This window comes from Lotus japonicus, chromosome 1 (assembly GCF_012489685.1).
Source record: "Lotus japonicus ecotype B-129 chromosome 1, LjGifu_v1.2".
Classification (NCBI taxonomy): Eukaryota; Viridiplantae; Streptophyta; class Magnoliopsida; order Fabales; family Fabaceae; genus Lotus; species Lotus japonicus.
The window spans coordinates 14,443,389-14,559,062 of NC_080041.1; the positions used below are offsets into that span (position 1 = coordinate 14,443,389).

The following is a 115,674-nucleotide window of genomic DNA, read 5'->3' on the forward strand; positions in this document are numbered from 1 at the left end:
AAAGATAGATAAAAACTAACAAAATCTAGCAAATCACAATAAAAACTCATAAAATCCCGAATTAATAAAAAATTTGAAAATTCAATAAAGATTAATCAATATATTCTAAAAATAAATTTAAAATAAATTAAAAGACCAAATCTTATCCTTTTAAATAATATCAATCAATTATTTTAGAATATATAAAATTAAAACATATATCAATTGAAAATTATATCTTCTAAAATAATATCAATTAATTAGGTTAGAATATATAAAATTAAAACATATATCAATTGAAAATTATATCCTCTAACAAATTGACACGTGGAATAATTTTTATGAGAATTAATCTGGTGCTGACACGTCACTAAGAATGAATCTGGTGCTGACACGTCACTATGAAAGTTCTTCTTTTCTAATATATATTGATTGATATTGATATTGATTGATTGATATTGATATTGATATTGATATTGATTATTTTACACATTTTGTTTCTATACAATTAATATTGGAAAATTATGTTCAAAGAATATATTGGAAAATTAATTTTGTTTGTCACATTTTTTTTTCCAATACCTTTTACAGTATTTATGGGTTTTTGGTCAGAAAATAATTGTAAATAAAAGTAAGTTACTATTAACCCTCAGCTCGTGGTGGATTGAGCCGAAATATGGTTTTATATCAGAGGCTCGATCACTAGAAAATTAAATTAATTCAATTTAAATTACTTTTCTTCTAACTAAAAATATGTATTTTATATGTCCATTATTCTATTGTTGGTTAGTTACTTGATACAAAATTCATTTTAGTCTTTTGTTATTTTGTCTTCATTCAGTGCATCTTTGAACTCTACCTTCTACGTTATTTTTTTCTTTATCAGACTTTTCATGTTATTAGTCATATTTTTCATTTAATTATTTCCTTCTCCATTGTTATCACTCCTTCCATTTAATTTTAAGTGTATATGGGCCATATAATATACCAATCTTTTAAGTGTAAGATGTTATTCCTTCGTGTACTTCATAAATATAATGTTGATGTTGATATAATATAAGATCAAGATAAAGCCAGTGAACTGATAAAGTTGATTTTAGCTGTTCAAACAGCTGCTCGTGTGAAATTGAATAATCACAACCAACTCCCACGATTACCATGTGACAATATAAAATGTGAATGAACTGACGTAAATTCACATTCACACCACTTAAGATAACGATTTTGGTTAAACTTTTAATGTTTATAGTACTTGTGTCCGTGTGTGAGTTTTCTAGCTAAATTCATTGGATAATTTTAGGTGAATCAATTATTTATTCCAAGTCACGATGTGTTGGCATATTGTTCAGTAAGGAAAATAGAGTAATGGAATTTGGATCCTGTGTGCGCTTGATTGTGGAGGGTGGACATCATACAGTAATAGGCTGTAAATTGTTGACACTAGACACTAGACACTTGACAGAGTCCGAAAAGGTAAGTAGTAGTAATAATAGTAAAGAAAAAACGAAGTATCTTTATATAAAATATTCTTAAGGTCTCAAAATACAATGTTCATTATTTAAGGACTTAATAAGGGATAATCCTCTAATTGGTCCCTGTGGTTGTGTGGCCGTCTGAAATTAGTCCCTCCCGTAAAATCTAAGTCCTCGCGTTTGAAAAGTGTGTGGAAATTAGTCCTTCCGGCGAGGACCTGCTACACACACTTTTTCAAACGCGAGGACTTAGATTTTACGGGAGGGACTAATTTCAGACGGCCACACAACCACAGGGACCAATTAGAGGATTAACCCACTTAATAATATAGGTAAAACAAAAATATTATAGGTAAACCCTACGGTGCATGAGCACCCTAGGTGGTGCAAGTTACACTAGTGTTAAAATTTATTTTAGGCCACTGAAAATTACAAAAATAATAATCGAAAACCCCTAAATAAATGAGTAGCTGAGAATAACCTTAATAAGTTACCATTATATCCCTTTCCCTTATTACCATTATATCATTTTGTATTTTTTTTATCTTTTGCATCATTACCATTATACCCCTCCACCTCATCCCTTCTTCAACTCTGATTCCGACTCATCTCCGATCAACTCCGATTCTGATCTTCCTCTTCAACTCCGATTCCGACCGCCTCTGTGATGCCTCTGCGACTGTCGTGATCTTCTCTCATCCCTACGGCCTCCACCCATCCTTGGCTCCAAACATCGCAAGTTTGACGAGTTGGGGTTTGAATCGACCCAATAAACGCCCAGAACCTTGATTTGCATTTGCTGGTATTTCGAACTCTCTCGTGATCGAGTTATTGGAGGTTAGCGAATGTATCATATAGCCTATTTTTTAACCCTATAAGAGAGGGAAAATAGCCTGGTCACCAAGAGACCAATTCTGATTACCACCAACTAGAACCCAATCACAAAACTGATTGTAACTAACAGCTAAAGTTGTTTATATACTACTACTAATACTAACTGTCATAACTAACTCAAGTTAATTAAGCAGTTAGCATACAACAGAAATTTTGTTGTTGGCTTGTAAGTAGGAGAAGACTTATCAGTCAACATGACTAACCTTTTAATTGTTAGGCTATTGGATTAGTTGTTGGCCTTCTTCTTTGAGTTAACACCTAATTATTAGTTCACTATCTCCATGGTAACCAAATAGCACTTAGATTGTCCACAATTCTATGTATGATGACCAATATAGGCATAGTCCTTATGTCAAATAGTATGCACAAACTGCTTTGCACTATGTTAAAAGTTTCCTGTCCAAACATGTGTATGATTATTTCACTTTCTAGTAATTATGACTTTGCTTTTTTTTCTCAGACACATGTTCGGCACAAATGTTATCTAGGTCCTCTTTTGGAAGTTAATGTCCAACTGACAGAACGTCAAAAGACGAAAATACGCAAGACCCCATTTAAATGGCTAATGCAAATTCTTGATCATCTACAAATCAATGAGAGTTTGTTAAATGAATTAAGCATTCGGTGGGAGGAGCGGAGTTTGACTTTTTATATACAAAATAAGCTAGTGTCATTTACTCCCTTAGATGTCTGCTTAGGACTTAGCCTACGCATATTAGGGTAAAATGTGAGTTTAATATCTGATAAAGAGGTTAAGGATCATTTTTATACTAAAAAGTTGTTTTAAGGAAAGAAAATCAATTCATCAACCATCAAGGACTAACTTCAAAAGTACAAGCCTGATGAACATGTTGGTGACTTCTGTTAGCTATATGTGCTTTTGGTTTTGCTTTATTTTATTTCCCCAACACAAAATATATTGTCCCTGATTCCCTAGTGATGATTTTAGATTCTGAAGTACATCCCCTTCATAAATATAGTTGGGGTGTTCTTGTGTACGATATTTTGGTTGATAGCTTGAACTATGTGGCCATAGGGTTGAAGGAGGAAACAATTTCTCATGAGATAAATATATTAGGTTGTGCAGTAGTATTACAAGTACACGTCTCCAATGAAAATAAGATTTTAATTTGTACATTGTGTATATTTTTCTATTATGCTTCTTTAGTATCGTTAATATATCGTGTTTTTTTAACATTCAGATTTGGGAACTGGAACACTTGGTATTATCACCTAAGATATCTGCTGCCACTCGTGGGGTAAATACGTTTCCTCGAGTTATGGACTAGAATCCCCTTGTGACACGGATGATGAATTTATCAACACTGTTTAAAACTTGTTGTGTAAGAAAGTTTAGGATTATGTTGAAGCTTTATAGTTTATACTGTCATGTAAGAATTTTAAATTCCACTAGTTTGATGTTGCATTTTTCACATTGATAGGTATATGAAGAAGTGACTGTAGAAAATGAAGACCTTCATGATGATAGTTTAAGGGAAGCTACGGAGAAGGAACCTAGTGGTTTTTGCTATTGGTGTCCAACCTTGTTGAGTCAAAAAAGGGCAAACGAGAACATGATTTTCTAATTGCACATATTAAGTTTTTAGAGGATATGATATCAGTCCTTGAGATAGAACCATCTCTTTTGCTTGAATGGAAAAACACTACCTCAACAAATAGGGACGATGACAGTTTCCACTATGAAAATACTAAGGGTTGGTGTCTAGGTGTGTTGAATGTATTTGATGCATGACTAATGATTGATTATTCCAATATCTTAATGTATCAAGTGTAGCTGAATGTCTATTGATTACCCCATGATGATGGCACGAATGATGATCTGCCTGAGCAGCAACCACGTTCAAACATGTATATTGATGATGTCACCGATGATAATCTGCCTAAGCAAACACGTTCAAACATGTACACTGATGATGGCACCGATGATAATCAGCCTGAGGAACCACGTTCAAACATGTACACACGACTTAAAGACCAACCCATGAGACGCGTGGAAAGTTCTATATCACACTCACCGCGGACCATATTTAAGAGGTAAAACAAAAAGAATCACCCGAAGAATTTTAGATCAATGACAATTTGTAAACCTAACTGTACCGGACCTAATATTATGTAAAATGTAAACCTCGGATATATTGTGTTCAGTAACAATGAAATATTAGGTAATTCGTATGTACTTTTTTTGAAACCTAATTGTATTAAACTAATTCATATACTCATTAAATTTCATTATAAGTTAACGGTCCGCCAAATCAAATCCAAAAAAATTAATATAACAGGTATCAAAAATGGAACTTTTTGGAAATATTACCCAAGAAAGTGGTTGCGGAGAGGGATCGAAACCTTAACAAACAAGTAACTACAGATCTAGATCTAAAATCAAACCCTCTCTTGAGACCCAAAATCCACCAGATCTTTTCAAATAAAAAATGAAACCCAAAAAACATGTACTCAAACCCAGAAACACCGCTCGTGGCACACTGACAATAAAGAGATCGTTTCCTTTGGTCACGACGAGGTACTGCAACCAAGAAACACCAACGATGGTGAGTTTAAGGCTCGTCAGAGTAGTGGTGGATGAAAGCGTTGACATTGACAGCGGCGATGAAGAGAATCAGAGATAGAAACAAAGCATGGGTGCCTTACTGTGTTTAGGGTTGAACAATTTTGTTTACAGTGTTTGGGCAGGGGCATCAAGGGGAAAGAGGAAGAGGTGGCTTAAAAAACAAAATTATAATTCCAAGTGGGATAAGTGAGAATGTGTGGAGGTGATGACTGGAAATTGTATTGATACAAAAGCAGACCCAAGTTCACCAAGGGCAACCCTAAGCATCATTGGACCAACATGGACTATGCTTGGCCAAAGAAGGAATGTTTGGCCCAATAACGAAACCCAAGTTCACCAAGGGCAACTCTAAGCTTCAGTGGACCAACAAGATCTTGCTTGGCCCAATAAGGAGTTCCAAGTTCACCAAAGGCAACTCTAACCACCATTGGACCAGCTACGAATGCTAGACCCAATAAGAAAACCTAACTTAATCGTTATTAGGATCAATTAATTGTGCTAAAAATCACTTTAATCGTTATTAGGATCAATTAAACATCTCAAGAAAAACTATAACCATCTTTAAAGTTAATTAATGACATTAAGAATCATCTTAATCATGTGGTGGTCACGGCAGTGGTGGTCGCCGGAGATTATATAGACACAGAAGCACCTTCTTCGCGTCGAGAGAAGAACATCAGTGGTAGTATATTTTGATTTTATTTCTGAATGAGAGAAAAAAAATGCGTAGAAAGGTCGAGGATTTCACCGGAATCAGGAATATCTGACAGTGCTGAAAAACAGTTTGGTTATTTATGTGTAGTATTTGGTAAACACCACAAAAGGTATTGGTTGTTTATGAAAAATAAAGTAAGTTCAAAACAAGGATCCATATATTTTCCTTTTTTAACATGGGGCTAGTTCGAACCATGTTCGGGAGGCAAAATGTAAAGTCCTTTACCACTGGGACAAGAGAGAATTTACATTATTCTATAATACTTAATTTAAATGAGCTGAAGGATAAGCATATACTTTGCATAAAATAAAATCATGGTGCACAAAATGTCTCGGGGCGGGTTCAAACCAAGTCCATAAGATTATTAGTAGAGTACCTAACCACTGGGACACTAATTAGATTAAAGACAATTTACCAAAATTATTTATATAACGTCTAGCTTAGTATATTAAAATTGTTCATCTTTTTTGAAGTGCCTGTTACTAACCTCATCATTACTCCTCCACTAACTCATCAAACTCGCTACATCTTCCCATAGTGGTTGTGCCACTTCCTTGCGTGTCTCGAGCACCTTCACCTATCCAATGAAAGGTGTCTTCAAATTAAATTCCTCTCCACAACAAGACTTCACATACGCACTTCTCACTGCACCGTCCCTTCCAATATAAATAACTCGTATTTCCTCTATAAAAGTTACTACTAAGTAATAAGTAAAATAATGTGCATGAAGCCTCAAACAAATTTGAAAAAAAGTGGAGAAAAAAAAGTTTTAAATTTTCTACACCTAATATTAGAGTATTATTAAAAAATCTTGAAGATGGAGTTTTTTTTTTGAAATTAGAGAGAGTTGAACACACTAAAACATTTTTCCTTTTGAAACATCCATTCTTGTACCTAATATTCCTTATTGATAATTATATGATATATTAGGCCCCAAAATGGCTAATGGGAGATTAGAAATCCTTCATGTGGAAATTAGCATATGTGGTCCTTGATTAATGTTTTAGAATCACTCACAAAATATTTTGACACTCTAATCTTCATGTATTGTTTCATAATATTTGTAATAAAATTTTATCTAATATTTTTAATTTATTAATTATTTTCATATTGGGCAAAACATTTATTGTTAGGCTAAGGATGGTTAGTGTTGCACTTGGGTTTCCCGATTGGGTTAAAAATGCCTTGTTTGGTGGCCCAATATGGTTAGTAGTGTCCTAGTAGTGTTTCGGTGCACTTGAATTTCCTTATATGAGCCAAACATTCATTATTGTGACCAATATTCCTTATTGCGCCAAACATTACTAATTGGTCAACATAATTGTTGGTTTATAGTGATGCATCAGGTAAGATTATTTGGTTACTACGTCATGTATTTGGTTACCGGAATAGAAGTTAGTGTTTTTCTGCTAGACAATTAGAGATTCAAAGTTAGAAGTCAAAATAATTGAATTATTTTGGAATTATTTTGAATTCATTACGAATGCTTTTATCAAAACTATAATCTTCATTTTGTGAATATTAAGTAAGTGAGTCATTTATTTTGTTTGCCTTATCATGGTTATCAAAACTAATTAGGTGATGATTCAAAGTAGAACGCAAACAACTACTTCTTAGGAGATTAACCATCTTGACCAAATTCACAAACTAAATAGGTGATGTTTATCCTCCTTCAAAATTTAGAAGTAGGGTTAATTTTCAATATATCACGATAAACTTCTCTCTCATGATAAAGGTCTGATGAAATTGAATATCGAAATCACTTATATAAGATATTGTCACAAAAGAGTACACAATAACTACAATTTGGAGTATCTCACTATTTAATTGAATTACAAAGTTTTACAAACTGCAAATAAATATTACACATAATGTGTTTCTGGTGGCGTGTGTTTCTACACATACAATATATGGATACATATTGTACTACTTCTAAGCCTATTGCTCCCATGGTCTGTAAACAATTATCTTCCCCATTTATATGCACCCTTTATGAATAAAGGCCTCTGTGAAGGATCTGGATGGAAACTTTTGATTAGTTGAAATACTATCAGATCTTCTTCTTCCTAGTCCTTCTTCCTTCTCCTCTATACAATATTGTTTCCTTCTAAAAAACAAACCAACATGACCAAGAGAAATTGGGAAAGATCCATGTGAAAGCTTGAGAGCCCTTGCTGACTGGTTTGATCCAAGAGAGAGAAAGTCAGTCCACTTAATCTGACAATAAAATATAAAAGAACTCTGCAAAAACCAGTCTATCTAAACAAAAGAGAGCAACTAGAAACAACAACACCATCATAGAATCTACATGATACAAAAGAACTCTGCGAATAAGGATTTCAAAAATGGTACTTAGAGTCTATTTATCTATGCTACAAGTTAGAAGAATAACACAAAATTCAATATAGGATTCCCAAGAGTTATTTCTTTCCACTTCAATCCTCCCTGAAAGACATAAAGTACTTTAATGATGTATACATAGAAATCATTTAACATCTAAACAAAAAGCTGGAGAATTCCTTTTCCTTTGCCGAAATTTGACTCCATTGAATCACTTTCAGAGTATGTAAAAGATCAGCTGCCTCACCCTTAAAAACAATACCTAATCTGACTGGTGAATCTATCTATAAAAACAAAAGAACTATGCTAAAAATAGTATACCTAATATGAAGAGAGTGCCAGATTTTCTTGAAGCTACCTTCACCTTGTAAAATGCATAATTGGAATCAAATAGAAAATTCAATCCTTTCAATAACACTTAACATGTTTCATAACTAATAAGTCCATTGAATTTATGAGTAGGTTGTCTTCCCATTCCCAAGCTCGGGGGAGCGTTATCATGTCCATCAAGCAAGAAGCAAAGAGCATCTTGGATCCTTGATTGGCAAGGCTATAACAAAATGACCATCATCATGATTCATGATAAACTCTATCAAATTTAGGAGGTCATAACATTCATCTTCAATGAGTAAGCATTTCAATGAGTGCATTGTTGGTCAATTCGCAAGTGTACGAATACCTCCGGGTTTTAAAATATCGAACCACAGGGATTGTGAGTGAGATTTGTTGATTTAAGTCTAAAGTTTGCAAGTTCTTAAAGCAGTAAATTTCAAAGATTGGTGTTGGTTGTTTGTGACAAAATTTTTGCAATAGAGCAATGTTGATAAAGTTTGAAATAACAATTGATGGAAAATTGCCTTGGGTTGTTGATCATCTAATCCATTTTAGTCCACCTATCCTATGCATGTGAATCCTTGATTTAACTCTTGTTGATATAGCCTATGTACTTACTAGTTGATTCCTCACAAAAGTAATTCTCTCAAATTGAAAGTTAAGCCCAATTCCTTGTGTACTTAAACATTCATAAGAGGTATAATAACATGTATATTCAGGCCAACAAAACCCTACCCTCACTCTATGCCTAGAAGCAAGTATAGAAGGACCTATTCCAATTCATGTCCCTAAATCATAACAAATTTCCATTTGATTATAATCTAGCCTATAGCAAAGGTGCACCAAAGCTAAACATGCAATAAGGAATTGAAATACAAGATTGAATCAAGACTCATGCATAGAGATAGGATTTAACAAACTAAAATTTCATAGAATCTCTTAACCCAAAGCAAAAAGTGAACTAGCCACTCATGGCTAGTGAATTCATGAAGAAAGTGTAAAGAAAACCTGAGAAAAAGTACAAGTTGGAAGCCTCCCTTGGCCCCAAAGTTCTCCTCAGCTCTCAAACTTGATAAAAAATGAGTAAAATGTCAAAATGTATCAAAGAAATTGGCCTAAGCCTTATTTATAGGCAAATTACACGAAGCTGGGCGCTCAGGCGCCAATTCAGAGCGCCTGAGCGCCAATTGCATGTTGAAAAACATGCCTCTGGACCCTATTGGCGCCTAGGCGCCCATTCCCAGCGCCTAGGCGCTTAAGCTCGCCTGAAAAGGACTTTTTGGCTTCTGAAACTCCTCTTTTCAATCCTCTTTAAGTTCTTCATCAATTCCATGCTTCTTGGCCTTCTTTCTCCTTCAGTTTCTGCTCTCCAAACCTAACCAAAAAGTCAAGGAAGATTCTAGAAGCTCCAAGAGCTCATTAGCACAAGAGGTCCTTCATAAAACACAACAAAACCATGCAAGTCCTAAACTTTACTTAAAATGCAAGAAAACTACCTAAAAAACTACTAAATTACCAAAACAAAATAAAGACTAAAGAAAAGAATAAAAATGCATGAGAATGCATGAAACACTACATGAGACTCAACAAAAAGACTCAAAACAAACAAAGAAATGACCCTAAAAACACTACTAAAACAGGGTCATCATGCATCCAAAAAACTGCCCGCTTGCATTGTATATAACAGTAGGTTGTTTAATGTCAATATTTATACCCAGTCAAATTTTGGTTCAACTTTCCTTCTCTCTTTTGATTAGGTAAATATCTTATGGTCTATTATCTAACCTAAATTAGCACCAATTGCCAGTTTGCTATACTTAGTGGAAAACTCTAATTTCAATCAATGTCAGTAAAATGATTAATGGTGAATCAAATGAAGAGAGTAATAGGACTAACCCCATGACAACATCATCACAGTCTTCATCGGCCATGGTGAATCGCGGAGTTCTGGACATCATCATAGTCTTCATCGACCAAGGTGAGAACCTGAGATGGAGGATGGATGAGAGGGGAAATTAGGAGGGGCGTCATCATAGTCTTCATCGTCCATGGTAAATCGCGAAGTTCTGGGCATCACCATAGTCTTCATCGGAGTCCATAATAGTCTTCATCGGAGGCCATGTTGAGAACTTGAGAGTGAGAACCATCAGAGCCTTCATCAGAGTCATGGTGAGAACCTGAGAGTGAGAACCTAAGATGGAAGACTTCATCGGAGTACACCATAGTCTTCATCCGAGGCCATGGCATCAAACTTGAGGTGAGAACCTCAGATGGAAGAGAGTGTAAAGGAGGAAGGGTATAATGGTAATGTTAGGAGAGAGACAAAAGAGAAGGGATATAACGGTAATATGGGGGAGGGATAAATATGTAACTTACTAAGACAATTTTCAGCCACACATGATTTTTACAGTTTAGAATTAAAATTTTCACATTTATTTGTGGTCTGAAATGGTTCCTGAGAGGTGGTGTTAGTTACACTACCTAAGTAACTCTTGTACTAGAGATGTTTCGAATATTATAGCACTTTTATTTTTGTCTCCATGGTAAACGCACTAAACATGAAGAGGTTGATCAATGAAATTTTTATATTTATAAAATTTAAAATTTAAATTTTTAACCACTTGCTCAAGAGATGAAGTGCTAAATCACTACGTCAAATAAATCACTTAGTTTTTTATACTGCATTTTAATTTATATAGATGAGCTTATTTTTATAACAAAAACGATATTTCGTTCAAGAAGAAATAGAGACTAGAGATATTTTTTACATAATGTATTTTTTAAACCTATTTATCATATTAGTGTAGTTTTTTAATTACTTAACTAGTATAAATCTGCAATCTAAGTTTATTTTTAAGAAATTGCAGATGACAATGGTGACGAAAACACATCCGTCACAAAACGATGATATATAATATAAAAAAATTAGCAAGGGAAGAGGGAGCGATAAACTTTACGTCGCAAAGCACCAAGTGAAGAAATTTACTTGCGACAAAGTCTATTTCGTCACAAAATCCTAGTGAACAAAATTAAATGATTTAGCGACCGAACTTTGAGAGGTAAATATTCCGTCGCAAAATGAATTAGAGATGTAATACTTTTTTTGACAGAAAGTGTCTCCCTCCATCTTCCATCACTAATCCCTTTTATAGTATGTATTTGTATTTTTTGGCGGATCTGTTTCCGTCCCTAATAAAGAAAGTAAAAAAAAAAAATATCATTATTGGCCATAGCTTTTTTTTAAAGTAGGTACCGCCACTTAGAGTGGCGATTTATACTAGTTTGATAATTAGAAAAAATACACTATAATGGTAAATAGGTTAAAAAATATACTATATTGGTAAAAAAAAATAATAACATCAACATCTTTAGAGAGTAGGATCCCCTCAATACTCGAAGGCACTTCTCTATCCAGACAAAACTCATATACTAGACATGACAAATTTAGGCATAAGAACAACGACCAAATTACCATCCCTATGAACATGAAGCAAAGAAAAAGAGCTAAAAGCAATAACACATAATAAAATATGATCGAAGTCAAAACAACAAATCTGCTTGATGTGATGATCAGCCCTTCACAATGGTCAAGCTATCCATCTCAAAGATGACATCACGAAATCCAAGCTCTAAAGCAAGACGAATTACGCCCACGGCCCACTGATACACCAAGAATTTTTCAACTACCACACTCAAAGCTTGGAAATCACGAGCAGTAGCAGAAGCAAGTATCAATCCATTTCACTATCATACCGAAACCACAAGTACCAGAAGGGAAGAAAACCACAAGTATAGTACTAGAAGGAAAGAAAACCACATCTGTGTTAATCTTGATCACCCTTAAGGGAGGGGACACTAATGAACTCGCGATAGTCGCACCTCTCGGGCTAGCTAGTGAAAGTCGCAGCGAGGTCAGGAAAAAGGGGAGCCACCCAGATAGAGTTGGCCAGCCACCAAGTTTTCTCCAGTGACGACCGTGCCTGCTAAAAAACCCACTAATTACGGCATGACCAAATCACCCAGAGCAGCGTTAAGACACGATCAATAACAAAGTTTTCTATCAGCTTAAAAAATTGCTCCAACCAGTCCAGCAACAAGGAAGAACCGTCCACAAGCGGCCGAAAGAGGAGATTCAAACTAGATATATTGACTTTTCGGGCACTCCAGCAAAACGTGCACTGCTGTTTCCACCTGCACATTGCAAAAAGGGCACGTTGAATTGTATCTAGAGACAACCCCCGGGGAGCAAGCACCGCTTGAGAGGGAAGGACTTCGGAGCAAGCCCTCCACATTGTCTCCTTACACCGCATAACAGCCTTAGAAGCCCACAAAGCTTTCCAAAACCCAATAGGAACCCCAGAGCTAGAGACGAGGGACCAGTAGTATCCATTTGCTGCATAAACAAAGCCAGAATCTAATTCAGTGGTGAACCACACCCATCTGAGTTCCAGCCTATATATACTCATCCACCATAGCCGAACGAGCCAAAGGAATTTACAACACCTAGGCTGCCTCATGGGAAGAAAAAAAAACTCTTGCACAAAATGTTTATTCCAACGCCAACGCTCGACATGACTCAACCAAGCCCCAATAGAGAACCAATCTTTATGTCGTAACTTGATTATTATTATTGTATGAATCAAAGAGCTTAATTAATGAAAACTACTTTTCAGGGCCGTGTACAGACAATTTGAGGTCTAAGTTGAAAATATCAAAGTTATTTTATTTTGACAAGTTCTTGAAAAGATTTAATGTATCATATAAATTATAAATTTTTATATTAATATTCTAGGTTTTCGGAGCTGTGAAATCACTTATTAGAGTTTTATAATGAAATATTTCTAACTTTTTCGATTCAATAAATAAATATTTAATTATTCAATATATCTTGTAATAATATTGTTTATTTAACAAATTTTAATTTTGAAAAACTTCTTCTAGCAGTTGAAATCGTTACAAGGATAAAATTCGATAGAAAATATATACATTTGGAAAATAATCTAAAGTTTTAATAGAACTTGAAGCATAAGGAATGAAACACTGAGAGAGATTTTGCAACATTTTAATATCAAGTATCTTATTTGATAATTTACTTCAAGGTAGACACAATGAATTTTTTTAGAGAAAAAACAATGAGTGAAACTACAAATATACAAGTAAAAAAAACTAAAGATTACGAGTAAACACAATTAATTTTTTAATTTTGAAAATGTAAAAATAACGGGTATTTTATTTATTATTTTTTTTGGAAACTGTAAATTTGATAATTTGAAACACTACTACTAATAACTGTTAAAGTTACGTTTCATACATTTTACTTTCAAGTTCCCTCATTTCATTGTCCATATTGCAATTAAGATGACATATATTTTTTTTTTACTGTTCCATGACCATCTTAAATCTCAATAAAATATACTATATACATAAAACTTTTTTAGAGTCTTAAGCAATTTTGGGGCCTTAGGCAATCGCCTAATTAGCCTAAAGCTTTACACGACCCTGCCACTTTTATTATTATTGTATAAATCTTGTATTAACATGATATAAATGGAGTTGATCAACATATATTTAGGTCTAAAGTCAGCTCTCAAATGCAAAATTATTATTTAAATTATGATATATTTTTTTAATATTTTAATAAGTGATAATTATATCAAATGACACTTAAGGCTCATTTGGTGGTCAGGATAAGATATGATAGGATATGATATGTGAACAGAATAGCAACATAATATGATAAGAGCATGATAGACTCTTATCCTATCATGTGTTTGAGGTGCACATGATAAGAACAAGATATGATAAGAAAAAATGTATCAAATTTATATTTGAATAAAAAAATAAATTTAAAAATTAATCATTCTATTAAATTTAATTTTTTATACATTTTCATGAATGAGTCTATATTTTAAAATAACTAAAACTAATTTAAATTTTATTAATTAGCCTATTTTATTGTTTTGAAGATAGCCTATATTTTAAATAAAATTATGCAATTAATCAATTGGTTTTAACTTAGTCGTGACACGTGATAATTAACAATAAAAGTTAACTAAATTAAGAATATTATTATTTCAAAAGTACTTTATATTTAAATTATAAATTATAATATAAGTAGATAAATAATTTTAAATAATAGGAGATGAAAATAGAAAATTAGTCTATGGCTATTAAAAAATCAATATTTATAACCAATTGTTTCTCACTTAATTGTGACACGTGATAAATAATAAAAATTAACTAAATTAAAAATATTATTATTTCAAAAGTAATTTATATTTAAATTATTCTATAAATAGATAAATAATTTTTAAATAATAAGAAATGAAAATATTAAATTTATTCTATTACTATTAATAAATCAATATTTGTAAGTGAGTAGTCTATTTTACTATTTATGAATAATAATCTTATTTATTTTTTATTTTAGTTAAATTAATATTTATATATTTATTAATTAATGTGATTATAAATTATACAATATTAAAATAAATTAATTTGGAGTTAGGATACTGAAAGAAAATATATAACTGGTATTCTATCTTGTTCTATCCTAACTCCCCCTCAGAACATGATACGATATGACAGGATAATAATCATATCTTGTTGTTATCTGTTGTTTGTTGCGCCAACAAGATAGGATAACACTATCATGTCTCATATCCTATCGTAGAAATTTTAAATCTCTATTTATAGCATGCGAATCTAAAACCTTAAGGGTCCGTTTGGTGGTCAGGATAGGATAGGAGACAGGATAATGTTATCCTATCCTGCTGGCGCAACAAACAACAGATAACAACAAGATATGATTACTATCCTGTCATATCATATCCTGTCCTGATCACCAAACGAGCCCTTACCTCATGACATCAAACCATTGTGTGCTTCCACAATGTGGGCATGGAAACCAAATTCACTTGATCCGGTTGGAACTTTTCTACAAACGATCCAGTTGGCACACTAAAATAAATCTTTTGATGGAGCCCAAATAGTTGTGGACCATGTTTCCCAGAGGCCCGCTTTGCCAAAATATTTATGTTGCGTGAAAGAAATTAAAATGGTCCACACTTACTCTTATGCTTCATTGCTTCTGTTGATGGGGTGTGATATTCACTGCCAGAGCCTCATTCCTGCAGAAGTTCGAAGGGTGCTGATCTTAGTTCTAACTTGATCTCATATCAAAAATATTGTGATTATTGTTTCAGAAATTAAAAATCTCTGAACACAATTCACAAAATAACTATTTCGAACGGTGTAAAAAAAATTTATACTGTCAGTGCATCATCCATTTTTCTCTTTTGAGTTTAATTTCTTCTTTATACCGTTAACCAATCAGATTTAAATGATGTGATGAAGTTTGTTATTTTTTTTAATTTTATTAATTGACGGGACACATCCTTACAATTTAATTGGTTGACGGTGTGAAAAAAATTTACACTATCAGTGCATCATCTTTTTTCTCTTTCAGGAATAACAAATCCTGGAATGTCAAACGTGGAAATATGTTTCGCGTTTCAATTCACACAATTAAAAACCCAAATTTATGTTCCAGATTTTAGTTGCCGAAGATTTTGAAAACATACATGGGAGTAATATAGTCTTTTACTACTTTAAAGTGAAGTGTCAAATTGGGTCACAGGGGTACCAAATTGAACCCTCATTAACTAATATCACGAAAACTTACTATAAATTAATTTTTTTGGGAAGGTAACTTCTAAAGTAATTTTATGAACTTTGAGCAAGTCCCTTAGCTTTAGAAGGTGAAATGAGTTACCACTACCGTTGATTAAGAAATAAATTATTGGTTGTGATTGTGATTATGTACATGTACATATGTAATAAATTATGGTAATTTTTAAATTTTAATTATTGATTACTTACTTACTTTACTTTCTAAAGTGACATTACCGTAGATGAGTCGAATCCAAATTTTTTTGACACAAGAAATAGTGTGTTGGTGGAAAAGTTTGGATGACGTTTTTATATGAGATTGTCTATATCACCTAAGTAAATTTGTGGTAAAATCACTTTAATCTTATGTGGCCTTATTGTATTTTAACTCTCTGAGGTGAAATTTCCTAACTTACCTATCAAAATATTACTAAACCATTTAATGTAGGAAATTTTACTCATTATTTATTTATGGTGATTTAGATATATAAACCCATTTGTATTAATTAGTCTCTTTTGTATAAAATCTTTTTTAATACTATTTACTATTTTATTTTAAGGACTAAATAAAATAACTACTTTGTACTTTGTAGTGTAATTGGGAGCATCAAATTCAATGTAGTCTCTACCTGGTATTTTGAGATTTATGCATGAAAGAGACATGAGTGAGTGACAGTGACAGAGTGACTGTGAAAACATCAGATGCAAAAAAATTAGAACCTTATAATATATTCCCTTTATCAAAGATATAAAGACATTGCCCTGCCCCTAAAAGTACGTTAAACATACGCAAGAAAAAAGTTGAGCTTACACATTTCTCAGTAAATTACAGCAACATGAAAAAGTGATGAAGAAGATCTTTATAATATGTGGTTAAGATGAACTTAACTGCAAAATAACAAGAGAAAAAGAAAAAAAAAATGAACGGTCTATGATCATGAAAGTGACAAGAGGGAACATTTTCAGCAGAATCATGTTCACCAATATTACTGTAGCCGTACATTTGGGGAAAACAGACAGCGCTTGTAAACCGCCCAAGAAATAAAGAAGATTCTGTGAAATATGACATAGTGGCTATAAGCTATACATCCATTGTAGTTGGTGATAACTGATAAACACGTAAAGCATGCACGCACTAGATGCCACATATTAAAGGCTTTGAATAGGAAAAAGTAAGAAAAACAATTAAGAAATTAACATACCATTTCTGATAGACATTCTTTTAACATACACGTTTGAGATAAATTTTAACCACCACATAATTTTGTGGATATTAAAATATGGTCACATAGGCATACGTTTAAAAGGTTTCAAATAGTGTCTTCAGAAATGTGTATGTCTCAGTAGTCAGTATAATCACTTAGAAAATAAAGATGTTGTTCTTCTGCAAGGTGATGTCAAATAGTGTAATTTCCCCTTCCTCATTAATTACCTCTAATTTTAGCATCAGTAAAGCTGAAATGAAGAGATAGAAGTCATTTGTTGCTTTCAATAAAATGCATCGCGGTTCAGATCATCCAAGCACTTTTCACCTGAATCAGAAAAAGCAAATTAAACTATAGGTTTCTTTTTCTACCAAAAAAGCGGATTTGGCTCTTCATTATATATATGCAGTCAATTATTGACAAACCAGGTAGGTGAGCAGGCAATGAACAATGGACGTGCATGCATGCTCTTCATTCATGTTTCTATGTGTTCAAATTCATTTTAAGGAAATTGATGTGTAGATATTTTATATTTATATAGTACAAACATCTAATCTGTTGGGGGAGACAGGGGAGTCAATGAGCCGAGGAGCAAGACACCAAGAGATATCAACGTCACATCTTAACCTAAAACCTTAAGGCATTAGGTTTATGGGTCAAATCTCTTATAAAGTCTTCTCCTCACCCAAACTTAACCAATGTGCGACTCTAACTCCGCACATGAATTCTCAACAATCTCTCCCTCAAGTGCGAGTCACCTTCACATTATCCCCCTCCGCGGAAGCATATTTGTTAGAATATAATATAAAACCATTAAAGTGGCTCTTACTCAACAACTTAAGCTTTTGGGTTAAGTGGTTCCTTGACACAGTATCAGAGCCTCTATGGCCAAAAGGTCTAGAGTTCGATCCTTACTCCCCTCACTTTCTAATTAAAATGTGGAATTTAATTAAGCACATGGTAGGAGGGTCTGTGCAGTGATCCACGTTTCAAGCCAAAGGGCTCTTGCGTGAGGGGAAGTATTAGAATATAATATAAAACTATTAAAGTGGCTCTTACCCAACAACTTAAGCTTTTGGGTTAAGTGGTTCCTTGACAATATCCACACTGCTAGGAAGACTTTCGACACAAGGAGCCGCTACCATGGTCGCACGAACCATCGGCTCTGATACCACTTGTTGGGGGAGACAGGGGAGCCCATGGGCCGAGGAGCAAGACACCAAGAGATATCGACGCCACATTTTAACCCACAACCTTAAGGCATTAGATTTATGAGTCACATCTCTTATAAAGTCTTCTCCTCACCCAAACTTAACCAATGTGGGTCTCCAACTCCGCACTTGAATTCTCAACAATATATTGTTGGAATCAAGTGTTAGTGGCAAGTCCCACATCGAAGAAGTCAGGGTCAGAGGGAGAGTTTATAAGGAGATGAACTCATAATTAAACATAATGTCTTAAGGTTTTAGGTTAAGATATGGTGTCCAAGATCTCCTTGGTGTCTCCCCCTAGACCTTGACCCATGGGTTCTCGTCGTGACTCTCCCCAACATAATCGATATTCAGAATGAGAAAAAAAAGAAAAGAGATAGAAATGCGTGATTGATGTAAAAATATATGTAAGAGAAGAGATTGAGATAAAATTGAGAAGTCCCTATATTAATTGTATGTGTTAAGTATTATTACTGAATCTATAATGAATGAAAAACTCTGATTAAGGTGTGTTTGGTTAATGATTATCCATTTGAATCATTGTTGATGACTTGATGTTTACATGCACTTCAAGATAAAAGTGAACTCTAACTCTTTCCTTCTCTATAAAATCATGTGGAAACTACTCAAACTAGTGTGAGGGCCGAACGGCCATTTTGAAAAAAAGGTAAATAGCCATTTTTGACTATTTGGAATGCCTTAATTAGAAGCAAGCATCTCATAAGAACAAATTAGTGAATTGGAAAGCATGAGGTATATCTTTTGTTTTGAAAAAAAGATGGAGCCTCCCTTAATCCATGTTGATTTTCCAACCATACTTGCTGCTTTACAAGTTCAGAGGACACTCAATTACGGTTTGATCCCAATTTTTTAATTCTAATTAAGGTGGCTTTATAGAGCATGTCCTTCAAAATCTTTTTTTGTCCTTACTATTGATATTTGATAATATCATTAATTCTTAATTTAAAGTTTTTATGTTTTAAAGTCGTGTTTCAGTGGGCTTTCACGCCGGATCTCACTAATCATACTAACTCTTAGGTTTATGTTATCTATAAGCGTGATATGAGTGTGAGGTATGTGGATTTGTTCTTTTTGGGTCGGAAATAGTTGTATTTTGTGAAATTATGATATTATTGCTCACTCAGTTTACAAATATGTTTAGACCTATTTTTGCTAGCATAGAATATGTGATTTCGTTTGTAAAAAAAATGATGAAAATGAAAGGTACAAAGTCGCTATAAATGATTCATTTAACTTCATGGAACTTGAACAAAGTTTCATCTATTAGAAATACTAGAAATTAAACCCGTGCGTTGCACGTGTTTGTTTTTAAGTTATGTATCTATTATTTGTAAAAATAATTTTTGTAATATGAAAAATTGTTGAATAATAGATAATTAAGAATATGATAAACATATGTAATGTAATTACATTAATGAAGCTCAAAAAAAATTTATTGTACACTAATTTTTTCGTTTTTTTTTTGTATAAGAATTTGGTACCGGTCACTCTTTGGATATACCACAGAATCGAGATTTAGTCACAATTAAGGCTCCTCATCTCTCCCCCAGAGTATATTGTGTGGGGATTGAACCCGAGAGCTTTTCACACACACTCAGCCTGCGTTGCCAACTGAACTACCCCTCTTGGGTTAATTTTTTTGTATATTAAACCCCATATTTAATATTTTATGTTTCTTTAATAAAAATTATTTTCAATTTATTTGGTGATTATATGTTTAAATAGTAATGCACTCTCAATATTAAGTAAAATGATGCAAATATATAATTAGAGCTGAATAATTTAGTCCGTGTTTGTGTAAAATCATCTATAAAAGTAAAAAGACTTTTATAATATGGTATTTATCTCTTGCTTTCATGTTTCGGCCAAGAAAGTTGTGTTTTCAATTGAAACTCTATGGTAAGTGTGCTAATAAAAATTTAATGTCGAAACATATTCTTAGTGACACATATAAAAATTATACTATTTATTGCATAATGAGTATTTAATTAGTTAATATGCAGTTTGTAATTTGTAAGAGCATATATTTTTTATCTTAAATTATGAATTAGGATAATAATTTATCTTATTCAATCAATTTTTATAGTTTTATAGAAAGTAAAAAATTATAAAGCCTCATAAGAAAATTTAAAAACACAAATCGTTCAACCTAATGAATGTCTATTACAATGGTTAAAATTAACTCTTCCGATCCCTGAGATTCCGTCCTTAAGGATTGCACTTTATGATAGACCTTTAACTTTCACTACACTTGAGTAGAACATGATTCCCTCAGTAGATGATACATGTGGTTAGCACAGGACTTAGTTAAAAAGATTCTTAAACTCGTGTACCATAATAATGTGCAAAAGTGAAAGCTGGTTAAGAATGATTGTTACTTTTTATAATTGAAGAAATATTGTAGATATATGATTGTATCAAATATAATTTCATTCAGCAAGTTTATTAAATACCATTGCATACCTCATTTTTAGTCTATTGTAAATGAGTGCAACAATGATAAATCTCATAGGAGGTTATAAACTCATATTAAATATTATTAGAAAACAAATTTTAAATCAAAATTATAACTATTATCGAACAAAAATTTTAAAATTAAATTATTCTATTATTTCTTATACCTAACATGACATGCGCGCATAACATATTTAATATATATCTCCAAATTTAATTAACTTATTTTTTTATATATTTAATTTATTTATCATCATATATGTAGTTAAATAGAAAATTACTCTATGATAATCTTAACCATCAATAATTATTTAATAACAAATATTTATTAATTTTAAATCTATTTTATCTAAATTAATTAATTATAAAAAATATTTATAATTAATTTTAATTAATTAATTCTAATTCTTAATATTTTTCAACTCAAGTTATTTTTTAAAATTATAACTATTATAATTTAATATATGTATTTTTGTGAATATTTAATGTAGGTAGTTGAATAGCTTTTGACAATACAATTATTTTTTCAGTTTTTAATCTTATTATTTAATATATTTATTATAAAGATAATTTGTTATTACTTAATAGTACACTATAATACATGCAATATTTACTAATGTATTTAATGTAGTGGTTCAAGTGTGCTTTACTTATATATATAGATAGATAATATAAAACTATTAGAAATATAATATAAAACTACTTATGTGACTCGACCCGTATCCAACAACTTAAGTTTTTTAAATAATTAGTTGTTTGACATGGTATCGAAACATGTATTATGTTCGAATCCCATGAAAGGCATTCTGTGCAGCTAGGTTGGCAGGCAGGTGCTGGGGAGGGGGATTGTTGGCCGGTGGCAGCATCCTCCCTATTGGATTGCGTTCGAAATGGGACGCTGACTGTTACCTTATAAGAAAATAATGTTGTGCTCTCATTAACACCAATTTTTTTTGTTGTAGTGGTAAGCTTTTGAGATAATTAGTTGTGTGACATGGTATTGTAGCCCCTGTGACCGAGTGGTCTAGAGTTCAATCTTTGCCGCCCCTATTGCTCTATTAAAAAGTAGAATTTCATCACATAATAGATGAGTCTGTGCAATATCAACGCTTCAAGCCTAAAGTGAACTCTTATGTGAGGTGATGTGTTATAATTATATAATATAAAACAATTCATGTAATCCATAGCCAGCAATTTAAACTTTTGAGATAATTAATTGCTTCACAGTATCACCATTTACAAAAGAAACGTAATCTTCTCATAACTTTCTGAAGAAATTTCCATCTAATTCTATCATAGGCTTTATATCTATTTTCACAGCCGGGTCATAAGACTTTCCACAATATTTTCTTGTACCTTGAACAATTGCACAAACTCGTGTGAGAATATCATCCGAAAGTGACCACAGAACATAAGAAGTTCTATTTGATCTTGGATATTGATTATATTCACCAAATCCTTCAAAATCATGTTGATGGACCTGTACTCACTCAGAGCTTTTGTGGTGAACATGCTTTTTTGGGGAAACATGTGTTTTGTACACATTGTTTTTACATCAATGATAGATTGATAGGAAGCTAGTTCCTATCAAGCAAGAACACTAAGAACCCTAAAAGCTAAAGCTAAGAAAATAAAGAGAAAGATAAAATGCTTCAATTTTCTTGTTAATCTTTCACAATGGAAGCAATACAACTTATACTAACTATTCACTTAAGGAATGAATGTGATCTTACATGTGGCACCATCCTAGAAAATACAATATTCTAGATCATAAAAATATCATAAAAGCTGGAAATATTAAACTTTAAATTAATATTCATAAAAAAACAATATAATGAAACTAGCTATTTCTGGCCAACTAATAGAAGTCCATGAAATGAGGCTTCTATCAATCACACATTTGTATTTGTGATCGTGATTGTAATAGAAAAAGTAATTTATATGATGTGATAGAAAAAAGAAATAGAAATAATAGAAAGAAGTGTAAAATGAGACTAGAAAAATATGGCGTGATGAAAATTACCTCTCTAATCTTTAGGAGTTGGTACTTGGTATTTGTTGGTAATGATTCTGGTCATCAAATCTTAATGTTGCTTAGACCTTAAAAATAATTAGCAATTCTATGAGATAATATCATGTCCTTGTAAGTTTCTTAACTTTGCTAATATGGATGACCTAAATGGTATTTGATGGATTAAAATTTCACAAAACTATAGTTTAAATCCAATTGGTATCAGAAATTGCTTAACTTTGCTAGTAAATTCTCAATTGTCCATTACTTTTATCTGGAACTACAACAACTGCACAGGATTAAACAAGGCTCCATTTGAAGACCGGGATTCTTGATTCAGAAGGGTGCTCTTCTAGAAATGTTTAATTTGCAGCCATAATTACTTGTTTGCAAATTTTGAATAAAGCTACTTCAAATTTAGTAACCACAATTGATTTCATTTAAAGTATATTTGAATTTGAGATTAATTTCTATGCACCGGTAGTGTATAAAGTTTTACACGGTCATTCAATCACAACCTTCCATTTTTTATTTTAAATTTAAAATTAATTATGAGTTAGCAAAATGAAAGAATGCGATTGAATGACTGTGTAAGACTTATTTACAGTGTCAAGTGGTAAAAGCTAGAGACATAAGGGTTTGAGAGGATAAATGGTGGTTCGAACCCCGATGATGACTAATTTACTAGCATTACTAACAACTAACATTTGCGTATAAAAAAAACTTCATTTCTTTTAAATTATAAGAAATTTGGGATAATGACTTGTGTGAATTTTAGGTGAATTAAATGTGAAATAGATGATATGTGTTTCGAAGCTAACAAGTTGTGATAAGATTTGTCACAACAACAAAATAGTGTTTGACATGATACATGATGGATGGTGAGTAAGGGTGGTAAGTTTTGCAAGTTTTGGGGTATATATAGAGTAGTGTGAAAAAAAAAAAGGAAGCTTTATGCCTTGTTTTTCTACATAATTATGCAGCATTTTTTTCTATCATTTAGCGGTGATTCGGTGAACATATCGGTTCGAAGTGGATCCTCCTGTAAAGCTCAAGATCATTCTAAAAAAATTTCACTTAGTGGAGAGCTCTTGCTGCTTATTGGTGGGCTAGCTTGATTTTTTTTTACCCGTATGGTTAATTTTTTGTCACATCTCTAAAATTTATTTTTATTGAAATTAAAAAGAAATATAATTATTTGGTCTATGCGACATAATTTAATTAATTGTCCTGTTTAGTAATCTCTAACTTATTTCTTATTTAAAGTTTTCTATGAAATGACCTTCGAGAGTATTCTTGCAAGAGCTGGCTTAAAAAAATATATAAGAAATAAATAAATGATATAATTTTGTTTATATAAACAGATATCACTACTACTTATAAGAGGGTGAAGATATAAGTTTGAACATGAGTAGCCGCCATTATTATAAAAGGGTTTACATCATCAAAGATAAATTAAATTCTTTTATCTACTTAACAGGATTAAGTAAAAACTGAAAATAAAATTCAAATTTAATTTTAATTTAGTGATATACGTCATCTTGATTTTTAATTTACCTTAATTGTGGGTAGACTTTTAAATAGATAATCTACTAACTACTAGTATCATTAATTTATAAAATAGATAATAATTGCTATCCCAACATTTTGGCCAATCAGTCCGGTAACAATTCTATCAAAGATAAAAAACAAAACAAAAATCTATCAAAGCATTGGTTATGTTTGGCATGTCATTTCAGCTAGCTTAAAGCTTATTTGACTAGCTTAAAAGCTCTTCAAAAGTGTTTGATGAAGGAGCTTATTTTAGTAGCTTAAAGCTTTAAGCTATAAGCTACCTGAGATAGCTTATAGCTTATTAAATTTATTCTCATTTTATCTTTATTATTTTATTAAAATTCTACCATTACCTTTATATATTTATAAAAACACTAAACCTATTTTCCCATCACACTTACGTATGCAGTTTCCACCACCATTCCCGCCGCACCGCTGCGCATCACAAGTATTATTATAAATACTATATTAATAAAAATTAATATTATATTTTTAAGATGATAAATAACTGGAGCTAATAAAAATATTTAAAGTGTTAATAATTTTAATATTAATATCATATTGGTATTAATGTGAAAATAAAGTAATGTTAAACATAAAAATAATTATACAAGTATGTACTTTTATGTCATTTTACAATTTCGGCTTGTTTAACAGCTAGTTTTACCAAACACTTTTATTTCAATCATGTAGCTTTTGAGCTTTCAGCTATCAGCTAGCTTATAAGCTTTCAACTAGCTTTTCAGCTTCCAGCTAGCTTATCAGCTAAACATGCCAAACATAGCCCTTATCTATTTAACTAAATAAAAAGCTAAAATTTTTTTATCTTTTTTTTTAAATGTTGATTTTTTTTTTCTAATTCTTCTTGAGTTTAATGGAGAAAATGGTTCTCTTTCCGATGAAGCAAAAAAAAATGGAGAAAATGGTTTGATGTTTAGGTAGTTTTTTAGTGTATTATGTTTTTACACTTACATTCAATTTATTTCTACCACATTAAAAATGAACTTAATTTAAATTGAAATTAAAGAAAATGCATTGTTTGGTCTTTTTTTTTGTTACAGGAGGAAAGAAACAAACAAACAACAAAACTACACTACTGCATCATGCAACAAAGCTGGTATCAAACTCGAAGGCGGTTGATTCCAGACACGGCACGAGCCGCCATCTCTCAACGTTTGGCGAGCAAGCATATCTACTACTGTATTATGTTCGCGAGGTAGCTGCACCATGGGCACCGCAATTGTTTGGTTTTATGTAACATGATGAGATGTTAGTGTATGATGCATATATTCACTAATTTCAATTTCAATTTAACTTATCTTAAATTATGGATATGGATGTAACCAAAAAAAAATTATGGATATGGATAGAATTTTAAATTTAAATATTATTTTTGCAATTCTCAGGGACTGCACTATAAAACTCACACAACGTTGTACCCGAATTCCATTCCATGAACGAAGAAGAAAGGAAGAGAATAATAAATATCACTCCCCTCTGAATTAGAGTCTCTGTTTCAAGCTTTTGATTTTTTTGACGATGTCGCTGCTTTCAGATCTTATCAACCTTAACCTCTCCGAGACCACCGAGAAAGTTATCGCCGAATACATATGGTTTCTCTCTCTCTCTCCCTCTCTCACATTCATGCTCTGTTTTCCTCTGTTTGAAGAAACAAGCATTGAGACATGGAATGCATCTATTTCTTTGTTTTTGAATTAATTCACGTGTTCAGGGACACTCCCTTTGATGATTCTCGTAATGGGTGTGATTTGATTTTGTTTATCTTCCATTTGATGTACCACACATTGCACTCTATTAGTCTCTGCATCTCTCTCTTCCCCTGTTTACTCTGTTTCATCTAGGTGAATGGTGGGTGTCTTTGTTGTGATATGTTAATAGACCTTTAGATTATGACATTGGTTTGGTTTCGTTCTGTTTTTGTTGCCATCAATTTAACAATATTGAATTGGAGTGAAAAATAGCATTTTCCCTTGTTGTTTATGTGTTTGCTGCTTTTGTGTGGTTTGATTTTGGTTTATACACTCTCTTGTTTTTTCAATATGTTTTTCTATACCTTTTAATCTCATACCTCCTTTTATTTGCATTATGATAGGATTGGTGGATCTGGTTTGGACATGAGGAGCAAAGCAAGGGTAATTTACTTCACCATTTTACAACCAAAACCACCAAAAGAAAATGAGTGAATGCTCAATTTTGCAAGTGTAGGCCTCTTTTCCTAGAGGAAAGAAATAGTCTTGTGGTTCCTGAAGTGTAAATGTCTATCAAGTTACTCCCACGTTTGAGATTTAATTTGATTGACATTTGGTGCAATCAACGACTAAATTGTCCAAGAGGCTTTTTCTTGCAAGGACAAAATTCAGCATTCACTAAAATAATCTTATGGTCTCAATTATTAAAAACATACTTTCAAGAAATTTTTAGTTGAATATATAAAATGTTTCGATCAGCTTTTCTTTCATCTATTAAGATTCTCAAATCTAGAAGTTACTCAGATAAACATGTAGAAGTGTTTTCAAACATGCATGAGATGATCCTTCCTTCCTTTAGGTCTCTAAACTCGTTAGGATACGGATCAAATAGTACTTGATAGTTTAACTAATGTTTTGTTAGTAGATAATAGACTCTAATTAGTACTATTTAGTTTGCATCCGAATAAGCTATTACAATAACTTAATTTATTATTATTTAAAACTACATGGCTCATTAATATAAGAATCTTTTATAAATTCTTAAAAAGTAAGGAAAAGTATGATTTAATTCTAACTAATGCATATACAAAATGATTTTGGATATAGACTCTCGCAGGACCTGTTGATGACCCTTCAAAGCTTCCCAAGTGGAACTATGATGGTTCCAGCACTGGTCAAGCTACTGGAGAAGACAGTGAAGTGATCTTACAGTAAGCCTCTTTTACTAGTCTCACATGATCATAAATTCTGAGGAGTACAATATGGATCCTCTGCAGCCATATTTCTCTGCAGCATTCGGCTAAAAGTTCTTGGTCATTGATTTTTATATTAATTGGTCCATATTGACTAATAAACAAATTAAACTAGACAAAACTTTTATACACTTAGTAATTTTGATGCTGCAGAGGCTGCATGGCAGTAAATGATCCAAATTCATTCTTGAGTATACACTTTTTGATATTGTTTCATTTTATTGAAAATTTCCTCTGTTGCATATTTTCAAACTTCTCTCACTAATTTTCTCAATCTTAATCAAATACAACAGCCCACAAGCAATTTTCAAGGATCCATTCAGGAGGGGCAACAATATCCTGGTGTGTTTCTTCTTGCCTACTATGTTATTTTAAGCAAGAGCATTATTCTCCAGTTAAAGTTAACCTTGTTTGCTTGGTGTGATCATCTCATGTTTTTTCAATTGTGATTGATTAGGTTATGTGTGATTCCTACACTCCTTCTGGGGTGCCACTTCCGACAAACAAGAGACATGCTGCTGCAAAGATTTTCAGCCATCCTGATGTTGTTGCTGAAGAACCTTGGTAATGGTGTTGCTTCATTGTTGATCTTGTGCATGTTCGGAAAACTCGTTTGAAAACTATGCGAAAACAAAAATCAGTGTGGATAGAAACAATTTCCCTTAGCTTTTGCTTCTGTCCACCGTGACATTAGTTTCACCATGAATTTAGTTTCACCATGTTTTTCAAATGAGTTCCTAAACATGCAGGGAATTGACCTTTATCTATGGTTATCTTCTTTTTATTAACTAAGCATTTCTGCATGATCTCCAAATAGGTATGGCATTGAGCAGGAATACACCTTGTTGCAGAAAGATATCCAATGGCCTCTTGGATGGCCTGTTGGTGGATATCCTGGCTCACAGGTAAAAACGTGTTATGGAATCTTTATAATTGTTTCATCAGTATATTTTTCTATATACAATTTGTTTGATATGTCATTCATTGATAACTCAATTCACTTAAAAAAATTGTTTTTAATTATGTAAATTTGTTAACAGCAAAATAATAATAATTATATTTCTAACGCGGTTTCACATGGAACTCAGCGTGGCAAAATCACATTTGCATTTGCACCAACGTCAAACCAAACTTACGCTTAGTCTTGTGATTTCTTCTCCTGATTAGTTTTGTCTTGTTTTGATATGGACTATATTAGCATGTTTGGATCAACTTCTGTTTTCTCAGAATTCATTATGGTGCCAGAAGTTACTCATAGAAGTTTTTTCACTTTAACTTTAGAATCAATTATAGAATGATTTTTTTTTTAAATTATAGAATGTTCCAAACATGCACTAAATACTGTATTTACATCTTTGCTCAAAAGGGACCATACTATTGTGGCAATGGTGCTGACAAGGCTTTTGGGCGTGACATTGTTAACGCACATTACAAAGCATGTCTTTACGCTGGCATTAACATCAGTGGAATCAATGCAGAAGTGATGCCTGGCCAGGTAAGTTGGAACATTGTGTTCTAATTTTCACTTTTTCCACTCTTTACCCTTCATATATCATACATATGATTCAAAAAATATGAGTGTAATCTAATTCCTTTTGTCATTATATGTAGTGGGAATTCCAAGTTGGTCCATCTGTTGGCATCTCTGCTGGTGATGAGATATGGGTTGCTCGTTACCTTTTGGAGGTATGCACCATATCACCATCAGTTTAATTTCTCTCTTTTGAAAGAAAGACTTGGAATATTATTCTTTTCTTTCTTCTTTTTAAATACTGCAATTAACATCTTTGTTTATGTCTTTACAGAGGATCACTGAGATGGCTGGGGTGGTGCTTTCCTTAGACCCTAAACCAATTAAGGTGGATAATCCTGAACAGGTTTTGGATTTGTTACCTAATATTGTTTTGCTTAAATGAGAGAAATAGAGATGAGAGATTTTAATTAAAGGAAGAAGGTAGAGAAGGAGAGGAAAGTAACCTTTATTGGAGAGGAAAAATAAAAATAAATATACTATTCCCCTGAGCTAGAGTTCTTTGTTTTGCTGTTGTTGTTAACTTTCCGAAGTGCAAAATAAAGATAGAAGATAGGTAAAGAAGATACTTTGACTAAAATGATTTGAACTAATGGAAAGATCTTCTAGAACTAAGGTTTGTATAATACAAATTACAAATTTAAAGAAGCATGAAGTGTAGCTGTGTAGGAAGTAGCAGAAAACTGCTAAGAATAATTTATGTCCGAGTGTATGTTTGAATTTCCGTTTGTAAAATTTAAAAGCATTTTTAATGGAAATCTGCATCTTATGATGAATTGAAATAAAAATGCTTTTAAGTGAATATAATGGAAATCCAACTATACAGTTAGTTTGGAAGTTGAAAAGTAACCAAAATGGTTATTTTAGTCAAGAAAATTCATAATCATTAATAATTTTCACCCCTGTCTGAATCTCCAACTTTAGATTTTAAGCAAAACTTGGAAAGGGATCATGTTCACTCCCTCCTCCTTGCTTCATTTTGTTCCATTCCCACAAAAATGTTAAGGCCATTTGATGTGTGTGCACAAGGAGATTGTCTAACTCATCCCAAGCCAAGTGTTGATTAGCCTCGTCTTTAGTGTGGATCAGTATAATTAGATAAGTTGATTAGAATTTACTCTCACTTCTTTATTTAGATTTGAATACACAATTTCTAGTTAATTGAGTTATTTAACAATTTGATAAGTTAGATAGATGTGTACAACTATTGAATTTTGTTTGATGATATTGACTCATGTCATTTGAATTGTGTTCCCATTAACCAGGGTGATTGGAATGGTGCTGGTGCTCACGCAAATTACAGGTAGTGATGGTGCAAATTACAATTAATAATGGTATCTTAAACTTAATATCACTTTGCTCCAGTTCTTATTGACAAGTTGATGATAATGTTGCAGCACCAAGTCCATGAGAAATGATGGTGGTTATGAAGTGATAAAAAGTGCAATTGCCAAGTTAGAGAAGAAGCACAAGGAGCACATTGCTGCTTATGGAGAAGGCAATGAGCGTCGTCTCACAGGAAAGCATGAGACAGCTGACATCAACACCTTCTTATGGGTAACTAAAAAACATCCCTTATCAAAACATGTTCATTAAAAGATTTTTTTTCATATATCAGAATCCTCTCATATGGACACTTCACATGATACTCTCTGTCTCCTATTAAATAAGTGAGACTAGCTCTTGATATTAATGAAGAGAGAGGTAGATACAAAACTTTACATGACATTGTCATGTAACATTAGAGTATCCTACTCTCGCCTTTTATGTGCCAAATAGATTTTCATGGTTGAGAAGAGTTTCGAAGTGTGTGTGTGTTTGATTCCACGTTTGGGAGTTTTAGGACCAATTCTCATTGACCAGAATCATTTTTAGGAGGTTATATAAACATTTGACAATTGACTTAGAGAACTGATTTTAGTCCCAAAATAATTTCAGCTAGGGAGAGTAGTTTTTGGGTTGACATAATCAATTGTGAGGTTTCTTAACTAGATTTCACAACATTAACCAATAGAAATCCTTTTTCCAGAAAACTTATTAAACATAAATCACTTCATTTGCAATTGATTTTAACTCACTTTTACTTAAATCAATTTTATTAAAATCAATTTCATCCGAAATCAATTCTAACAATTCTGACTTCATTTGCATTATGGATTGCTGTGTTGTGTGTATGCAGGGTGTTGCAAACCGTGGTGCTTCTGTGAGGGTAGGCAGGGAGACTGAAAAAGCAGGGAAAGGGTATTTTGAGGACAGGAGGCCAGCTTCTAACATGGATCCTTATGTGGTCACTTCCATGATTGCAGAGACAACCATTCTCTGGAAGCCATGAACACCACCCTTGAATCACTCCATCACTGATGATTCTACTTATAATAGTGCTTCTGTGTTTCAGTTAGAATTTAGTCTCTTGTTTTGTCTCATGTGATGATGTTTAAGGACTTCTTTGTTGGTGCTACCTGCTTCTATCAGTCAAGTGTGTTGCTTTATTAGTGTCCTGTGTTTACTATAATGTAATGGCCATGAAGTAATAACAATGTTAGACTGGAATTGTCCCCAAATTTGAGTTTCCTGACAACTTATTCCAACTCTTTAGCGTGATTCATAAAGTGCCTTAATTTATGTTTTATACTTAGAATTTCAAAATCAAATTATGGAATCGAAATCATTTTATAACAGTCAAGTTGTGATCTCCTCTGCCCAGTAGCTTTAGAAATGGACCCTGGTCAAAGAAAATTGTGTTCACCACTACTCTAGAGGGTTATCTTAAGAGCTGTGTATTAGTGTGTGTTTGGATTTCAGTTTGCAAAACAGAGATTGAGTCAATGTGGGTTTGTAAAACATAGTTTGGATGAATGTGAGTTTGTTGTAATGTGATTTATGTTGGGATACTTTTATTTTAAAAGTAAGTTTGATAAATTAATTTTGTTTGGATAATATTAATCAAAAGCACTTTCATGTGTATAATTATTATAAAAGTTTAATATCAATATACCAACCAACTTTCATCCAACTTAGAAGTGAGGATTGTTCAAGTTGGCTGAATGTCGGTTTTAAGACAAAAGTGGATTAAGGTGAAAATGGTTTCAAATTATCCAAACAAGATGACACACTGTTACATGCAAACCAAAAGCACATTGAGGGGGGGGGGTCCAACAGAAAAACAAACATAGCCTTACTAGGTTGGCTTTAAGGAAACTTTATTATGCGATCATCTGACGCTCAATGTGGAGGCTCGATAAAACTATTCATGTTGTCGGCAACAAAAGGAAAAGCTTATAGGAGGGATCACACTACAAGAATAAGCTTTATTAGCATGGACCAAAAGTCGATGTTTATGCTCAATGTGGAGGCTCGATAAAACTATTCATGTTGTGGGGGGGGGGGTCCAACAGAAAAACAAACATAGCCTTACTAGGTTGGCTTTAAGGAAACTTTATTATGCGATCATCTGACGCTCAATGTGGAGGCTCGATAAAACTATTCATGTTGTCGACAACAAAAGGAAAAGCTTATAGGAGGGATCACACTACAAGAATAAGCTTTATTAGCATGGACCAAAAGTCGATGTTTATGCTCAATGTGGAGGCTCGATAAAACTATTCATGTTGGGGGGGGGGGGGTCCAACAGAAAAACAAACATAGCCTTACTAGGTTGGCTTTAAGGAAACTTTATTATGCGATCATCTGACGCTCAATGTGGAGGCTCGATAAAACTATTCATGTTGTCGACAACAAAAGGAAAAGCTTATAGGAGGGATCACACTACAAGAATAAGCTTTATTAGCATGGACCAAAAGTCGATGTTTATGCTCAATGTGGAGGCTCGATAAAACTATTCATGTTGTCGACAACAAAAAGAAAAGCTTATAGGAGGGATCACACTACAAGAATAAGCTCTATTAGCATGGACCAAAAGTCGATGTTTATAGGGCAACAACTGACATAATGTAATTTAGTGTCGTGTTGCGGTTAACATAAACCGTTCGACACAAACATATTAGCATCAGCCTTAAGACCAACGTTTAGCGTCCTTAAAACCAACACTAGTTTAATGCTAATAATTAGGAAAGAAAAGCATCAGTAATATGTTCAAAATTGACGTCGGTCTTGTGAACTTTAGAGCCGATCTTTTAGATGCAAACAACAATTTGTTTGACAAACCTTATTTTAACGATGAGTTACAATCTTTTGGTCATTGTTTAAGAGTCTCTAAATATCTGTTTGAATTTCAATTAAAAAGGTGCTTCAAAATTCTAAATTTCAATGGCCCAAGAGTTTTTTTTTTTTTAACGTGACCCAAGAGTTATATCTTGACGTTTGTCATCATTATAAGTTTTATAATGAAAAGAAGTTAATTTCTAAGATAATCTCAATTACAAGTTACTTATATTTTATTTGTAAGCAGACTATTAGGAGACTATAGCAGAATGAGAAGAAAGTTATAGACTTGATGCTAAAAATTTCAAGCCTTATTATGAGTAATTGGCGTCCCGGTATGATAACTTAAGTGGTAGGAGCTGGGGGCATATGAGTTGGGTAGGGGGAGGTTCAGGAATCGATTTCTGGCAGGTACAATTTATATTTCCGATGTAAAAAAAAAGAATAATTGGCTCAATTCCTATATACCAACATGGAAACAAGGCACCTTTAACAACCAGGAATTCCTTTTATTATGTGTCTTAAGAGAAATGAGGTATTCTCCTTAATGCTTCCAATCACTCCCACTTATCATTTACCCATATTTCCTCTCTAATCCCAATCATTTACATACTATACTATGAAACTCATTCGGCTAAACTGACACAAACATCTTTTCACATATGATTGGTCTAGCCCATGCTAATAGAATTGGCTAAACTTATTCAAAAATCTGACACAAATATGAATTCACATTAGTACATTTTTACTTTTACATCTACATGACACTAATTAGCAATTTAGCATCGATGTCATTGTCAAGCTATGCGATGCAACTACCTTTTGTGATGCTATGTGATGCAACTACCGATCACGTCCTTCTAGTGTTATGAAAATGCATATGACTAGTTGTATAAGATCAATATCAACGGGCATAGACAAGTCAAAATAGTTGAGAAATACTAACAACATTCTTTTAACACTTTCTTTCTAATACTCTCCTTTTAGTTGGTTAAAACTATCTACAGCTTACTAAATTATATGAGCATAACTCCAACTTTGATAAAGCATACATGAATTTTAACTGATAAAAAAAAGTGCTAGAAAAAGATGTAAGTTCAAAGAGAGTATTGCTAACACTCATAAAAAATAGTGTAATACTTCAATTTTCCTAGTTTGAAAAAATTCAACTAGATAGTTCCCGTGGGAGGGCTTCTACATGTGGGCCCATCAAAATAAATGATGCTATTAATTTTCAACTATACCATGGGGAGCACCTACTGGTTCGTAGCAATCCACAACTCAAGAAAGTCACATATTCCTGCTTTTCCTAAACACATGACGTGTTCAAAAACAACATAGAAACAAACCTACTTTCTTAAATATTATTGATATATAGGCATGTTAAGTGTTAACTCCCAAATTCACCAAGATTCAAGAAAAAAAAAAAAACTCCCAAATTCACTGAAGATGAGTAATTAAAAATATCTTGAAAATCATGATTTTAAATAGTTTTTGAGATAAAGTCATGTCTTTGTACAAATTTTAATATAATATTAGAGTCAATCTTAATATATTATTGAGTTACCGGTTGAAAATTGAAATTAAAAAATTATCTGATTATTCTTTGGATGTCGTGAATATTATCACATTAGTTACTAATATAGTTAATGAAGTAGTTATAAATGAAATGACAATATCTCACATATAAATTAACTTTTAAGTATAGTTAAACTCAATCCCAATTCTAATGATCAGGGAGATGAGAATGGAAGATTGAAACACATTAATGTGACATAATTTAATAGGAAAAGGACACTAAAGAAAATAAAATGAGAGATGTATTAATAAGAAAAGTGAGTTTGTCTAACTAAAGAATCTCATTCTAGGTGGATCATGAAGTTGGTGAGACAAATTAAGAAGAAAAAGCTAGTTTGATTGCTTTCACTATTATTGCACTGCGTGGAACTTAATATTCCCACACATTCGTATGCTCTATATCTCATGACTTCCAAGATCTCATTTCTAAACTCTCTCAAAGAGAGAAACAAGACTAAAGAAAACACCGACGAACTAGCCATAGTGAAAGCAGCTGCATGGGCATGGTACCAACACGGTTCAGGCTCTGAAGGAAACGTGATCAAGAGTACTGAGTTTCATTCTTCAAAGACTCGCCATCCACCAAGACCTTCTCGTTACAAGTTAGAAGCAGTGAGATTAATGGCCAATAAGGAAGTGAAAAAAGGATCAATGTCCCGGCCCCCCAAGGAAAAATCTCTTCTTGATGCATATGAAGTTCAAAGCATCACAAGGAAACTCAATAGCCTTATAATAGAGTCTAGCCATAACAAGCATGTCAATAGTGCTTCCAACAACTCTAGTGTGGATATTGGCGGGAGAAAGATGGAGAAGAAGAAAGTGAAGAAGGAGAAGATGAGAAAAGGGTCCTGGCTGAGGCATGGTGTTGTCTGTGGGAGAGAGGAAGATGTGGTTGATCCCATTGCTTTAAGAGATGGTCATCATCGGCAATCAGTTAACCTGGTCAAGTTACCAACTGCCCGTGGTACTAATTTGTGATCTTTTCCAATATATTGCTAGAGGTTTCGGAATTAGAATGTTTTAACTGTATATGCTTTATTGTCATTGTAGAAAAAATAGTGACAGAAATACGTCTTTTTTTCAATCGTCATGCAAGTTAACGGCTTGTGACGGTTTAAAATGACTGCTAACTTGCAGGCGATTGAATGACGATTGAAAATTGTTTGTGTATATATAGCCACTCAATTATATATGTTGTGGATAAACATGTATACTTAAACAAAATTTAGGTAGTTAAACATATATAGATATATTTGTAGATCAAGTTTCACAACAAGAGAATGATATGATTTTAGTTATGGGTGACCAGTGTTGATCAAATATGATATGATCAAGCATTAATTAATTTTAATCAATAATTTTTCATTCAGAAATGTTAATTAGTCTTTGAAAATAAATATTAATGATAGGATTTTGTTGTTTGGGATTGTATTTCATTATCTGCTTCTTTTTTTCTTTCTTTTTGTTTGTCTTTTGTTAGACATGGCGGCAATAAGATTGCACTATTTTTTTTAGAATACATTGTTCATGATTGTGTTTGGGGTTGAGGAAGTGTCGGTGGAGCTAGCTAAAGCATGTTTTGTTGTTTGATTCCTTTGCTTAATGAAATTACATTATTGTAAAAAAAAACCGTGCATTCTCCTTTCCTCATAATCCCTACTATCTTGTCCATAGTGTCTTTTTTCCCAACCCATTTGTTTTGTCTCCTTGTCATGTAGTGTTGGAATCTCTTTTCTTCTTTAGAGCATGTGAGTCGTTAGGTAACACGTCTCTTATCCATATGTACTACTTGTCTCCTTAATGTCATGTATCTCTACTTTATGTTGCCTCGATCTGACTCCTAAGTCTTCCGGATCTCCGTTCTCTTTATTGTTGCCATGTGGGAGGGAGGAAGACGTGGTTGATCCCATTGCTTTATGAGATAGTCATCATCGGAAATCAGTTAACCTGGTTAAGTTATCAACTGCCTGTGTTACTAATTTGTGATCTTTGCCAATATATTGCTAGAGGTTTCGGGATTAGAATGTTTTAACTGCATATGCTTTATTTTCATTGTAGGGAAAATAGTGACAGAAATACGTCTTTTTTTTCAATCGTCATGCAAGTTAATGGCTTGCAGCGGTTTAAAATAACTGTTAACTTGCATGTCGATTGAATGACGATTGAAAATCGTTTGTGTATATACAATCACTCAATTATATATGTTGTGGATAAACATCTATACTTAAACAAAATTTAGGTAATTAAACATATATAGATGTTTGTAGATCAAGTTTCACAACAAGAGAATGATATGATTTTAGTCATGGGTGACTAGTGTTGATCAAATATGATCAAGCATTAATTATTTTAATCAATAATTTTTTGTCATTCAGAAATGTTAAGTAGTCTTTGAAAATAAATATTAATGATAGGATTTTGTTGTTTGGGATTGTATATCATTATCTGTTTCTTTTTTTTTTCTTTTTGTTTGTCTTTTGTTAGGCATGGCGGCAATAAGACTGCACGATTTCTTTAGAATATGTTGTTCATGATTGTGTTTAGGTTGAGGAAGTGCATGTCGAGCTAGCTAAAGTATGTTTTGTTGTTTGATTCCTTTGCCTAATGAAATTACATTACAATAAAAGTAGAAATAAAACATGCATTCTCCTTTCCTCATAATCCCTACTATCTTGTCCATAGTGTCTTTTCTCCCAACCCATTTGTTTTATCTCCTTGTCATGTAGCGTTGAATTCTCTTTTCTTCTTTTGAGCATGTGAGTTGTTAGGTAACACATCTCTTATCCATATGTACTACTTTTCTCCTTAATGTCATGAATCTCGATCTGCGTTATGTTGCCTCTGACTCCTAAGTCTTCCGGATCTTCATTTTCTTTATTATTGCCATGTGGTCCCTTATTAACCAAGTAAAGGGGTATATCCAATATTTTTTGATACGCCTCGTGTGCGTAGGATAGCTTGGATTTGACTCGGGACACCTTAATAAGAAGATCTATGCTCGTGCCTTGGATACATGCCCTAATCCGATCTGGTGGGAGTGTGCACAATCCCTTAAGTCCCAAGCTTAAAAATGACTAGAGTTTCATGGCTTTATGGTTCCAAGATTGGACTTTGGATACCTTGGCCCTACAAGCGTGATTTTCTCTCTTAACAAACTTGGTTGGAGGATGCATAACCTAGTAAGTGTAGATCTTAAAAGCGAGTAGACTTGAGACATGTTTAGCTTGATGGTACCAAGGTTGAACTCGGGATGATTAGGTCCAAAAGCATATTTCTAACCGGCCACCCTCGCACTTGAAACAAGTAGGCTTGCATTTTAGCTATTTGGATTTGGATTCGATGACCTTATTGGGCATATGGAGTGAAGTGAAGCCCATATTCGTTTCTTTGCAAGGTTGTGGTGCATGCCTTGCTTAGTCTCATTGTTATTGGACAGATGCATGGACCTTTTGTTTGGTTCCTAGACATTGGACTTTGTTAGTTTCCGAGTCATGTATTTTGAGGGAAACAATGATACACTTGAGGGAAACTGTTATTTGAACTTTGTCCTTTAGATGGCGACTTGCTCTTAGTTGATCACATCATCGTGTCTATTTTACTTGCACATTTTTTCTTCTTTTGATAGTAATAAGGACGCCAGTTTATGCATTTTTTGTGACAATGTGGGACAAGCCCCGAAACTAAACTAAGACAAGCTTAGGGAAGGAAACTCTCGAACTATCTCCCAACAAGAGGAGGTTACAACCCGGTTGGGGAATGTGGAGGATAGGTATATGCATTTGTTGGGCGTCGTTGTGCTTTAATTTTCATAGTGCACTGGTTCGCCATTGTGATCTTGGTGCCCTCTAAAAGTGATATTCCTACCTTAATCCTCACAAGTGCTTTATCTTATCTTTATTCTTCTTTTTTGGAAACAAAACCCTCTAAGTGAGTCAGAAGTCCATACCCCATCAATGTAGGTAAAAGTGATAGTTGATGGAATGGATTTGACTCGAAGAAGAGAAAGATGATAAAGATTCATGAGTTTTTAATTTTTAATTAATTTCATCAATTAAAAAAATGTCACATAGGTACAAAGCATTAGTTTTTTTATGGAAGACTAAAAGTGATGTCGTTTTATAAAATTGGGGACTAAAAGTGCGATTTTTTTAGTGTAAGGACTCATTTTACACATTTGCTTTAGGTGGGGGTCCAAAAATGCTTTTAAGCCTTTAGAAAACACAAGACATAATTTTGTGGTTTGCTCTAGTTATAATTTCCATATGAGGAGAAACCATGTGTATATCTATTTAGTGTCAGGCCTATGTATACCTATCGAGTCTATTAAGCTAAGCCTTAGGACTTAGAGGGATGCATATCTACCGAGCTATCGTTTACAGTTGAGTGGCCTGAAAGAAGACCTTACCCACAAGTCCACTACAATAGCGCTTATGACTTGGGAGGTTGTGTACCTACCGAGCTACCGAATGCGATAGTTTAAAATAAAAGAGGACCTTGCCCGCAAGTCCATTAAACTAATATTATGGACTTCAAGACCATTAAGCTAACATTATGGACTTGGAGGGTTGTGCATCTACCAAGCTATTGTCGACAATAACTCCACGTTAAGGAGGACCTTACCAACAAGCCCACTAAGCTAATGCTTAGTACTTGAAAAATTGTATACCTGCAAGAGATGATGGAGAACGGTAAAAACACTAGTACGTTCATAAAATTTGAAACGACCTTCCCTCTTAGAGCTCAAATGGAAGTGCTTAAAACTTAAAGCTCAGTATTCAATTGTTATGAAGCATGAACATTATTAAGCAGACTTATTGTGAAACTGACTCATTATATATTGTTAACTATGATCATTCTTCAACAAATCTAAATCATTAAAGTCATATTTTGTTTGTTGGAATAAAATAAACAAAAATTAATATTTTCTTTTTCTATATTTGAGGTAACACTTGAAGTTCTTTTTCTAAATCATTAAGCCTCTTCTTCTTATTTTGACACTTTCTATGTCCTTGGTTGGTTCAGAAAAACACTCTGCACTGAAACAGCAAAACCACACAGCAAATAGACATGGCCATGGCTACAAAACTCCACCATTTTCACCCTTCCCTTTCTTTCTTCCTCTCTTGTCACTCTCACCTTCTCCGTTCTGCTTCTACCAACATGATCATCTTCTACTCCTCCTGGTACAATCCACCTCCTCCCTCCAAACACCATGAAATCCTCTGCACAATCTCAGAAGCCATCAACACAGTCCACACTTCCGAAATCTACAACAAGCCACCTCTTGATTACTCCCACAACCCCAGAATCAAACGCATTCTACCTTCCATTACACCCTTTCTGGTAACGAAACTCATCAACATCAACCCTCTTTCTCTCCCACCTTCCTCCATTTTCTCCTTCTTCAACTGGCTCGCTACTCGCCCTCCCTTCCGCCACACTCTCCGATCCTACTGCGCCATGGCGCATTTCCTCTGCGACCATAGAATGCTCCCGGAAGCACACTCCCTCCTCTGTTTCCTCGTTTCGCGAAAGGGACACGGTTCTGCTTCTTCGCTCTTTGCTTCGTTCCTCCAAACAATGCCGACCCAACAATCTGTTCTCGTCTTTGATGTGTTAATCTCTGCTTACACTGATTCTGGGTTCATGGACGATGCTGTTCAGTGTATCAGGTTGGTTAGGAAGAAGAACCTTCAAATACCTCTTCGTGCTTGCGAGAATCTGCTTCGTTACATGATGAAGGTGAAACCGCCTGGTCCTTCCTGGGAGTTTTATTTGGAGATTTTGGAATGTGGGTATCCTCCAAAAGTTTATCTTTTCAATGTTTTGATGCATGGGTTTTGTAAAGTTGGTGATATTAGGAGTGCCCGGTTGGTGTTTGATGAAATTCCCAAGAGGAAATTGCGTCCGACGGTTGTTAGTTTCAATACTTTGATTAGCGGGTACTGTAAATCGGGGAATGTGGAGGAGGGTTTCAGGTTGAAGGGTGTTATGGAGAGTGAAAGAATCTTTCCTGATGTTTTCACTTTCAGCGCTTTGATCAATGGGTTGTGTAAAGAGAGTAGGTCGGATGAGGCGAACCATTTGTTTGATGAAATGTGCAGGAGGGGCTTGGTCCCCAATGGTGTTACTTTCACCACTTTGATTGATGGGCAGTGCAAAGATGGGAAGGTTGATTTAGCCTTGAAAAAATTTCAGATAATGCTGGATCAGGGTATTAGACCTGACTTGGTCACTTACAATGCTCTGATCAATGGGCTTTGCAAGGTTGGAGATTTGAAGGAGGCTAGGAAGCTTTTGAATGAAATGAATGCACGTGGTTTGAAGCCGGACAAGATCACCTTCACTACTCTAATGGATGGATGTTGCAAGGACGGTGATATGGAATCAGCATTGGAGATTAAGAAGAGAATGGTTGAAGAGGGGATTGAACTTGATGCTGTAGCTTTCACCACACTTATCTCTGGACTATGTAAAGATGGAAGAGGTCGCGATGCAGAAAGAATGTTGAGAGATATGCTAAGTGCTGGCTTCAAACCGGATGACCCAACATATACCATGGTTATTGATTGCTTTTGTAAAAGGGGTGATGTTAAGATGGGATTCAACTTACTCAAGGAAATGCAAAGAGATGGACCTGTACCGGGAGTTATCACATATAACGCACTAATGAACGGACTGTGCAAACAAGGTCAGATGAAAAATGCAAAAATGCTGTTACATTCAATGCTTAATTTGGGGGTGGTTCCAAATGATATTACATTTAACATTTTACTAGACGGGCATTGCAAGCATGGTAGATCTGTTGATTTTGACATATTTAGTAGTGAGAAAGGACTTGTAACAGATTATGCTTCATATACAGCACTTGTTAATGAATGTAGTAAAACTTCAAAAGATCGCCTGAAGAGATGATTGGTACTCAAGTTCTCCTTATCTGAACTAGCACAGATGTTGGCGGGTAGAATACATTTAAAACTTCATTGTCTCAAGATCCATGATTGCTTTGGTAGATTGCTGAAAATATTGTGCAAAAAGGAAAGGGGAGCTTCCATCTGATAAGTTATTTTGATGTTCAAACCAATGCCATTGTGGAAAGCCAGATGTCTTCGTGCAGGTTTGGAATTTCATTCGAAAATGATGGTGAAGACAAAATCATGGTGGGAGAAGCAAATGCTAAACGGAGTTGCTTCTGTCCACCATGATATTTCTTTCACTGTAATTTTCGAACGAGTTTCCAAAGTGCACTTCATTATTGCAACAAGACCATAGTTATTGGGGATTGGGATTGCATCTCTCCACTTTTGTGTGCGGAATACTACTGCTGCCAAATGAGGTTCTTTTGACTGCTTGTGTGCTAAAGCAAGTTGGCTGCTATTGTCAATGCTGGAAGTTTGTTCTTTTGGTCTAAGTCAATGCTGGAAGCTAAAGACTAGATAACTAGCTAGCTAGCTTTGAGCTACCTAAGATGTCTCAGTTGCATCTAAAATGGCTTCCTATCCGCCTGATATGGATGCCCAAGTTGATACTTAAAGAAAGTGCATTGATGGCAGTTGTCAAATTGCTGATGGATTTGCAGAAGTGAGCAACATGTTGCTTGGCGCCAAAGATAGGGTAATTAGCTAATCTGAGCAACCAAAATGGCTTCCTAACTACTTGATATGGATGCCCATGTGGATTCTTAAACTGAAGTACATTGATGGCAAACGCCAAATTGCTTATGGATATGCATAACTGAGCAACCTATTAAGGATCCTCTCATCTGCAAATTCTCTCATGTTGAAAATTTGCATATATCTCTATTCATAAACATGTAAAGGGTCTCGCCTATACATATTTAATGCATACATGTGGAGCGGAAGGTAGACACAAAATTTGGACATTAATGAACATGAGAGGATTCCTAATCCGCAATGGATTAGAAGAAATTTTAGTTGGAAGGAGGAGAGGATTTGAAGAAGTGATTAATCATAATATTTTGCTGATTGTGGATTATGACATTAGAGTGATGATGAATTATACCCCGTGCCCATTTTTATGTGACATGTCCTATCAAGTGGGATCAAGCCCCTACCAATGCAACATTAGAAGAAACACCTACAGGACTGGAGTTCATTTTGATTCGCATTCGCAAATGTTGTGGCCTTGCGATGAACTGATGATTCTCAAGTTGGAAGCAGATTATTTCCTTGATCTATCTTTCTTTTGGGTCAGCTTCTTTCTTTTCTTTGTGAACCTGCAAGGGCAATTTTCGACGATTCACAAAGTTAAATGCTATTGAAATTTCATAAGAGATTCTTCTTGCTCAAGTGTCCCACCTAGTTTTGGGATTACATGAACTTTGAACACAAATTTCCTGGTCGGTTTGCACGCATTTGGACTTTATTTGTAACACAGAAAGAAAATTACCTGAAAACCATAGCCGCTAATAGCATGCATCATAGCCATAAGATTTCTTATGAAATCCATTGCACATAGAACTATTAGTAGCAGTAATGAATCAGAGGCACGAGGCTAAGGTTGGAGGTCCTTACTCAGGGACCATTCCAATAAGCTTATGTAAGAGTGTAAGACTGAAATCCAAATTATATATTTACATTCTCATTCATTCATAGTTGTTTTATGGTCTTATGTTGATTAAATATATAACTAAATAAGTGAGCTAGTATTTGGGTCAGAAGTTTATCCAAATTCTAAAATACTAATATCAGAATCAGCTACTTTTTTAAGTAGAATTAGTTCTAATCCAATATTTTATTGAAGCTTGAATTGTTCTCATTAGAGTCAACCTAGGTCACCCCTACCCTGTCCGGCTGCTGAAACTTTTGTCTAAAAAGTCCGCACCTTCAGATGTTGGAACCTTGAATGGTCATAAATCTGAAAATGATATCCGCTAATGCTTTTGTAGACACCTGCCAACTTCCCATAGAGTCATTGTATATTCTGATGTAACCTTCTTCCTATCCCTTCCTTAGTTATTGTTCCATTCCATGTAGTCATGAATCATGATGCTTAATGCTTAAATTGTTTAATAAGGGGTATAATTTAGTAGTACTCCCTCGTTAAAATAATTTAAAAACAAAAACATATTTTGTAACCCTTGATATAAGACTATCTAGTAAATTTAAGAAAAAAGTTATTATCCTTTTCATATATACTATTACTATATTTTTGTAATTCTAAAATATTTTTTATCGCCTGTAATTATTTTTTTTCATGTTACGCAGTATATTAATTAAGGATAAATGTAGAAAATTGTATAATTTTTTTAAAAAATCAATACATTACATATTTTCTTAATAACCGTAATTTTCTGAAGATGGATACATAGAGAAGTAATTAATAAATTGAATGAACTTAACTTTCGCATTTTTTAAAACCACCGTCAAACGACTTGCAGAGGTTGAAAGCCATTGCTAAACGACTTACAAAGGTCAAAAATCACCACTAAACGGCTCGTGAGGTCAAAACCCACGCGCTAGACAATGTGTTTCTATGTCGTGCACTTTGAACTTGAATTTTCCTTGAAATTCTTCCCTACATCAAAAGTCAAAGTTAAACACATGAAATTTATAATATTTACACTATTTTTATGCTAAAATTAAATATTTACTAAATTAATTACTTTGGGGATAAAATGATCAATAATATAAACATGCAGATCAAGTAAGTGTCTGAAATTATATTCAAATATATGTAAAAATGACATTTATCAATAGGTATGTTAGTGGATTAACTCGTTGTTCCCTTGTTTGATGCGAGCCAAGGAATAGAAATCCGAGACAGATCTCTGTTATTGATCCAATGGAGCACGAATTGTATTGACAAGTCACACCCGATTGTGACCAATGTGGGTGTCAAGGCCCGGAACCATGTGAGGGTGGTGTCTCATAGGCGTACCCTTGAGAGCATTGATGTGCTCTCATGGGTCAGTTATACTTGCGTAAGGGTTTGAGTACTGCAGGTGGCTTCCCAAAGTTGTTTGGAAGTTGTATGGCTGCTAAGGCCGAGGATATGTGAAGAGTTAAATGGTAATTCTTCATTATAAACTTTTTCATTTTTTTTAATTTTTCTTTTCAGTTTCATTCATATCAATTAAATAATATGATATTCAAATCATTTCACTTTCTATTCTTTTTCTTTCTTTTCTCTTTCTTTCCTTTCACTTTTCTTTTTTCTTACTTTCTTTCATAACCAAACATAGCATTAGATTCGTATGAAATTCATTTCCGAAGTAGCAAAATGTATTGGTAATTTACAAGAACATAATTCTTTTACTCTTCCTTTCACCTTTCTTATAATTCTTATATTTCATACATATGTTTTAAAAAAATGAAAACTTTACATTCACGGGAAAGAATTCTAGAAAAAATAGATATACTTTGCTTGAAGTTAACCCAACATAACAAAATGACTTAGGGCGTATAGAAAAGCCACGTACACAGAAGTTAAAAAAAAAAGTAGTAGTGAACTGTAAAAGGTTGATTTTATCGTGAACTAAACGACACACCTTTTGACCCCATCATATGAACGATGTGATTGTCGGGAATTATGTGGTAGCATTTTATTCCTTGAGCAGTCTAATAGCAGCTGAGCTGTCCCCTCTGTGGACCCCACTCCACATAATCTATTGCCATTTGCCACGACCACAACTGCTGACTAGGCAATGTTTCTTTTTTTATTTTTTCTTTCACCATTTCTATGTCTTTTCTGGCCTCTTGGTTAAGATTAGTTAAGAAGTCTATTCTATTAAAGTTAAGATGATGCCTCTTTAATCAGGTTCAGTCTTATTCAATCATCTCTATATATTCCAACTCTTTCAAGGGTCGCCGGTAACTGTCTTCATAAAGACATACACTTCTTCATTATCTCTAATTTGGGTGCACTGTTTCTTGCACTAGTGAATAGTACCACCTAATGTTTCTCCAATAAATAAACTATGTTATCATTTAGGTGGGGCAACTGTTGTCAAACCCATTAGGATCATCTTAAAGAAACATCAACTCCCTCTTGTTTTGTTTGCTTTAAGCTAACATTTCTAAAACAATTAGCATGAACAAATGAAGTTAACCGATTGAAAGACATGTTTAATCAACCAGGCAAGAATCTTCAAAAGGTTTATAGTAGTATATCGGAGCTGATCGAACAACTAAAGCAAGCCCAGTCTAAAAGAGATGTGAAAATTAAAGTTAGTTATACCAAGTATTTAATAGCTCAATTAAGTAAGTCATTCCTAAAAAAAGGTGTCTTAGATACATCATATATTCTTCACCTTATTATTAGGTCTTCATTCTTCGCTGCCCATATTATGTAATTACCCGATTGACGCTCTTCTTTCTAATTTAGTTATTTGATTCTTGATCTTCTCCTTTATGTAATTACCCAATTTTAAAGGATTTATTTGCCTTTGTTTTAGAGTTTTATCGTAAAAAGTTTGAAAACATAGTTGTATTACATATCTCTCTTAACAAGTACTACTATACTTATGATTTCAAGTGTAATTAAGGGCTCTTGAAAATATTCCATATTAAAATAAGAGGACAACATTAAACCTAATTTTGCATCTCCTTTCAACCTTATCTTTAATGCAAAGAGAGAAATTAAACATTATTGGTTTAATTTATACTATTCTTTAATCCAGAATATAAACAAAAGGTTCCATTCAAATTAATGTGCATGATTTCATCATGGCCTTTGACATATTGTCCTTATGCAATTGTCCAAAACAATTGACGTTTACTCCCTAAAGACCCCGTTTCTTTCCCGCGTCACTCGTAGACTGTTGTTCTTCCATGACCATCATTGCAAAAACGACACATGCCTAACCCATGATAGTAACATGCACCCGCACGCACGCAATCATATATTCATATTTACTTCCCTGATCTGCTGCAATCAGCCACACCAAACCCAACCCTGTGATTCACCAGATCAAACTCCACCCAATGATTTTGCTGGTGTATGTTACCTATAATGTTCGCAGCCCCACCCAATCTCTCTGACCTCCCTAACGAAACACAGTGGACCCCACCTCCTACGTCCGCAAGCAGCCTCTCTTTAGGAATCACAATCTCCACTCCTTTCTCAAACTCCAACACCATGTCCCCTATCAACCGTCCGATGAAAATTGCATTACCGTCGAAACACATGTCAGCAGCATCGCCGTACACGTACCCCTTCTTTAACCTGGGTCCCACCAATCTCACAATCTCTTCCCGCACCTTATTATAAGCGGCATCAACTAAAAATGTGAACTCGGATCCGGAGTCAATCATGGTTTGACCCGACCCACCGGCGTCGGGTTTGAAAACTGCCGGCGGAATGTTCAGCCGCTTGCCGCCGATTCTGATTCCCTGCATTGGGACGGTGTAGGCTAAAGGGTCCAGGTTCGGCATGCCTTGACCAAAAGTCAACATTGGAACGTAGCGGAACCGGGTCGAGGCCGGGTTTTGCCCGATTAAGAATGTTCCAGGTGCGGGTCGGGTTTGTCGGAGCGGGACACAATATGAGAATTTGGCGATTTTTGTCTGGGAAGGGAAGGAAAAGGTGCCACGGTTCATTCCCAAAATGCCCCTGCCGTCGCTGGAGGTGTTAGCGCAGCCGAGGATGAGAGGAGGGGTAGTTTGGGAAGGGGACAAGGTGATTTTTTCTGTGACGAGATTGCCCTCGGCTAAGGTTCCGTCGGCGTAGAAGAAGGAGTAGTGGCAGTGGCGGTTGCGGTCGCAGGTGGTGGGGATGGTGTAATCGGGAACGCCGGGTTCGCAGTGTGGGTTGGAGCAGGGGAGTGTGGAGAAGGAAGAAGATAGAGCAGGGTCAAACGATGGCTTTTTGGGTGCTCTGTTTTTGTTGTTGTTGCACTGAATCCATGAGAGTTGGCTACCGGTGTCCAACACCATTGGTTGAACCTGTGGGGGAGTTCCAATGGGGAGGGAGACAACCAGTGCATTGGAGTATTGGAATGATGATTTAGTTGTAGAAGAAGAAGAGAGGGTTCTGAGTTTTAGGTTGGTGTTGGAGTTTGATGAAGATGGTTTGTTTGTGAATATTGGAAGAAGGGTGAGAGGGAAAGAGAGAGAGTGGTTGTTGACATGGTTGAGTATGGTAGAGGAGCATGTGAAGAAAAAGAGAGGTAACAGAAGCATGCAGAGTTTTGAGAGTGAAACAGGGGAAGGGACAGAGAAAGCCATTGCAAAACAGAGAACAAATATTTTCTTTTTGGTTTTTGTGAGTGAGTGAGGGGTTTGAATTTATATGGCCCAAGCTTGAAGTGTAAAAAAGGCAATGAGTGTGCATTTGGTTTGATTGGCATCCTTATAAATTATAATCAATTCTATTTCTAGATGGATGAAATAATTTTTAGATGGTAATATAATTATAAAAATAATTTGAGTCGTAAAATCAATTATGATTTAATTTATACGCATATAGAGAGGATAAAGATATTTAATCATATCATACCATATTTTTCAATTTGGTATTCAAAATTGGTCTTTATCTCCCGCTGAGTAGTAATTCTAATAAGATGTCCTTAATTAATTTGAGTCATAAAATCATTTATATTGAGAAGTTAATGATTTAATTTATTTATAAACATCTAATCATATAATGCCATATTTTAAAATTAATTTATGACATGACAAAGTAGTAATTCTTTTTTTGGTTACACGTTGGAAAATAACATAATAGTAATTCTAATTAAATGTCCAATCAATTTGAGTCATAAAATCAATTATATGGAAAAGATATTAATTTAATTTATATGCATGGATATAAGGACTCATAGCGCGCCAATTTGAAAATAGATTTATGATGGAACAGAATATTAGTTCTAGATTTCAAAAATAAAAATAAAAATAAAAATAGTGGTTCTAAATTTCTAATTAAATGTCTGTAATTATTTTGAGTTGTAAAATCAATTATATGGAGAAGATAATGTTTACACATCTAATCATATCATGTCATTTTTTGTGAGGAATAATAATTCAATTAAATCTCTCTCTAATACTTTTGAATGCATACTAAATTGCTTATGTCATGGATATAATCAATCCTCAATTACAATAACTTTACTCAAAACTTATATAAACATATCCCTTGAACTCATATTTCCTAACTACTAAAATTATTCATATCTAAAATAAATTTTAGCAATGTGCAGACAGTGTAGTGGTTAGTTCATTGGGCCCCTTAACCATGAGGTCACATATTCGATCCTCATATATGGAAATGAAGCGCATATTATAATTAACTATTTACCGTTTAGTGTGAGCACTTATGGTGAAAAGATTAGTTACGGTGGTAGGATATTCTCGAAAAAAATAATAATCTAGCAAATACTAATTTAAACACGGACCAAACAGCAAATGAAGCAAGTTCAACCCCAAAACAAGAACGCGTTTTCTTTAGTTGAGTGGGCGTACCTTCTGAATTCTTTAGCAAAAACAGAGTGCAGGTATTGCTTCACATCTTTATCTTATGATGGTATATTTGGTGTTATCTAATCTAATCAAGATTCTGTTTCTCTTTCTCTTGCAGTCGCCACCCCTTGTTTGAATATGGAAATGGAAGGTGTGATTGAGTTTAATTGGTGAAGGCTAATGGATTATATTTCATTTTTTGTTGGGTACTTGTCCTATTCTATGCATCCAATCTTTTTTTTATTACACTTGTTGACTAATGAAGTGTGACGTGTTTACATGTAAGCTAAGATAACCAGGCAAATGATTGATTTCAAATTTAGTAATGGTATAGTGAAGCACAACTCACTAAAGTTCAAACCACGAGAAAGTTTTATGGGAAAGAAAGCGATGTGAGATTACTTACATGATATATAACAAGTTTCTTTATTGCAATCTCTGAAAGGTGTTATATAATACTGACAGTCATTGTTGTTTTTTATTCTTAATATATATGAAAAGTATCTGTGTTTGGTTGGTTGCAGGATGCTTTTTTCTCCATCCATACCTTACCGTAAAAGTTGAGTTTGAGTTGGTAGTATGGAGTATTATTTTGTTAGATAAACTTCATAAGAAGAATCAGGCCAATACATTGAGCTGGATAAAAGATAGGAGACTTAAGGGTCCTCTTCCTTCCAAACAGAATTGGAAAAAACAAAAGACTGCATAGTAAGACAGTTAGCGCCTTAGTGTCAGTAAAATCAAAGGTTAAAGCTAGGGTTCGACAATCCCGCACAATAGCATCAAGATAAGAAAAATCATCCAAAGATTTCTTCCACAACTGAAACAACTAAAGACAATCCGTCTCAACGTAGGGATTATGGATCGAAAGCAAAGCTAAATGACCAGAGATAGCGTCCAAGAAAAGCAGCGCCTCGGCAGCTACAGTCGAAACAATCTCCAATGGAGAAGTGGTTGCAACTGCCAACACCACTCTTGAATAATAAAGCACAAGCAGACCAAAACCAGCCACCTTCCATTATTAACCGAGGCGTCTAAGTTCAGTTTGAAGACCCCAACAGTAGGTCGTCTCCATGAAGGGATTAATATTTTTAAGTAATTAAATCATAATAAGTAAATTATATTTAAACATAATACATGCATCATAAATTATCAGCTTCAAGCTTATTCAATTCAGGCCTTTTTCCTTCTTCCTTGGTAATAGGGCAAGCACCAAGGAGTGACCTTTTTCTCATCCTGTTTCAATCTGAATGAAATAATATGCTTGCTCACCATCTTCCATAGAGAAAAAAAAAACACTATACAAGTATGAAATTGGATACAAATAACTAATAAGAAAATGTCATAATAAGATTTGAAAATGTAGAGACTCATAAGAACTCCAATTGTTTTCTAAGAAATAAAACACAGCATCCTTACTCATCGTCAGTCCTAAAACATTATAGAAGTCTATTACACATACAAAACTGCACTAGGGAAAGAGACCTGTTATGTCACAAACCAAAGTCAAGTTCAGCTCGTTTTAACACAGTAGTCACTCTGTTGTAAAACTCTGGTTCTTTTTCCTTTATGTCATCCAATGTCTGCGACTCGTGTTCATCCACCTGAGTAGACAAAGAACATCATCATCTTATAAAATTATCAGCTTACATAGTTTATTTACAGTGGACTGAAAAAAAGTCATAACATCATCTATAAAGATTTATATTCACTTTGATGCTAGTGAATCAGAGAGGAAGGAAATCTCAAGTGGTAATCATTCAATGACCAAACAACAACAAAAAGCCCTTTCTGACTACATGGATTCAGCTACTTGGATCAGATGATGCCCCAGTTTTCTATCATGAACAAGTCTGATGAAAGGCCATTTACATGTAATCCTTTTTAATTGTTTGACCTATAGCTCCCACTCTACCTCTAACTGATGAACTATTCTCCATATGAGTTACTCTTCTTGGTCACTACCATCATTTCCACAATGTTATATCCCACTTAAATCTAGCACATCACTGACTAAAAAGAAAAACCCTTTGCTCCGGTGAAATAGACATAATTGGTGTCATGAACCAACTATCCCAAAAGCTTAAGCTGTTGGGTGAAGACACATGAATGCAAGACCTTATGGGGCTTGAAACATAGACATTGCACATACACACTTATCTTTTGCAACATTCAACTTTTTTTATTAGAATAATAATAGGGGGCAACAGATCAAACTATAGACCACTCACTCATAGAGGCTCTAAAACCCTGTTATTAACCAACTATCCCAAAAACTAAAGCTCTTGGGTGAACACATGTATGCTAATATAGGTATTGTATCATTCGAGAAAATGAAGCTTTTGTCCAACATAATGGAGTTAATAACAGTGTACTCTTTGACATAGATAGTTACATACAATGAACAGAATTCTTAAGAGAAAATGAAGCTTTTGTCCAACATGATGGAGTTACTAAATTACCTCTTTGAATTTCAGAAGAATCAAATTTGAAATAGATGCTGGTTTTGTGCAGTCCCACCTTAACAAGATAAAAGAAGAAAAGAAGAATGTAAAGAATCACCCGGTGAGAAAAATATTCCTATGATAATAGAAAGAAAAGTGGAGTGGCCTGGAAATGACAAATATCTATACGACAATGGAGTCAAAAGTCACCCCTTACCTTATAAGCATTAATTCATTAATTGATCGCCACATTCCTCGTCCAACATCTTTCACAAGCTGCTCTCTAGCACTTCTTCCATGCCATAATTCTTTAACAATATACATCACTTCTTCAACATCTACCTATAAAGCAGAAAAAAGATGATGGTGAAAGGAAATTCAATCTCATTATTTTTGTATTCATTAATAAGACAATTATATATATGCCAACACACCACAAAAATTTTCATGTGAAATTTAATCTCTGCACTATATATTATGTCAATACTAAGAGGTCACCTTAGGGTTACTTGACAGAAATTACTCTAAAAGACCTGAAAGTAAGTAGTTTCTGTCTCCTATGACGAATTTTGGTCATGATTGAAAGGGTGGTCGTGGTCTCTGTAACATTTTTTATTTTTGTCAAAACATTACTACTATGTGTATCATAAACTTTCTAGTCAACCGTTAATTTTGAAATCTGAAAACAGGGTCAACACTTAAAATTGCAAAAGGTAACAATCATTTTGAAGGAATGTGTTTAGTAATTTTATAAATCAAGGGGTAATTTGCAATAAGATGAATAAACCAGGGGAAGATGCAATTGATCCTAAATTGCTTTAAAAGAAACTCTTGAAAAGGTCAAGATGTCACTTTTACCCAACAGGGAAGTTGTAATGCGGTAGACTTCATACCTGCACTTGCATGGATGTACTGTACAATGTCTCCTCGTGCTCGATAAGGCGTTGATGAAGAGTATGGTAATGGTCCATGTCAAAATTGACTATAGGTTCATTTTGAACATGTAGTCCTGCTAAGTTCGTCAAAACATAGGAGGCCATGACTTGTCCAAATATTGCAGGGATGGTGCCTAGCACAGGTATGATACGGACCCTAAAACCTGGAACTACCTGTCAAGAGGACCAAGAAGTCAGAATGCATTGCCAGTACCACTAAATGGTATGATAATGAATGAGCAACAGCTTTGCAGAAAAGAAAAAAAAATTAGACCAAATGTTTATAATGAAAAAGTAATATATTTCATACCGAAATGACATAGACTATTGCAAGTTCCCAGCCAGTATCTTACTATAGAAAGAATACAAAGAATTCACTGGGAGGAACAGATAGTGATCACAAAATGAAGAATGGAAAAGATGTCTACTAACTATATTATTGAATGATCCCAAACTACATAGTAGTGCAGCCAGAGGGTGACTTAAACTAACAAATAAATAAATAAACTCACCTGGTAGTCTGAAGGGTTTTCTTCTTCTCCACTTGGACCCTTAAATGGAAGTAGCTTAATTTTGGGTTTCTCTAATGAAAACACAACCGGGATGCCACCTTCAATGCCATGATCTTTCCGCAAACGATGTCTTACCTACATATAGGTATTATTGCAGTAAGAATTACATGCCTACTAATAAAAAGAATCAAGAAAGCGGAAACCATAGTTGAGAGATGAAATCAATCAGTTCTGAACTAACTGCTACCTAGCTAGAATTTGTGGTCACAAAAATGAACTAAGTCCCTTATCCCAAAGATTATTGACAATACATTTAAAAAAAAAATAGAAAGAAGTATAACAATTACTTCAGCATCCTTAATTTGTCTTGAACCGACGTAGATGTAAAAAGCAAAAATCAGAAGTAGAAGATGAGCAGCACCCTAATAAGCAACGCATAACAAAAATTAAAGTAGAAGATGAGCAGCACACTAAAGCTTTACATCATTTTATAATTGACCAATGATTAATAGCAGAGGAACAGTTTAACTAGGCCTCCAAAATTGATTAATAACATTCCTCTTTCTTCCTTGTTCTTTACATTTTCGTTCCAGTCACTCATGTTCCTAAAGTCACCAAAGAAAGGCCAAGATCATATTTTTTTTAAGTAGTTAAGATGTTGGAAGCTGATAATTTAAAAACATATTTGTTAATCTTCGTGTACACAAGTGCAAATTATTATAAGCATTTGCACTTAAATTTGCACATGGTGCGGAAAGGCAATGCATTTGTGTACATTCAGGATAATCAGGGTTTTAGGATGTACATCTATAGGAGGGAATGAGTAGTGTTCAACTGCCATTAGAATTTAAATATGTGGTTTATGTACTACAGAGCACAATAAAAAGGAAGCATACAAAGGAACATTACAGATCGAGACAATGGATCATTGGTTGACTCTCTTAAATCAGCAATGCGTATTCTTGTTGGATCAGCTCTAGCACCGGCCCCAGTAGCAGATAGAACCTTCAAACCCCTACGCACACATGCAGCAAGAAGTGCCACCTATTACATATGACAAAAGCGATCAAAAGTGTAAACCTATAACAACCGCATATTTGAATATGAATTATCGTTATAAGGAGCATAGGAGAAAACATAGTTCTTATCAAGTCTTCCATGCTAGCTAAGTCATATTGGCATATATACAAAATATAAATTATCCCACTGTGATTCTCATATATGCTAAGAATCTTAAAATTTTGCATTTTGAGGCTTAGAAGCTAAAGCTCAGAAAATTAAATGACAGTATACAAGAACCATCAGCAACAAAGCCGAGCAGCTCTCACAACCGGGGGGAGGGGGGTGTAGTGTGTGTATGTGATATGATAGAAGGGTAGCATGAACCTATAAGGCTACAACGATATACAGTGAAATAAGGAGTACTATTTAGAGGATACCTTTGTGTCGATGTTATCAATACAGTCCAGAACAAAGTCAGGGTGGCCTGAGAGAATTTCTTCTTCAGTAGATGAATCATATAACATCACTTTCGCATCTATTTGGCACTCTGGAAAGATGGACAAGAAATGCTCCTTAAGGCACTGAGCTTTTGAGATGCCAACATCTGCTCTTGTCGCAACAGCGTGTCGATTTAGTGATGAAAGAGAAACCTTCTCAATTGATAAATAAATAAGTACTGATATTTGTATGGAATGCCTATAAAATTTCAAAGCTAGACTAATATGAAAACAAAATTTGTAATTACTTTCTCTTCTTATTCATTTGCTTTACCAAATTCTACTCAATAATATTGCTCATAAGCAGGCTTGAGGTTCTTAAGTTTGTAATGCCATGCATTCTTGTAAAATGGATACATGATGTGATTGTGATTGGAAAAACTCTTAACATACTAATCATGAAAACTGAAAAGAAAAGAACCAAGTAACATAAAATTATTTCCAATCAAAACTTCAGTTGTTACTATACATTAATATATTCCAACACCTATATTGGTTATATTCCTGTACTATTTAAGGCATGTAAAGTGCAGGATCTCCAACCAAAGTGAAGAAAGGAAGTTCATAACAACATTAAGAGACATGACCTTTGTGCAAATAGGTTGTTACCAATTCTCCACTTTGAAAGAGCGAATGCCATTGAGAGTGGAGAACTGGTAACAACCTAATTGCACATCATTTTCCTTTTTTTTTTTTGAATGGAAAATTTTCAACAATGACTATTTGGCCTCTGTAGAAATCAATGAAATTTATAGTTTATTAGTTCTGTATACAAATTTATTCAAATATTTTTTCTCACACTTCAGGCATAACAATGTTGTAATTGATTCTTCATTTTAAAGTCAGAATTGATTCTGATGATGCCTGATACAAACACGCTACAAATTGTTTTCCCTTGTTAATTTTGATGTTATTATTAATGAAAAGTACATGCTAATTGTGTGACAGCAAGTGCCCAGAAGTTTTGTGCAGAGGCACTAGAAAGGAATATTGACCGCTGTTTCTCTAATGCTTCCAAACAGGACCAAATGGAAAATTTATTGGATGAAACGTGATTGTGATGTTTATTTTCGCAATGGTTGGAAAGAATTTGCAGAACATGTGCCTTTGGAGGTGGCAAAGTTTGTGTTCTTTGGATATGAAGGAAAATCCTGCTTCAACATTATTGTGTTGGGTAAGAGCGGCTTAGAAAAAAAATACCCTTCCAAAGATAATAATACTCTTGAAGAATGTGAAGAGGTGGATGAAAGTGATTATGTTGTGGAGGTGGAGCCAAAAATTTATGCAAACATCGGAGGAGCTTTAGACATAAACAGTATGAGATTGCCATTATAGTAAAAGGGCGGACAAGAGAAGAAAAATTAAATGTTATCAACGGGAAAATCAGGCAGAGAAAAACCTGGTCAAAGTCCACAAGAAGAAGTTTGCCAATCCCTGACCTCAGGAGCATAGAAGCAGCATGACTACCAACCCCTCCAAGACCAATGACCACAACATATGATGCAGTCACTCTCTGCTGAGACTCAAAGCCAAAAAACTGAATGTTCCTATTCAGAGCATAAATTTTCCGCCCAAAAAAATGTTTGATTAGCAGAAACCCCAGAAAAAGATAGATATATCAATAAAGGGCGACCCATGTATACCTACCAGAATTATTTCTTGAATGAAAACGCAATAAGAACAAATCTAAAGAAAGCATTTGGGTATGGCAGGTCAAGTGTTGGTAGTCCCAAAATCAAAAACAAGAAAACTTCCCCCAGGCACAACAACCAAAATACAAAAGCTCTAAAATGCAGAACTTATGCAATACCTAAAAATAACCCATCAAAGTATTAAAAAATATCATGTCTTCAAAAATTGAATGAGTATAATAACATTCCGTTACCTATCCATTGGTGGGGAAAGACATGAATTTAGACATGTATTGATTATTGATATACAAGGTGGAAATTTTTCATGCCGTGACCAGACTAAATTAAATGCCAGGATACAGACTACATAGCAATTTATGATATTTGACGTATGAATGCTATAACTTTCCTACGCAAAGAAATGAGCTTGTGGTTCAAATAGAAACACGATTGCAGGTGCATGGAGCACATTTAACAAATTAATCAACAGCATGAACCACATTTACATTCAAAAATTATTTCTTCAGAGAAAATGTCAAATCAATTGGCAACAACACACAATACCTAGTCAACTGTTCGGAAACAATCTCATCATTCAGAAGATCTTCTCTAACCACTACATCATTCTTCTTTCCAGCATTACTGCATCCGTCAATACCTGTATGAGACAGTCCAACACTTACAAGGATACACAGAACCAGTGTCTCATAAACTTTGTGAAAGTAGGATTTCGGCTGACACAACACAAGCATTAGTCAGATAACACAAGTTGTTTACAATCAACAACACGTCAACACATTAACAGTCTTCATTAACATATGCACATGATTCTGCAGAAAAGGGGTAGGATGTGAGCTACAACAGGTGTTAAACACTATGTTCCTTAAACCCTCTGATAACCACATAAAACAATTTAATACGAATATCAGTACTACAACTAGAAGCACTAACTTAGAGAAATTCTTTTATGCAACCGGAGTCTTATTTTCCCTTTCTTTCCATTCATCTGATAATTCGATCAGTGAGAGTACAGCATCATACATGGAAGAAAACATGTCAATAAAGTTCACTATGCCACATATTCAGATTCACCCTACAGCACCCTTAAGATCCAAATATTAATATATACAAAATCTCAGCATTTAGAATTCAAGCATCGACATATAGTGACTACTTACAACTTCAACTCATCCATACCGTCAAACCGATGAGCATATGAATATACAATTTTCATAAACAAAGATATTAACTTTAGGCAAAAATTAAGGGCACCATTCAATTCAGGAATGGATTCAAGTTGGTAACAGGCTTAGCTATTCACTTAATCACTTCTCAGCTAAGTTGATGTTTGGTTTCACGATTTGCACAGAATGGCCAGCAAAGTCTGCTCAAAAACTCAAACTTGGAACTCTTAACTTAAGTGATTCTACCAAACATGCTATAAATTTCAGGCCACTTACCATTAAATTCAGTAGTAGCATTCTCATTGCATTGCCTCCCACCTTTTCTGCAAACACCCCAATACACCATTCAAAGCACAATAAAAAAACAATAAGGCTAATACATAAAAGCATGTAAAACTAAAATAAACCTTTGCTCAAAAACCCAAAATTTGAAAGATGGTTTCATGATATGGAAAGTGATACTATGATCAAAGGAAGAAGAGAAGAAATCACTGACTTTTGAGTTTGAAGAAGCCTGAGAAGGAAGAAGGTGGACACAGAGCCCAAAAGGGCACCGCCTCCGACCAACGCCAAGTATTTGCCTCTCTCCATATTCTGCTTGATTGATCGGAGGTTGTCTGTCCAGTTCAGTTGGGTTGTGTTGTGTTTCTATGTGGCGGTCTCGGGTACATTTGGAACCGGGTCGACCCACCTCTAAGGAAATGGGTCATTTGGGTCCAATTTCAGTCATCTAGTACACACTATTATAGCATTTGGTAGACACGAGTCAAGGGAAGGGAACGGAACGGAACATATTTCTTCCACTCGTATCAATGCACATATTTTGCAAATGATTAGTTATATTTACTTTTTAATTTTTAGAATTTAAAATTATAGAAAATGAAACTTTTACCCTTACAACTGGATCAACAATGATTCACAAACACCTAAATAATATAAACCACTCTAGGACATCTTACTTTTTTGGCGGTTTTTAATTTTCAGTAGACTTTGTAGTGGCTAAGAACCGCCACAAAAAGGGGTGTTTGGTAGTGGTTTGCACTGCTATGGTGTTCACCAATCTTTTTTATCACCCTTATTTTACAAAAAATGGAGTATTGAAATTTTTTGGTGATGTGACTCTTATTTAACACGTGTTTAACATAATTTCGACATAAATGTCATTGTTAATAAATATTTAGCAAAATACAATTTGTGAGTTAATTAATATTAGTGAAAGTGTTTTATTAGTGTAATACTTTTTCAAATTCACGTAAGAGCCACCACGTGACTTTAAACTTGAAGTGAAAATAAAAAATTGATTCTCCTACTCTAGAACCCTAAATCACTAAGTAGAAAAAGTAAGGGGAAAGACGTTGAAGTTAAGGTTACGAAGAAATTGTAGAGGGTTACTGTTATTTATGTATAGTTTTTTTTTGAAAGATCAAATTTATTGAAACTGAATAAGAATGATATAATCAGATTGCTATAGCATCGCTAGTAAGCTATTAGCAAAACCCAACCCGGCAATACCAAAAAGCCTTGTGCCTTAGCAAAACCATCAAACTGCCAATTTACAAGCGCAGAGCACCTAGGTGCCTTAAGGTAGTGAAACGAAAGAAGCGTGAGAAGCAGGAGAGTTAATTTGGTCTTCTATCTTCCAGCAAAACTCAAAGGGGATCGAAACCTTCACAACCTGTGTTTGCCAAGAAATCAGCAACCGAGTTTCCTTCTCTATATGTGTGCCTAATTTCAAGGACATTGATTTCCTTCATCAGAATATCAATCTGGTTCAGTTCATTGAGCAGTTTCCAGGGTCGTTTTTCTCTTGAAACCACCCATCCTATAGCCGCTTTGGAGTCGCTTTCAAGAATTACATTGTTGAAGAGAAATTGTTGACAAAACTGCAGCCCAAATAGTATTGCTTTTACCTCAGCTTCATGAGCCCAACCGAACCCTATGCCAATTGCAAAGTATCCCAGAAATTTCTTGCTTGAATCCCTAATAACTCCTCCAACCCCACTGATCCCCGGGTTGCCCTTTGAGGCTCCATCAACATTGCATTTCAGCAACCCGATGTTAGGAGGTAGCCACGAAACATGTCTAGGATTGAGATGGGGCATAGGGAACTGAATGTTTTCCAAGTTCCTTGATATTTGATCAATGTCAAAAGGACATGTTATCCAAGCACTCTTAATCCACCATGCTAGTCTGATCAAATACATGTCTGCAACCTCTTGAAAATTTGCCTCTTTGCCTTTGAAAATGATGTTATTTCGTTCCAACCACAGAGACCAAATAAGAGAGTAGGGAATTAATTTCCAGATAGTGTTGTCCATACCTGACTGTATATTATCCCATTCTTCCTGAAGTGCCACCAAGGTGTTAGGACCTGCCCAAGAAACGCCTCCTTTTCTGATGATATTGGTCCATAATATATTAACCCTCGGGCAAGAGACAAAGAGGTGATCATTTGTCTCCTCTGCTCCATTACAGAATGAACATGACCTCTGATCAACATCAATTACTCCTCTCCTTCATAGATTCATTTTCGTTGCCAATTTATTATGGCAAGCTTGCCAAAACAGTAAGCATACCTTGGGGGGAATCAATTTTCTGATCTTGTCTGGTACAGAAAATTCTACATTTTCAATCAAGTTGTCATCAACCCACTTACATAAGTTTCTTACTGAAAAGAAGCCATTTGCACTACCGCACCATATTATAAAGTCACTTGAATCTGCTGCTGGAATTTGAGTATTAATGAGATTAAGGAACTCATTGTATGCTTCCAGCTCCCAGCCAAAGAAGTTCCTTCTAAAAGGAATATCCCACACCCATTTATTTCTTACAAACAGTCCTATCTCCGCTATGAAAGCTGTTTTGCAAGTTGCATTGGCAAAAAGTCTTGGGAATTGAAGGCTTAGTGCTTTATCTCCACTCTAATGATCCATCCAAAATCTGATGTTCTTTCCATCGCCTATTCCACACATCAGTTGCTCCTTAAATCCTACTGATATCATAGAGTCCTTCTTCAGCACAGATGATATGTCATTTAAGATTGCTGACAAAGACCTGCTGTCTTCCAAAACTGTATGAAGAAAAAGAATTATGTTCTCCCACTTATATTTCCCAGCAATCAATCTTCTCCATAAGCTGCTCACTTCTGTGCCATACCGCCATGCCCACTTCAGCAGAAGGGCCTTGTTTTTCCACTCTAAATGACCTAGCCCGAGTCCACCTTTTTCCTTGGATTTGCATACCATCTCCCATGGGATCCACACCATTTTGTTTCCCCTGTCTTCCCTCCCCCACAGGAAAGCTCTGAATATTCTTTCCACTTCCAATATAACACCCTTTGGCGCTTTGAACAAACTCATCCAGTAGACCGGTATAGAATTTAATGCTGCCTTTAGTATAACCACTCGTCCACTCAAAGAGATGAATTTTGAGTTGTACGATCTCCTTTTCTTTCTCAAATTATCCAGCATTGGTGCCCAGAAGGAAATTCTTCTTGGGTTGCCACCTAATGGTGCACCCAAATAAGTAATCGGTAGAGATCCCATTGTCCACCCATAGTTTAGTGCAACCCTTGCAACTTCATTAGAATCCACATTGCAGCCGATGAGAACTGATTTTGTCATGTTGAGTCTCAAACCCGATGCAAAGAGGAAGGAGAACAAGGCATGACACAAAAGTTCTAACTGTCTTTCATCCTTTTCACAGAATAATAAAGTATCATCTGCAAATTGGAGATGATTTAGAGCCTCTGCATCTCCCATTTTCACACCACTAAATAGATTGATCCCAGATTCTCCAAGTAGTTGATTCAACATGCAAGAGAGTCCATTTGCACAAATGTTAAAGAGCAGAGGGGAGAGAGGATCTCCCTGCCTCAACCCCTTTTCAATGTCGAAGAACAGCGATGGTGAGCCATTGACCAAAATTGCTAGTTAGTTATCGCCTCATGTTTGATTTATAATTTATATGATTACAAAAAGAAACATATCAAATCAATTGAGTTAGGATCAACAATACATAAAGAAAAATAGAGTCTCAAATTGAAGTGAGCAAAACTTAGATATTGACAATTAACACACCCATTTTTCATAAAAGGAAAAAATTTGTACACAAAGATCGCAAGAAGAGAAAATTGAGAGATTAATTGATCTATTGAGTTGGAAAAAAAAATATATATATATATATACATGAAAATGAGGTACATCAAAACAACCCTACTTTCTTCAATATCCTTTCATGATTCAATCCAAATACTGTGAGTCAGAAGCTGCTAAGAGGGTTGCTCCAATGCCCAAGCCATCATTAGCATGCTCCAGGACAATGGTCTCAACTACCTCATCTCCCAACAACTCCTTTAGTGTCCCCTCCAAACAAGTTCTGAATTTAGTGTAATGCTCAAACAGTCCTCCATCCAGTGCTATGATTGATATTTGCTTCTCCTCACCCTTAATTATGTCCCTTCCTAGTTTCTTGAGAATTCCTAAAATACCGGCAGCAGCAAGGCGAGCCCCACGTCTAGCTACGATGTCACAGAGTTCCACAACAATTTTCCTCATTTTTAAGGATGTATGATAATCTCTAGTATATCCTTCAATTTATTTCCAACCACCTTCAAATCTAGAGTATTGTCATGGTGCATGGCCGACATATCAGGTGTTCTAAGAATGAAAGGAACCTTCAATTTGGTTGGAATAGTATCACCAAAAAAGTTGGCATGTTGAGTCATCCTCAACAAAACTCTCCTCACAATCTCGCCTAATTACATGCCGAAAATCAGTTTTTCATAGATCTGCGCTCCAGGGTTCATGCTCTCAGCATCCAAAGCTTCGTCATATTTCGTAAGAGAAAGATGTTAGGACTCGAAACTACCCCACTCCATATTTATAACCATATCATTATCATCTCCTGATTCTACATATGTTGCATTTGTCCCCGTCCCCAGAATCACAGTTGCAATCACATCTTGATCGTAGAACCGGCCTCCGGCTAATGTTCCAACTGTGTCGTTAACAAGAGCGGCAACCCGCATATCGAGCCCTATTTTTTCCAACGCCTTAGTTAATTCTCTCACCACGTCAGTCCCTACTACATCTTCAATATTGAAGCCCTTATTCCACCTTATAAGATTCCCAGATGCAATTGATGTTTGCTTCACTGGGAATGAGAATGTGAAGCCCAATTCTCTTTGTTTCCCATGAAAACCTCGAGGTTCTGAATTAACAAACTTTGCAAGAGCTGCTGCTATGAAATCAAATAGTTCATCTGAAGAATCGGTCATTAAATGAGGAGGAATTGAAACTTCTTCAAATTCTTGGCCAATAACACCTTTCCCACCTAAATGTACACGAATGACACGGAAGTTTGTGTCACCAAGATCAAGTGCATAATAGAGTCCTTCCTCGTCCCCAGTTGGGAGATTATCGACATAGCTCATCAACATGCCAAGCTTGCTGCTGCTGTTGGCACCTTCACCCGCCACAAGCATCTCAGCTTCCATGGCATCACCCAACTGTCTCAACTTCTTAATTGGGATTTCACAATTTTTCTCAAACTCCTTCAGAATAGCCACAACACGACCCAACTTCCTCGACGTTATCATGTGGTGGCGCACCACCAGCTCCGCCGCCGCAACCGCAGATTCAACTGCCACCTTCCCCATCACTCACTCAATCGTCCAAATTAAAGTTGCAAACTTTATCCAAAAGACCAAAACCCAGGAATAGGAAACTCAGATTCTCGCTCATTTGCTTTGAAGGGTGAGAAAATTAAGTATTTAAACTACCCCTTATGTTATCTTACTAAAGATAAGATAAGACAATATCAAAATCCACATTTTTACATAATTTTTTTTTTGAAAATGACATTTTTACATAATTAAATCTGCTTTATTTAAATTTTAAATTTTAAAATAACATAGTTATAATAATAATAATATTGGAGTTCAAAAAAAAAAAAAAAACTGAAAAGATGCCTAAATAATAAATTTTAAAATAATAACATTATTTTAAAACAAGAAATTAATTTCTATGCACCGACGGTGTAAATAAGTTTTACACCATCATTCAATCACATCCTTTCGTTTTGTTATCTCACAATTAATTTTGAATTTAATAATATTTAAAATAGAAAATGAAAGATTGTAATTGAATAAGGGTGTAAAACTTTTTACACCGTCAGTGCATATAAATTAATCTCTTTTAACAATAATATATTGATTTCAATTCAAAATAGAACAGCACCAAAAATAGGACAATATCTCAAAATCCAAATCTTTTCTATAACTATATACAATTTGATTCGAACCGAAGATAATATTAACATTTTTTTTAAATGTATTATAAACTTCGGTCAAAGTTATCTGCATTCTTATTTAAAAAAAAAGTTATTTTGCTACTGATTTCAATTTCAAAATATTATGGTTTAATCAACTCTTATTTTGAAAAAAAGATTGATAACTTTATTATGAAAATTTTAAAAATAATATATGATATCAAACGTTATTATAATATCTTGTTACCTATCTATTGAGTCTATTGTCATCATACGGCATTCATAAGCTATGTCGCTCGCTGGTGAATGCCTTCAAAAGGCCGAGAGATCAAAACTGTTGGAGGCAGATAGGATCAGCGATTTACCTGAGGAAATATTGTGTCAAATACTCTCTTTACTTCCAACCAAAGCGGCATGCACCACCACTGTTCTTTCTAAGAGGTGGGTCTCACTCTACTACTCACTCACGTGTCTCCACTTTCAAGATGAGGAAGAAGAATACGTGCAACAAAACTCCCAAGTATACCTTGGATTCCGCCGCTTTGTGGACACATTTATGCTTTCCCAGCACCCCCACCCCATCAAAACCTTTCGCCTCACTTGTTGCTCTAAACTATGGGGTGAGGACATCGCACCGCTCAATGCTGATGAATGGGTGGAAGCTGCAAAACAGCGTCGCGTCGAGGAGGCCTAACTCAACCCAAAAACTAGTTCAAGAGTTAAGGTTTGCACAACCATATATAAGCAATTGCTTGGTCACATTTCTAGCCAATGTGGAACTCTAACAATCTGTACCCAAAATCTCATCTCCCTCGAAACACGTCGCTACAATGATATCTTCTTCTCGGATTTGTTTCTTGAAGAGCCTCATAAACTTGACAATTACATCTATGCTGTGCACGTCGCACTAGCGAGCAAGGTAAAACAGCGTCGCCTTATGGAGAATCTCAAGCTTCCACCCGGTATTTTCACGTGCAAGACCCTTGTGGTTTTGAAATTGAGCGGGCTAATGGTGGGTGAGGTTTGTTATGTTGAACTTCCCTCACTCAAAACCCTTCATTTGATGGAGGTTTATTTCAGAACAAGGAAGGATTTCATATTGCTTCTTTCTGGGTGTCCTGTTCTTGAGGATTTGCATGCTCCCACACTTACCTATTTACAACGTGACCACGTTAGTGGGTTTACAAATTTAACCAACTTGGTGAAAGCAGATGTTCGCGCACTTGATGTTTCACTCACCATTCTATACAATGTCGAGTTTCTACGTATAGATTGGGTATGCGGTATGCATTTTATGTAACAGCATAGTGAAATTGCACTTTTGTACTTTATCTTATTTTGCATTTTTGCAGGTGGAATTGCATACGGAATACATATCCCACCAGTTTAACCTTTCATTCACACAAATCCCCAACCATGACTACTACACTGCCATTCCCGTGTTTAAAAACTTAACACACATTGAGCTATGTTGTCATCACTATGGCGATGTGTTAAGATTGCTCCAGCATTGTCCCAAGCTTCAAATTCTTGTCACCGAAAAGGTTTAATTGCCTGGACCATTTTCTTTTAACTCTTTCTCAGCCTAATTTAATCATTGATAAATCTTATTTTGTCTTATATTTAACAGTGTTTTGGTGGTGGTCACGTTTATGAGGATAAGCCATACCCGGAATCTGCTCCTGAATGCATTTCATTACACCTCAGAACTTGTTATGTTAAGGGAGGGAACTATTCATGGGATTTTCAATTTGCTTCATATATTATGAAGACTGCAACTCTTTTACAAGTAATGACTATTCGCAATCACACATATGATGATTCACAGAAAAGGAGTCAAGATTTAGAAAAACTACACTCGTTGTGCACGAGCATCAATCCAACATGTAAAATTTTGCTTACTAGCTAGATGTGGATTTGTATCCCCGTTCGCAGTTACTACTTACTAGATTGGGTTTGACTTTGTAAATCATGAATATCATAGTCTTTAACATCTATATATAGATTTTCAAACCAAGACCACCTCTTTTTTTTTTTTTTTTTTGAAGGAATTGAAGAGTCAATTTATGCCAAGAAGCACATTGCAACTTCTTTTTGAGATGTCCCTACTCTAATACTCCCTTTGTTCCTTGTTACTTTAACTCTAACTTCCTTATATAGTACCATTTATCTCTTTAATTTTTCTATTACCATTTAAGAATTATCTGTTATATTAAATTAATGATATAATTGGTAAATTGTAATCAATGCTCTCTCGAAATTATAAAAGTGACACATAAATACGAATAAAAACAATTTCAAAATAATCACAAATAGAAAGGAACAAAGCAAGTAAATTTTTTACTAATCATGTCTTCGATTTGCAAGCACAAACGGTGGGGTAGGGCAAAACGATTCCGCCTAACATGTGTTAGTAAAAAATGTGATGCTCCGTATACCCCAAACTGTTGAGGGTATTTTCAATTTTTCGCATCCATTTAAAAGTTTGTATATTTTGACGACTGACCTTTTATCATTCATAACCCACATTGAGAGACCCTTTTGTGATATATGATGAGACCCCCCACAACCAATATTTTTTTATTGCCCTATCTTCTCATCTCATACTTATTTGTCAATGTGCAACCCTCCGTCGGTCCGTCCCACACCCGTTTCATAAGTGATGCCTCCCTTACTCTCTCATCGGCACACCAGATTCGATTGCGCCTCTGTCGCACAGTTCTCATTTCACATACTCGTCCCTTAGTTTTTTTTATAAGCCAAGTAAAATTAATGGGCAGCACAAGGGGTGCCCAACCCATTACAGAAGACATATAAGATAAATAAAAAAATAACAGACCCTCGTCCCTTAATAACGCTACAACGTGGTTCTTTTTCTTTGTATTTGAGTTCTAACACCCCTTGTGCTAGCTATTAATTCATTTTGCTTATAAAAAAAAAACAGGGTCCTTTTATTTCGTGTCATGGCAAACCGTCCAGACGCCTTGGTTTGGATGTTTTCATAAAATACCTGGTTTGCGGAGTGGAATTATAGCAGAAATTACCAGGTTCGTAAACAGGTAGGGTTTGTCATTATTATATGATTTTGTATGTTGAAGTTGATGAAATGCTACATGATGAAGTGTGTTGGAGAGAAGTTGAAAAGAGTGGTGGTGATTTCGTGGCCAACAACGGTCGGAGGAGCACTACAAGAAAAGAAGCAGCTAGGGGCGGACATTCTGCGGCGGTTACGAGAAAACTGCCGCAAAATGTAAAATTGAGGCGCTTATTCAGGCGGTTAAGCCAACTGCTGCAGTTTTCGTACAATTTGCGGCGGTTATTTTCAATTAGTGGCGGTTTTTTACGCATTTGCAGCGGTTAAACCTGAGGCGGTTCAACCAGGCGCCGCAGAATGGGTTAATAATTTATAAAATAAAAAAGGTCAGCGAACCCTAACTCATTCGCGTTTCACGATTCACGTTTCTGAAACCTCCTCTCCTCTTCGTTTTCCTTCAATCTCTCTCAGCAAAACGTGGATTGAAATCTCTTCTCATCTTCGTGTTCCTCTCAATCGAATCGAAGGCTTCATCACTCTCAGAACCGCGATCTCTTTCCAAATGCAAGCTCACCCAGCCATGGATTGAAGGTAAGCACTCATCTCATCTCGCGATTTGATCAGGAATTAGGGATTTCAGATTTGGATAACCACCGTTTGTTTTGATCAGGAAATAGGGATTTCAGATTTGGATCTTCATCTGCATTCTCATATCCGTCACAGCGACCTTGCTTCTTCTATTGTCTCTGCCTTTCGATGGGTACATACATCACCGCACCCTCTTTTGTTCCATTTACATCCTCAGTTTCACTCTATTCGTAGTTTGTGTAGTTTTTCATAATCTGTTGAAAATTTTGAAACTGCATAGTTTCATCAATTGGTTTTCAAGATTTGTGTCCTGTGATTATTGAATCGTGTTATGAATGTTAAATTCACTTCAACTGTTTAAACCACTTTAAGAGTGAAGTTGATAATTTGCTGTGTGCATTTTATGGGAGATATAAGCACCTTTCAGTTTTTGAGTTATTGATTATGTGCAATAGACTTAGTTGTTATGGGATGCTATTGCTTTGTTGGACTCAATCTAATTTTTCATGATTGACAATTTTAGAACTTATTATCTATAGGCATTGGCCTGGTTGCATGGTGGATTTATTTTGAAGTCAGGAAAAAAAACAGATTCCAATTATCTTGTAGCTTAATTGGCAATGCCTCCATTGTTAAGACTTAAGAGTAAGACTAAGGTGTGGTGTTTGATAGTAAGAGTGCATCACTTTGTGTTTGCATACTATATTCAACTCTATCTGGTGCCTAGAGTTTGTATCCACTGTTGATAAAATAGATTTATATGCTAAACAACATATGAGATAGGCCATGCTTTCGTAAGATATTTTATTTTATTGCTTTCGTAAATGGGAAATGAAAATGACTGAACTTTTTTTGCTAGTTCCAATGGTATGTGTTCCCTGGTGCATCATTTTATTGGTTAATGTTGTTTTCTTTCCTCCCTTTTTGCTTGGTATCTATTACCATTTTAATGTTACCAATTGGATTCTCTGTTTTGTGTTACTTTGTTAGAGAAAGTATAGCTGTGAGTAGTATTTACTTCTATAGTTCCTTAAACTATTTCAGGTTATTAAGTAAATATGCAGCAGTTAAAGTGAAATGTGTTGATTGCATTTGACAAATTTTAACCAGATACAATCATGTTTCCTTCTGTTTGGCATTGCTGAGCGATCTCTTCTCTCTTTCTTATCTTGCAACAGGTAAACTCTGTTCTATGCTGCTCTTCTTGCTTTTATCACTGCCCTTTGGTTTATTCATGTGATATTCTAAATGGGCTTTATTTTCTGATAACAAGTTTCATTTTTTCCCACATATTTCACTATATGTTGTTATTCTGAATTCTGCTACCCATTTATCCACCTCTTCATCGTATAAATATTACAAGAAGTAAAATTGGAGTAACAAGTATATAGAGGTGTAAAATTGGATGTGAATGAGAGGTTTAATCTCCACTTATTAGGTTCCTCTGCTATTTTACCTCCCCGAGGTCCTCACAAATAAAAATTCAATTGATTTTGGTACAACGCAGTTGGGAGGAAAGCTTAGTATAATCATTAAGATTTTCTTCATTAGTTCCTTTCAGAAGATATCATGGTATATTCACATGCATATTATAGCTCTGTTTGTGATTTACTTCTTTGATACCAGATACTGTAAGACTTCTAGCTTGGGCTGAGAATCCAGTTGATTTTGTGCATACGCATAGGATGGTTCTGGAGAGTGAGTATGTATCTGCTCATTTACATGAATGGATTGACCTCATATTTGGCTAGGTCTTTTTAAGACTTTTCAGTTTCTCATCCTACTTTTGCTGTTTGCAGTAAAGTCGTACACCTACTTCAAAGCTTCCTCTTGTTTATTTTCACTTGTACACAATATTTTCAAGAGTGATTCATTGCCATTATATTTAATCGTTTCATTTCATTTCATTACATTTTTCTTCACTAGCAAGCAATGTTCCCTAACACTGTATGCATGTTACTTTATTTTAATGAACATTCTATGCATGAAGGGTTTATGAACATGATATTGGCTAATTGTGTATTCCTTGGATTTATGAACTATGTAATCTGTTTCATTCTTTCCATGTGAGTAAGGGAAAGCTTTATACCATTACCAGCTTAGATTTTCATAATGTAAATGAAAATCTGAACTGTCAGTGTGTACCTGCATTCATAGAATTTGTGTAGAACTTTGCGGCAGTTTCTAACCGCCGCAAAATAGAGGCGGGATGAATTACAGAATTTGCGGCGCTTTTAGCCGCCGCTATATTCTGCGGCGGTTATTCCAACGCTTGGATATAAGCGCCGCAGAACGGCCCCCGACGCTCGTAACTGCGGCGCTCAAGGAAACGCCTCATTATACATTTTGCGGCGGTTTTAACCGCCGCAAAATGCTTCCAGAAGCGCCACAAAATACCTTTTTTTTGTAGTGGAGGGAGAAACGACGAGTTATAGGGTGCAGTGGTCACCAGAGACTTTTGGTCCACCGGTGGTGTGTTTATGAAAACACTCACCCTAATCTTCGCTTGCGTCTTACTGTGGTATTTTTTTCTGCAGATCATGATATTTGTTTCATTTTGACAGTGCATACTACCACAATTAAAAGCTGATCATGTACATCAGATCTTCAGTATTCAGGCAGAGAAAAACCCTGGTCAAAGTCCAAAAGAAGAAGTCTGCCAATCCCTGACCTCAAAGAGTATAGAAGCAGCATGACTACCAACCCCTCCAAGACCAATGACCACAACATATGATGCAGTTACTCTCTACTGAGACTCAAGCCAAGAAACTGAATGTTCCTATTCATAGCATAAATATTCCGCCAAAAAAATGTTTGATTAGCAGAAACCCAAGAAAAGATAGATACATCAATAAAAGAGTGACCCATGTATACCTAAAAGAATTCATTTCTTGAATGAAAATGCAGAACAAATCTAAAGAAAGCATTTAGGTATGGTAGGTCGAGTTTTGGTAGTCCCAAAATTAAAGACTAGAACCAAAATACAAAATGTTACGATTCATTCAAATAGAGTACAAATACCTAAAAAGCAATCCATCAAAGTATTAAAAAAATATCATGTCTTCAAAAATTGAATCACTTTAATAACATTCCGTTAGCTATCCAAGATGGTGGGAAAACACATGAATTGTAAACATGTATTGATTATTCATATACAAGCCTTGCACGGTAGAAATCTTCCATGCCCTGACCAGCCTAAATTAAATGCCAAGACACAGATTATATTTGTAATTTATGATATTTGACGAATGAATGCTAACTGTCCTACTCAGAGAAAGGATCTTGTGGTTCAAATAGAAACAAGATTGCAGGTGCTTGGAGCATATTTTACCAATTAATCAACAGCATGAAACACATTTACATTCAGAAATAATTTCTTCGCAGAAAATATCAAATCAATTGGCAACAACACACAATACCTAGTAAACCGTTCTGAAAAAATCTCATCGTTCAGAAGATATTCTCTAACCACTAAATCATTCTCCCTTCCAGCACTAGTGCATCCGTCAATACCTGTATGAGACATAAAGTCCAATACTTACAAGGATACACAGAACAGCAGTCTCATTAACTTTATGATGTGAAAGTAGGATTTTAGCAGAGACAAGCATTAGTCACATAACACAAGTTATTTACAATCTACAACACATTAACAGTCTTCATTAACATATGCACATGATTCTGCAGAAAAGGGGCAGGGTGTGAGTTACAACAGGTGTTAAACACTATGTTCCTACTATGTTCCATCAACCCTGAGGGAAACTCTTTTTTTTTTGTACATCGGAAAGATAAATTGCCCCTGCCAGGAATTGACCCCTGAACCTCCCCTAACCCAACCCATATGTCCCTTAGCTCCTACCACTTTAGCTATCCTACGGGGGCTGAGGGAAATTCTTTTATACAACCTAAGTCCTTTTTATTCCCCTTTCTTTCCTCTCATCCAATAATTCTATCCGTGAGAGTAAAGCATCATACATGGAAGGAAACACATCAATAGGTTTCACTATGCAGATTCACCCTGCAATACCCTTAACATCAAAATATTAATACATACAAATTAAAATCTCAGCATTTAGAATTCAAGCATCGACATATAGTAACTACTTGCAACTTCAACTCATCCATACCGTCAAACCGGTGAGCATATGAAAATATGATTTTCATAAACAAAGATCTTAACTTTAGGCAAAGATTAAGGCCACCATTCAATGCAGGAATGCATAGAATCATAACAAAAGTTATGGATTCAAGTTGGTAACAGGCTTAGCTATTCACTTCTCAGCTAAGTTTATGTTTGGTTTCACCTGTGTTGTACGGGTACGGTATTGGGTACGCGGTACGCGATTTTATAAAAAACAGGGGTACAGGTACGTTAGATATATGTATGAGGGTGGAAGCTGTGACGACGCGGTGGTGACTGTAGGTTTTGGGTCATTTCGATTTGGTGTATAGAACAAGGATCTGGATCTGGAACGACTTGGGTCTCTGCTTCATCTTTTGTGATAAATTTCGTTTGGGTTTTGATAAATATTGGTTTTTTGATGTGGGTTGATGAGGTTATTTTTCTGGGTTTATTCTTCATTTTATGGGTAGGAAAAACCCTCTCCTATGCACAAATCAACTCTAATCACATGAAGGTTTCTTCAAGTTATGTTTACTGGGCGATAGTTGTTGAGCTGCTCGAAGATGCCCACACTATTATTGGCCTCCCTACATGGCCAATGTGTAGGAATGGGTATGTTATGTGCTGATATTTTTATTTTCTTTTTCTTTACTTTCTCCCTACTGGTAGTGGTATGGTTCTTGCAATGTCATATTACCTCTTTTTTGTGTGAATTTCAGTTCTGAATTTGAACATGATTGAGGAAGAAGATGAAGATCAAGGGTTTGCAGGGCTTTTAATGTTTTTCTATTTTTTAAATTAATTTTTGAGTTCAATTGCACTTTTAGTCCCCAAAGCCGTTAGTTTTTGGATGGAAAACTGGCGGGGGACCAAAAGTGTTGACGGAGCTTAACGTCGGGGTAGTGAAATGCTATTTTTAAACTTGGTGGACTCCGTTTGCACATTTTTGAAACCTGAGGGACCAAAAGTGTCAATAAGCCTTTTTTTAAATATAATATATAATAAAATATACATAATATTTAAATATAAATAAATTATGCAAAAAAAAGCAAAACGTCGTCGTTTTGAGCCAGGAAAAAAAAAATAAAAAAAGGCAAAATGTTGTCGTTTTGAGCCAGGAACCATTTTTTTTTGGAACGGGTAGGTACCGGGTACGTACCCACAACGTATGCGTACCGGGTACGTGTACGCGGCCAAAACAGCCGTACCCATTCATCACAGGGTTTCACTATTTGCACAGAATGGCAAGCAAAGTTTGCTCAAAAACTCAAACTTGTAGCTACTGACTTCAGTGATTCTACAATTTCACAGGGTGGAACCAAACATACTATGAATTTCAGGCAACTTACCATTAAATTCGGAAGTAGCATTCTCATTGTATTGCCGCACACCTTTTCTGCAAACACCCCAACACAACATATATTCAAAACACAATAAAAAAACTAATAAGGCTAAAACATGTAAAACTAAAATAACCCTTTGCTAGCAAAGACCAAAATTTTGAAATATGGTTTAATTATATGGAAAGTAGTATGATCGAAGAAGAGAAGAAGTCACTGACTTTTGAGTTTGAAGAAGCCTAAGAATGAAGAAGGTGGACACAGAGCCCAAAAGGGCACCGCCTCCAACCAATGCCAAGTATTTGCCTCTCTCCATATTCTGCTTGGTCGGAGGTTGTCTGTCCAGTTAAGTTGATAAATGGGTGATATGTGGTCCAATTTCATTTTGGTGATGTGAATGTTTAACACAATTTCCACATAGATGTCATGTTGATAAATATTTAGCAAAATACAATTTGTGAATTAATATTAGTGAAAGTGTTTGGTTAGTGTAATAATTTTTTAAAATTCAAGTGAGAGCCACCGCGTAACTTTGTACTAGAGTTGAAAAGGAAAAATCAATTCTCCTCTTCTAAATAATCCTAAATCGTGAAGTAGAAAAGCAAAGGGGGAGAGACGTTAAAGTGGGAGAGACGTTGGAGTGGGATAGACGTTAAAGGTTACGAAGAAATTGTGGAGGGTTTCATTTATTAATGTATGGTTAGTTATGTCCTGATGTTTGATTTATGAGTGTAGAAAGAAACATATCAAATCAATTGGGCCGGGATAAACAATACATTGAGAAATAGAGTCCTAAATTGAAGTGAGCAAAATTTAGATATTGACAATTGACACACCCATTTATCATAAAAGGGAAAAATAGCAAACAAAGATAGCAAGAAGAGAAAATTGAGAGATTAATTAATCTGTTGAGTTGAAAAAAATATATACATAAAAATGAGGCACATCAAAACAACCCTAATTTCTCCGATATCCTTCCATGATTCAATCCAAATACTGTGAGTGAGAAGCGGCTAAGAGAGCTGCTCCAGTGCCCGAGCCATCATTAGCATGCTCTAGGATAATGGTCTTAGCTACCTCATCTCCTAGCAACTCCTTGAGTGTACCATCCAAACAAGTTCTGAATTTTGTGTAATGCTCAAAGAGTCCTCCATCCAATGCTATGACTGATTTTTGCTTCTCCTCACCCTTAATTATATCCCTTCCTAGTTTCTTGAGAATTCCTAAAATACCAGAAGCAGCAAGGCGAGCCCCACGTCTAGCTACGATGTCGCAGAGTTCCACCACAATATGTGTTAGAGATCCCTAATACATCCTTCAATTTGTTCCTGACCATCTTCAAATCTGGAGTTGAGTCATGATGCATAGCCGACATATCAGGTGTCCTAAGAACGAAAGGAACCTTCAACTTAGCAGGTACAATGTCTCCAAAAAAGTCGGCTTGTTGAGCCATTCTCAACAAAACTCTCCTCACAATCTCGCCTAAGTACATGCCTCCTCTAACGGAAGATGTACGGAATCGAAACTACCCCACTCCATATTTATAACCATATCACTATCATCTTCTGATTCTACGTATGCTGCATTTGTCCCCGTCCCCAGAATCACAGCTGCAATCACATCCTTATCGTAGAATCGGCCTCCAGCTAATGTTCCAACTATGTCGTTAACAAGAGCAGCAACCCTCATGTCAAGCCCTATTTTTTCCAACGCCTTAGTTAATTGTCTCACCACGTCAGCCCCTACTGCATCTTCAATATTGAATCCCTTAGTCCACCTTATTAGATTCCCCGATGCAATTGATGTTTGCTTGACTGGGAATGAGAATGTAAAACCCAGTTCTCTTCTTTGTCTGCCATGAAAACCTTGAGGCTCTGAATCAACAAACTTTGCAAGCGTTGCTGCTATAAAATCAAAGAGTTCATGGGAAGAACCGGTCATCAAATGAGGAGGAATTGAAACTTCTTCAAATTCTTGGCCAATAAGACCTTTGTCTTTCCCACCTAAATGCACACGAATGACACGGAAGTTTTTGCCACCAAGATCAAGTGCATAATAGAGTCCTTCCTCGTCCCCAGTTGGGAGATTGTCGACATAGCTCATCAACATGCCGAGCTTGCTGCTGCCACCTTCACCGGCCGCATGCATCTCAGCTCCCATGTCATCACCCAACTGTCTCAGCTTCTCAATTGGGGTTGCACAGTCTTGCTCAAACACCTTCAGAATAGCCATGGCACGAGCCAACTTCCTTGACCTTAGCATGCGGTGGCGCACCACCACCTTCGTCGCTGCAACCGCAGATTCAACTGCCACCTTCGTCATCACTCACTTAATCTCACAAGGTTGCAAACTTTATCCAAAACCCAGAAATAGGAACGCAATTCAATGGAAACTCAAAGATTCTCGCTCATGTGTTGCAATGCAGGGTGAGAAAATTACGGTATTTAATAAACCCCTTGTGTTATCTTAGTATAGATAAGATAAGATAAATCTGTTTCAAAAAAAGATAAGATAAAACAATATCAAAATCCACGTTTGTAGATAATCAACTCTGCTTTATCCATTTGCCAAAAAAACTCTGATTTATCCACTTTCAAAAAAAAAACTCTGCTTTATCCGTTAAAAAAAACTCTGCTTTACGAAACAAAACAAAAACTCTACTTTATTTAAATTTTTAAAATTATTATTATAATAATATTTTAAAACTGAAAAGATATATAAATGATAAAATTTAAAATGATAACGTAATTCTAACAATAATATATTGATTTCAATTCAAAATAGAACAATATTTGCACCAAAAATAGAACAATATCTCAAAATCCAAATCTTTTTATACCTATATAAAATTTTATGGGAACTGAAGATAATATTAACTTAATTTCATAAAAAAAGATAATTATTAACTTAGATATTCATGATGATTTTCCACTAATTAAATCTGCTTTATTTTTGCATAAAAAAATATTACAATATCTCAAAATCCATTTTTTTCGTATAACTATATAAAATTTGATTTGAACTGAAGTTATTAACTTTGGTCAAAAGTTATCCGCAATATTCTAAAATCTAGACCGATATCTCATATCAAATCACACGGCTTTAATTATAAGATTTTGCACTTTCAAAAAAAAATTTATAAGATTTTTCAAGTCATATCAATTTCAAAATATTATGGTTTAACCAACTTTTATTTTTCGTTCAAAAAAAATCAACATTTATTTGAAAAAAAAAAGCTTAAATACTTTTTTGGTCCCTGAAATTGTAAAGGGAATTAAACTTGGTCCCTGAAAAAACTTCGCATCAAATTGGGTCCTTAATTTTTTTTTAATCAAATTAAGTCATTTTGCTCAATTTTAATCGGTCAATGGTTCAGTGACAAGCCTATTCAACTAATGATGGTCACATGCATTTTTTCACATCAATTTTAGTTCATTGAAAAATAATTTAATCAATTTTAGTTTATGTTCTTCCACCTTTATCTTCTTTCTCTACCACCTTCTTTCTCTTTCTCCATAACTCAAATCCTTAAATTAAGAATTTCAAAATCTAATTTTGTTTGGTTCAAACGTTAGGAGGGGAGGGGAGCAAAATCCCTCCAACCTCAATTTTTTGTTACTCCCAAAAGTGGGGGAATTAGAAGGGGAAATAAATTTTGGACAAAAATAACTTGACACAAATCTAAAAATTTCAATTTTTATCCTAGGGTTGTCACCAATTGAACCAATCAACCCCTTCTTCTAAACGATCTTTGCTTCATAGGATTGTCAAAAAGCACACGTAGCAGTTTGTGTTCTTCTTGCGTCATGTTTAGAATTCCAGGCTTTGTTAAATCTGCAGAATGTCTAGACGATTCCAGGCTTTGTTTTATAGCACAGTCCTAATATCATCTATTATTGCAATTCAAAGTCATGTGTATGATGTATCTTTGGTTGTGTTGATGCAATAATGACTTAAGCTGTCAAAATTGCAGGTCTGTAAAAGAAAATATAAAAAGGGTATAAAGTAATTTTAATTATAGAATCTCTTCTTTCCTCTCATGAACTAAATAAAAATAAGTTATTTTCCCTCCCCTCCTCTCCTATGAACCAAATGTAATAAGTATTAAAATTCCTCCCCTCCCTTCTTCTCCCCTCCTTTGAAAAAAACAGTAGCTTAAGAAGCCTAGAAATTTTGATAAAAAAGTAAATTTTACCACTTCTGTAACACTTAGACCTTACCTCATTTATTTGGGGTAAGAGATGAAGACCCTTTGAAGCACACTTTGAGTAAAAGACTCTTCAAACAACAAAGGGATGGGATTTGGAAGAGTATTTACAGAGAACAAGGGCAACAATTATTCTTTAAGTGTTCGATCACGGCTTCTTAGCTCATGTCAGTTTCGTAATGAATGTATAATGATTGTGATGAAGATGTTGATGGTAATGGATTATGAAGGTCGTTCGTTTGCTTCTGCTGACTGCATGTGTTTTTAATTAATGGTGATGATGATGAACTATGAAGATGGTGCTGAAGATTGAAAACCTTGTTGCCGTAAAAAAGAAGAAGCAGACCTTTGTTGAAGGTTTTTTAATTATTTTATTTAACAATTATAACTTTATATAATTATATACTAGTGTTATGTCTATTGTATTTGATACATCAATTAATCATGAACGTGATTATGCGAATTCGTTTTCTGTTATTATTTTTAAAATTCTAAGTTATCTATGTTTTTTTTTTAAGTTGTTCCCAATATGTGCTCTCCTCTTTCCCTATTATTTCTCCCTTAATTGTCTCTTTTTCTCCCACAATTTCGTTCCTCTCTCTTTTCTCTCATCTGACATTTTAAATTTTCGGTTTTCCTATATCTTTTTCCTCTTTCCCCATTAATTGTCTTTCTCCCCTCCCCCCCCCCTCCTCTCTCCCTCCCCTCATCCTTTCTTTCAAATTCTCTTTTCCCCCATTTTTTTCTATAATAATTTCTTATTTATGAAATGATTATTAAAACCTTTCATTTTCTTAAACATTTGGAAACCAATCAAATCAAATATTGTAATCTTTCCCGTATCCATCAAATAATAACCGCTTTAATTCTCCAAAATAATTAAACATATTTATAACTTATTTAAATCAAGATTGATGAAATAAATTTGGTAAGGAGTAATCTAGGTAAATCTTAGATAATTAGGGAAAATCTTTTAAAATTCAATTTCAAAATTTGTTTTAGAATCAGGGAACACATGTCAACATAAGAGAAGCTATCTAATTCTTTTCTAATATATATTGATTTATAGGGGAGGAGATGGCTGATGCATATCTTAGATAGATAATTCGGGAAAGTCTTTAAAAAATTTAATGGATTATAATCTCAACACTACATATTTTATTTTTATATTTTAGATCATGAGAAAGAATAAAAGGAGAAATCAAGGGATTGCTATAAATATGCAGTAAATTAGGCTTGAGACTTTTCCTAAAAACGGTTTCAGGATTTGTTTTGGAAATAAATTTAGTAAGGAGTAATATAGGTAAATCTTAATTTCAAAAAATCTAGATAAATCTTAGATAATTAGGACAAATCTTTTAAAATTCGGTTTCAAGATAAAATAACACAACAAAAAATAAGCTATCTAATAGAATGCCACGTGACATTTTTTTATGAGAATTAACAGTCGAATGACACGTGGGATTTTTTTATGAGAATTAGCGTGAGAATTGTCACGTCACTAAATCAGCCTGATCAAAGTTCTTCTTTTCTAATATACTAGTATTTTTTACCAGTGCGTTGCACGGGGAAGTTTGCCATTGTATTCAAGAATCCATCAATACTTTAATTATAAAAAACTACTTCATACATCTCATATTGTAAGTCGTTTTTACCTAATTTTTTTAAAATTAAGAAGAAAAAAGTTAAATTTAGTTAGTAGTAGTAAATTTGTATTAATTTCAAAAAAAAAATTGTATTAATATTTTATAATCCGTGACATATTTTCACTACCAAATTTCCATGCATTAATATATATTTAATCATAAAACATTTAAAATTTATAAAAACATACAAATTATTTTAAAACTTTTTTATATAAATAATAACATTGAAGTATTCAGAATTTAGTTGCAATTAAAACTCTTCTTCATACATATTATTTGTGGGACACACACGCACACGCACACACACACACACGCACACACGCACACGCGCGCGCGCGCACACGCACGCACATTCTACTCCTCCTTTCTCTCACATTCCCTTTTTTTCTACAAACCACCTAGTATCATGTCATCTTCCTCCTTCTTATCTATTCTGTAGGGTTCGAACCCAAGAGCACTTTTCACATACTCATCATGCGTTACCAAATATAGGTGAGTCTTCTAAACACCATTAAAACAATCTAAAAAATACACTTGGATTTATTTTCTTTACTTCATTCATTCATTCATTCATTCATTATATGTCCCCTAGTTTTTTTTAACTAAAGATAATATAGATTTAAGAATAACGAGCTTGGGAACAAAACTCTCTCAAATGAGCTATCAAGTTAAACAAACGACCAAACCAGAGAACCCATGCAAGGGTAAAATAAATCTGCAAAAGACAGAACATATATTTGTCCAAAGAAAAATAAGCAAGCATCCTGTATGTGTCTCAAAATTTTGCATAGATTGCCCTTTAATTCAAGATCAACTTGAAAATTTTGCAAGATTTGGGATGAAATCTGGTCGAATCTTGCTTAGTGGCCGGGTTGGGTGGTGGGTCTTAGTTCAATACTTAGCCCTTCCTCCAATCTCATCTTCCTCCCATAAAGGGAAAACTCACATACAAAAAGTCAGATATTATTATTAAATTCCAAAACTATGCATTGACTACAGAACTATGCACTGATTACAAAACTAATTTGATCTTCCATGCATTTTCTGGCGGAGATTGCTTTCTTGTTGATTTTGGGGACTTTGAAGTTGCAGGTTTGACAGTATTGAGATTCCATGTCCATAGCGAGATTTTAAGAACCTCAAATTGCTCACAACCTCCTAAATAAACAACCTAAATCCTAATGAAATCTAAAATTTAAAAAGGTACTGATGTGCCAAACTGCAAGTGTACAGTTTCGCCCGGGGTTTTAATTATCGAACACAAGGATTGTGATAGTTTACTTCTAATGTTACCAAATTCTCGTTGTAAGGACGAAAAGCGAAATTAAAAGAGGGTTTAGTTGGTTGATAGAACGAAGTAACAAGAAAACAGGGAAAAGATAACTACTGATTTGAAATCACCTAGAGAAAAGCGCACCGGGGAATTGATTTCGTTTACCCTAGCTATGTTTCTATCCTCTACAATTATATATGAAATTAGTTAAATATGTTCCTGGTGCTAAGCCTAGATGTTTACTTGCTAATCCCTTAGTCAAGCACCCCTTCTAGTTAATTAGTGATAGCTAATTCCTTAGTACCTAATCCTAATTAGCTAGAGATTCAATTTCACGTTCAGGCAAACACAAATAAATTGCTACCCTTATCCCTAAGGCGTAGAGACCCTTATTCAATTTATTCCTAGATCCCTATCATCTACCAATTTCCCAATTGTGCAAACGATAGCATGAAACCCTTTTGCGATTGGATTCAATAAAAGTAAAGAAGAAATTCATGAACTAAAATAACCATTCATATATAACTGAAACGTATCAAAACATAGTTTAGAGAAAACTACATCATATCCCCAGTACAAGAGAGGATTAGTTCCTCATAGTCATAGGAAACAATTCAAGAAAAAGGTAGCAAAACATCAAAATTACAAAAGAAACCTGTAAGGGATCCTAAAGAACTCAGAGCTCTGCCTCCAAAGGTCTCCCCAAATGTTTCAACGTGAAAAGATTCATAAAATAGGTTAAAAACGCACTTAAATAGAGTCTGGCTGTCATTTCGCGCAAATGCCCGAATTCTGTGAAGGATCTCGCGCAACACTGGCGCAAAATATTTCAGAAGCTAATTCCTAGGGGTGCACATGGGTTGAGTTGGATGGATTTTTGTCAAAATAAAATCCGAACCGATCAAAATTGTCTGGGTTGGGTTGGGTTGGATTTCACGAATTTCTTCTTCGGACCCGATCCAAACCAACCCGACGAAGTTCGGATTGGGTTGGATGGATTGATTGGGTCACTATATTAAAATAATAATATATCTGAAATATTAAAAAATCTTGCAAATATTATTATAAATTTAGAATAAGTTATAAAAAATACTAAATATGTTATAATACTAAATAGCATGAAAATGACACAAAAAGTTATACCAAATAGCATGAAATAATACCACATAAATGACATATAGCCAAATATCATGAAAATATAAAACTTCATTACCAAATGACATGAAACAATCTAACATAAATAGTACCTAAAAAGTGAAAAGCAACACTAAATGTCATGTCATGACACTTAGAACTTAGATGTCTCCAACATGCCAAATAATATATAAAGACATGTAGTAAATAACTACGAACAAATACTCTAAGTTCAAATATGACAAATAACTACAAATACTTAAGTCTCAAAGTTTCAAAAAGTCATCACTCCGACACTAGCACTCCAAGTATGAGTAAAATTATAAAAAAAAATTATTATTATATGTATGGATTCTGGGTTGGGTTGGATGGATTTGAACTGAATCCGAAATCCGATCCGAACTTGGTTGGGTTGTAGTAAAATCCATCCGATTAACCCGATTACCCGATCCAACCCGCATTTTTCCTATCGGATCGGATTGGATTGGACGGGTTCATTGGATCTACCCGGCCCATGTTCACCCCTACTAATTCCTTCGCGTAAATGCGCGAGATGCAAGGGGAAATTGGCGCAAAACCAGCGCAAAGAAATCCAGATTGCTCCAGACTTCGAGATTCTTGGCTCTCTCCCTTGATTTGTTCATTGATTCCACATCTTTTCCTAAAATAACAATAATAATAAAGGAAAATAATTAAAAACCAATAATAGAGATTAACTAGAAGATAGAGTAAGATACCGAATTCAAATAACTTGATTAAATCCTAATGAAATCTATAAAAATAACATAAAGAATATAGAAAAATACTAAAACTAAATGAAAACATTAAAATGCATGAACTAAGCCTAAAGTATCATAAAATGACCTAAATATCCTAAAAACTATATTAAACTACATGCAAATAAATCTGGAAAATAGCCTTAAATCCCGGGTCATCAGGTACTGATTAAAGAGAGATAAAAACTAACAAAATCTAGTAAATCACAATAAAAACTCATAAAATCATGAATTAAATAAAAATCCGAAAATTCAATAAAAATACCATAAAAATCAATTAATAATCTCAAAATAAATCTAAAATAAAATAAAATACCAAGATAAAATCAAGAAATAAACAGCCTAAATCCGAATGAAATCTAAAATTTTAAAATGTACTGATTAAAGATAGATAAAAACTACTAAAATCTAGCAAATCACAATAAAAACTCATAAAATCCTGAATTAAATAAAAATCTGAAAATTCAATAAAATAACATAAAAATTAATTAATACTCTCAAAATAAATCTAAATTATATCTCAACGAGATAAGACTAATAATAAAATATTTTGAAAATTCTAACAAATTGACACGTGGAATTTTCTATCTAACAAAAAGATTTCATTTAGTAATTAAGGTGTGACATGTTTCAACAGAAGAGAAGCTCAAATATGAATTAATCTAGGAGTGACACCTCATCAAATTCGCTTGAGAATTAATTTAGGAGTGACACCTCATCAAATTGGTCTGATGGAAGTTATTCTTTTCTAATATATATTGATATTGATTGATAGGGGAGTAAATGACTGATGCAGTATCTTAGATAATTAGGGAAAATCTTTTAAAGTTTTAATGGATTATAATCTCAACACTACATATTTTTTTATATTGTAAATCATGAGAAAGAATAAAATGAGAAAATAGGAGATTCCTGCAAATATGCAGTAAATTAGGCTTGAGACTTTTCCTAATTTAAAGAGATAATGAAAACAGTTTCAAGATTTGTTTTGGAAATAAATTTAGTATGGTAAATCTTAGATAATTATGACAAATCTTTTAAAATTCAGTTTCAATATAAAATAACACAACAGAAGAGAAGCTATCTAATGGAATGACACGTGATATTTTTTTTTATGAGAATTAACCTGAGAATGACACATGAATTTTTTTTATGAGAATTAACCTGGTGCTGCCACGTCACCAAATTAGGCTGATAGAAGTTCTTCTTTTCTAATATATGTATTGATTATCTACATTAAAATTAAAATTTAAATGACGTGGCATGTCCACATAGACCTAAAACTGTCAATTGGGCACGACGGCCGGAGGTAAATCAGCGGCAAGGATGGTTTTCAGACAAAAAAGTAGTCTGAGGGCATCTATAGGAAGATTTTCCGGCGAGGGACGGAAATCAAATATCGCTTAAAGTTCAGGGACGGTTTTCAGGTTTAACAAAAAAAAAAAAAAACTTTAGCACAAGGGGTGCTAAACCCAAATACAAAGAGAAGAAAATGTAGTAGCAAACGACCATCACTCAAAAAGAAAACAAACAATCTAGAAGTTCAAACAAACATACAAAATGATCAATGTCACCCACTAAAGCACATGCCGAATAAATGACAAAGACCAAGACCATTCCACAGCAAAAACATCTGCCAACCATGATCAAACCCAGTAAGATGTACACCAATAACAACCATGCGAAAAGGCAACAAAATTACATGCTTGTTTTCCATTCAAACAAAGAATTATGGAATTCACCCGCATGTGCCTTGATCCAATGCCAAGAGCGAGTCCGAATGAAATATAAAATAGCGTTATCCAACATCTCGTCCTTAAATATGGTAGCATTCCTTAAAATCCATAACGACCAGACTGCTGCCATCCAAACCACCAACTCACCCCATCTTTGGGCCTTATTACTGCCAAGTGAAGGGAATTGATTGAAATGAGCCTTTGTAGATGATGGTAGAACAGTTGAGGCGTCAAACCAACCGTAAATCAAGATATTATTAACGTAAAATTACAAACATATTTGGATAAATTACTTGCAATATTTTCGATCAAAAAGTCATCCGCATTTTTGAAATCAAGATTATCATATATATCATATTATTAATTTGAATCCTTATCTTCTTACTTATATATTTTAACGTTGGAATACTATACGTTATATTCAAAAAAATTATTTTAGAATAGATTTGAAAAATTGTTTTGGGGAATGATTTTTAAATAAAAAAACCTTGAACAGAAATAAAAAGTCTCAAATCTTTTCTATGAATAACTAATTTGAAATGAGCATGCTCGAAAGATGTGGACGATTGGCAAAGAGTTAGGTCTTGTTTGTGAGGGCTCTGATGAGGAGGACATTGAGGGACATGTGTGCACCATCTCAGGCGTACTCACCCTAATAAGTATGGTTCCCCTTGAGGCTTTAGTTCTTTGTGGTTGGGTTATTTTCCTTTCGCCTTGTTTGTTTCAGTGGTTCTGTTATGGTTGTTTTTTGTTAGATTATTTTGGTTAGATTTGAGTTTTTATGTTTTATTGTATTGGTTTTTGCTTAGGGAGTTTCAAAGGCACATCTAGGGGATGTTGTACTCTTTTTCCTTCCCTAGGGTTTTTCCTAAGAAGATTTTAATGAGGCACATGTCATATGTGTGGTCTTTAGGATGGTTTTGTTTGGTTGGGTTTGTTGTTTTGTCATATTCGTGAGAGGGTTATTCTCATGAAATCTTATCCAATAATATATATCTTTTGCTGTTTAAAAAATCTAATTTGGAATGAAGATAGTAATTTGTTACGAAAAGATTTGCGAAAGTTATCTGCATTTTTTTGGTCAAAATAGCAAAGACGGGAGGCGAGCCACTACACATTGCTGGATGGACACTTGTTTCACCGAGGGTTTATCTCGCCATTCCTAAGATTCTTGCCGCTGGAGAAGTATGAGGCAGTTATGTTAGAAACTCACGAAGGAGTCTGCGCCAGCCATATCATGGGCAAATCCTTAGCGTATAATTGGTATGAAAAATTCTCATAAAGGAACGATTGAAATGGTGATTGTTACAGAAACATAACAGAGGAGAGAGAAAAGGTTTCAATGTTTCACAACCACCACAACAGTGACAAGACAAATCTCAGAGGTAAACTTACTGCTATTAATGAACTTTCATTGTTAGATTCTCCACAGATGTTATGTTTTTAAATATAAGTTTGAGAAGTGTCAGGTGTACTATGATTTGCCAAAGACACCACTAGAGCAGTTGGCGACCATAAGCGCCTCGTGGCTGATTACATGGCTTTATAAGATTTTACAACTCATTTCGATTTCAAAATACTATTGGTAAATCAAATCGTATCATGAAAAGTTTTAAAATGAAATATGATATCAATGAAATCATCATATTATATTAACAATTTTTTATTAATAGTAAATTCTAATCGTTATCATGTTATTTTTAATTATAGGAAATTGTCACTTCATATATGTAAATGGTTTAAAAGAAAAGCAATAGAATAGATAAGATTATGTATGAAGTGGATATTGTTATGAAATTGTAATCCGCTAATTGATTTTGTCTGAAAAAGCAATCGACTACTTTGTTTTTCATCTTGCTATCTATATTTTCTATTGACGACATGTTTGTATTTCAGTTAGGTTGATGTGAAAGTCTTTTCACAACAGAGCACTGGAATTTCTTTCGCATTGGGTGCCTCATAACCTATATTCAAATTTCAATGCACTAGTTTTTAACTAAAAAGCAATCTTTCAAAAAAAAAATTAAAAAGCAAACCTGCACTGAGTCTATTGTGACTATAGAACAAAGACCAAAAATGTCAGATAGAATCAACGCTTCTCTACATCTGATCTTCGAAGTAATTTTTTATTTTGTCTACCACAGTTTATGAGGTGGTTGTTGCAATGGAAAATCAAGTTTAACTCTAAATTCATAATTAAATAATTAAGAAAAATGTTTCTCCCAATATGGAAAAATCAATATGTTGCTAGCTAGCATTTCTTCCATGGTTTATCAGCAACTTCATGGGGCCACACATCCCCTCTTCATGCTTTATGCTTGCAATCTTGCATAACTGGATTTAAAAAATTTAATAGCAATAAGGACTCTGGAATTTCTAACCATAGATTTTCAATATTTTCCAGTCTGGCTTTATAGCCTCATTTTCTTTCTTATCGTGTATATATTATAGGCTTCTGGTATATTTAACATTCTTGGTGCTTCCAATCAGGTTAATTAATTTATTAATCTAATTAGTGATGCATTCAAGCAAAAACTCATATAAAAAAACCTCCACACCAGAAAAAAAATACATTCATGTTTGCCCTTTCTTAATATAAGGGTCATTTGGAGGAGTATTTGAATTCAGGTAAGGGTTACCTCAAAAAAAAAATCAGCTGGCAAGGGCTAATTCTACCTTAAATAGAGGTAATGATTGTTCTACTATTTATAAGAACAATTTTAGTAATAATTCTAGTTAATATGAGATTCCTCAACATATATGTCACTCATGTCTGAAGATGGACCTCAGAAGCGTGAAATTTGCAGGAATTAACATATGCGAGTGACTCATATATGAGTGGTATTCAATAAACACACATACGATAAACTCTGATATTATATTAAAATTTGAGTTAGACCTAACTCTACCTCAAAATCTATATCTATCTATCTATCTATCTATCTATCTATCTATCTATATATATGTAAAGCACACTTGAGTTTTAGCATTAAATGCTTAAGCAAAACTCAAGTGTTGCATTGTATTTAAAGCATCCCAAAAAAAATTGTAATAAATATATTAAACAATAATATAATTAAAATTGAAAAAATTTATATTGTCAAAAACTATTCAACCACTTAAATTAAATAACAACATTTATAAACTTAAAATTTACTTGAGTTTTGTATTTCACAAATGTTAAAAATTAAATTCAATAAGAAAATAATATTTATTAACAAATAATAATTAACATAAAATAATTTTATATTAAAAAACTATGTATATGTAAAGGAGACTTGAGTTTTACATTAAATACATTAAACCATAAAACTCTCAACATTTGTAATAATATATTAAAAAATAATTAAAAACTGAAAAAAAATTGTATTGTAAAAAATATTCAACTACTTACATTCATCAACTTAAAATTGACTTATAAAACACTGAAATTATCTTAAGTTTTGCAATTGACAAATATTAAAAATTAAAAATATTTAATGAAAAATAATATGTGGATAAATATTTTAAAATTGAAGAATTCCGCTAAAAGGCATTTAATATTAACTATAACATATATGTGCATTATTGAAATAATGTTTAAATATATTTTTTAATCTATGATATATTAGTAAAAATTACTCGAGCAAGCATAATAGAGAAAAATAATAATAGTCAAAGTTGAATAAATGTTTGTTGTGAGAGGCCTTGCCTATCCACTTAACGTGATCGAAGAGTCTTAAGGGATTAGTCTCATGGTTATCAGCTGTGAGAAAACATTCGCAAAACAAATAAGTTGAAAAAAAATTAAATTCACAAGATAATATTTATGGCTATTTTTTTTGTCAAAAGACTATTAAAGTTTTTTTTTTGAAAGCAAAATGGATATTATTAATAGAAAGACCTGAGCCAGAAATGACTCAAGGTAGAACAATACAAATTGTCTAAAAACAAAGTGGCCCAAAAAACAACCAGAGAAGTAAAGAAACCCACCACCAACCCACAAAATGACAAAGAGCTTCACCCAAGACAAGGCCTCATTAAAACCTTGTTAGGAAAAACCCATTGGGATAAAAACCTACCAAGGAAAAAAGTACCACTGTTTTGGGTGAGTCATTCTGCAACTAAACAAAAAACAGTACATTTGCTGCCCATAAAAATGAGACGTATCAAACACAGCCACAATCCTTCTCTGGTCGAAATCCTCTAGCAGAGAGCAAAACAACAAACTGAAAAATACCAGCACCAACGTCATCATCAGCAGCAATTAAAAACAGCAACAGCAACAGCTTTAGCGACAAAAACAGCAACAGCAACAGCTTCAGCAACAGAAAACCAGAAACAGCAAACAGCTTCAGCGACATTAACAGCAACAGCAAACGACTACAGCAACAGTAACAGCATCAGCAACAGAAACAGCAACAGCAAACAGCTTCAGCGACATTAACAGCAACAGCAAACAGCTACAGCAACAGTAACAGTATCAGCAACCAGCTTCAACGACAGCAACAGCACAACAGCAACACTCAGCAAGAACAGCAACGTCAGCAGCAACAGCACCAGCAGTAAAATCAGCAACCAAAACAGCAAGGAGTAAAGTAGAAACAGCAAATTTAAAGCCGACAACAGGGATTCCAGGTAGTGGTGAGAAGTCACCAAGTTTGTTAGCTCCTTTCCTGCAAACAAAAGCATCAACAATACCAAACCAAAAACTAATATCCACCCTCCCATGAGACTAAACCTCAAAAAAATAACCAAACCGGCTCCTCACAAAAGCAACCTTGTTTAGCCAACTCATCCGCCTCTGCATTCCCTTCTCTCAAAATATGATTTACCCCATTACACACCACCAGCGGCATCAAATAATCAATCATATTCAACCCATTTGTGAGCTTCCATGGTCTATTTTTAGCTCAATGCACAACCTTTAGCTCAATGCATTAAAACAAATACTCAAAAACTAAGACGGCCACTAGAAGTCGAAGCACCAAAAGGTTCATCCCCAAGTATCCATTACGACCTCAACCTTATTAATCAGCAAAACCAGCAGTAGCATCTTCCATTTTCGCACCAGCAGAAACAACAATAGAAGTTTTAATTTGACCTCCACAGCATCTGGTTTATAACAGCAGCAACAACATATTTCTTTTGACAGCAACAACAAGCATCTACATCCTTATTTATCAGCAAAACCAGCAACAGCGAGCTTCCATTTTCGCACCAGCAGTAACAGCAACAACAGTTTGAATTTGACAGCAGCAGCATCTGGTTTATGACAGCAAAAACATCATATTTCTTTTGACAGCAACAGCAAGCATCTACACCAGCACTTAATACCAGCTTCAGCAACAGCATATCAGCACAACAGCAAACACAGGTAAAAAAACAACATATAAAAGCACTATCTTGGGGTAGTCATTCTGCCACAGCGGAAAAGTAGCAACAAGTCTAAAACACCCGCCACCAGCTGCAATAGCAACAACCAACAACAGCAACGAACAATTCCAGCACCAGCAAATAAACAGATACACAACAGCCAATTTACAACAGCAAACGCAGAGACAGCAGTAACAGAAACAACAGTTTGCATTCAACAGCAGCCAATTAACAACAGCAACAGCAATTGTCAGCAGCAACAACAACATCAGGAGCAACCGTTTGCGTTCAACAACATCAGAATTAACGGAACAGCAACAAAACAACAGCAGCAACCAGCACCAAATAACAACAATAGTAGTGACGACAACCACAAACGCTACTCATTTAATTGTGTTTCTCAAAGAAAAAGTAATTCTGATTTAAGCTGCTGAATTACTTTTTTCTCAATCTCCCTCTTCATTGTTCCTCCTAGCCCACATGCATTCCATATGAGCCAAGGCCCCGACATCAAGGCCCCGACATCTCACTTAAGATGAGGGTGGTTTTCACGAATTTGAGCTTCCAATCCTCTCAGCATCAGTGCTTCAGAACCTCGAGGTTTTAATCCTAACTCCTTTCCAAGCAACCAAGCTCGCTGCGCGCGTGTTGTCACCCCATCTTCCCCTGTCACTGGCTCGAGATAATCATCTGGTAAAGCAATAGGTTTATTTTTGCTGCCCTTTGGTCTTCCCCTCTGCGAACTTTTCTTGGAGGAGTTTGTGTTTGGCGAGTTGTGAGGCGTGGGTGTTGTTAAATCCGCCGGCATAATTTCTAGCTTCCTGGAAGGTGATTGTGACTCCTGGGGGACGCATGGTTGAGGTAGGGAAGCATTGCCGGGAAGGATTTGCCTGACAATTTGGTGAGGGGATGTTCTAACGTAATGATCTTGACTGCCATAGTCCTGTACATTGAACGCAGAAGCAAAATACGCTGTCCAATACGTTGCCAGCCTCAGAAAATCAGGTCTGTCGTCTAATCCTTGGGGCAAACAGGGCCTTTGCAATTGTTGAACTTGAAGTGGGTCCCAGTAAGTTGAGTATAAAGGCCAGCTGAAGGTGCGAAAAACACTAGAAAGGGGGGGGGGGGTTTGAATAGAGTTTTTGTATCTCGGGTAAACTTTTGGCCTTTTTCAAAACTCAAAGATAAAAACTAAGTGCTGAATGATAGGAAGTAAAGCACACAAGTATTTTATCCTGGTTCACTTGAGATAAAAGCTCAAGCTAATCCAGTCCACCTGTGAAGGTGATTTCTTCCTTCTTCTGATGAAGGCAATCCACTAAAATCAATGAGCGTTACAATGCACTTTGCGACCTGCTAAGTGACTAACAGTACACTGATTTTCTCACTAGTATCCTCTTAAGAAGCTGATCAACCGATCCTCTTAAGACTAGCTAAATACTGAATCAGCCTTGATTCAGTCCTCTCAAGATCCGACCAACCTTGGTCTCTTGATGAACTTTACAATATGATGTAAAAGGTTTCGGGTTTACAAAGAGTGCTTCTAACAAGCGAATAGTAAAACCAGAAGTTTAAGAACAGTGAAGAAAAAATGCTAAGAGAATGGTTCGTTTGTGTTGAATATTTTCAGCAAAGTTTCTTAGTCTCTTTCTTCTTTCTTCAGCCTTTATATACTCCAAGACTTGTGATGTAGCCGTTGCTAGGGTTTTATCCGTTGGAGTGGCAATTCTGTAATATCAGACTGCTAGGCTGTACAAGGTAGGTGGCGGACAGACTGAGACTTGTACGACGTTGTACTGTGATAGCGACCTGTCCTTTCACCAGTTGACTTGAGATGAAGAAGCTTCAGATGAACGTTGATGAAGCTTCTGATCATCGTCAGATTGAAGCTTGGATTCCTCTGACCGTGCAACTTCTGCTTCTGAACAAGTTCCTCAGAACTTCTGATCGTCAGAGCTAGAATAGCTTGGGTCTTCAGAACCAACTTCTTGTAAGTCTTCAGAACTTGAGTCTTCTGCATCTGGACCGTTCCACTGGAACATCTGGTCTTCAGAACTTCTGACTTGAGTTCTTCAGATCTTCTTGAGAGCTTCCATCTTCAGAGCTTCTGAAGCTTTTGCCACTGTTCAGAACGAACATGGTAGGATAAAGAGCTCTCTTTTTAGTAACCCTTGGTTCTTCTTCTTCTGAACGAATAGGCTTGGGTCAGATTCAGAACCTGTTTGTCACAACTTAAAAAGACAAACGTTAGGGTACCACAATTGTTCATCATCACAAACCTAAATTGTAATCATCAAAATATAGAGATGCAACCACTGATCAAACCTTGATCTTACACCAGCTATATTTTTTAGCCATATCCTGAGTGTTAAAAGAATAACCTGTAACAGAAAACTGGTTATTTAAAATAAAATCAGGATTTTTTAAATCATGAGGGAAGATTTGATTTTTGGATATCTTGATTGCTTCTGCTTTAATATTGCTCTTCCATTCCTCAATTTCCTCCAAAGTATAACCCGTTTCTTTCAAAACTTGTAACTGCTCCATGACTTCCTCTCCTGCATTGAAATCTCCATTGATTACATTTGAATTTGAAATTTTTTTCTCCTCCCCCGTCTGGTGCAGAACCGGCCGGTCATGGGCTGCCTCCACCGCCGGCGATGCGTACGAATCCAGGGATAAATTCTTATCACGGCCATCCAATGAAGTACCAAGCTCAAGCGACTCTGTTGAATTCGTTTCAGATTGTTTCTCCTCTACATCCACAATGCTTTGAAGCCCTTCTAGTTTATCATTCCTGAAAACCTCATCTTGTTCTCCTGGTTCAACATCAGCAACAGAATCATGCCCTTTACCAAAGTCAAGAATTAGCGCAGATGCCTCCTCATCAAGAATGTTATCATTAGTCCCCGAATCATCACCGAAATCTGTAGCATCCTCCGAGTTGTATACCTTCACCGGCGTTGATGGCATGGACTCCATCTTTCCGTAATAAAAAACAGACTCATCTTTCTCTACCAGAATTACACATGTCGTGCCCTCCATGTTTACTGACATGGTAAAACAGTGAAGAAGCGGGTGATGCATGCGTACAAGGATGCGAGCAAAATCAGCCCGATGGCGATATTTAGTTGCATCATCCAGATTCACATATCTGCCAATTCTATTCCCTACTGCTGTGAAAAAAGAATCAGACCATAAACATAATGGGACTTGCCATAGACGAATCCACACCAAATGTGCAACCCCAAAGGTAAGCGGAGTGCACGGATGCAAGTCTGCTAACTTCTGTTCCAGGAAAAAGCTACATTCTGCTAAAGTATCCTCCATCTCCTCCTTACTCTCAAATTCTAACAGAACCTCATCTGCACCAAGCGGTATGAAGCGAAAATTGTACATACAAATCTGAGCGAGTTCATCCTGGATAACATCAACTGGTTTAGCCTCAAGAGTACGAGCTCGTGCGCAACATTGGTACCAAAGATTATCCATATCAGAAGTTGTAAAACTCAATTGACCAATTCCTGGTTGTCCTACCTCCCCTTGAGACTTAACATAATTCTCTTCCTTTGTTGGCTCCTTTTTTCCGTCAGGGATTGCTTGATGTTGTTGTATCTTTGGTCGCCATATCTTCTTGAGGCCTGAATTAGTGGAAGTTTGTTTTTTGTTTGCCCTTTTAACCACGAGGTAGTTGCCATCCACCCGCAACCCATTGAGTATCCGAATTGCCTTGCAAGTCTCTTCATCATTCTGGAAACGGACAAACCCATACCGGAAGCGACGCTGAAATTTTCTCTTGAATTGGATAAAAACATCTGTGACTCTCCCTGCCTTTCCAAAAATTGATTTCAATTTTAACAAGGTAATCCTATCACTCAAACCATCAACATAGACAGAAAAAGACAGCCCCTGTGTCTTCACGTTTTTCTGATCATAAAATGCCTGCTGATGATGAGAGATTTTCCTTTTCGGAACCACTGTGTTGGCCGCCTGTTTGTGTTGATCATTCCGACCATATCCACGTCGAGTTCGCCACTGATGTTGATCCTTCTGCCGTCGTGATGGCCATGGAGGACGCTGGACAAACCGTGTATTTGAACCCCTCACTGATCGTGCATATGGATATTGACCCTTGAAACTATACCTTGGATTTGAACCCCTCACCGAGCGTTGAAACTGCTCCTGCGCCGGCCACCCCCGTGACCTGAACCACCGCGGCTGCGCCACCCACCCAGAACCTCTCTCTCCACTCTCCCTCTCTCTCATTCGGTCTCACCCAAAACTTTTTAGGGATGAAAATCTGGAAGGGTTACACGTGATTCAGGATGAGGATTTTTAACATTGAATGATGAAGCCAGAGAGAATCCTTTGAGCGGCGGCGGCTTGGGGTTTCAAGGCTCTTCGCCGGCGGCGGTTTCCGACGAGGAGGAGCGGCCGGAAACGGTGTGCGTGTGAAACGACTATTAAAGTTATCATTTATTATAATTCAAAAAGTTAAAATTAATTTATTCTTCTTGGTCTTCACATGTCACAACAAATGACTTTCCAGGTAGAAATTATAAAAAATGATATGAAAACTTATTTCATGACATTAAACACTTATTATTTAATTTTTTTCATAATTTAAAAATATATAATTAACTTAATAATTTTTCATATTATTAAATAAATAATTTTTTTAATTGTTAAAATTATTTCAATGCTTTTTTTTTTGAAAATAAAATGTATATTATTAATGAAAGCCTGAGCCAAAGACAACTCAAGGCAAGAACGAAGTTCAGACTAAACTGACAGAGTCTAAAGTATCAAAATACATCATGAGCTATATGCTAGAACCCACCACCAACCCACAGAATGACTCAGACGAAAACCCAAGAAAGAGCCTCATTAAAACCTTGCATGGAAAAACCCAGTGGGATAAAAACCAAGTAAGGAAAAAGAGTACCACAATCTTGGGATAGTCATTCTGCAACTGAACAAAAAATATTTAATGCAGATTATTTACATTAGCCTAGACCATGGACAAGAAGTTCACTAAAACATCAGCAACAAACGGCAAAGACGCGACATTAACAACATCAACAGCACCAGCAAACAACATCAACAGCAGGGAACAGCAATAACATCAACAACCAAATTCGTACAGCAACAGTAACACCAGCAAACAGCAACAGCAGCAACAGCCAATTTCGTACATCAGCAACAACAACAGCAAAACAACAACAACAATTACAACAACAACAGGACCAGCAACCAGCAGCAAACAGCAAGCTAGCAAAAACAGCAACAGTAGTGACACAACAACAAGCAACAAAACAGCAACAGCAAACAGCAACAGAAATAGCATAATGCACCTGTTTAACCCAAAATCATGCCAGAAAATTTCCTGCAAGAAAAATGAAACTAAAACCGGACCACACCCATGCAACTAACTCCGAACACCAAACCAGGTCCACACCAAAGCAACTTTGCTTTGCCAACTCATCCGCCTCCGCATTCCCTCTCTCAAAATATGATCTGTTACAAGTCACAAGCGGCCTCCAAAAATCACTCATGTTCAACTCGTTCGTAATCTTCCAAGGTCACAAGGCCCCGGCATATCAATTGAGATGAGGATGATTTTCACGGATTTGAGCTTCCAAACTTCTCAGCATCAAAGCTTCCGATCCGCGTGGTTTGAGGCCTAACTGTTGTCCAATCAACCAAACTCTTTGCGCGCGTGTAGTTACCTCGTCTTCACCTGTCACTGGCTCTAAGTAATCTTCTGGCAGAGTTATGGGTTTGTTTTTACTCCCTTTTGGACGCCCTCACTGAGAACTTTTCTTGGAGGAGTTTGTGTTAGGAGAATTTTGAGGCGTCAGTGCGCAGAGAACAGAGGATGTGGGCGGCAAGGATTTCTGAGGCGTCTTGGGTTCCTGAAAATCACGCACTAGAGGGAAGATGGAGACGCCAGGAGAATTTTGTCTAACAATTTGATGAGGCGATGTCCGTATGAAATTGCCACATGAAGCATGAGCTTGTTTTTGAGAAGCAGAAGCTGGCAATGTTGTTAAAATTGTGGCTAGTCTCAATAAGTCGTTTTGGTTGTTAAAACATGGAGACAAGCACAGGCTTGGCATTTGTTGGTGGAGAACATGTTGTGGGTCCCAATAAGTTGAATAAAGAGGCCAACTATACTTCTGAACCAAATCTTGGCTATTAAAAGAGTAACCTGAAACAGAAAATTTGTTATCAACATTAATAAAAGAGTTTTGAATTTCATTAAAGCATATTTGATTTCTTTTTATCATGATTCCTTCTGCGTTTAAATTTCTCCGCCATCCATCAATCTCCTTTAAAGTGTAACCTGATTCCCATAAAACCTGTAACTGCTCCTTCAGGTCCTCTCCAGCATTGATTGGCACGTTAGTAACGTCAATTTTTGAAGTCAAGGCCTCCTCTCCTACTTGCTCCACCTCCGGCCGCTGGCCCTGGACCACCACCGCTGTCGGTGAAGCGGCCAAGCCATGGCAAAACCCCAGGCCGCCACCAGATAGTGGCCCTGTCAAACCTTCTTCCGCCTTTGACGCCTCCTCAATCTTCAAAATTTGAAGCCCTTCTAATTTATCATCCCTAAAAACTTTATCTTCTTCATCTGATTCATCATCATCAGCAGATTCAAAATCCTTCTCAAAAGAAAGTACTGGAACACATGTTTCATCAACCTCTATGTCATCCTTACTCTCAGGATCATCTTCTGACACCATATCATCCTCAGAATTATATATCTTCACCGGCGTAGACGGCATGTCTTCGACCGTTCCGTAATCATAAGCGGATTCATCTTTCTCTACCAGAATAATACACGATGTGCCATCCACATCTATTGTCATTGAGAAGCACTGCAGTAGCGGATGATGCATTCGGACCAATATACGTGCAAAATCTACCCGATAATGTAATTTAGTTGCAGTATCCAGATTAACAAATCTCCCCAACCTATTTCCAACAGCTGCAAAAAGCGACTCCGACCATAACCCCATCGGGACTTACCATAAACGAATCCAAACCAGATGTGCCACACCAAAGGTAAACATAGTGCACGGTTTTAGCTCTGTTAGCTTCTGTTCTAGAAAAAATCTGCATTCCGCTAAGGTGTCCTCCATCTCATCCTTATTCACAAACTCTAATAGTACTTCATTTGCTCCAAGCGGGATGAAACGAAAATTATACATACTAATTTGTGCAAGTTCATACTGTATGACATCAATTAGCTTTGCTTCAATTGTGCGAGCTTGTGCACAACGTTGGTACCAACGATTGTCCAAATCAGGAGCCAAAAGGCGCAAATGACACGCACCAGAACTGCGTGCTACTTCCTGTAGTTTATCAGGATCATCTTTCTTAGTTGGTATATCATTGTTGACCACAGTCGGTTTATTTTGCTGCGATTTAGGACGCCACACTTTGCCTTGTTCTTGTGCTGGTTGTCGTTTCTGTGTTTCTCTTGTACCCTTTATGAAAGATTTCTTAATCGTTGCTCGTTTTACAACCAGATAATTACCCTATATCCGCATCCCGTTAAACAAGTGAATCGCCTCCCATGCCTCTTCTTCATCCTGAAAACTAACAAATCCATAACGGAAACGCCGCTGAAATTTATTTTTGAATTGGATGAATACATCGATCACCTTTCCAGCCCTTCCAAAAATTGCTCTTAATTTCAGCAAGGTGATTCGATCACTCAGACCATCAACAAAAACTGAGAACAATTCCCCTTGCATCCTAGAATTTTGCCAACCATTATACACATACTGGTGTTTCCGCTTTGCAAACTGATCATGTGTACTACTATGCTGCTTCTGCTGATATTGCCAGCCACATCCAGCCCCCTACCGTGAGAAATGTGGCCCTTTTTCAATCTCCGACCGCCGCCATGCCGGTCGCACAAGTTGCTGAGAACGCCATTGGTGTACATCCCTCCGCTGCCAAGAATTCCGATAGGGTTTTGTGTAGCCATTCCGCTGCCATTCTTGGCCAGGTCGCTGGAGATAACCTTCATCATTCCTCACAGTCGGCGACCACCGCCGTGACCGGAGCAACCGTGGCTGAGGCACCCACCCGGAGCCTCTCTCACTACTCCCTCTCTCTACCATCAACGAATTCCAGATTTTCTTATATGATGGAGATTATGTCCATCAAATTGAAGCGCAAATTGGTCTGAACCAGATAGCCAAAAGAGAAAACAGAAACGGGAACGTAACAGATCCTGGGCAATAGGAACTAGATTGCAGTGGTGCGGGCTGAGCATAGGAGGGCGCGCGACTGGAGGAGGGACCTGGGCGGCGGCGCGCGACTGGGCAGAGGTGGCGGCGCGCGGTTGCTGGCGGCGGATCTGGTTCACCCTCGACGGTCACCTAGCAAAATTATTTCAATGCTAATAATTAAATTTGAGTAATGTTAATTATTTATAAAAAAGAACTATAATAATATTTATAGAAATGTCTTAACACAAATTTTTTATATTTATAATAAAAATTATTTTAATTTTAATTTCGAAAATTATTTTAATTTTTATTTAGTTAAACTATAATAATTTTTATATAATGTTAAAAAATATTGTAAGTAAACTCGTGCAGCGCACGGATATAATATCTAATTAGTTAGTAAAAGGTTATGATTGTTTTACCCTTCATAAGAGTCATTTTGACCATCCTTCTAATCCGTGTGAGACTTCTCAACAAGGATTAGAAAGCTACGATGAGCTAAAATTATGACAAATAAAAGTAATATTTCTTAGCTTCTACTTCTATCAACTGTGATTTTTCGTTCACCATGTATCTAAACATGCATATAATATGTTCGATCTCGGCCACCCCTTGGTTAAGATCTTGCCTCCACCCCTGCTGCTACAAAATTACTGCGAATTAACTATGAGAATTGCAATTTCATAGGTATTTGAAAGTTGAATTTCGAGCAACTATATTACAACTATCTTTTCAGCTTACAAATCTTATTTCACATGATTACAAATCTTATGATCCAAATTACGAGTTGTATACCGGTACACCACCTGAACAGGTGGTGGTGGATGCTAGGAAAATCCATATATAATAACGATAAGAGGAGTTTTAGCAACACTTACTTTAACACTTTATTTTCAGTACTCTCACTTTAATTGGTTAAAATTTATGTAAAACCCACCAAATTGAAAGTGAGTCGATATTTTTAATGAGCTCCACATGAATTTGAAACAAGAAAGAAAATATTGGGAAAAAGTGTATTAAATGAGTGTTATTAGGTGGTATAAATTTCCATCACCAAGAGTGGCGGGCAAGCCTAGGGGGTGCAGTGCTCGCGTGCTGGCGCCGTCGACGGAAGATTTCTTGGTTGCAGATTTGACGAATTTCAGCGTGGTGGATAAGAGGGTTCTAGATAAGTTTCTGTTTCCTGAAATTGATTTGATTAGGCGTTTTCCAGAGGGGGGACAGGTCTGGGTCTGAGCTCTCTAGTTTGCTAGATGAGAATTTGTTTCCTGAGATTATGCGTGAGAGTTGCTGGTATGAGAAATTCGTTGTTTTGCACTGTGTTGAGTTGGAAACGATTAGAGAGAAGGTTCTTTGTCCGCCCCAGGATCGAGATGTACGTCGCTCCATTTTGGAGTCTTACGAGCTTGCTTTGAGGCCCTTCGGAGGCCATTCTTTTCCTTCAAAGCTTCGGTCTCCTCAGGAGCTGATGGGCTTACTCTTACCTGTTTCTGCCTCTGCTTGGAGCTTGGTGACAACACCCTTGAGGGACAGAGTGTGGGAGGTTGCTAGGTCGTTGGTATTTGGGACTTGTCCTGAGGTTGCGGGTTCTGTTTTGACTGGTAATATTGTGTCCTTTCTTCTGATGGATTAGGAGAGTTTCATTTGGATCTTCACCAGGATGGTGGTGAATATGGGGCTGCATTTCATGAACATGCAGGTATGGATCATGGTGCTGATGATGGTGGGAACTCTATCGTTCCTAAGCGGCGAGGCCGTCCGAAGAAGGTTAGGGGATGCTTTCCTACTAACTCTCGTCCCCGTGGTAGGCCTCAGAAAAATAAGGGAAAAGGCAAGGCTTTGGAGGTTGGGGAGTCTTCTTCACTAATCCTAGGGCCATCTGAATTAGAAGGCTCTCTGGAAGTTGAAGAGGATTTTTCCTTGGATACTTCCTTGGCATCTTCGTCTTCGCCAGTTTCGGGCACTGCTAGTAGTGGGCATTTCTTTACGCAAGCGAAGAAGGCGTGGCTTCTCGGTAAGGTTGTGGGGTTGGTGTATGAAGGGAGCGACTTGGATGCAATACGATGTCTTGAAAATGTGCTTGAGGAACATTTCATGCCATGATTTGTTCTCTTGGGATGGTTTGATACATTTTCTTGTTTTTGGCTTTGGGTTCTGTAGTGTATAGCTCTTCCGGTAGCTCCTTTGAGGGGTTTTTTTGAGTTCTCTGTGGGGGTTTTGGGAGTGTTTTCTTTTGAACGGGTGTTTGCTTATCAATGTTTATGTTGTTGATCCCGCTCTTGTGCCGGCCTTGGGGTTTTTGTCCTCAAGGTCTTTTTTGTGGATAATAATACAATTTTTTATTTTTCAAAAAAAAATAAATTATCTTAGAATATGGGTACAACACTTATTCTAGAACACCCTCATAATATACAAACCACTCGCCCACTAGTATGGCATTCTTAATTTCCTTTTCGATCTGTTCAAAAGTTTAATTAAGTTTGAATGGTGAACCCAGAGTCCAGAATTATCCATAATCATATAGCAACATACACTTATCTTATAAGCAGAACGACCACTCTATGCTTTAATTAAGCAACCAAAACAAACAATTAAACTATAATCCAAACTAAAATTACGTGCACAGGATTCAGTGGCCAAGGCACTAGCTACTGAATACTAATACAGTGTGGATAGTGGAAATGTTCAAGTGGGGACTGTGTACCTAAATTTCCTTCGAGAACAAATTATATAACTAAGAACATGGTGTTGTGAAGATGTGGTTCCAATCACCCTAAGATGTAAACTATTTCCACATGTATATTATTAGTACACTAAACTCTATTATTGAGCATAATGAGTTGGTTTAATTAAGCTAAGTGGCCAAAAATGGATTAATTTAGTTTATCTCTATACCATGTGGGGCAGCTGTGTGTGTCTGAAGATTTGTGGTCTAAATTTATTGAAGTAGACACACATGTCATCATCAACTGATATCTAAACTAGTCATATATGCAGCGGTAAAGTTCACCTTTAGCTAATTTAGTTTGAGTTATTTATTCTTAATTAGGATAAATTTCTATAATTATTTCCATATAATTCATTCCTCTCCAAAATGTATAATATGAATGAATTTGTTCATTTTCACATTCTTCTGCTATGACAATCTATTAATCGAAGTTTAATTTTTATATAATATCTTAGAAAATGTGCATATATATACTGCTAATTTAATTATTGTCTGATCATGTCTCTCATAATTAATCAAAGGGGATTTAACCAGCTTATTTATAGCGTTATTTTAACCATAATTTTCGTTTGAAATTGAACTTCGAAATTACATGCTATGCGTATGATAATGTTGCAATGTAAGTGGAACAAATGTGCCACGTTAGCTAGATGTGTAAAGCACCTAAGTCGCATAAATTTGTTTGTATGTGGCAAAAGCACTTTAATGCTTTAATTTGTTTGGATGTTAGAAGAAAATAAGAGAAAAGAGAATACGACAAAAAAAAATCAAGTGAAAAGTAGATGATCTTATTTTATGTTTGGATGAAAATAAAATTGAATCCAAGAAAAGTCATTCTCTCAATTAATGGAAATGTGAAGAGAACAGATTATGATGAATAGTTGAATTTGAATATAATTTGTGTCCACTTTTTTTCTCATCTTTACCGAGACTAACTTGTTTATCACTAAATTAAGCAATATCTTATTAGTTTTTCTCCGCTGCACATGTAAATAATGAATTAATTTTTTGTCATGTGACTTATAATCTATTATTAGCATTGTACATATATTTTTTAAAAGTGAATTAATCTGGCTCACTATTTGGGGAAAAAAGTAATCTGAACCAACCCGACTCGAGTTGAATAAAATATAACTCACTTCAACCTAGCTAGCTATTGCGAGTTGGTGGGTTAATAGATTGACTTACTAAAATTTGAAAATATAGTTACACACTCAACCTAATAATGAAATGAGTTATGGTTGATTATATCAAACAAAAAAATGAGTTGTGATTGATTCGCATTCTTTTCTCTCTTACACATCATTTACACTCTAATTTCTTTTTGTCTCTTTTTACATTTCCTATCATATCATCTATGAAAGCATGATAGTATAGCTGAAGGAAAAATTTAAGGACCCACAATTTGCAAAGGAGTCGTGCTTAAGCCCTTACTTCAGGTGTATCATATCACTTTTTTTTTGTCAAATCATATCACTCATTTACATCTCTTCTCTCTGTTCTGTTTTGTAAAGTGGTTGGAGTACCCATTTGTATTGCATTAATATCACTTGGTTACATGGTTGAGCTAAGGGCAATTATAGGTGAAGGGTCAGAGTTTGAACCCTAAGAAAGAATAATTTATAATTTTATATTAATTTACTAATTAACATTTGTCTATAAAAAAATCTATTCTCTTCACATTTTATTAAAGTAGAGGTGAAATTCATATGTGAACAAACTAAAATGGTTGGTCTATTTGGCTCGCGGGTTAAACATTATTTTTTTTGAGAACTCCAATTCCGAATATAAATTCAAATTTACTATAAAAAGAGATTCTGGTAAAAAGAAAAAGAGCAGGCCAACTCAGTCGAACCCATATGGTTCGCTTTGTTAGCTGGACCGGGTTTAATTAAAATTAAATGACGCAAGATTCTTGTGAGCCATATTCTATTATTCTTATCAATTCAATCCATTGGTAATGCGAATTGAACCTGGCTCGCGGGTTACCATCTATTTTGGCAACTCTAATTATCATATCCAAATCAAAATATATTTCAGTTTTTTATTTGGATAAATCATAAGATTCAAGAGGACGTCAAAGAAAAAAGAGGATGTCTTGAATAAAAAATGACAGTGTCTTAATCTTAATCAATCATTGATAATTATATTCAACAGGATGTATTTATATGTTAAAATATAAAATGAACATTTGCATAAGATACATTCCCACATAAATTAAAAATTTAAGTCATCATTAATTAACAGGTGTTGGTTGCAGTGGTAAAATATTATTGTTTGAATCCCTATGTCAAGAGTTTAAATTCTTTTTTATACATCGAAAAAGCAAGAGTTTAAATTCTATGAGACGTACTTTTAAAGCGAGATTTGACATTTATCAATACCCGAATTAAAATTATGAGATAATTTAACACCCTATAAAAAAAATAAGTGATCTAGTCTCCATAAATTGCTCTAAATTACTTACCACATTGATTTTATGATTTGCTGACCGCGTTTTCATTTTCTTTATCATCTCACTATCTTTGGATGCATTCTCCTTGTTTTCGGGTTCATGATAGTATATATATATATATATATATATATATATATATATATATATATATATAAACTACTTATTTGACAGAAGTTCAATTACATCTCCCTATTATTTTTTATTTGGACAAAACGTAGATCAAGCTGAGGTTGAATGCTTTGAACTCAGAACATCCTAGTTGCGTTAAATAACCCAAACCAAACTAGTGTTGCAATATTGACTGAATTAAGCTCGTACATTATATAATTTTTATCAAGTTCTTCAATCATATAATAATATATGTATGGTTTTTTTTTAAGTTTAGTAATTTTTTTGACAGTAAAAAAAACTTTAAATAAAAAAGCTACATGAGAATAACTCTTTTAAGAGAGGGGAACAACAATACAAGACCAATAATCAACGCAGACAAAACAAATGCTCAGTTTAGCAATTTCTTAATAAATATAATTTTTTAAGAAATAAAATTTACTTGTCATTGTTTTAATGAAAACTTGATCAAAAGAATGTAAAAACTTTTTTTTTTTGACAGAAAAGAATGTAAAAACTTGATTATGTTTTCCTTTAATTCTTATAATTAAATTTAATTATGATAAAGTTTGTGTAATTTAATTGGATGAGTGTATAAAAATACTTAAGGGATCCATAACCAATTCAATCCAACAAAATAAATTAAAACTGAAAAAACACACACACACACAATAGAGAGATATAGGCACAACCTTTTTCGAGATTGTAAAGTACAAAGCCCCAACAACAAAACTCTCAACCACAAAAGATAAGAAACCTAGAATAGCCCTGAAAAACCTATGAAACACTAAACAAGACCTCAACCACTAAAAACCCTTCTAGCACATGCTTTAAGCCAAACAAACAACATATAGAATAAAAAACTTACCCGTATATACATATATAATTTTATTTGCTTATTTAAAAACTTACATCATATCATTTACACTTACATATTTACATTTTTACATGCTTACATATTTAATATATGATATGTATTTATATATAAAATATATTTGAATAAATATAGTTTCAAATGATTATTAAAATAAATATGCATCAAAGTGAATAAGTTTAATCAAAATTTCTAGAAATACTAGTAACATTATAATTTATGAATGTTATATTGGTGATATAAAAAAATTATCATTGTATTTGTTATATATATATATATATATTTACTAATATTCTAGAATCTCAAAGGAAAAAATATTAACAGAAAAATTCAGTCTTTTCTTTTTGTTGCATCGGAAATCTAACTACTATAAATTGGATTAGATGAAAATTCATTAACTGCATGATAAAATAACAATACTAATGGGATTAGATTGAATCATTGTTTCCTTCAAAACTGAGTCAATTCAACTTAATTGCAAACACCCTAGTTATATTGGTTGACAATATGTTAAGAGAAGTGTTAATAACACACACTCTTAAAAACACACTTGATCGATCAAGACACTTATTATGTGGTTTATTTTTTTGAGAAATCAACACATATTTTAAAAAATAAGAGAAATATATTAACTTTTTAAAAAATAAACTTATCGTTGTGTTAAAATGTGTTGTTAAAAAAGCGAGTTACTTAACTCCTCATATGCTAAACCAAAGTCTACAAAACACAAAAGAAACCGATTGAGCCCGCAATGAATACCTGCATAATTTATATACAGTGACAACTCATGGTTTAGGACAGCTAGCCTTTTACTTGAATTGAAAATGTTCTTCATCGATCCTTAGGCAAAAATTTAATTTGAACTAATAGCTAGTGTTTTGTCAAGTAAACTATTATACTATCAATACCTGCAAACATTCAACAAGTGGTAGAGACCTAGATCAGGGTCAATCTTCTGTTTATACACGCACACTTGTTTATCAGCCGCTGTCTTCAATTGCTCGTGCACGTCACCAACTGCACAAGTAACTTAGTCCATATCAAGTTATCAACCATGACAAAGCAGCCAATGCATAAAATATGTAATTAATTGTCCAGTAACATCGAAAGATTATATATTAATGAGGAAGATTCTACTAGTTAATTCAATTTAAATGAATTAATAATAATAACACTATATATATAAACCTGGCCAACATTATTGGATTGGGCGGGGCATACACAATGCTCATGCTCGCCCAAGAGTGAAGACAACCACGGCGGGAATCATCGACGCAGCTAATATCTTTGCCTTCCCTTAGGGGGACCCACGAGCCAGCTGGAAGATTCTTCTTGATTTGTCTTATATGTATAGGAATTTGGGCCCTGGTTGTCAGGCCCAAATATAGGAAAGGTCCATATCATGACCACCCCCTCTATAAAAGGGGAGGTCATCCACTTGTACGAAACCAACTTTTCAGCATTAATGGGAATATTCCTTTTATGGTAGTTTTGCTATTCTAGTGCTCTGCTAGGGTTTACTTTTTGTCTTTCTCTTACGTAAGCTTGCCCTAGTACAGAACATTGGCGCCGTCTGTGGCTCTGACTTAGCTCTTCCGGTGACAGAAGGAGGAATTGCGAGCCATGGAGACTCGTTCATGCGGCGTGGGTCGACGCGATCATCGCCGGCGCGGTGGTGGTCGACACGGCGGTCGCGGCGGCGGACGAAACAACAACCGTCCCGTACTGGACGAGCAAGAGCAGGAAGCTTCCTCGGAGGGGGTCCACTCAGTGGCGCCGTCGCCAGCGTCATTGGTGAATGCAGCTCCGGGAAGACCTTCAGATCTGATCGCTAAATCAGATCCAGGTGTTAGGCGGTGTTCAACGCCGCCTGACTATGTGAACTTGGAAGATCTTAAAACCACTGCTCCACGGAGAGCGCAAGAGGCAGTGACAGGTATCACGCCTGCGGCTTTGCAACAAATGTTAGATACCTTACAGAAGGTGCAGTCCCAAAACGAGCAGTTGCAAGCCCAAGTTGAGTATCTCACTCAGCGGCAGGATTTTAAGCAAGAACAACGCCTGGAGGCGGAGGATGTAGTTGAATTTCAACCTTTTGTTCCAGCCATCACTAGGGTGGACATTCCAAAGCACCTGCAAACCATGACATTAGACGCCTTTTCGGGCGAATCTGATCCTATGGAGCACCTTAGATATTTCAATACCAAAATGGTGATCGGCGGGGCGACGGATGCGGTAAAATGTCGATTATTGCCTTCCACGTTCAAAGGCATGGCGATGCAGTGGTTCATTCGACAACCGCCCTTCTCCATTGATAATTTCACTGATCTGTCCACTAAGTTTCTGACTCAATTTTCCGCCAATAAAACCACAAAAGCAACAATGTTTGATCTTATCAGCATACATCAGCAACCAGGCGAGAAATTAAAAACCTACATGACACGCTTCAGCAAGATGGCGGTGCAGTTGGAGGAGGAAAATCCAGATGTCTGTTTGGCGTCTTTCAAAAATGGCCTTCGGGCGGGAGATTTGAATAGAGACTTAACAAGGTGACCGGCGAAGGATATGATGGATCTTCGCGCTCGTGTTCAAGAGTTCATATTGATCGAGCAAGATGATCAGAAGAAACAAGAAAGAGAGGAAGGACGCAAGCAGTCTCAATCTGGCGGTGTTTCACAGGACAAATCCAAGGCGGGGAAGGAAACCAGGGTAGCGCAAACCCCCCGTGTACCAAGACCGGGACCATACCAAAACTCTAAACCTGGCTTTCAAAATACATGGCACAGAAATTCACAAGGTCCCACTGCTGCCACAGTTGGTCAGCCTGGTGCTTCGCCAACGCCAGTCACACTTACTAAGTTGAATGCACCCTTAAGTACCATTTTAAGGGCAGTTGGGCCGACCAACGTTGTGCAGTACCCACCACCCCCACGGCGGCCGCCAGCTAACGTGGACACCAATAGGTGGTGCGAGTACCACAAGGCGTTGGGGCATACGACAGATAATTGTTGGAATTTAAGGCGGGAAATTGATCGTTTGATTAAAGCTGGCCATTTGGCAAACTTTGTTAAAGACACAGCAACGCCGGAGGTAGCTAAGATCACTCAGGAGGACAAAGGTAAAGGTAAAGAGATAGTTGAAGAGTTGGGCGATCCTGTTGGGGAATGCTCATCTATTGCAAGAGGATTTGGCGGGGGTGCAATTTCAAGTAGGGCTAGAAAACGCTACGTGGCGACAGTACATTCAGTACAGGAGTCGAACGAAGGCGAGTGTTGGGTGAATCATTCCCCTATTATATTTACCCCTCAGGATTTCGCGCATGTGATTCCCCATGACAACGATCCAATTGTGGTAACAATTAGGGTTAACAATTATGTGACAAAGAAAGTATTCTTAGACCAGGGATCTTCGGCGGATATCATCTATGGAGACGCCTTTGATCGCCTGGGACTAAAGGAATCAGATTTGAAACCATACAAGGGAACCTTGGTGGGATTCACAGGGGACCGTGTCAGTGTGCGGGGATACGTGGAAATTCCGACTGCCTTTGGGGAAGGAGAGTTTGTCAAGAAATTTCAAGTAAAGTACTTAGTATTGGCGTGTAGAGCCAATTACAATGTACTCTTGGGGCGAGACACCCTCAACAAGGTCTGCGCGGTCATCTCAACTGCTCATTTAACTGTTAAATATCCCGCCTGCAACGGGAAGGTCGGGATATTGCGTGTAGACCAGAATGCAGCAAGGGAATGCTATTTAAGAAGCGTGGCGCTCTATGGGCGAAAGGCCGCCAAGGAGAGCCATCGAATTACAGAAATCTTCCCACAAGAAGGATTTAGCTTGGACCCAAGGGACGAGGCTGATGATTTTCGCCCACAACCTCTGGAAGAAACCAAGCAGGTGCAAGTCAAGGACAAGTTTCTAAAGATTGGCAGTGGTTTGACAACAGAACAAGAGGACAGACTAATCACCCTTCTGGGTGATAATCTAGATCTCTTCGCATGGACCATCAATGATGTACCAGGGATTGACCCCAAGGTGATCACTCACAAACTAGCCATACGACCAGGGGCGACCCCAGTCATCCAACCAAGGCGAAGAATGAGTGAAGAAAAGCACAAGGCTGTACAATTAGAGACTGAAAAATTAATCAAGGCCCGCTTCATCCGTGAGGTACAGTACCCAACGTGGCTCGCCAATGTTGTGATGGTCAAGAAGGCCAATGGGAAATGGCGAATGTGCACGGACTACACAAGCTTGAACAAAGTGTGTCCCAAAGATTCGTACCCACTTCCCAATGTTGATAAGCTTGTGGATGGAGCTTCAGGGAATGAACTTTTAAGTCTCATGGACGCTTATTCGGGCTATAATCAGATTATGATGCATCCCTCGGATGAGGAAAGTACAGCATTTATGACCAATCAGGCGAACTATTGTTACAAGACAATGCCTTTTGGTTTGAAGAATGCAGGAGCTACGTACCAACGGCTCATGGACAAAATTTTTTCAAAACAAGTAGGCAGGAATATGGAGGTGTATGTGGACGACATGATTGTAAAGTCCGCCAGGGCTAGTGATCATGGTGGCGACCTCAAAGAAGCGTTTGATCAGTTAAGAACATATCAAATGAAGTTGAATCCTGAGAAGTGTTCTTTTGGGATCCAGGGAGGAAAGTTCTTGGGATTTATGTTAACATCAAGAGGAATAGAAGTGAACCCTGATAAGGGAAGGGCGATCTTGGAGATGAAAAGCCCAACAAGTGTAAAGGAGGTTCAGCGTTTGACAGGGCGAATGGCCGCCTTGTCACGTTTCTTGCCAATGGCGGATGACAAAGCGGCCCCGTTCTTCACATGTTTAAAAAAGAATTCAAAGTTTCAGTGGACAGAGGAATGCGAACAAGCTTTTACCAAATTGAAAGAAACATTGGCCACATTACCGGTACTCTCCAAGCCAACACCAGGCGTTCCATTAGTGCTCTATTTAGCGGTTACTGACAAGGCGGTAAGTACGGTGTTGCTCCAGGAAGAAGGAAAAAAGCAGAAAGTTATATATTTCGTGAGCCATACTTTACAGGGGGCAGAGTTGCGGTACCAGAAAATTGAAAAGGCGGCTTTGGCGATTCTGAAAACTGCAAGGCGCCTCAGGCCTTACTTCCAAAGTTTCCAAGTCAAAGTCAAAACTGATGTTCCCTTAAGGCAAGTACTTCAGAAGCCTGATTTATCAGGGCGATTGGTTAGCTGGTCAGTTGAGTTATCAGAATATGACATACAATATGAGCCAAGGGGCCAAGTCACTGTCCAAAGTTTAATTGACTTCGTGGCGGAATTAACACCCACTGAAGGTGAGAAGACTCAAGGAGAATGGGTCCTGTCTGTGGATGGGTCCTCTAATAACACTGGAAGTGGGGCGGGAATAACAATTGAAAGTCCAGATAAAATGATCATTGAACAGTCTCTCAAGTTCGAGTTCAAGGCGAGCAATAATCAATCTGAGTACGAGGCTCTGATTGCCGGCCTAAGGTTGGCCATTGAGTTGGGAGTCCAGAAGTTATTTATCAAAGGAGATTCGCAGTTAGTGGTTAAACAAGTGAAAGGCGAGTACCAGGTGAAGGATCCGCAACTGTCCAAATATTTGGAAGTGGTGCGCAGATTGATGATGGAGGTCAAAGAAATCAAAATAGAACATGTCCCGAGGGGACAAAATGAGAGGGCTGATGTGTTGGCGAAGTTGGCAAGCACAGGGAGATTGGGCAACTACCAAACAGTCATTCAAGAAACCCTGCCTCGCCCGAGCATTGATTTGGTAGAAATAAAGTTGAAAGCTGTAAAGTCAGTCAGTGAGGGCGAGCTACCTTGGATGGAATCGATTAAGACCTTCTTAGAGAACCCACCAAAGGAGGATGATCTGAACACGAGAACAAAACGCAGGGAAGCCAGTTTCTACACACTGGTGGATGGTGAGTTGTATCGGCGGGGAATCATGTCTCCTATGCTCAAATGTGTCGATACCAAGGACGCTTTCGGAATAATGGCGGAAGTCCACGAAGGTGTGTGTTCTAGTCATATCGGCGGGCGATCCTTGGCAGTAAAGGTGATAAGAGCAGGATTCTATTGGCCAACAATGAAGAAGGATTGTTTGGAGTATGTTAAGAAATGTGAAAAATGTCAAGTCTTTTCTGACTTACACAAGGCTCCACCAGAAGAATTAACAACCATGATGGCGCCTTGGCCGTTCGCCATGTGGGGGACTGATATCTTAGGACCATTCCCTGTAGCGAAGGCACAAATGAAGTACATCATCGTGGCGGTTGATTACTTCACTAAGTGGATAGAAGCCGAGGCGGTGGCGACTATCACAGCCGCCAAGGTCAGGAACTTCCTGTGGCGAAGGATTGTTTGTAGATTTGGGGTCCCCATGGTGTTAGTAATGGATAATGGAACCCAATTCACAAGTAGTGTTACCCGGGAATTTTGTGCAGAAATGGGAATCGAGATGCGATTTGCCTCTGTAGAACATCCACAAACCAATGGGCAGGCTGAGTCGGCTAACAAGGTTATCCTGAAAGGTTTAAAAAAGAAACTGGATGAAGCAAAATGGCTTTGGGCGGAGGAACTACCAGGCGTTCTTTGGGCATACAACACCACGGAACAGTCAAGCACAAAGGAAACCCCGTATCGTTTAACTTATGGAACTGACGCCATGCTCCCAGTGGAAATAGAAAACCAAAGTTGGCGAGTGGCTCGGTTTAATGAGAATGACAACGGGGAAAATCTGATAGCAAATCTGATTATGTTGCCAGAAGAACAACGGGAGGCACACATAAGAAACGAGGCGGGGAAAGTGAAGGTCGCAAGAAAATTCTCAACAAAAGTCGTGCCAAGAAAAATGAGGGTGGGAGATTTGGTGCTCCGAAAAAACACAATACCTGATAAGCACAACAAGCTTTCGCCCAATTGGGGTGGGCCTTACAGGATTATAGGCGACGTTGGAGGAGGAGCTTATAAGTTGGAACAACTAAGCGGTCAAAAGGTTCCACGAACATGGAACGCCTCTCATCTAAAGCAGTATTTTAGTTAAAAGAAACAACAAAGGTGAATGAAGCCGCACTCTTTTTTCCTTTCTTTGTAGAGGTTTTTAATGAGGCGGCATGTGTAAAGAATGAAGGGACAATCATTCCCATGTATGAAAAAGTAATGAAAAGATTATTTCAACAAGATTGTTACTTTTTCATTTATATTACGAGTTATGCAAGGTAAATCGTATTAAGGTATACAATACCGCGAGTAAACCTTTCGGAATAAGAAAGTATCGCCATCAAATATTACAAGCCTTGGCAATTCTAGTGGCCACTAGAAACCAAGCCTCGTCGAAAAATCGACTAAGATATGTAAACCTACGTAACAACAAAAGTCAGTAACAACTCAAGGTAACAACGAATGAACTTAAAACGATCTTCATTAAAGGAAAGAAAAGGGGGCGATGCCCATACAGGACTTAGAAAGATAATGAACAACAGGGCAGTGCCCAAAGCAAAATGTTAACTTCATAAAAATAAAAACAAATTCAAGCTTGGTTCTCATTGTTGGCGTCGTTTCCCTGGCTGGCCCCAACCTGAGGGTCTTCTTTCTCTTGATCTTCATCCTTGTTTTGATCATCTCCATTCCCGCCATCTTCTCCTTCTTCAGGCTCACTTTCATCATTAAATTGAGGAAGGAGGTCGAGGCTGATGTCATCATCGCCAACCACTTGACCATCCTTGATCTCCTTCATATAGCCAATGCGGGAAAGATCAAAGCCTGGCTCAACCACACTGATTTGCTCTTTGGCCGCCAGAAAGCCCTGAGCAAATTGGATAGAAGCACGCCCCAAGATGGAAGCAGTCAGGCGTTCGTACTTCTTCTCCAGCCTTTGATACTTGGCCTGAACAACAGTGTGTTTGTCGTTGATGGTTTCCTTTAGGGACTTGGTCTTCTGAAGGAGCAAGTCAGAAGCAGCCAAGTCATCAGCTAACTTAGCACACTTCTCCTCGGCGGCCTTCAGCTTCTTGTTGGCAGTTTCAGCATCAGCCTTCGCTCGTTCATAGGCAGTCTTATAATCAGCCGCCTTCTTTTCAAAACGATTCTTGGCTGATCCCAACTCCTTTACACACTGGGCCATTCCCGCCACAGTGCTGGCAGCAGAGAGCGCGTGATAGATCGCCAGAGAAGCAATGTTGGGGGGGCCTTGACCGGAAACATCCTTGTGAATCCGGTTGTCAAAAGTACGGGTCATGAATTCCAGCCCATTAAAGTGAGGATCCGACAAGTTCAGCAAGGGGGGTGGAGCCTCGCCACCAATGGCTGAGCTAGGACCAGCTGGGTTAAAGGGAGTTGGTGGGCGGTTGATCAGCGCGCTTGGATCTTGTTGAGGGGGCGGGACATTGTCATGTCCCTTCTTTTTCTCAGCCGGATGACCTTTTGGGTCGAGAGTTGATTGGTGGAGAGGTTTACCAGCAGCGCCTGAAGTTCTTTGACGCTTAGGGTCCCTGACGTTGTCAGAACCCGAAGTACCTTCATTCTTCTTCTTTTGTTCAGTTTCGGCGGCCCTCTTCTTCGCCGCCGCAGCAGACTGGGCGAGGTATTCCTTCATCTTGATTGGGTTCGCATCAACCTTGCTTTTTCCCATCGTAGCTGCACAGAAAGCACCAATTAGACGAGACACATGACAACAAGGAAAACAAGTTATGAGCAAAGATTATAAACTTACTAAAAAATTGATTTAAAGTGCCGGATTTAGACGCCTCAATCAAGTCATGACCAGAGATTACTGGCAGTGTGCGAAGGTAATCGGCGATACCTTGTTCAGATTCATCCAAGGCGTCATATGAAACGGATATTTTTCGGCGAGGGTTTTTTGTCCAGTAAAAAGGGAAAAGAGGGTTATTGTCGGAGTCTCGGAACAAGTTCTTTATTTCGGGCGACTCCATAACTTTGAAATATTTTTTCTGCCATACTTTGTAATGGCTTTTAAGGGCGGTGAACCGACTCATGTTTTTACGGGCTAAAAGGGGAACCCATTTCACAGAAGTAGGTTTAGTGGTGACTGACTTATAGAAAAGAAAGAACAAAGGATAGGTTGGAGTGAAACTCAAGTGTTCACAAAGAATTTCAAAGCAGCGGATAAAACCCCAGGCGTTGGGCTGGAGTTGACAAGGAGCCACATTCAGAAAAGAAAGAATGTGACATATAAACGGCGAGAAAGGAAGTTTGATGTTCAAGTCTAAGAAGAAATAGCCATAAACAAAGAAGAAATCGGGCGATTCATCGGCTGGTTCTTTACGCAACAGAACACAGTCATCTTCGCCACATGGGAGGACATTCAACAGATGATCTTCATTATTCGAGGTGGCGGGATTCATCTTCGTGAACCCTTGAGCAGATATTCGAAGCGAATTAATGCTCCCAACGCTGCTCCAGATAGAACGCAACAGACATTTATCTTCAACTAAATGCGCGTTAGAGCGCCATTCAGGTGAAGACAAGTCTCCATTAGAGGAGAGAATTGAGTCTACAGAGCCGGCGGGACCGGAATCATCATGGGTAGAAGGCGAGGAGTGAATTTCAATTATAGTGGGGGCGACAACTTCCTCCTCCGTGGAGGGCGAAGAAAGTTCTAGGGAAGAAAGGCTAGCGTTTGGTAAAGACATGCGAGGCAGTTTCATAAAAAGAAGAAAGAAGATGAACAAACTAAAAGTAAAAAGAAGATGAACAGAGTCAAAAGAAGAAAGAAGATGAACAGAGTCAGAGAAAAAAGAAGTAAACGAAGAATCTCAAGAAAGAGAAAAACTAACCAGGGGAAGAACTGTGGATTTGAGAAAGGAGAACGTCGGCGATAGGGGAGCACCGCGCAATGACGACGGCCGGAGGAAGAAAAGGTTCACCGGAGTTCAAAGAAGAGAATGAAAGCTGCGGTGAAAAGGTTTTCAGAACAAAAGTTTTAAGAAAGTGAAAAATGAAAAGTGAAAAGGGGTTTTTATAGAGAGAAAGGAGGAGAGAGAATGAGTGGGGGAAGATCGTGGGATTGTGGGACTTGAAATTCGAAAAGGTAGGAAGCGAAAAGACATTACTCCTCGAGACGCACAACTGAAAATTGCATTTATAACAAATGATGACGAAATCCCGGAAAACAAGGATACGTGCGTCAGTTGAAAAGACGTGATTGACGGTTATGATTAATGGCGACATATCTTTGAAACGGCAACAAAGGTGGCGAAGCGTGAAAATGGCGATGTAACAACGAAAGTAAAATGGCGATGTAACAGCGAAAGTAAAAGGGCGATGTAACAATGAAAATAAAATGGCGATGTAACAAAAATGTGGCGAAAAATAGTGGTATTCTGACACGTCGCAAAGCAAACGATAAAAACGGGCGACAAAGTTGCATATTAAAGACATTTTGACTCAAGTTACTTGAACCTCATGTCTTGGGGGCATGTGGACTGGGCGGGGCATACACAATGCTCATGCCCGCCCAAGAGTGAAGACAACCACGACGGGAATCATCGACGCAGCTAATATCTTTGCCTTCCCTTAGGGGGACCCACGAGCCAGCTGGAAGATTCTTCTTGATTTGTCTTATATGTATAGGAATTTGGGCCCTGGTTGTCAGGCCCAAATATAGGAAAGGTCCATATCATGACCACCCCCTCTATAAAAGGGGAGGTCATCCACTTGTACGAAACCAACTTTTCAGCATTAATGAGAATATTCATTTTATGGTAGTTTTGCTATTCTAGTGCTCTGCTAGGGTTTACTTTTTGTCTTTCTCTTACGTAAGCTTGCCCTAGTACAGAACAATTATGATTATTTTAGACATGTATATTATTGTCATGTGTGCATATATGTGTGTACTACATGTGTGGCAGTTAGTATTCAGTTTTATCTTAAAATACAGTCTACATAAAACGATCACATTTGTCATATTATTAATTTCTACATTATTGTATTACAATTTTATGTTTGAAATATTACACATTATTTTTAAAATTTTCAGGTGCCCCATAATTGACATATGTTGGAATCAAATCACAATAATACAACGAGTCTTTAATGAGTCAAATAATGGCGAGAGTTTCAGTAATATTTATGAGGTTTTTTGGTGAATTTTTTTTAAAGAAAAACACCACAACAGTAACACCTTAAGAAGGAGGTGTCGCGGTAGTTATCCGGCAATAAAGATCGAACGACCAACGAAGGATGCTCAAGAAAGCTCAAACGAAGAGCTCCTGCGCTCCGTCTTTTGCAAGACGATCCGCCACTGCATTTCCCTCACGAAGAGTGTGCATTAGCTCAACTTGTCAGTCTTGCCCAAGAAGGTCACAGATCGAACTAATGATATAACCATAGACATGGAAACAAAAGTCGTCCCAATATTCCTGGAGCAAGGACGACCATGGAATCGGTGTACAGGATAAGCTGTCTAATCCCACGGTCCCAACAACTCTGCAAGCCAAACAACACCACTAAAAGCTCCGCCTTCAGAAATTATGAAACACCAATGAACCCGGTGTAGCCAAAGACCTATCGACCAATTGCATCATGAACGACACCACCAACCCTTGCTCGGTCGGGGCTTCCTAAGGACGGTCCATCAGTGTTCAACACCACCCACCCATCAAGTGGAGCAGTCCAAGACACCTATCTCACCCCGTGAGAGCACTCGCAGGAGGACTAGCTAGCATCCCGCAAACGTACACTTCAAAACCGCAGCAGCCTGATCATGAAGAACCAAACACCAAGGCTCAAGAACACCATCGAACACATACCTGCAACGATGACGCCAAATAAACCAGGCATGTACAAGCAAGGAAGGAACGACAGCCCTGGGCACAACCTTACTACACAATGAGAATGTAAAAAATATTTAGTTTTTCATGTTAAACTTAAATTTGACATGAAATTTTTTTAAAATAAAATTAAAGTGATATGATTAAATGCATGTGTAAAAATCTTTACACTGTCAATAATATTAATTAACTCGTTGTGGTGCGAAATGAAAATTTTTGTGAAATTTTTAGGGTTTTTATTAAAACTTAGTGATGGCGGTTAAAATCGTTTTATCGACAAACAACCGCCGCTAGATCATAATCTTTAATCCTAGTTAAAAAATTAGTGACGGTTACACCAACCACTACTAAAACCGGCCCACATTTTTAGTAGTGACTATATAGCATCCACAAATGAGAGAGCCTAAAGTACAAGATGGGATAATCCTGAGCCAAAAGAAAATTTGACAACTGCCGAGCTCCCACTTTAGCCACAAAATCCCCACAAGCATCCCCTAAGAGCATCTCCAATGCAAGGTTCTTAGTTCTTATTTTGGAGTTAAGAACTAAGAACTAAGAACTTTACCATTGGAGGTGCTGACATGGACTCCTTAGTTCTTAAAAATAAGAACTCAATTATTATATAAGGAGTTTTGTATTTTGAGTTCTTAGCTTAAAAT

At 36.0% G+C, this 115,674-nt stretch overlaps 6 protein-coding genes, 1 long non-coding RNA gene and 2 pseudogenes across 9 annotated transcripts; 5 read left to right on the forward strand and 4 right to left on the reverse strand.

The window, feature by feature from the left end:
- The first annotated feature begins 25,877 nt into the window (after nucleotides 1–25,877).
- Nucleotides 25,878–31,630, forward strand: LOC130731624 (glutamine synthetase nodule isozyme-like). Of its 2 annotated transcripts, none has more exons than XM_057583898.1 (12): nucleotides 25,878–26,060; nucleotides 26,561–26,600; nucleotides 27,264–27,367; nucleotides 27,703–27,751; nucleotides 27,867–27,973; nucleotides 28,227–28,314; nucleotides 28,776–28,904; nucleotides 29,021–29,095; nucleotides 29,215–29,286; nucleotides 30,206–30,243; nucleotides 30,338–30,497; nucleotides 31,120–31,630. In XM_057583898.1, the coding sequence occupies exons 1-12, from the start codon at nucleotides 25,987–25,989 to the stop codon at nucleotides 31,270–31,272; spliced, it is 1,089 nt and encodes a 362-aa protein (XP_057439881.1). In that variant the 5' UTR covers nucleotides 25,878–25,986; the 3' UTR covers nucleotides 31,273–31,630. The 2 variants fall into 2 exon arrangements, with proteins under 2 accessions (XP_057439881.1, XP_057439883.1); XM_057583900.1 differs by having other exon boundaries at nucleotides 25,879–26,060; nucleotides 29,215–29,268; nucleotides 31,120–31,626.
- A 3,454-nt stretch (nucleotides 31,631–35,084) lies between these two features.
- LOC130727754 (uncharacterized) lies at nucleotides 35,085–35,657 on the forward strand. The gene has a single exon (XM_057578993.1). The coding sequence runs from the start codon at nucleotides 35,085–35,087 to the stop codon at nucleotides 35,655–35,657; it is 573 nt and encodes a 190-aa protein (XP_057434976.1).
- Nucleotides 35,658–39,592: 3,935 nt separating this feature from the next.
- On the forward strand, nucleotides 39,593–43,306 carry LOC130733764 (putative pentatricopeptide repeat-containing protein At1g09680). The gene has a single exon (XM_057586026.1). It carries the CDS (start codon nucleotides 39,747–39,749, stop codon nucleotides 41,592–41,594), a length of 1,848 nt encoding a protein of 615 aa, XP_057442009.1. The 5' UTR covers nucleotides 39,593–39,746; the 3' UTR covers nucleotides 41,595–43,306.
- Nucleotides 43,307–46,275: 2,969 nt separating this feature from the next.
- Nucleotides 46,276–47,943, reverse strand: LOC130733765 (aspartic proteinase PCS1-like). The gene has a single exon (XM_057586027.1). It carries the CDS (start codon nucleotides 47,864–47,866, stop codon nucleotides 46,553–46,555), a length of 1,314 nt encoding a protein of 437 aa, XP_057442010.1. The 5' UTR covers nucleotides 47,867–47,943; the 3' UTR covers nucleotides 46,276–46,552.
- Nucleotides 47,944–50,421: 2,478 nt separating this feature from the next.
- LOC130733767 (tRNA threonylcarbamoyladenosine dehydratase) lies at nucleotides 50,422–57,979 on the reverse strand. Its single transcript, XM_057586028.1, has 11 exons — nucleotides 57,798–57,979; nucleotides 57,578–57,624; nucleotides 56,682–56,775; nucleotides 55,886–56,033; nucleotides 54,427–54,639; nucleotides 53,897–54,031; nucleotides 52,988–53,122; nucleotides 52,434–52,649; nucleotides 51,758–51,882; nucleotides 51,559–51,616; nucleotides 50,422–50,700 (listed from the first exon to the last, which is right to left on the reverse strand). The coding sequence occupies exons 1-11, from the start codon at nucleotides 57,890–57,892 to the stop codon at nucleotides 50,590–50,592; spliced, it is 1,377 nt and encodes a 458-aa protein (XP_057442011.1). The 5' UTR covers nucleotides 57,893–57,979; the 3' UTR covers nucleotides 50,422–50,589.
- A 3,563-nt stretch (nucleotides 57,980–61,542) lies between these two features.
- Nucleotides 61,543–62,960, reverse strand: LOC130733766 (hexokinase-1-like; annotated as a pseudogene).
- Nucleotides 62,961–63,860: 900 nt separating this feature from the next.
- On the forward strand, nucleotides 63,861–65,480 carry LOC130727778 (putative FBD-associated F-box protein At5g56820). Its single transcript, XM_057579028.1, has 4 exons — nucleotides 63,861–64,012; nucleotides 64,340–64,847; nucleotides 64,924–65,115; nucleotides 65,202–65,480. The coding sequence occupies exons 1-4, from the start codon at nucleotides 63,861–63,863 to the stop codon at nucleotides 65,478–65,480; spliced, it is 1,131 nt and encodes a 376-aa protein (XP_057435011.1).
- A 1,545-nt stretch (nucleotides 65,481–67,025) lies between these two features.
- LOC130733768 (uncharacterized) lies at nucleotides 67,026–70,110 on the forward strand. 2 transcript variants are annotated; one of them, XR_009017609.1, is made up of 5 exons: nucleotides 67,026–67,196; nucleotides 67,276–67,365; nucleotides 68,238–68,371; nucleotides 68,820–68,895; nucleotides 69,731–70,110. It is a non-coding gene; the product is annotated as an uncharacterized LOC130733768 (long non-coding RNA). The 2 variants fall into 2 exon arrangements; XR_009017610.1 differs by having other exon boundaries at nucleotides 69,758–70,110.
- Nucleotides 70,111–73,439: 3,329 nt separating this feature from the next.
- On the reverse strand, nucleotides 73,440–75,073 carry LOC130733769 (hexokinase-1-like; annotated as a pseudogene).
- Between the last annotated feature and the right edge of the window lie 40,601 nt (nucleotides 75,074–115,674).

Coding starts and splice junctions, on each gene's coding strand:
- LOC130731624 (XM_057583898.1), top strand. CDS start 25,987: ATGTCGCTGCTTTCAGATCTTATCAACCTTAACCTCTCCGAGACCACC. Junction 27,974..28,226: donor GTTGTTGCTGAAGAACCTTG/GTAATGGTGTTG, acceptor ATCTCCAAATAG/GTATGGCATTGAGCAGGAAT. Junction 29,287..30,205: donor AGGTGGATAATCCTGAACAG/GTTTTGGATTTG, acceptor CCCATTAACCAG/GGTGATTGGAATGGTGCTGG.
- LOC130727754 (XM_057578993.1), top strand. CDS start 35,085: ATGACTTCCAAGATCTCATTTCTAAACTCTCTCAAAGAGAGAAACAAG.
- LOC130733764 (XM_057586026.1), top strand. CDS start 39,747: ATGGCCATGGCTACAAAACTCCACCATTTTCACCCTTCCCTTTCTTTC.
- LOC130733765 (XM_057586027.1), bottom strand. CDS start 47,866: ATGGCTTTCTCTGTCCCTTCCCCTGTTTCACTCTCAAAACTCTGCATG.
- LOC130733767 (XM_057586028.1), bottom strand. CDS start 57,892: ATGGAGAGAGGCAAATACTTGGCGTTGGTCGGAGGCGGTGCCCTTTTG. Junction 54,640..55,885: donor TTCTTGTGGACTTTGACCAG/GTTTTTCTCTGC, acceptor TCAATTGAGAAG/GTTTCTCTTTCATCACTAAA. Junction 50,701..51,558: donor TTCTTCTGAAATTCAAAGAG/GTAATTTAGTAA, acceptor TTGTCTACTCAG/GTGGATGAACACGAGTCGCA.
- LOC130727778 (XM_057579028.1), top strand. CDS start 63,861: ATGTCGCTCGCTGGTGAATGCCTTCAAAAGGCCGAGAGATCAAAACTG. Junction 64,013..64,339: donor ACCACTGTTCTTTCTAAGAG/GTGGGTCTCACT, acceptor TCACATTTCTAG/CCAATGTGGAACTCTAACAA. Junction 65,116..65,201: donor AAATTCTTGTCACCGAAAAG/GTTTAATTGCCT, acceptor TATATTTAACAG/TGTTTTGGTGGTGGTCACGT.